Consider the following 144179-nt stretch of genomic DNA (forward strand, 5'->3'; position numbering starts at 1 on the left):
ATGGAGTTTAATATAAACTGATTATTCTCACCTATAATTTTGCACCACTCTATAGCTGATCTCTGTCTATCACCTTACCCATGCTCTCTGTACTGCAACTGTTCTAAACCTAACATCCTTCATAATTAGTGTTGAGCATTCCGATACCGCAAGTATCGGATATCGGCCGATATTTGCGGTATCGGAATTCCGATACCGAGTTCCGATACTTTCGCGATATCGGGAATTGGTATCGGGATCCATATTAATGTGTAAAATAAAGAATAAAAAAAAAAAATGTTGATATACTCACCCCTCCGACGGAGCCTGGACCTTACCGATGTAACCGGCAGCCTCCGTTCCTAAGAATGAGCGCGTGAAAGACCTTCGATGACGTCGCGGCTTGTGATTGGTTGCGTGAGCGGTCACATGAGCGGTCACGCGACCAATCACAAGCCGCGACGTCAGCCGCGACGTCATCAAAGGTCCTAAACTCCTCATTCTTAGGAACGGAGGCTGCCGGTTAACAGCGGTAAGGTCCTGGGGCCGCCGGACGGGTGAGTATATCCATATTTATAATTTTATTTCTTTATTTTTTACATTAATATGGATCCCTGGGCCTGAAGGAGAGTTTCCTCTCCTTCAGACCCTGGGGCCATCCAGGATACCTTCCGATACTTGAGTCCCATTGACTTGTATTGGTATCGGGTATCGGTATCGGCGATATCTGATATTTTTCGGGTATCGGCCGATACTATCCGATACCGATACTTTCAAGTATCGGAAGGTATCGCTCAACACTATTCATAATATGAACCTCCCATATCCATCTCCAAGACTTCTCTCATGCTCCATCAGTTTTGTGAAATGCACTACCCCGGCAATCCTAATAATACCTAGCCCCCACATTTTTAAGTGTGCTTTAAAAACACACCTCTTTACACAGGCCTATCACCTCACTTCAGTAATCTAACTCTCCCATGTTCTCCATAATTATTTTTGCTCAGAATCTGGTTTCTCGTATTCATCTTTCTCCACATCCTCCATGAACCAAGTAGCAGTTGGTAAATATAACTACACAGATACTGGCCAATGGCTGGATCATGCAGATTTGTATTCTAACCCCTATTTATTATAATTAGGGATGAGCGGACCCGAGGAAGTTCAGGTTCTAGTAGCCAAGCCGAACTTCATTACAAAGTTCAGTTTGGGTATGAGAACAGTTCCCGAACTTGAACCAGAACCTCATTGTAAACAATGGTGACCTGAACTTTTGAGCTGAAAAATTCTCTCTCTCTCTCCTCTCAGCCTTCCCACAGAACTCCGAACATTGCAACAGACTTCAGGGAGATGTCTGTGTTTGGCATTTAGCACAGACATTAACTGTCCTGTACGAACTCTGAACTATTAAGTTCGGGTTCACTCCTCTCTAATTATAATGATGGCTGAACCATACATGAAAAGCACTTTTTATCTATTGTCTTCCCTCCTATTTCCTTATAGATTGTAAACTTGTGAGAACGACCCTCACTCCTCCTATAAACTATGTGATACTTTGTAATGTCTTTATTGTCTGTACATGTTCCACTCAACTGTGAAGTGCTGCCGAATATGTTGGCGCTATATGAATAAAATTATATTATTTATTATGATACATTGAGATCTGAATAACTTTGTTATGTTTATAATAAAAAACACACAAATAACTTCACAACAACATTCAAAGATACATGCAAAATAATTTTGTTAATGTTTGTGGCAGGTCGACTCAGCTGCTCCCCAAGTTAGACACAGGAACACTTGGTATTAAAGTCTCTGGGTGGTTTATTTCTTCATAAACCACAAAGCAAAGTAATAACACAAAACAGCCTTTCTGGCACAAATGAAAATAAAAACTCCATACAAAAAGTCCTCCCTAGTATGGCTTCAGCCCTCTGGGACACAACACACTTCAGCTCCCACTGGAGCTTGAGTCTGGAGACTTCATTCCTCCAAACATACAGCAGACAAAAAAACCACAGTAGCTGGACATTTAACTCTGTCAACCACACCCCTGAGGTGGAGATATGGAGAGTAGGCATCCCATCCATCTCTCACCTACTCACCAAAAACCCAGACCCTTGTAATGGCTGGTTAATCCATCAGCACATAGCATGCTGGAGAGAAACTTATGGGTTTCAGATCACGGAAGAAAGCAACCTTTGTGATACATATCACATATAGCGCCAGTGACCCTGTCACGTTATATCAACAAAAAATTTTATGAATAAGGGACAGTAACAACATTTTTTTCAGAATGATTTTACGAACCATACATCTTTTTAGATCTAGAAAAGAAATAGTGATGATAACAATTAAGTCATGGCTAGTATAATTCCCACTGGCCGAGACGTCAATGCCCTTTCGTTGTATCTTGGAAGTTCTCAGACATCTGCCTCTGTAGATGGATTCTCAGCAAGTTCAGAATGTTTTCACAGCAGGAATGAAATTTACTGTGTTTCAGAAAATGTTTGGAGACTCCAATAACATACAGAGAACAAATATACTTTTTATGGTCTGGTGGTTATTAATCTGACTTTTCCCATAGAGAGACAAAACTGATGGAACTTTTGAAAACTTTATGCTATTGGTGTATGATACCAGCATGTGATTGACCGGTGGGTCAGACTGAATTTCAATAAAGTACTTTTTTTTATATTTAATCACAGTATCCTTAAATATAATAGCAGAAAGACTTGAAAACTCCAAAAACGTTCTAAAAGAATTCTATATTTGACATACTTTTGACATATTTTAAAAGTTTTAAAGAGTTTTTTGCATTTTGTAAAAGTGATGGCAGCCTTCTGATCAGTGGGGGTCTGACTTTTATGACTGTAACTGATCTTGAGAAATATTAGGCCACAGTGTGGATTATTTGCTGTATTTTTCTTTTTTTTCTTGTACAACAAAGCCCCCAGGCCAACTGGCTGTGCAGGGAACTGCAGCTGGCCACAATATTTGAATGGAGCCATGTCGTATAGAACATGGGTGGTCTGTTACATCTAAAAATAAAAATAAATTTTTTTTATAGAATACTAAAACAACATTCTGGCTAAATGACAGCTATGACAAGTATTGGTGTGGCTGTGATTGGCCAGAGCACACTGTGCAAAAAAAAAAAGATGTGCTTTCAATTTTTGCTAACCAGTGTAAGTAAAGCTTACAACTACGCGCTGCAGCTCCCAGCTGTCAGCTTTATTTTGGAAGGTTATCAAAAATAGAGGGTTCCCACATGATTTTTAAAAATGATTTAAATAAGTAAATAAAAAAACAGAGTGGGAACCCCCCATTTTTAACAACCAGCCAAGCTAAATCAGACAGTTTGGGGCTGGTATTCTCAAACTCGGAAGGGGCCATGGATATTGGTCCTCCTCAGGCTACAAATAGCACCAGCAGCTGCCACAGAAATGACCCAAAAATGTGGGCAACCCACACCTTTTTTAAAAAATTATTTATTTAAATAATTAAAAAAAACTTCATGGCACCCCTTTGTATTTGTTATCCAGCCAATATTAAGCTTCCACCTGATGAAGACAGTTTAACTGTTGAAACGCGTTGTGGTTCAACACTAAAATCCTTGTTTTGGTCTCATTTCCAGCACTCCTATGACCATTATTATTATTTTCTACTGCATTTTGTATCCTCCTAGAAGGTTAACGGCTGGAGCTGCAGTGGACCTTTTGCCTTCAATTTTAACTGTGACCCTCACAGCGCTCCCTAGTGACCGCTTTCTTTTCCTTTGAATTTCAATATCAAGCTGACAGCTGGGATCAGTGATGGTCAGTACTGTGGCCATCACAGATCAGCGGTTCCCAGTGGAGGACAGTTTGTGCATCATAGTTGTTTTCCTTCTCCTGAGCACTGGGTAAATCTATCCCTCCTGTAGAGCGCAAGCTCTTAGGGTCAGTTGGGTCCTCTCTCTTCTATAGAGTGTAAGCTCTTAAGTTCAGCAGGGTTATCTCTTTATATTTTGTAATTACAAGCTTTTCAGTACTCAGATTTGCATAGAATTATTCACAACAAATCGAATTTTGAGGAAAATTCTGTGAAGGCGCATTTGAATTTAAAAACATCTGTTATTCTTTAATAGATATCCACAATTATTACATGCTAATGCTGACAGACTATCAGAGGTTTCTATGTGTGCTGAGAAGGAGGGAAAATTAAAAAAGCAGAAAACAAGAGATTGACCAAATTGGAGGAGTGCTAGGATGAAGTGAAGGTTCACCATAATGTTTTTTTTGAGTGATGAACCAGTAGAGAGTAAAGTTGTCAGAATTTGAAATATGCCAAAGATGAGAAAACTATGTATTTCGTGAGAGAAAAAGATAGCATTACTATGATTGATTGTGCTGACATGAGGTCCCTAATGCATTAGACCTTAGATCCCAAACCTGTAACTTGGGAGCTACATGTGGCTCGCAGGACCATGATGTTTGACTCCTGGCTGCTGCCAGCTTGGTGTATTAGCATCATCTCTAGAAAACAGCAAGGAGGGGCATTTCTTCAAATGGTGTGTTTTATGAGTAGCATCACACAGAATAGCAGATCTGGCTGTGCATATACTGGCCTTGTGGTTGGAGAGATAAATTTAGCAAGTCTAAACTGGACATAGAATGATACTGCCAGATAGTGGGGGTGCTTGAATGTCTTAATGTGGCTTGAGTGCTTGATGCAAGAACATCGAATGAGAATAAGGTGGGAATCCCTGGATGTAAACATTCTGCCTTGCTGTGATTTCTGTGGGAAGCTTTGGCTGGATAATACCGACCCAGTCAAATTATCCAATTTTACCAATAATTTGGACTATGGGTGTAACTAATGTGGGAAGAAGCAGTTCTCTGGATGTGGCTCTTGACCTTCATTCATAGCTGAATGTAGCTCTTAAGGTAAGGAAGGTTTTGAACATTGCATTAGATGATCGTCAGCAAAACCCACCAATTTGGGCAGGATCGGTAGACCATTTGATATGTTTGAAGCCTTCCAATTCTGCAACAGCAAGTTCATTTGTTTTCTGGGTAGTAAAGCCTCTGCTAATGGAGTTTGGTAGCTGCTTTCTCCTCTATATCCGTTGAAAACAAATAAACTGTCGATCAAAGTACTCAAATGTATGGGAGAATAGAGAAAGTTCTCAATCTACTGACGTAGTTTACTCGTGCATGGGAAGCTTCAGTCAAGATCTCCAAACATTCAAAAATACCTCAGATTAGAAACTGTTCTAGTCTTCAAATATGAGGGACTTTATCTGTGGCAAAGAGTGGGCAGAAGATGTGCTCTAAAACTATAGCATATAAAACCGGGCAAATTAGTTATAGGAAGTGGAGCACATGGTTAGACACAGTTAATACAATTGGGACCCGCCCAGCATGGGAGGTGCTGGGTCATATGAAAAGGGAAGCACTTGCTGGTTACATTAGATTGAGAGATAGATAAAGTTTTGAGCAAGAGTTCATGGCCAGAGTGCTGTAGGGTACCAGTGCGCACTGTTCTGGCAGTATGAGAACATCAGCAACGATCTTCAGAGGACATTCCTGCGATGACTGGGACCTATGGCCGGAACTAGGCACTGGGAAGCATGCATTATTATTTTCGAACAAGTATAAGCCGGACGAGGAAACGAGTGATGGAGACAGGACAGGTCTTGTTAATACTGCAAAGCCAGACAATGTATCCCAGGGACTGAAGATGCTACTAAGCAGAGGGATAGTTCAGGCTGAATTAATGGAGAACATAGAATTGTGCTCTGCTTTGTCATCAACTGAACTGAGTAAAGTTGATCTGGTTGTTAAGAAGCGATTGTCCCTTGATTTATGTGCGGCTGATCCTGGACCAAATGATGTGGTTGCAGCAGAGGCTCTCGGCCTGAAAGTAAGTACACCACACTGCACACAGCATAATATTGATGAACAGGGACACTGTGTTTTTGTGGGGTGCTAAGGTTTTCTAGCTCCTCATCCATTGACTATCGTCTTGCACAATCTACACATCAATAAAAGTGGTTTGTGCAACAAAATGAGTTCTGTAATATGCTCATTGTTCATGTTTTGTTGTGTAGATATGCACAATTTGGCAATATTTCAGAAACAAATAATCATTCCATGGAGAAATGCAGTGCAAATTATGCACATAAGATGTCCTATGCCAAAAACGGTAGAAGGAAACTGCTGGGAGCCATCCAGATTATTAACCCCTTCATGACCGTGGGATTTTCCATTTTTCCATATTCGTTTTTCGCTCCCCTCCTTCCCAGAGCCATAACTTTTTTATTTTTCCGTCAATTTGGCCATGTGAGGGCTTATTTTTTGCGGGACAAGTTGTACTTTTGAACAAAATCATTGGTTTTACCATGTCGTGTACTAGAAAATGGGAAAAAAATTCCAAGTGCGGTGAAATTGCAAAAAAAGTGCACTCCCACACTTGTTTTTTGCTTGGCTTTTTTGCTAGGTTTACTAAATGCTAACACTGACCTGACATTATGATTCTCCAGGTCATTACGAGTTCATAGACACCTAACATGACTAGGTTATTTTTTAACCTAAGTGGTGAAAAAAAATTCCAAACTTTGCTAAAAAAAAAATAAAAAAAAATTGTGCCATTTTCCGATACTCGTAGCGTCTCCATTTTTCATGATCTGGGGTCGGTTGAGGGCTTATTTTTTGCGTGCCGAGCTGGCGTTTTTAATGATACCATTTTGGTGCAGATACGTTATTTTGATCGCCCGTTATTGCATTTTAATGCAATGTCACGGCGACCAAAAAACCGTAATTCTGGCGTTTCGGATTTTTTTCTCATTACGCCGTTTAGCGATCAGGTTAATGCTTTTTTTTATTGATAGATCAGGCGATTCTGAACGCGGCGATACCAAATATGTGTAGGTTTGATTTTTTTTTTTTATTGATTTATTTTGATTGGGGCGAAAGGGGGGTGATTTAAACTTTTATGTTTTTTTATTTTTTTCACATTTTTATTAACTTTTTTTTTACTTTTGCCATGCTTCAATAGCCTCCATGGGAGGCTAGAAGCAGGCACAACTCGATCGCCTCTGCTACATAACAGCGATCATCAGATCGCTGCTATGCAGCAGAAAATCAGGTGTGCTGTGAGCGCCGACCACAGGGTGGCGCTCACAGCTACCGGCGATCAGTAACCATAGAGGTCTCAAGGACCTCTATGGTTACAATACTGAAGCATCGCCGACCCCCGATCATGTGACGGGAGTCGGCGATGATGTCATTTCCGCCCACCCGGCCGGATGCGGTAGTTAAATGCCGCTGTCTGCGTTTGACAGCGGCATTTAACTAGTTAATAGCGGCAGGTGAATCGCGATTTCACCCGCCGCTATTGCGGGCACATGTCAGCTGTTCAAAACAGCTGACATGTCCCGGCTTTGATGCGGGCTCACCGCCGAGCCCTGCATCAAAGCAGTGACGTACAATCCCGTCCGACGTCAGGAAGGGGTTAAACTCTCATTATACAATAAAATATAATAGCTTATCATCAGCTATACTTTCATATATACATGTTTTTGTATAATTTCTTGTGTATGGAAAATACTATAAAATTGAATATTCCCACAAAAAATATTACACAGACAAGTGCTAAAATAAAAATGTGCATGGCAAACAAAACTTCTACAATAATTAACTTCTTATATCTTTGAAAAATTCTTCTAATTCATAATTCTCAAATTATGCAGTGCATAATACATTAAACATTCCAGCATATGTATTTACATAATTGGACTGTTACAAATGAAGACAAATATATTTTATATGGAGAATTAACACATTTGAGAATTTTCAAAGCTTCTGAGTAGGGAGTGTAATAAAATAAAGGTATTGCTCTTACTTTAAGGGAATCTGTCACCTCAATTAGGAGCAGTAAGATATAGAAGCAGAGACCCTGACTGTAGTGATGTGTACTGTTTCAATAAAATTAGTGTATTATGAGCAGGAGATTATCACTACAGGACTAGGAGTCTCGGGCCTCCTAGTCAACTGCATTGTGTAATCTCGCCCCCACCACTGAATGGTGAGTACTGATGCTACATTACTTGAAGAGACAACAGACACCCCTTCCATTATTCATGAAACTGTTGAAGCCGATCTCTGATCACATACTACTCATGACAGCTGAGGACAGTTTTTGGCCACAATAGTCACGTGACTGCTTGACGGGATGTCATGACTATAGAATCGGCAGCCACCACCTGAGTGATAGTACAGGAGCCAGAGGATTTAATAGGTGAGTAATGGCTATTTCTTTATCTTGTAACATTCCCTAGTTTAAGTAAGTTTTAAAAACCCAAGAAAACCTCCTTAAGTGTTTTGCCACTATATTCCACTTTAAACACGTTACTGTTACTCAGCCTGTCCTGCTACTCATGTTGGAGAACCTCTTCAATCCCAAGATGCAATAACTATGCTCTACTCAGGTTTTAGCACACTATCCAGACCTACCGGTGGTTCTCAACCTTCCAAACTTCCAGCTGCAGTGATCTCTCACGTACAGAAGACTCGTGCACTTCTAGTGAAGCCCTATGATGACTCCGTACAAAATAGAAGTAATAAACACAGAAGCACTGCATTCATGACGTCTAAAATTGCACATCTCGTCTACAAAAAAATGAAAAAGTAACATCACTACAGTGTTTTCTAAATGTGAATTTGATAGAATACACAAGAAAGTCAAGTGTCTATTGAATGAACTTCCAACGTCTGAATTAAGGAATGAAATGTTGAACTTTGCACCAAATCAAAACTCTTGCCCCATTAAACTTGGCTCAGATACAGACTAATTACTTGGCGCACATGAAGCGCAGTGTTTTTCTCTTTCATCCAGTAACTTCTTTTGTTTGGCCTTTTGAATGCAGAAACAAACAAGAAAGCACAATTATTTCTACTGTTTTCTGTGATATTCGATGATTAATTTTTTTCCAGTAGAAGGATGTTTAGCCAATGCCTCATCTGCATGTGCATTTTAATGTGCTACTGGTAGGAAATTGTATTCGCGTGTTAATTATTAGATTGTTTAATATTTTCCTAGCATTTTCCAAATCCACAACACTGTTTCATTAGAAACAATAATGAAGTCCCATAGATGTGCCTGAAGTATATTTGTCTCATGAAGATCAACGTTGCATAAAGCAAAGAGTGCCAAACGCAGCCATCTGATGTTGGCTCAACGTGCTAATGTCTGTGATGTCGAAATTGGCACCACTCAGGCTGCTTATTATCATCAATTAATTTGCATGAAAAATACCAGAGTTTCTTCACTGTGATTTACACTGCACAATCGCAGGCTCCATCAATGTCAGCATATATTTTGAATTTCTGAAAATGATCCGCGGCTGGGTCTTCTCTTAGGCGGTAAGGGTGGACATGAAAAAAATGGATTACATATAAACTGCATTTAAATGTTCTTATAAAAAGGTAAAGTAGGAAAACATGTCTCCACCATTACTTGGATATGACCATAAAAAACCAAGGTATATATCCACAATATATCATTTATAGGCTTGGCGAGAAAAGATGGTGCAGATGGTTTGCCACTCTTTTCAAATTCGACACAACATCACCTATCATTTGGACATACTAAGTAGATGAGTATCCGCCTACTGCAACTTTACAAATATTAGATCTGTACATAAAGCATCAAGGGAGTAGATACTGTTCAAGGAGTGAGAGCGGTAGTTGTTGCACCCAATACTTGCGACTGAGAGTGCCCAAAAAGTTTGTGCCACATAAAATACACCAGCCATACAAATGGCAGAGGCTATGGGGACCCTATAAAAGCTTTTGATTTTGGACCCATGAGCTTCAAACTTCTCTATAGGAAACTAGCTATTGAACCCGTTCTACGCCCGGGTGGCGAGCATTTATATTGGTATATGGTCTCCATCCTGGTATGTGCTGCTGCCATCTTGCTCTCCCATCTTGTCATGTGCTGCTCCATCCTGCGCCCCCATCCTGTCATGTGCTGCTCCATCCTGCATCCCCATCCTGTCATGTAATCCCATCCTGCGCCCCCATCCTGTCATGTGCTGCTCCATCCTGCATCCCCATCCTGTCATGTGCTGTTCCATCCTGAGCCCCCATCCTGTCATATGCTGCTCCATCCTGCACCCCCATCCTGTCATGTATGCGCCCCCATTCGGTCATGTGCTGCCCCCATCCTGTGCCCCCATTCTGTCATGTGCTGCTCCATCCTGCGCCCCCATCCTGTCATGTGCTCCCATCCTGCACTCCATCCTGTCATGTGTGCACCCCCATTCTTTCATGGGCTGCTCCCATCGTGCGCAATCATTCTGTCATGTGCTGTTCCCATCCTGCACCCCCATTCTGTAATGTGCTGCTCCCATCCTGTGCCCCCATTCTGTTGTAATGTGCTGCACCCACTCTGCCTGTTCCTGTTTCCATTCTGCCATATGTTGCTCCCATCTTTCTCTCTCCGGCGCAGCTGTGCTGAGTGCGGGTGGCTGTGCTGAGTGCGGCGGCTGTGCTGAGTGCGGGCGGCTGTGCTGAGTGCGGGTGGCTGTGCGTGGCTGTGCTGAGTGCGGGCGGCTGTGCGTGGCTGTGCTAAGTGCGAGCGGCTGTGCGTGGCTGTGCTGAGTGCGGGCGGCTGTGCGTGGCTGTGCTGAGTGCGGCTGTGCGTGGCTGTGCTGAGGGCGGCTGTGCTGAGTGCGGGTGGCTGTGCGTGGCTGTGCTGAGTGCGGGCGGCTGTGCTGAGTGCGGGCGGCTGTGCGTGGCTGTGCTGAGTGCGGGCGGCTGTGCGTGGCTGTGCTGAGTGCGGGCGGCTGTGCGTGGCTGTGCTGAATGCGGGCGGCTGTGCGTGGCTGTGCTGAGTGTGGGCGGCTGTGCATGGCTGTGCTGAGTGCAGGCGGCTGTGCATGGCTGTGCTGAGTGCGGGCAGCTGTGTGTGGCTGTGCTGAGTGCAGGCGGCTGTGCGTGGCTGTGCTGAGTGCGGGCGGCTGTGCGTGGCTGTGCTGAGTGCGGGCGGCTGTGCTGAGTGCGGGCGGCTGTGCGTGGCTGTGCTGAGTGCGGGCGGCTGTGCGTGGCTGTGCTGAGTGCGGGCGGCTGTGCGTGGCTGTGCTGAATGCGGGCGGCTGTGCGTGGCTGTGCTGAGTGTGGGCGGCTGTGCATGGCTGTGCTGAGTGCAGGCGGCTGTGCATGGCTGTGCTGAGTGCGGGCAGCTGTGCGTGGCTGTGCTGAGTGCAGGCGGCTGTGCGTGGCTGTGCTGAGTGCGGGCGGCTGTGCGTGGCTGTGCTGAGTGCGGGCGGCTGTGCTGAGTGCGGGCGGCTGTGCGTGGCTGTGCTGAGTGCAGGCGGCTGTGCGTGGCTGTGCTGAGTGCGGGCGGCTGTGCGTGGCTGTGCTGAGTGCGGGCGGCTGTGCTGAGTGCGGGCGGCTGTGTGTGGCTGTGCTGAGTGCGGGTGGCTGTGGATGGCTGTGCTGAGTGCGGGCGGCTGTGCTGAGTGCGGGCGGCTGTGCGTGGCTGTGCTGAGTGCGGGCGGCTGTGTGTGGCTGTGCTGAGTGGGGGCGGCTGTGCTGAGTGCGGGCAGCTGTGCGTGGCTGTGCTGAGTGCGGTCGGCTGTGCGTGGCTGTGCTGAGTGCGGGCGGCTGTGCTGAGTGCGGCTGTGCCGAGTGTGGGCGGCTGTGCTGAGTGCGGGCGGCTGTGCTGAGTGCATGCGGCTGTGTGTGGCTGTGCTGAGTGCGGGCAGCTGTGCTGAGTGCGGGCGGCTGTGCGTGGCTGTGCTGAGTGCGGGTGGCTGTGTGTGGCTGTGCTGACTGCAGGTGGCTGTGCGTGGCTGTGCTGAGTGCGGGCGGCTGTGGATGGCTGTGCTGAGTGCGGGCAGCTGTGCGTGGCTGTGCTGAGTGCGGGCGGCTGTGGATGGCTGTGCTGAGTGCGGGCGGCTGTGCGTGGCTGTGGTTAGTGCGGGCGGCTGTGCGTGGCTGTGCTGAGTGCGGGCGGCTGTGGATGGCTGTGCTGAGTGCAAGCGGCTGTGCGTGGCTGTGCTGAGTGCGGGTGGCTGTGCGTGGCTGTGCTGAGTGCGGGCGGCTGTGCGTGGCTGTGCTGAGTGCGGGCGGCTGTGGATGGCTGTGCTGAGTGCGAGCGGCTGTGCGTGGCTGTGCTGAGTGCGGGCGGCTGTGGATGGCTGTGCTGAGTGCGGGCGGCTGTGGATGGCTGTGCTGAGTGCGAGCGGCTGTGCGTGGCTGTGCTGAGTGCGGGCGGCTGTGCGTGGCTGTGCTGAGTGCGGGCGGCTGTGCGTGGCTGTGCTGAGTGCGGGTGGCTGTGGATGGCTGTGCTGAGTGCGAGCGGCTGTGCGTGGCTGTGCTGAGTGCGGGTGGCTGTGCGTGGCTGTGCTAAGTGCGGGCGGCTGTGCTGAGTGCAGGCAGCTGTGCGTGGCTGTGCTGAGTGCGGGCGGCTGTGCTGAGTGGGGCTGTGCCGAGTGCGGGTGGCTGTGCTGAGTGCGGGCGGCTGTGCTGAGTGCGGGTGGCTGTGCGTGGCTATGCTGAGTTCGGGCGGCTGTGCTGAGTGCGGGCAGCTGTGCTGAGTGCGGGCGGCTGTGCTGAGTGCGGGCAGCTGTGCTGAGTGCGGGTGGCTGTGCTGAGTGCAGGCGACTGTGCGTGGCTGTGCTGAGTGTGGGTGTCTTTGCTGAGTGTGGGCAGCTGTGCGTGGCTGTGCTGAGTCCGGGCGGCTGTGCGTGGCTGTGCTGAGTGCGGGCGGCTGTGCGTGGCTGTGCTGAGTGCGGGCGGCTGTGCGTGGCTGTGCTGAGTGTGGGCGGCTGTGCTGAGTGCGGGCGGCTGTGCGTGGCTGGGCTGAGTGCGGGCGGCTGTGCGTGGCGGTGCTGAGTGCGGGCGGCTGTGCGTGGCGGTGCTGAGTGCGGGCGGCTGTGTGTGGCTGTGGTGAGTGCGGGCGGCTGTGCATGGTGGTGCTGAGTGCGAGCGGCTGTGCGTGGCTGTGGTGAGTGCGGGCGGCTGTGCGTGGTGGTGCTGAGTGCGGGCGGCTGTGCGTGGCTCTGCTGGGCGCCGAGTGCCGGGGGCCTGAGCAGGCGGGGACACCGGCGCGCTGTGGGGGTCAGGTGCCGGAGTCGCCACTAGCTCAGGCCTCCGGCACTTGCTATATTCACCTGTCCCCCGTTCCACCGATGCGCGCAGCTCCGTCTTCCGGGTCCTCTGGCTGTGACTGTTCAGTCAGAGGGCGGCGCGCATTAAGCGCGTCATCGCGCCCTCTGACCTGAACGTCACAGGCAGAGGATGTGGAGGACGGAGCAGCACGCATCGGTGGAACGGGACAGGTAAATATTGCATACTCACCCTCCTGGCTCGTCCCTGCTTCTCCGTTGGAGATCACGGTGTGCGTTCAGTGCTTACGCATACCGCGATCTCCTGGGAGCGTCACTCTGTGGGGTCCAGACTGCGCCGGCGCTTGCGCAGTCTATAAAGGCTTCGGACAGAGTGACACTCCCAGCGTTATATTATAGATTATCGAAGGAAGGAAACCATAGGGGCTGACTACAATAAGGTCATCGGATATAGGGGAGCCAGTCTTGATTGATCATCACCTTCTAATGGGATGGGACACCTTCAACAGAGGAACTGTTGTAACTTAATGAAGAAGAGTCCATTTTGTTTGACCTGAAGAACGCTGGGTGAAGCTGAAAACATAGTGCTCCATCTGTGGTTTTTTTAAGTTCTGGTGGAACTCCCCATGGAGGAAATTCCCACAGTATACCAGGTTAGTGACACCCACTGGAATTCATTACAGTGCTACTGGAGTTGTGTCCACTACACAACTTTCCAAGTTGAAAATATTTCTACCATTGGTGTTATATCATTTTAATTTACTTAGAAAATGCTCTTCTCTTTTTTGCTCATGGAAACTCCTTATTTGTATATCTTTGGTGTATGCCATTGCATAGAATTCCAAAAATTGTGTTAAATCCATTGCACTATTGTACTTATCTCATGCTACTATCAATATTGAATACAATATTTAAGATTTACTTATGAGTCAGCAGTCTTAAGACATTTAAAAATACAAAAACACTCAAGTTCAATGAGATCGTGCAAGTATGTTATAGTGTTTACAGGGGCACTTGTGCACACATGCCCCCTCAGATGCCCAGTGATCACTGACAGCTGGGTTCTCAGCATAACAATGAGATAAAGACCGCTTCAAATAACTGTTATAACTTATTGCAGGCTGGATTCACAGCCACACAGTTTAGTGCTGCAGTAGAATATCCTTCATGCTACTATGTATAATCTTACTTTTGCTACTTTTAAACATGTGTGACATAGAGAAAGAAGAACAAGAATTCAAGTGTTACTATGTAGTTTGCATGGGAGAATTCATAGCAGCTAGTCAACATACACTAAACCAGAGAGGGCTGAAGATTAGAGATACTGCCTGAAGGGCAGAAAACTGGTGGAAAATGTCAGATATATCTTGATTCACACCACAACAGCTATATGCACAGACTTATGCAGCAGCTTCAAATAACTGTTATATCTCAGGACAGTGCTGGATTCACAGCCACACACCTCAGTGCTGCTATATAATATACTCAATTCTGCTGTGTATAGTATAACTTTTGCTACTTTTGAACACCTGCTACATAGAGAAAGAAGAGCAAAAAATCAACATTTTATATGTACTATGCTTGGAACACATTGTATTAGCTAGTATCTATTCACTGCAACCCTCAGCTGTCAGCTTTATCATGGCTGGTAATCAAGAATAGAGGGGTCCCAAGCCATTTTTTTAATTATGTAAATAAATAATGTAAAAAATGGTGTGGAGTCCCCTCCACTGGAACAAGCGGTAAAACACATTACAGCGTCAATAGTGAAAGGCCATACATGGTGGAGACCGGTCACAAGCGCAAGTGCGCAGCATATGTTGAAAACAAACGACGCGCGTTTCGAAAGTAAAAACTTCCTTCCTCAGGCGACGCCCCCTGAGGAAGAAAGTTTTTACTTCCGAAACGCGCGTCGGGAAGGGAGGGAGCCCACATATATCTTGGTCGCATACCATTTGGTAGGTAATGCTAACATGATGTGATTATGATGATTGTTTTTTCAACATATGCTGCGCACTTGCGCTTGTGACCGGTCTCCACCATGTGTGGCCTTTCACTATTGACGCTGTAATGTGTTTTCCCGCTTGTTCCAGTCCTGCCCGTGTCTTTTCCTTTGTTTACATATTTTAATAGTAAAGGTTGTTTCTAAATTGTTTATTTGTGTGGACATTCTTCCACTATTCTTTCTGTGGTTGTTTGTAGCGATTTTGGTGGGTCCTGATAGTCCTATTACTTGGTTATGTGTTGTGAATTAGACTTTTTGGCTCCCTCTTGTGGTTACTAGTGATATGACTCTGGGATTGTCTTTCCTCAGTTTGGCACCCACCTGGGTCGTTAGTCCAGGGATGTTGCTATATAAACTTCCTGGATCCTTAGTCCAGTGTCTGGCATCGTTGTAATCAGATCCTTTCTGTTTACTCCTGTCTGCTGTTCCTGGTTCGTGCAAAATTAAGCTAAGTCCTGCTTCCTTGTTTTTTGGTTATTTGCTTTGCTCGTATTTTTGTCCAGCTTGTACTAATTGTGATTCCTGACTTTGCTGGAAGCTCTAGGGGGCTGGTATTCTCCCCCCGGGCCGTTAGACGTTTCGGGGGTTCTTGAATATCCAGCGTGGATATTTTGATAGGGTTTTTGCTGACCATATAAGTCATCTTACTATATTCTGCTATTAGCTAGTGGGCCTCTCTTTGCTAAATACCTAGCTCATTCTTACTTTTGTCTTTTCCTCTTACCTCACCGTTATTATTTGTTGGGGGCTTGTATCCAGCTAGGTCCTTTTGGTGGCCTTCCTTGTCACGGGATGTGCGGTCATTTGTGCAGTCCTGTGGGACTTGTGCTCGAGCTAAGCCTTGCTGTTCTCGTGCCAGCGGGTTGCTCTTGCCCTTGCCTGTCCCGAAGAGGCCTTGGACACACATTTCCATGGATTTCATTTCGGATCTCCCGGTGTCTCAGGGCATGTCTGTCATCTGGGTGGTATGTGATCGCTTTTCTAAAATGGTCCATTTGGTGCCTTTGCCTAAGCTGCCTTCCTCTTCCGATCTGGTTCCTGTGTTCTTTCAGAATGTGGTTCGTTTACACGGCATTCCTGAGAATATTGTGTCTGACAGAGGATCCCAGTTTGTTTCCAGGTTCTGGCGATCCTTTTGTGCTAGGATGGGCATTGATTTGTCGTTTTCGTCTGCCTTTCATCCTCAGACTAATGGACAAACGGAGCGAACTAATCAGACTCTGGAGGCTTATTTGAGGTGTTTTGTTTCGGCAGATCAGGATGATTGGGTGACCTTCTTGCCGTTGGCTGAGTTTGCCCTTAATAATCGGGCTAGTTCCGCTACTTTGGTTTCGCCATTTTTCTGCAACTCTGGTTTCCATCCTCGTTTTTCCTCGGGACATGTGGAGCCTTCTGACTGTCCTGGGGTAGATCATGTGGTGGATAGGTTGCAGCAGATCTGGAATCATGTGGTGGACAACTTAAAGTTGTCACAGGAGAAGATCTTGGATTCTTGTCTCTCCAGACGGAGGCTTCAGTATCTGGTCAAGTGGAAGGGCTATGGTCAGGAGGATAATTCCTGGGTGGTTGCTTCTGATGTGCATGCGGCCGATTTGGTTCGTGCCTTTCACGCTGCTCATCCTGATCGCCCTGGTGGTCTTGGTGAGGGTTCGGTGACCCCTCCTTAAGGGGGGGGTACTGTTTTGAATTAGACTTTTTGGCTCCCTCTTGTGGTTACTAGTGATATGACTCTGGGATTGTCTTTCCTCAGTTTGGCACCCACCTGGGTCGTTAGTCCAGGGGTGTTGCTATATAAACTTCCTGGATCCTTAGTCCAGTGCCTGGCATCGTTGTAATCAGATCCTTTCTGTTTACTCCTGTCTGCTGTTCCTGGTTCGTGCAAAATTAAGCTAAGTCCTGCTTCCTTGTTTTTTGGTTATTTGCTTTGCTCGTATTTTTGTCCAGCTTGTACTAATTGTGATTCCTGACTTTGCTGGAAGCTCTAGGGGGTTGGTATTCTCCCCCCGGGCCGTTAGACGGTTCGGGGGTTCTTGAATATCCAGCGTGGATATTTTGATAGGGTTTTTGCTGACCATATAAGTCATCTTACTATATTCTGCTATTAGCTAGTGGGCCTCTCTTTGCTAAATACCTAGCTCATTCTTACGTTTGTCTTTTCCTCTTACCTCACCATTATTATTTGTTGGGGGCTTGTATCCAACTTTTGGGGTCTTTTCTCTGGAGGCAAGAAAGGTCTTTCTTTTCCCTTCTAGGGTTAGTTAGTTCTCCGGCTGGCGCGAGACGTCTAGAACCAACGTAGGCACGTTCCCCGGCTGCTGCTATTTGTGGTGCTAGGATTAGATATATGGTCAGCTCAGTTACCACTGCCCTATGAGCTGGTTTTTTGTGTTTGCAGACTTAGTAATTATTTCTGAGACCCTCTGCCATTGGGGTCATAACAGTTATGGATGCCTCTTATTTATACATATTTAGCTATCCATAATCATTATGAGGCATTCCTCTATGTGACGTTTTCTTGCTTGTTATTGGTAAAGGGCCATGGATATTGCTCCCCAGCCTAAATCACTAGGTGGAAGCCACCTCAGAAAAAACACATCTGATAGATGTGCCAATTCTGGTGCTTTTCCCAGCTTTTCCCACTTGCTCATATTATTGTTAGTTACACACTACACTGATATGGATTATCATCATACATTGTACACAAGGTCACATTTTTAAGTCCATTTGAAGTTTTCCAATGACGATCTGGATGATCCACAGGAGGCATGGAAAAAAGTCATGTGGTCAGATGAGACCAAAATAGAACTTTTGGTATTAACTCCACTCGCCATATTTGGAGGAAGAACAAGACACTGTACAAACCCAAAAACAGTGAAGCAGGGTGGGGGAAACATACTTTGGAGTTGCTTCTGCAAAGTGCACAGGATGACTGCACAGTATTGAAGGAAGGATGGAAGGGGTCATATATCGTGAGATTTTGGCCAACATCCTCATTCCCTCAGTAATAGCATTGAAGATGGTTCATGGCTTTGCAGCATGGCAATGACCTGAAATACACAGCTAGGGTTACCATATTATCTCTATTTGAACTCTTGTATGGCCGCAAACCGTGGGGTCTCCTTGATATCGCAAAGGAAACCTTGGAAGCTTTGGTCATGTCCCATTAGAGCATCATCAAGCATGTCACCCAAATGCAAGAAAGGTTTGCAAAAGTAATGCCCATCATAAAGGAACAGTTCATCCAGGGCCAAGAGGCTCAATCCCGGGTCTACAACTGGTCAGCCAGGGTGAGGCAGTTCAACCCCGGGGACCAAGTCCTCATGTTTATTCCCACAGTAGAGAGTATGTTTTTGACCAATTGGCAAGGCCCCTATGAGGTGGTAGAAAAGCTGGGTGATGTGAACTACAAGGTTTATCGACTGGGAAGACAAAAGCTGCCCCTGGCCTACCACATTAATCTTATCAAGCCATGGCATAACAGGGACCTAGTTGAAACTTCATGTTTGCTGATGAAGACTGAAAGGGAAAGTTGAAAGTGTTACAATAGCAGAGATGCTGTAGAAGGCCCAAAGACGGTAGTGTCGGGAATTGATGCAGCAAAACCGGTACCTATTCTCAAATTTGATGGAATGTACAGATGTCATGGAACACAAACTCCATGTATGGGTAAACTTGAAGCACTACCAATTTTCCAAGGTCTGCCAAGAAATTATCTCCAGGGAAGTAAAGCTTATGCTGTATCTCGAAGTCATTGAGGAATCTAAGAACAGGTGATATAGCCAGATGGTCCTTGTTTCAAACCCAGATGCCTGATGGCGATTCTGTAATAATTATTGGAAGTTGAATGAAGTCTTCACGTTCGACGCATATCAGATGTCGCATGTCAATGAACTGATAGAGAGACTTGAGCCAGCAAAATACTGTACATAACCACCTTGGATCTAACAAAGGGATATTGGAAAATCCCCATGTCACAAGCAGCCAAGGAGAAGATGGCTTTTTCTTTGCCCGATGGATGCTTCCAATATGTCCGGATGCTGTTTGGACTGCAGGGAGCTCAGGCCATCTTCCAGAGAGCCATAGATTGAATCCTTGCACCCCATAAGAACTACACCGCAGCCTATCTAGAAAATATTGCAATCTCCAGCCCAGATTGGGGAAGTGATCTGGAAAAGGTCAAAACAATGTTTGATGCTCTCAGGAATGCAGGGTTTTCTATAAATAATAAAAAAAATGCCATGGAGATAAAGAAGGCCAAATATCTTGGATATGTAGTAGGTAGAGACAAAATAAAATCCCAGATCCATAAAGTGGACACAATCCAGAACTGGCGAAAAAACCCCTCTTAAGAAAAACTAGTCAGGGCCTTTCTGAGAATTGTGGAGTACTACAGGTGGTTCATCCCAAACGTTCCCATGCTGGTCGCACCCCTGACCGACCTCGTTAAGGGGACAAAATCAGTTATAGCCAAATGGACTTTGAAGGTGTAGATGGCCTATCAAGAATGGAAAGTAGCTCTCTGTAAGTAGTTAGTCCTGGCAGCCCCCGACTTTAAGAAGGAATTTGTTCTTAAAAGCCAGATTAGGAGTGGTCCTTTCTCAGGAGATACACAGAGAGGAGAATCGTGTTCTCTGCTTGAGTAGGAAACTGTCGGCATGTGAGAAAAATTATTAAATTGTAGAAAAGTATGCTTGGCCGTAAAGTGGGTGGTGAACAGATTGTGATACTATGTCATAGGGCAAAAATTTAAATTGGTGTCAGACCATGCCCCAATCAGGTGGAGGAGAGAAAAAAAGGAGAAAAATGGCCACTGGTTTTGAGCCCTGCAGGATTTCCACTTCCATGTGGAACATAGAGCCAGGAAGTTACTTGGTAATGCCTGTGTCTAGTGCTGGAAGGTATCAAGCCCACGGCTTTAGGCAGAGGGGGAGATATGTAAGGTGTCTGCCGGACACAAAGTGGAGGGGAGATATGTATCACAGAGGTACATGTCCTCTGTGATATAAACCTGGAGTAATGCTCTAGTACACTTAATACTAAGAGGGGTTAATAGACCATATTAGGGCCAGGTCTTATTGTGAGCAGTTGAAGAGTTAGGGCAGGTTGGCTACTCACCATATCTCCACCCCTGGGTGTGGTTTACATGGTAAAATAGGACCCATTTATCTCAGGCATGGTTTTGTGTATGGAGGTGTGTAGACATCCTGGATTGTGTGGCTTTGCTAAAGAACTAAGAAGCTGGACTCTAAGCCAAGCGGACAAACCCGCACTATTGTATGGACTGTTTACTTTATGTTTCACTTTGTGCCAGGTAAGAGCTGTATTTAAGCTTTCCTGTGATGTGATTTATGAGGAGTAAAATAAACCAGCCGGACTTTTAAATAGAAACAGTTCCTGTGATACCTCATACCTCTCCCAAGTGAATAGCGTTGTTATATATATATAAAATAAAAAAGTTTGAAAAAAACAATAAGAAAGTAAATATGTAATAAGTTACAAAAAATGCAAAAAATGCAAAAAATATATATTATATATGTAATAGTAAAATTAAAAAAATACTGACTATCTGAATTTTTAAATGCAAAACGGAGCATTTTTCTGAAATGAGTGGTCATCAGCTCAACTACTAAAACATGTGGTGTCACTTCTATATAATAATTTTTTTATTGCATCAAATATTTGTATATGGTTTATCCATGCTTTAATTTTAACATTGTTTAATAAAGATGTTTTTAGACCTTTCCAAAAAAATCTTGATTTCTCTTAAGGTACCGTCACACTAAACGATATCGCTAGCGATCCGTGACGTTGCAGCGTCCTGGCTAGCGATATCGTTTAGTTTGACACGCAGCAGCGATCAGGATCCTGCTGTGATGTCGCTGGTCGCTGAATAAAGTTCAGAACTTTATTTGGTCGTCCGATCGCCGTGTATCGTTGTGTTTGACAGCAAAAGCAACGATACCAGCGATATTTTACACTGGTAACCAGGGTAAACATCGGGTTACTAAGCGCAGGGCCGCGCTTAGTAACCCGATGTTTACCCTGGTTACCAGCGTAAAATGTAAAAAAAACAAACAGTACATACTCACATGCGTCCCCCGGCGTCTGCTTCCCACACTGACTGAGCGCCGCAAAGTGAAAGTGAAACCACAGCACAGCGGTGACGTCACCGCTGTGCCCTGCTACTGCCGGCGCTCAGTCATTGCAGGAAGCGGACGCCGGGGGACGCATGTAAGTATGTAGTGTTTGTTTTTTTTACATTTTACTCTGGTAACCAGGGTAAACATCGGGTTACTAAGCGCGGCCCTGCGCTTAGCAACCCGATGTTTACCCTGGGTACCCAGGGACCTCGCCATCGTTGGTCGCTGGAGAGCGGTCTGTGTGACAGCTCTCCAGCGATCAAACAGCGACGCTGCAGCGATCGGCATCGTTGTCGCTATCGCTGCAGCGTCGCTTAGTGTGACGGTACCTTAAGTTTTAGTTTCTACTATATAATAAGAAAAATTTATGTTTAAATGGAGAAAGTCGGCTTAAACAGATGCCAGAGAAATGCAGACATTTTAATCTGTGTAAATATTTTTCATTGCCGAAACGAATGACAGAAAAAATATTGCAAGTCTAATAAACTCTCTGCTATGTCTTAACTCAATAAGCTACACAGTTTATATCACCCGGGAAAATGATTTTGTCTGAAAGTATATTAGCCTTCTGCTGTAAAAAAAAAAAAAGCGTAATATAACAAGGATCTCTTATTATTCAGTCCAGCGCTTGTGAGTTTTACTATAGATTTCGTGCTATTTGTGTTCTAAATTAAGTTAACTCGATACGAGGCGGTGAAAAAAATAAAAAACCTGTCCATGAAGAAAAATACATAAATTGCTTAGTCCGTGTGAAAATGCTATGTAAATAGGATCAAAACTAATAAAAGATTCATCTCAAGGCACCAAATAATATTAACTGAGTATTCTACATTTGGTGAAGAGATTGGTTGATAATGTTTGGGATTTTAATTTAATTTTTTTTTAATTTTATGATCATTTTATACTTGCCATTCTTCAGAAAACACAGACGATTTACACTATGGCCTTTAAAAATGCCCTTCTGCTCGTCTTTGTTTGACATCTGTTGATATTTGTAAGCAATTAACATTTTCCGCTATGCATAATCTGTATTGAGCGGTACTTGAGACTCACACTCTATTAAATCTAGTTATGTTCCATTAATTGAGAAAATCACTTAAAGTAAACCTGGTGTAAAAGCAAATGGATGGAGTGTAATAAGAGAGAACTAAAGATCAAAAGAACATCTGCCAATATGGAAGCAAACCAATGAAAAATGTATGCATGAGAGGGGATGTGCATGAATTCTTCAGATCCATGAAGGTTTGAGAATATTGGCTTTAGTTATTTGAGACCCTTCATATTGAAGTCCTATGGGGAAAGCATATCTCTCCTTTCATAAAACAGTTGCCTGTTTTTTCGCTGAGACAGTGACATCATGTCAACAGGCCAGAAGGCAATCATCAGCTCAGCAGCTCTACCAATGTAGATGACCCAAGTTGCTGAGCTTAGTTATTGACTGCAGTGCTTTTGACATGATAGAGAGAGCGAGGAGGGCGTTGAGAGGGGAGAAAAGAGAGGTGAGAGTAGTGAGAAGGGAGACATGTGAATGGAGAAGAGAGAGGGGTAAGGAAGTGCTCAGAGGGGAGAAGAGAGAGGGGAAAAGGAATAGGAGAGAAGGTGAAGTTAGAAGGGAAAGAAAATGGGAGAGGGGAAAGGAAGAGGTGAAAAGGGAGAGAGAAGATTAGAGATGGGAAATAGAAGAAGGGAGAAGTGAAATGATAGACATGAAAGGAAAACTAAAGAATGGGAGAGGTGAGAAGAAAAGGAAGATGGGAGAGTAGGAATGAAAGAAGGGAGAGGGAAACAAGGAGAATTGATAAATGAAAATGGAGAGAGGGTAAAAGGGAAATTGGGGAAGGGAAAAGATAGATTTGAAAGGAGAAATGTAAGGAAAGGAGACAGGAGAAGTTAGAAAGGAGAAGGGAGTGGAGAGAGCAGAGAACTCAAATGGAAGAGGTGAAAAGGAAGAGGTGAAAAGGGAGAAAGGACTGTGAAGAGAAGAGATGGGAGGAGAGAAACGGGAGAATTGAAAAGATCGATAGATGATAAATTAAAGGAAGGGAGAGATAAGAAAGGAGAAGGGAGAGTAGGGAAGGGAGGTGAGAAACTGGGAGAGGGGAAAAGTGAGAAAGGAGAGGGGAGATTGGAGAAGGGAAATAGCAGAAGGGAAAAGTGAACCGATAGACATGAAAGAAAAAAGTGAAGGAAGGGATGAGAGGTGAGAGATGGAAAGAAGGAGGGGATAGTAGGAAAGGGAGAAGAGAGGGAAATGGGGAAGTGAGAAACAAAAATGGAGAGAGGAGAGGGGAGAAGGGAATTTGGGGAAGGGAAAGAATAGAATAGAAAGGAGAAATGGAAGGAAGGGAGACAGGAGAAGTTAGAAAGGAGAAGGGAGTGGAGAGAGGAAGGAAGGGAAAGGGGAAAAGAAAGTGCGAAGAGAAGAGATGGGAGAAAAGAAATGGGAGAAGTGAAAGGATCGATAGAGGATAAATGGAAGGAAGGGAGAGATAAGAAAGGAGAAGGGAGTGTAGAGAAGGGAGGTGAGAAACTGGAGAGGGTAAAAGTGAGGTGAGAAAGGAAATGGGAGAAAGAAGAGGCTAGATTTCAGAGGGGAAAGGGGAGAGAAAAGAATGCTGCCAACAGACAATTTTGGCAGTAATTATTTTATGTTTTTGTTGGAAAAACATTTCAATAACCATGCTAATATCAAAAGAGTTATAATGAATTGATCATTTTTCATCTATCACATAAATAAACACCATAATGGGGTATCCTCTTGCCTCTATCAGCCGGAGCAGCGAGATATTGCATGACTGTCTGTAATAATTAGTCGAGCAAATCGATTGTTAATAACTTTAATTTATCACAAATTTTACAGAACAATTGGAACTACCAGAATCCCAATTTTATATGATTTGATTAGCATGAATCGAAAAAAAATAGCAGCCAGCAAGTCACCATGTTTCTGGTGATTCTTCTGAAGGCCAGAAAGAGGATAAAAATAATGAAAGATTATTCTCACCTGTACTGCTGCCGCAGCTCCCTGCCTGGTCCTCGGGTCTTCGTCATTTCAGGTCTTTGGATGTCCTGTTACTGATTAGGCCTACGCGATCATGCACATCAATTAATTTGAATTTGGAAATTTTTATGATACAAGTTCTATGATATTAACTTTTTGTTTGCATTGTTCTTGGTCCTATAGTTTATTTATGAATTATTGTGTACGCTAATATATAATCCAGTAAAATTTATTAGCACGCTCAATAGATGAAGAGTGCTCAAAGTCTGGACTATCAGACAGTCAAAAAAAAGTTTTTAAAGTCATAATATGACAGATGACAGATATGATGATTCATTTCTCCTGTGAGGTTTATCAGGCTTTAGTGATGACATTTGCATGATTCAATTCAGTTATAGCCATTAAACCCTTAAAGACCCTGCCATTTTTCATTTTTGTGCTTTTGTTTTTCCCTCCCCATTCATTTTATCATATGATGTATTGTAAAGCAGGGAAATAATTACAAGTGTGGCAAAATAGTAAAAAAAGTGCAATTCCGCAATTGTTTTTTGTTTTCATTTACAGTGTTCATTTTACTGTAAAAATGACCTAGCAATGTGTCTTCCAAGGTCATTATGATTATGCAGTTACCAAACATAATTTTTGTTTTATCTAAGTGGTGAAAAAATATTTTTTATTGTGATGCCACTTTCTGAGATCAGCAATGCTTTCATTTTTCAGGACATTGAGCTGTGTGAGGGATTTTTTTTGTACCCTGATTGACACCATGTTGGGGTAAATGCAATGTTTTGATCACCACTTATTGTATTTTTTTCTGTCGTTGCAGCGTCCAAAAAAACACAATTAAGGTGTTTTTATTTTTTTTTTCTCATTACGCCGTTTACCAATCGGATTATTGTACTTTATATTTTGATAGACTTTTAGGAATGCAGTGATGCCAATTATGTCTATCCTTTAATTTCATTATTTTTAACCCCTTCAAGACACAGCCCTTTTTTGGTTTAGCATTTTCGTTTTTAGCTCCCCTCCTTCCCAGAGCCATAGCCCTTTTATTTTTCCGTCAATATGGCCATGTGAGGGCTTGTTTTTTGTGGGACGAGTTGTACTTTTGAAAGACACCATTGGTTTTACCGTGTCTTGTACTAGAAAATGGGAAAAAAATTCCAAGTGTGGTGAAATTGCAAAAAAAGGGCAATCCCACACTTGTTTTTGTTTGGCTTTTTTCTAGGTTCACTAAATGCTAAAACTGATCGGCCATTATGATTCTCCAGGTCATTTCGAGTTCATAGACACCAAACATGTCTAGGTTCTTTTTTATCTAAGTGGTGAAAAGAAATTGCAAACTTTGCTAAAAAGAAAATAAAAATTGTGCAATTTTCCGATACTCGTACCGTCTCCATTTTTTGGGATCTCGGGTCGGGTGAGGGCTTATTTTTTGCGTGCCGAGCTGACATTTTTAATGATATCACTTTTGTGCAGATAAGTTCTTTTGATCACCCATTATTGCATTTTAATGCAATGTCGCGACGAACAAAAAAACGTAATTCTGGCGTTTTGATTTTTTTCTTGCTACGTCATTTAGCGACCAGGTTAATTCTTTTTTTTATTGATAGATCGGGCGATTCTGAACACGGCGATACCAAATATGTGTATGTTTGATTTTTTTTTATTGTTTTATTTTGAATGGGGCCAAAGGGGGGTGATTTAAACTTTTATATTTTTTTTAATTTTTTTAAAATATTTTGTAAAACTTTTTTTTACTTTTGCCATGTTTCAACAGCCTCCATGGGAGACTAGAAGCTGGTCTAGTACTAGTACGGCGCATGTCGTGAAGGGGTTAATGTGGTAAAAGCAGTGTGATTTCATATAGATAAAAAGTTTTAATTTTAATTTTTTTTTTCACTGTTTTTATTAGTCCCCTTAGGGTACATGAACCTGTGATCATCTGATTGCTTGTGCCATACATAGCAGTGTTACAGCATTGTTGTGTATAGCTAAAGTCATGGTTGTGCCAGCCACAGGCTAGTTTTCATACAAGTACTGTGGTGACAAACACAGGGGCTTTCAACAGTCCCCTGGCTGTCATGGCAATCCATTGGCATCGCGCGATTGGGCCGCGGGCACGCCAATGAGCAGTTAAAACTCTGTGTCCCCCTGTTAAAAGCCACTCTGAGTTGATTAAATCAGCCATTATCTACCGGGAAAAATGCAGGCTCGGCGAGCAAGCCTGCTTCAAAGGCAGGGAGACGTCTTAGAAGGGACACAGTCATTAAGGGGTTAATTTCCATTAGTAAAAATGTAGAAGATTTCCTAAAAAAACCCCAAATAGTTGGATATAAATTCAACATTTTCTGTATCTTTTCAAGCACAATAGTCAAAGAACAAGACATTTTTTGGTCGGAATCGCTGACCTTCAATCGTGACAAAATAAAATTTGACTGCACGAGATGCCTTTATAATTTTGTCTAAGCTGTTGCCCATTTCTATAACTGTAGGCTGTACACAGAGAGCCATCAAAAGGAAATTACAAAGATTTATATATTCATAGCATGATGATTATTGCAATTCTATGGATTCCTGCAGCACAGACCACGGTATCTTACACTGAGATATCAAATAAAAAACTTAGCTCCGGGCACTAACTGTGTTCCGACTATTTCTCAGTTTTGTGCTGTGACTCAAATTTATGGAATGTAACCAAGCTGAGAAAGCTTCTACATAAAAATATTAAAATGAATAAGAGTAATTTTAATTTTTATTATGAATTAACCAATGGAACTCATAAAAATAAGAAATTTTGTGATATATCTTATCAGAGAAATCTGCTATTTTTTCCTCCTGGACAGATCTTTCCTTATCAATTTATCGGTAAAATCTGTGTTCAGTGAAGACAGATTTTCCCATCACTGAGATTGGAGATGACAGATGGTGCTTTTTAAAATTGTACGAAAAGAAAAGGAAGACCTTCTACTGCAAAACACAACAGTTATAGTCCGCCATATAACTTTATGGCCACGAACTGTCATCTCTTATCTCAATAATGGGAAAGGCTGTATTCACTGAAGACAGATTTTACACATAAATTGATACTTTTGAGAATGAATGATCAGTCAAGGAGCAGAAAGAAGTAAATATACTGTATTACAAAGGTGCTTTTTTATGTGCATTAATGAATTATTGGGAAAAATAAAATGAATGTTACTCTTTAACTCCTTCCCGAAATATGGTGTATAGCTACTTCAAATGCTGTCTCCCTGAAGAGCCTGTATCTTTCCCGGCAGATGATGGCTGTGATATTCAGCTATCATCTGCCACAAACAGCTGCATGTGGAGAGAACCTGTTAAATGCTGCTGTCAATCTCTGACTGCTGCATTTACAGCAGGTCGGCAGGAGAAGGCTTGTCATTCTAGGCCAGCCCATAGATGAACCCGTGACTCGATCACGAGGCGCCATTGGGTTGCCATGACACTCGGAGGTCTGCGGAAGATCTGTGTGCCTGTTATGGTGATAAAAGCCAGTCAATTCATAGGAGATCATCACTATACCCATCAATAGTAGTATTATTTAGTATACACAGAAGTATAGTAGTATTAAATTATGACAAAATGAGCGTGTAAAATGTTAAAGGAAATAGACAAGTTGGTGTTGCGACTAAGTGTTAGTTATCTAGTGTTAAGTTTGGCCCTAAATAGTGCCACTCATTCTCATGGTTAGGTATGGACATTGCAGCTCATATTCATTCATTTGATTGAGGCTTGGATGCAAAACCATACAAAGCCTTTAAATAAGGATGATGCCATTCCTGGGGAAAAAAAATAGGCTATGTAAAGTGATTTTCAACACCAGGGCTGCACTGCTTGTCGAATGCTAACAGTGTGTAATATGCAAACTGATAAGATTTATTTTCCATTGCCTGGTTCAAGCCATCGTCACGTGTCGACAAGGTTCTCATCTACTTCTCTCAATAGAAAATAGAAAACTGAGAGGGGCAGATGAGAAGCTAGCTGGCACATGACCGTAATTATCAATTTGCATACTTTCTTTGATGTAATAAACGCTCAAACTGGCTGGCAGAGCTGAATCCTAACAGTGTATATGTTATACACTCACTGCAATATGTGGTTCAGTTCTCCCAAGCACCTTCCTGAGCTGAAAACACCTCATCCCTGGGGAAGTCATGTGTCAGCCCCCCAATCTTCTGATAGGTTATTTGTATGATTTGTCTGTAAAAGGTCTATCAGTCAAAATGGCACAAAAATATTGTTGATGACCCCATATATGGACAAAAAAAGAAGCGCTTTTGTTCTGATGGACTCAAGCCAGTCTTGTATTAAATGCAGGACCAATTATGTAAATGGATACTATACAATACTACTTGTGAACTGCCTAGAACTAGATGGTCTTTGGTTGCCAACAGAAAATTCAGCTGTTTGAGGGGGTTACTACACGCAGATCCCAGGTCAACATTTGATTCGGCAACCTCGTAAGTGGAAAAAGCTGATAACTGGGAAAGTCATGTGATAGCCCCCCAGCTCATCCCCAGGTTATTTATATGATTCACCTAGAAAAAGGCCCATCATACACCTATCAGCCAAAATGGCACACAGATATGATGACCCCATATGGGCAATATAAGAGAACAGCTCTTCCTCTGGTGGACTCATGCCGGTCTTGCAATACATGGAGGACCAATTGCCTGAGTGGCTACCATATATTACTACTAGAAAACTGCTTAAATGGCCTTATGGTTGCCACCAGAAAGCTTAGCTGCATGCCGAGCGGTGCTACGCGCAGGACCCAGGTCAACAACTGATCTGGAAGCCTCTTGAGTGGAAAGCAGCTGATTGCTGGAGAAGTCAGGAGGTGGCCCCACGCCCATCTGATAGATTATTTATATGATTTGCCTGGAAAAAGGGTCATACACCTTTTAGCTAAAATGGCACTGAAATATTGTTGGGCAGTAACGTAGAGAAGCTCTTGTACCAGTGGTCTCAAGCCGGTCTTGTATTACATGGAGGACCAATTATCTGTATAATTACTATACATTACTGCTGGGGAACTACCTAGATGGTCTTTGGTTGCCACCAGAAAAATCAGCTGTTTGCCGGAGGTGCTTTATGCAGGATAACCTTAGCAGCCAATTATTGAAAATGATTCCCTCTGGCAATCGCTATTATGTATGACGATAAGCCAGACTATTTATCTATATATATCAGTATGTCATTAATATTTTTTTTTTGTATCTATTGTATTATGTCTGAATTAATTTACATAATTTCCTATACAGTATAGCAGGTCGAAAAGAAATTGCCTGGAAGCCACTGGACTATCAGCAAGTGAAAATAAATCCAAAGCGAGTGCAATAATTAGTCACATAGGAAGTTGTTTATTTGAGCCGTTAACTATTTTCTATCCTGAAGGGTTATCTCGATTTCTAATTCCCTAAACCAATCTGAATTGAGCCCTAAGTGCACGAGATATAGTTTTCACAAGTTTCATGTTGTTTATGTAATTTCGGAGCTACATAAAGACACATAGCTAGATCGTCAAAATGCCAGCAATCCGTTCCAAAAGGCAGATCTTTTCTTTTAGTCAGCAGGAATCTTTTCGAAATATTATCATCACGTCTCTGCTACTTGCCTGGCAGATAGCATTCATTGTAAATGGGCTCCCAGCAGATAATTTAGTGCCAGCAGTAAAGTAAAAAGAAGAAAAAAAGAAGAATCGTATACAAACATTTTCATTCGACCACGGTGATGTTTGGCCAGTACAGGACTCATGCCTTGGTAATTAAACGTTAACTGTTGGAAAACATGGTTTAATATTGTGGCTTGGTTTTATTATGTCAATTTCTGAAGTTAAATCTCATCAGGGATCTTAAGGACGCCAACCATGAAAGTAGTTTGTGTTAAAGGACTTTTAAAGGAGTCATTAAATCTTAAATTTGACTGGTGAGAATATCTGGATATTTTTTATTCTTGTAGCTTTTGCATTAGTATTAAATCTAATATTGGAGAGAATCTCAAGCCAAGGAGGTAGCCTAGTGTTGTTGGGGATATAGCCCCTTATAAAAAATTGCATCTTACGTGTTCAATTTCTGGAGATTGGAGGCAAAATTAAAAGTTTAAAGGGGTTGTCAACTAATTTGACAACCCAATATTAATCCCTATGTTCCCCCAGTAAAATAATAATACTTATATTCACCTGCGGTTCCAGAGCCATTCCACTTGTGCTCCAGGTGATTGCGTGATGTTGTGTCAAGCTATCCCTGAGATCAATCAGTACTTACTTCACTCTCCTCTCCTATAAATGTAATTGACATCTGGAGGAAGTGAGGTCTTCTTTTACTCTCTCACTTCCTCCAGATGTCTTGATTTGTCCGGAGGAGGTAACTTATTGGCCACAAGGAACAATGTCACGTGAGTCGTAGGAGAGCCAGTGCCAACACAACTGAGATGGAGCCAACACCGGGCTCACTCACACTACCGTATAAATCCGTAGAATGTAAGTCCACAAGGACAGGGTCCTCTCCCCTCTGTACCCGTCTGTCATCACAAATTTGTGTACTGTAAATGATATCTATAACCCTGTATGTAACCCCTTTCTCATGTACAGCACCATGGAATTAATGGTGCTATATAAATAAATAATAATAATAATAGGTGCTATCCAATTTTTTGGGGATAACAATTGGCAGACTGTTATTCAATGGTGCAGTTCAGATAACCAAATTTTTTCACTGACAGAATCTGTTTGTGGAAAAAAAATCGCATGCTGCGATTTCACCCTGATATCCAAGTCTATGGGTATGAGAAAAAAATCGGAGGACACAATATAGCATCTGTTTTTTGCAGATAAATTGCAATTCTGTAACATAGGAAAATGAAAATGGCCCTGTAAATCATTAATTATTGTTAATGTAAAAAATGGATTGTATATGGACAGCACATGGCTGACACATGGATGTCAAGTGAGAAGAAAATCGGCCAACATTTCTGGATGAAAATCCAAATGACTTTTTATATGCTTGTGTGACCCTAGCCTGTATGTTATTATGTTATTGAGGGAATACATAGTGATTTAATCAAAAATTCTTATTAAGGTGCTTGGTGCTCCCTTGGCAAGCACTGCTCCCTCCATTGGTTTTGCATGTGTCCACCGGCTCACTCCAAGTGAGCCAATGCTATCATTCGCCAGTATGAAAGGTGTTGCATGCAAAACCAGTGGGCAGAATGGTGCTCTCAGCTGTTTGGCCATGTCATGGATGCACCATGTAACAATTAAATACACTTTGGACTCTGCAAAATGCAAACAGCAATTAGAATACTAAGACCATGTTCACACATTCAGTATTTGGTCATTATTTTACATCAGTATTTGTAAGCAAAAACTTGGAACATTCAGAAAATAAGGAATATCCCAAAATTTGTTTTGAGCAGATTTGCAAAATTCAGCTGGCAGATGTGATTTGGTCTGAATCAAAATTGTTCTGAATGTGTGCACTGAAGTCTCTCTAGACTAAAAATATTAAATGTGGAGCCAAAGCATAATAAATAGTGTTGATCGAGCACTGAAATGCTCAAATGCACAGTACTCGAATCAAGCATGTCAGAACTTAGACGTGATCGACGCGAGTAGTGAGCATAGTGGAAGTGAAAGGCAAACTCGGAGGATGGTCTCTCCCTCTCACTCTCCCTCTCGTGCGGTGTTTGGCTAAGATAATTCAAATCAACTTCTTACAGGGACCCGAGCACCATGCGATGCTTGGCACTGCTCGATGCTTGATCGTGTATAGAGCAGTGCTGAGCATGCTCGACCATCACTAATAATAGCCATAGGGTAGGGAAGGGGTTGAGAAAAAAAACATTCTGCTCACCTATCCAAGGCCCTCTCCTGACTTCTTACACCTCAGTACCCCACTACTGTATGTGGGTCTTTGGTTCTTCTACCACTTTGTTCTTTTAGTCCTCTTAGGCCTATGGGGGGTTGCACATATAGTTAATCATTAAGTGAATAAATGGGCCTCAGCACCAGAAGAATCGAGGACCCATTAGCAGGAGCAGGCAATTACGGAGGAGTAAAAAGTCAGATGAAGGCCTAAAATAAGTAATTTTGTAACCCCTCTCCACCCTCAAAACAACCCAGCAAAATGGCAGAAGGTTTGCCTTTATTTTGCTGGATTCACACAAAATCAAATATAAAAAAATTCAGATTTGGTAGAATGAATTTGATTAATTACTAGTGTTGAGCATTCCGATACCGCAAGTATCGGGTATCGGCCGATACTTGCGGGTATCGGAATTCCGATACCGAGATCCGATACTTTTGTGGTATCGGGTATCGGTATCGAAACAACATTAATGTAAAAATGTGTAAAAGAGAGAATTAAAATAAAAAATATTGCTATACTCACCTCTCCGACGCAGCCTGCACCTTACCGAGGGAAGCGGCAGCGTTCTTTGTTTAAAATTCGCGCTTTTCTTTCCTTTACGTGAAGTCCCGGCTTGTGATTGGTTGCGTCGCAGTCACATGGGCGACGCAACCAATCACAGCAAGCCGTGACGTAATTTCAGGTCCTTAAGGATTTTAAAATTACGTCCCGGCTTTGTGATTGGTTGCGTCGCAGTCACATGGGCGACGCAACCAATCACAGCAAGCCGTGACGTAATTTCAGGCCCTTAAGGATTTTAAAATTACGTCCCGGCTTTGTGATTGGTTGCGTCGCAGTCACATGGGCGACGCAACCAATCACAAGCCGTGACATCACGGGAGGCTGGACACGCGCGCATTTTAAAATGCGCGCTTGTCCAGCCTCCCGTGACGTCCCGGCTTGTGATTGGTTGCATCGCGGTCAACCAATCACAAGCCGGGAGGCTGGACACGCGCGCATTTTAAAACGCGCGCTTGTCCAGCCTCCCGTGACGTCACGGCTTGTGATTGGTTGCGTCGCCCATGTGACTGCGACGCAACCAATCACAAAGCCGGGATGTAATTTTAAAATCCTTAAGGGCCTGAAATTACGTCACGGCTTGCTGTGATTGGTTGCGTCGCCCATGTGACTGCGACGCAACCAATCACAAAGCCGGGACGTAATTTTAAAATCCTTAAGGACCTGAAATTACGTCACGGCTTGCTGTGATTGGTTGCGTCGCCCATGTGACTGCGACGCAACCAATCACAAAGCCGGGACTTCACGTAAGGAAAGAAAAGCGCGAATTTTAAGCAAACAACGCTGCCTCGGAGAGGTGAGTATAGCAATATTTTTTATTTTAATTCTTTCTTTTACACATTAATATGGTTCCCAGGGCCTGAAGGAGAGTTTCCTCTCCTTCAGACCCTGGGAACCATCAGGAATACCGTCCGATACTTGAGTCCCATTGACTTGTATTGGTATCGGGTATCGGTATCGGATTGGATACTTTGCCGGTATCGGCCGATACTTTCCGATACCGATACTTTCAAGTATCGGACGGTATCGCTCAACACTATTAATTACTAATAAATTTGTTCACTTCTATTTACCTGCTTTCCTCCATTCCTACAGCCTCAGTCATCTGTCTTTTCAGAATACTTTCCACCCTCTCCATAATCTGATCTGCCATATGCAACTTTCTCACCCTTATTGCTTCAATGTCTGAGGCCTCATTCACATGTCAGTTTTTTCATATACAAGAAAAACAGACCACATTTCGCTGTATCATTTTGGTCCAAGTATCATCAGTTTTTCATGTACAATTTGTTATTGTACATCATGTACATGAAAAACTAAGAAACAAAATGTTTCTTCACCTTTTCCTATCTAAGAGTCCATGTACATTGAGCCACAGTCAGATGGCATCTGAATTCTATTCTGTTTCTTCACGGACCCACAGACTTGCATTGCCCATTTTGATCTGACACTCAGATCAAAGTCAGACGTGTCTCCATGATTTTGCACAGCCGACTCAGTCCAAGGAAAAAAATAGGGCATGTGAACAGCTCTATAGACTGCCATAGGTATGAGTGCTATTCGTGAAAAATACGTATAGCACTCGTAGGAAAAAATTGATGCCTGAGTGAGGCCTAACACTGAAAGAAAGTAGGAGAGTAGAGAGAGCCATCAGAGTCAAGACATCATGGATTTGTGTCAGAGTTTGCAAACCAGTTAGCCAGGTAAAGATCTCTACATCAGAAAAAAAGGTAGGACATTTATATGGAGACTCTTAAGACAGGGCAGACATACCATTGGTGCAACCTGTGCACCTGCAAAGGTGTTCAAGAGGTAAGGGAGTCCAGTTGCACCTCCAAAGCAGCAAACACCTTCAGTCATAGTGTTATGCTCCCCAGTCCACTGAACTCTGTTCTGTTTCATGTAGAGCTTTGCAGATGGCCTGGTGGGATCCCATGTGATCATCTGCCTAGCCTATATAAGGTCTTCCAAGACACACACCTGTGTCTTGATATTATCAAATATTTTTCCAAGGCAAAGGAAGTATCATGTGCTGCTGGAGAAATTACAATCCACGATAGGAAATGAAGTGTTGGTTTATTGTCAATGTGTTTCAGAGTCACACCAACTCCTTCTTCAGGATAACCACACATAAGACTTTTATTGATATTAAGACTTTCTAGTTACTCCAGAGTTTTGTCTGCTACCTGTTTCCAGTCATCTGGGTCCTCTGCTACTTACTCTCCTGTGGCTTCCAGGACATCTCCACGTGACATCTGCTGCCTGTTCCCAGTCTTATGCTACATGTCCCCCTGTGGCTTCCAGGATGTCTCCTGTCTGCTCTTGGCTTCTAGACACTCTACTTCCTGTTTGTCAATGATCTCCTGTACCTCTGCTACCTGTTTTCCACATGCTTTATCTGCCTTCTACACAGACACCTGTATGCCCACAACAACCTTGGGCTTTGATGATCCACCTCACCTAGTGAGTCTAACATATAGACATGTTATTGGACTGTAAAGAGCTTATATACTGTTCTTTCACACAGGCCTTCTGTTTGTGCTCCCCCATGTATTTAGAAAGCAGCTTAATTTTTCATTTAGGAAGCACATGAACAAGGAAAATGTCAGTACAATTGTGTCCATGCATAGCCTTTGGGTCTAGGCAGAGCTTTTATTTTTCACCGTATGTAGCCCTAAAACTAGTACATATGAACATACAGTATATTATAAAAATAATAAAAAAGAATACAATTTCTAATAAATATTTTTAACTAGTATCTACAAAACTCAGTACTGTTGACCTAATGTTAATTATTGTACTAAAATATTGTAAAGAACATGTCCTGTTGAGAACTGAACGGTTACGGCAGGTTACCTTCATCTTTCTATATATTGATTGTATTCTTGTACTCTCCTCTGACATTCTACCCACAATTGCCTTCTCCGCGTAATAAAAGCTGTCGGCATTTCTAGCTCCGCTCATATAAAAGAAACAAATATGAATAAATAATGGTGTGAAGAACGCATTGAAACATTGGGATCCACAAGTATATCTGTATTCATAAATCACTCTTTAACACGGCTTTTCTTGATACGAGACATATTAGCTGTATAATAAGTGGGAAATTATTTCTTGTGGACCATTATTTTGCAAAAAAAAAAAGAAATGCTTATTTGATTATTTGGGAGAGAGCAATGTTATGGAGCGTCAACTATTTCACTGTAGCAATGAGAGTGGAAGGGCTATAATTATGAGGAACCCAACAAGTGCTATATCATAGTAACTGCAGTGACATTAGCAATATATGTGACTTTATTGCTGTTATAACCTTTAAATCAAAGTTGAGGATCTCATTTAAATTCAGACTTGCTCACAATATACTGTGGGAATTTCTATAAACCAGTCCACGGTTTATTTTGTCTTGTCATCATTTGTTCTGAAGTATTTTGATTACCGGGGCTGTTATATTTTATAAATGCAGTATATTTGCCAGGGTTTTGTTGCAGCAGCAAAGATGTAGACCTGCCAAGACTGGCGTCCTATTTACTGCACATTATAGGAAAAAGAGAAACTTTTTTAACGGTCTCGTTCCAATGGGATTTCAGGAAAACTTCTTAGTTACTATACTTTTATGTCATGTTATGTATACTAAAGGCCAATACGTCAAGAAGAGTAGTATTTTGTAGACAGCTTTAATGAATGTAGAGACTAGCGTATTGGGGTATTGATTCAAGATACAGATAAAACTAATATACTTTTTTTCAAATATTAAAAAATAGTAGTAAAAATATTAGAAAAAGTGCACGTGCAAAAGACAGACAACAAATATATCACTGCACACCCACTAATCCATATAGGCCAATTATAACGTATCTTTCCTTCATTCTATTGCCTGTATTCATGGCCAGAAAAATATGTTCTGAAAGCAAGTCCTTTAGGGGGAATCTAAATATTCCAATCCAGGTTAGTAGAAACTTGTGTGCAATCAACATAGGCATAAAATCATAAATCTGACCTAACAACGAGACACCAATGAATTCATTCAAATATCATAGATCAGTAGAATTGCAGTTAGTGCCTATAAAACCATTAATATGTCTCAGCAGACCGAGTGGTTCATCTCCCACTCAAGTCAAAATACATATAAAATGCTCTTAAATATCCAGTGGTCCTGCTATAACATTCACCAGAGAATCCCTTCAGGAGTAGTAGCCATTTGACCATCTGGTCATCAGCAGGGCATGTAATTGTACATAACAAAGCAATAAAGGGAGGGTTTTTGGGTATTCAGATACCTTGGCGTGCTCAAAAAATATGTTCGAGTCCCCAAGGTTGCATGCCTCGCGACTGTTAGACAGCCACAACACATGCAGGAATTGACCACCAAAGACTCGAGTAATCTCTGCATGTGTTGCGCCTGTCGAACAACTGCGAGATGCGTAGCAGCGGGGACTTGAACAGATGTTTTGAGCATGCTGAAGACATTCGGTTAGCACCTGAGTATGCTCGCATAATGCCTTATCCCAGCACGTTCCCTTATGAATATCCATCAAGAATTTAGCTTATCTTTTAGCTGCCATGTTCTCCATTCATGGACTGGAGAACATTTTTGTCGTAACGCTTACTTCACTTTTTGTGATATGAGGTTATTGAGTTTGTCAACTGCACTTGACCTTACCCTCTCCTTATTACGCCTTGCTTCTTTTTAAAATAGTTGGAGGAACTGACGTAAATTTTTGCACAACTATGACTTCAGATTTTTAGGGCAAATTAACAAATCTTTCCTATGTACTTGATATTTGGACCTATTCAGTTGAATGTTGTAGGATGCGATACAACTAGATAAGAGTGAATCGAGTCAAAAACAATCAATTTAGCTGCAAATTTCCCACAAATTTGGGATTTTTATTCATGTAAATTGCATAACTCCAGCAAACTGGTGGCCAACTAGCTGCTATTTAGTTGCATTCTGAGAACTAGGAAGGGGTTAAATGAACAATAAACTACAATGCTATTACGCTCTGTTCTTGTCAATAATGTGCGTTGCACTCAAGGTGACCACATAGGATCTAGTCAGTGGCAAAGCCAAAAGATTTGGGATGATGAAAAAGCCAAAGCGGAATGATCTAAGGACTTTGACGGGGAGCAGCAGTGACAGGACCGGTATGGAGCAGGCCAAAGAGAGGTGAGTATAATAGTTTATTGTTTTTAAAAAGTTTTCCTGGCAGGTTTGATTCACATCAAATTAATTTGATGCCAATAGAATCTCCCCACCTGAACCTGTATAAATTACATTTTGGGAAATTTGCTCAACTCTGTACACAATGTATTGGGGCAGATTTGCTTGTAGACCTTGGTGCAAGATGCAACAAAACTTGATGAATTTTGGAGCATAATGGAGCATATGTATGATTGCAGTCTTATTCTAAGAGAGTCCAAGCTTAGGTGAAAAGTTATGAAAGCTTTTTAGGCTATGTTCACATGTCCAGTAATTATTTTTTAGAATGGATCCAGCATCAATCTGTTGACAAAAAATTTTTGCGCACACAACTATTTTTGTCCTGCTAAAAAAATTATTTCAGCTGGATCTGTTTTTTTTAACATGGAAATGGAAAACAGATCAGTTTATTAGCCATCTACTTTTCTTTAATTTGAAAATGATCTGGTTTCTGCTTAATGGATCAGTTTCAAATGGAAGAAAAAGGATGGCTACTTAACTGATCCATTTTCCAGAAACTTCAATATTAAAAAATGGAACCAGCTGAAATCAGCTTTTTTTCTAACCGGACTAAAAAATATGCATATGCACAATTTTTTTATATGGACTGCTGCTGGATCTTTTATAACAGGCGATTATTGGACATGTGAGCACAGCCTAAAAAGTTGGGCCTGCACAACTTTTTTTCCAACAGATTTCTGCAGAATCCATTCTAAGGGATCTTTACATAAGAACATAAACCTAATCTGCATGACAGCACAAGAAACACTGGAGACTCTGATCAGCAGAAAGATTATTGCCGCCAGTCAGAGAGATACAGCTCCCACGGAGCATGCAGCTGTGACCAGCGGTAAAAAGAATTTTTCAAGGTGAACTGCTGTGAACTCACTGAACTCAGTACTGCACCATGAGACTTTTTCTCATTGTGCTATGGATGATCTCACTGAGGTCACCGCAGTTCATTGGCCAGATTGGGAACACAGACTCACTCTCCCATGGTTTTCAGCCTGGACGGTTGCATCATGGCACCATCCAGGTTGAAAATTATTTATCACAAACATGGATTATGGCTTGGGACCGAGCGACAGACTCATGAGGGATATGGTTATTTTTTGTTTGTTATTTTACTGGTGACGATGGCTTCAATGATATGCGTGTTAGGTGCGTATTATTGGTGAGTGTTATTGTTATTATTTTATGCTTTTTACAGGAGAAAATGGCTTCAATGGAATGTGCATTAGGTTAGTATAACTGTGTTTGTTATTTTTAAATAAAAAAGTAAAATTGAGTTTCTTTTATTTCAAATAAAGGACTTTATTCTGTCTGTGTGTTTATTTATAATACACTCGCCGACGGAAGTTATGTCACTCATCCATGTTATGTACTGTAAATAAAAGCTTATAACCTGACGTTAAATTCATTCATTGATTGTATAAATTATTCTTTTGAAAGCTGAAACCCTCCGAAATGTGGTTTAGGTTAAGAAAATAAATTGGCATCAATGCAGAAATAAGGATCAGTTAATGGACACAGAATGGTCAGGTTTTGGCAAGACAAAAGTTTTGTCGCCTGGTCATATAATGCACTCAATCCTAGTTTACATCCTCACCTGTGCTCAGTAAATGATCTGTTAATAAGTGTGTGTATAAAAAGAAACCCAGCACCCCAGATCTTCACTTGAACTGCAACTTGAGCTCTGACAAGATGCCAAAAATCCACCCTGCGACCAAAGCCTGGATTATCAAGAGGCTGAAGACCATATCCACTGCAGAGGTGGCTGTCACCTTTAATGTGTCTCAGCGTCAAGTACAAAGAATTAAAAAAAGATTTGAAGAGACTGGAGATGTGTTTGACAAGCCCAGGTCCAGCAGACCCCAAAAGACAACTGCTCAGGAGGAACATTTGTTGGTTAGAAAATCCAAAGTAAGCCCCTCTTCCACTGCAGCAGAGCTCCAACAGGCCTGGTCACCTCAAGTCCCTATGTCAACTAGAACAGTTTGTAGGATTCTGTCTCGAAATGGCTTCCATGGTCGAATCAGTGCCCAAAAGCCTGCACTAAACAAAAGGCAAATAAAAAACTGTGTGGCATTTGCAAAGTCCCACAGCCTGCTAAACAGATGGATGCTGGAAAAGTGGCAGAAGGTGGATTTCTCTGATGAATCTTCAGTAGAATTACACCACAGCCACCGCAAATACTGCAGGAGACCTACTGGAGCCCGTATGGATCCAAAACACACCCAGAAAACAGTTACATTTGGTGGTGGAAAGATCATGGTCTGGGGTTACATTCAGTATGGGGGTGTGCGAAACATTTGCAAGGTGGAAGGCAATATCAATAGCCTAAAATATCAAGAAGTATTAGCTACCTCTTATATTCCAAATCATAGAAGGGGTCAAATTCTGCAGCAGGATGGTGCTCCATCTCATACATCCATCTCTACATCAAAGTTCCTCCAGGCAAAAAAGATCAAGGTGCTCAATGACTGGTCAGCCCAGTCACCAGAAATGAACATCATTGAGCATGTTTGGCTTAGGATGAAAGAGGAAGCTTGGAAGACAAAACCAAAGAATCTGGATGAACTCTGGGAGGCATGTAAGACTGAAATTCTTTGCTATTCCTGATGACTTCATTAATAAATTGTATGAATCATTGTTGAACCGCATGAATGCAGTCCTTCAAGCTCATGGAAGTCACACAAAATATTAAATATGACTTTAATAGCACCACAACTTAATTCACCAATATTATGCAACATATATTTGCATTTTAAGTTCATTATTTGTTTGAAACTCACATTACTTTCTGTGGGCGAAAAACTTTTGTCTTGCCAAAATCTGACCATTCTGTGTCCATTAACTGATCAATATTTCTGCATTGATGCCAATTTATTTTCTTAACCTAAACCACATTTCGGAGGGTTTCAGCTTTCAAAAGAATAATTTATACAACCAATGGATGAATTTAACGTCAGGTTATAAGCTTTTATTTACATAACATGGATAAGTGACTTAACTTCGGTCAGGGAGTGTATATCTATAGGATTACAAACGGATAGGCATTTTATAGACGCCTCACCATTGCTAACCTAGACAATACAAAGGTGACATCAATCCCACAAATAATAACCCAACTTGCCACCGTCACAGGACAAGTAGAAAGAGCCTGTGAATACCAGCCCCCAACTGTCTGCTTTAGCTTGGCTCATAGTCGAAATGGGGGTCCCAAGCCATTTTGTTAAATTATTTATTTTAATAATTTTAAAAAAATGGCATGGGGACCCCTCTATTCTTGATAACCAGCCATGATAAAGTTGACAGATGAGGTTTGCAGCCCGTAGTTGTCAGTTTTACCATGCTGGATAACAAAAATACAAGGAAACTCACATTTTTTTTAAATATTATTTATTTATTTATAGCACAGATTCTGGCTGCTGAATATTCCCAACAGCAGGTGCCTGCTTTCACTGATATTAGCAGCAGAAGACTAATGGGAGTAGTAGTCCAATCAGCCAATGCCTGTGACTGGAGGAAAACTTCTTATCTCTGGTCACAGCTGCGGGCTCACGCTGTCATCTGACAGCACAGGAGCCACAGCTCTCTGACCAGCAGTAATGATCTTACCGCCGATCAGAGCTAGTGTCATACAGATAATAGTGTGGGAAACAATGGGTGTTTAGGTCCCCATTTACCTGAATAGGGCATGGGCTCAGGTTCGAGTACTGTTCTGGTATCCGAACCAAATTTTTTTTAACTGTTCAGCTGAACCTGTGAGACCCGAACATCCATGGGTTCGCCCATCACTAGTTACAAGTGCTGATTATTTACTTCCATGACAAGAGCGAGATTTAAAAAATGCGGGACTACAAGCACACGCTTGTAGACATACTATTGATGGCGTTTTCACATGACAGCAGGGGCTCAGTGGAAGCAAATGGCAGTTGAGGATGAAGTTGCCAGAGCAGCTGGGGCACTGGCACCACCTTGGAAGGGATGGTTAGCATGGCAGAAATGTGGAAAACTTTACTCAAGCGTGTTGCAAAATCCAGCTCGACCATCTGATACATTTCTTATTTTGGTACACTATAAACAGAGACTTTTTGGCACAATACAATATAGAGAGTTCGAATTCCCTAAAGAAATCGGCAAGTCAACCTCTATCCTGAGCATAACTTATTTTAGGAAGAATAACCCTTTCAACACCCTAGAATACAGTTCTTCATATTTATTCTTACGTAACTGGCACCATTAGCTGATGATAGTTCTTTGTAACTGAGAGCTTTTATGTTTAGAAAGGTGATCCAGTAGAACTGAGATACGTGGGATATGCCCAGAAAAAACTTTGTTGAGCAAAATATGTATTCTTACATTTAAGATTATTCATGAGAGTGATCTGAATAATTTCCCTTGTAGCATCTCAGGAGACAAAATTGGAACATAGTCAATATTTACATGCCTGAAGACTATTATTTTTGCCCTATTATATAATACCATGGAGCATGTAATAACGTATTACAACAGTGTTACTAGTTTACAGTCTTTTGGAACCAGCAATATTTACCAAGCGCTTTCTCAGTTACTGGAAGCTCAAACTCTTATTAAAAAAAAATCACACTTTTCATTGCCAATGCAGTCTTTTATCACAGATTCTTCTAAGATAAGTGCTAAAAAGAAGCTGTAGGTGCTCCTAATCCTCATTTACGTAAACAACAGCTGAAAATATATATCTATATGAATTTTAGCATTACATCTCCAGGTGGAAGGTTTGCCAAATGTAATATCAGCCATTCTCATTATTTAATCAAATATGCGCAAAACTCTGCCAACATCATCGGAAAATCAAATTATACCAAAAGAGCAAGTTTTTTTTTTCTTTTTTTGCATATCAATTTTATTTTCTTAAAAACTGCTAGGCACAAGTCACAAATGAGTAGGACTTAATTGAAAAATAAATTAGCAATCAGAGTTCATTATCTACCCCATCTCGCAGCCGAAAACACTTCAACAATTCGAATGTGCGTTTTAATGTTTAACTCCTATTGCAGACATTGCTCCGTGAGTCATAGCTGAAGCCATTGGCAAAAAAAACCATCTACAAGCATTTCAATGCGATTGGCCAAACAGCCAATAGAAAGCCAATTAGGCTTGGAAAATTGAAAAACTTATTAAATGATTATGGAGGAGGAGAAGACTTCGATTAAACCCGGATCAACTGTCTAGGGGTATATTGGAAATCCAGACAGCATTGTTGGTTACCACATAAGAGAAATACAGACTCGAAGCTAAGGAAACCCAAATTGATTAGATATTATGGACTTTTTAATATTGAAGACTCACCTTTCATGTAATGAAGCCCAAGTTTGGTGTAAGAGCTCATGTATGTGGTCATGTTATGGCTAAAATCCCCAAAGCATTAGAGCGCATCCAGACGAACATGTCGTGTCCATACTCACAATGGATTACATACAGAAAGCACATGGATCAATGCAAGTCAATGTGCATTTTTACGACTGATGGGTGACTTGTCAGAAAAGTCACAGGCTATACTACTTTGATCTGTTTTGTTGATAAGACTTGCCCATTAAAAAAGGAAGGGTGCCGAAAAAAAGGATCACAAATGAGTTACCATCAGTATGTCAAAGGGTAACGTTTCTCCTTCTGGAGAGTGACATACCAGCTCTGGCTTGTCAAGGTAAGGATGCTTATACGCCGTGCAATGCTCCTCTGGGAAATATAATATGCAAGTTGCCTCTTCAGAGAAAAAGAGGACTTAAACTCTATAGCGCCACCTGTTGGAAGTAGCGATCCTACAAGTCACAATCAACCCTTTAACGAGTCGTACAATATGACTTGGGATAAAAGCCAAATCAGTATCTCAATTCGCAGACACGGTGTTTCGGGCTGTTGGCCCTCGTCAGTGCAAAGTATGAGACCTGATTTGGCTAGGTGAGAGGCTCTGGACTGGGGTCTAAGGAGTAACGTTTCTCTTTATGGAGAGTGACAAACCAGAAGAGGCAATTTGCATATTATATTTCCCAGAGGAGCATTGCATGGTGAATAAGCCTCCTTACCTTGACAAGCCAGAGCTGGTATGTCACTCTCCATAAGGAGAAACGTTACCCCTTAGACCCCAGTCCAGAGCCTCTCACCTAGCCAAATCAGTTCTCATGCTTCGCACTGACGAGGGCCAACAGCCTGAAACACCATGTCTGCGAATTGAGATATTGTTTTGGCTTTTATCCTAAGTCATATTGCACGACTCGTTAAAGGGTTGATTGTGACTTGTAGGATTGCTACTTCCAACAGGTGGCGCTATAGAGTTTAAGTCCTTTTTTTCTCTGAAGAGGCAATTTGCACATTAGTATGCCATGCGTTTTTCATGGATCTGTTGTAATTATTAAAATGGGAAATTATATTTCTTTCTTTTATTACTTATTCAATTGCATAGGTAAAAAACAGATGTCAACAGATGGCAAAACGGACAAAAATATGATGTTTTTTCTGGATGAAAAAATAGCCAATTTTGCATACTCTCGTCTAAGGATTTTGCATCCGTTTGCAATCCAAACGTTCCTTTTGTACATCCATACAGCATTCAGTTTTGACATGAACCATTTGGTAAATAATATTTATTTACAGGTGGATTTGTGAAAAACTCATGATATAACTCATATGTGATCCGTTATTTGCGTATGCATTGACTTATAATGGGCGAGTCTGATCAGATTTATAGATCAAAGCAGCGCATGCTGTGATTTTTTACATGCAGGCTGGTGAAAACATTGACTAGCTCATTGACTTGCATTGATCAGTGTGCTATCCGTATGCTACTTGCTTTGCATATGGACATCACACGGACGTTTGACATGCTTATCTGAACGAGCCCTATGTCTAGATTTACACCTGTTCATTTTACTTTGATGAAAAATGTAATGATTTCCATTAGTTTTTTGGCTCAGATTTTCATTAGTGTTTGGTCAATGTGTCAGTTTTGGTATTAGAGTTTTATCCCTTTTTCTATTTTGCAAAAAAAAAAAAACAGATGGAGTTTTCTTGAGCTTTTCCCTAGCAAAGTGAAAAACAGACACAACTAGGATACAAGTAGAATGCCATCATTGCACGGTTCAAGATTCTCACTGACCTATAAACTAGCGCAAATTAGTTTGATCCATGACTTAGATAAAAAATTGACTTTTTTATTTTGTTTTTTGCCTTCTGTGTCTTGTAAATGACCTCTATATATGACCTCTATATGTCTTAAATGTTTTATAGAACTATACAAATCTGACATTATTTTAGTATAGGTAGTCAATGCCTCTTTATAAACTTCATATACAAAGTCTAAATAGGATCATTTTAAGGAAGGCTTAAAGGGAATTTGAAATATGATTATGCCAGAACCACTGGCAAAGCAAATCAGAGTCCAGCTTCATCATTTCAGCCAAGTAAGTTTTACTCTGAAGTGCTGCAAAATTTCAAAGAAAACTTATACTTAAAAACTTTTCCTTGTCCCGCCGCTCCATTAAGTGACAGGTCTCTTCCTATCCAAACACTTAGACTAGGGTCACATGACCATATTTTCTCTCTTCTGAGAAAATCGGTCCAATTATTTTGTCAGTTTGATCAGAGTCTGATCCGATTTTCCCAGATGTGGAGAAGATAGAAAAAAAACCAATTCTCCATTCTGTTGGTGCATGAAAATCGGACTGCACTCAACCCAGTCCAAATTTTTTTGACAGACTCATTGACTTGCATGGCCAAGTGACATCCGATAATCAGATTCAAATCGTACATACTGAAGATTTTTTACTCCAAGGAAAAAATCAGACATTTGCACAGCCCCTTAGCATAACATTGGTCGGAGTGCGATCCAACCTAACTCACGTTATTTGCCAACTTTGCAAAAAATGACTGAGTAGAGACAAAAATTACAAAATTTGACTACTACATGCATGAAACAACACATGTGTGATTAACATGCCTTAGTCTGGGAATAACACCGAGTTAAAATGCGGACTAGTGGCCCTCGCCAACCACTGGCCATCCCATGAACCGCATCTGATGCTTCTTCCTCCTCTGTTCTCACATAGGTCTCCAGCCGCAGAACCTTGCCCCTACAGTCAGAGTGAGTGAGAACCCGTCAGCTGTTAGGAAGAGGAGATGTCTGCTGTTATTGTTTCACCAAGCACACCACATCTTTCTCAATCCACCATAATATCTCTTTATGCACTTCACTCACAGTCCAGCAGTTTGTCCTGTTCACCCTACTCCACCCTCCTAAAGCAAAGCAGACAGCCCTCAGCCATGCAGTTGTGGTCACGCAAAAGAATGTTTCCTCCTACACATGCCAAAGCTAAGAGCTTGAACTCCACCATCTCTAATCTGTTGGCCACAGAAATGCTGCTTTTCCACCTGGTGGATACAGATGGTTTTTGAAAGTTGTTGGAAGTCACAGTCCCCCAGCATCAGTTGCCCAGTCGCCATTACTTCTCTAAGATAGCTGTGCTTGCGCTACACTCGCATATCACTGAAAACATTACCCGTTCCCTCGAAAAATCTATGTCTGCCAGGGTGCATTTAACAACTGACATCTGAACAAGCAAACATGGGCAGGAGTATTACATCTCATTGAATGGGCACTGGATGACTCTGATAGCTGTGGGGGCAGGCAGTCAAGGTGCGGCTCCACAAGTCTTGGAATCTTCAATGCTTGCAAAACAAACATCTATATCTAACACTTCCTGCACTGCTTCTGGCTCCACCTCCTCTGGGGCCTCCACCTGTGCCCTCAACCTCTCCCTTAATGAGACACATGTTTAAGAAGTTCAGAGAGAATCCTCCCCATCTCCGTATTGTACAGCCAGGGCTCACCGCAATTAGGCAGTGTTTATATTAGTATGCCTTGGAGATCGCAGTCACACAACTCAAGAGTCGTGGACAGCTATCCAGGCCGAGTTTGATAAATAGCTGTCTCCACTGAACCTTGAGCCAGGGAGGGCTGTGTGCGATAATGGTGCAAACCTGGTGGCGGCCCTATGCCGGAGCAACCTCACACATGTGCCTTGCATGGCTCATGTCCTCAACCTGGTGGTACAGCATTTACTCCGCCACTATCCCAGCCTGTATGCACTGCTGCAGAAAGCACGGTTGCCGTGTACTCACTTCCAAGGATCGCACCTCGCAGGTCATCGACTTGAATCACTACAGATGTCTTTAGCTATTTGATTTGCGATGTACAGACTTGGTGGAATTCCACTCTGCACATGTTGCTGCGACTGTGTCAGCAGCGAAAAGCCTTGTTGCAGTATGTCCTTTAGCATAGCTTGGAACAATGCAGTACAGACATGGTGCAAATCACGCTTGCGGAGTAGGCACAGATGAAGGACCTCTGCACCTTTCTGCACAGTTTTGAAATGGCTACTAATATGGCTAGCACTGGCGATGCTGTCATCAGCATCACTATTCTGGTCATCTACATGCTGGAGTACACTTTGAATAGTCTGCAGGAGGTAGTGGTGGTCTTAGGAAGAGGTGGAAGCAAAGAAGCATGTGGAAGGGGTATCAATATCTCTAAGTTCTGCCTGTTGTTGCACAGGCGGGTACCAGAGGAGGGTGGATTACAGCGATCGAGAGAGGCTTATGGTACCAGACAAACTGCTAGTGAAGGTGCAGGAGGCGATGAACAAATAGAGGAGGAAGAGTTGATGTGCACACAACAGTCAGGAGTGTTTTCTATGATTGGCGGGAGGGGACGGAGGAAGCAGGTTTGAATGTTACCCCACCACCAACACACCATGGACTTGAACCTCATGGAAGCGCCCAACCCATGAGTGCCTTCTTGCTGCGCAATCTGCAACATGATGCCTGTATTGTTAGGATTAGATATAGTGCTGGCTTGTGAGTTGCCACTCTGGTAGATCCACGGTACAAGAGTAAATCTTGCCAGAAGCTTTTCCCCCTGGAAAGGAATGCATGCATGCTGGAGTATTGAAACACGCTTGCAGACAATCTTAAGAGTGGTGTTCCCCAAGACAGCACATAGTGTGCATCGAAGTTATAGACTTGAAACCCCAGGAACATCAAAGCATTAATGCAAAAGCATTAGCCGCAGCAGTCTAAGGGGCATAAGCAATTTCTGTGAGTCATTTCACACTTTTTTTTAGATCAGCCCGTGCACCAGCAGAACAGAGTACAAATCTGACACGTTGTGAGTGACTGACGAGGATAGTGCAGGGGTATCTCAAGCACAATATCAGGGGGAATTTGGATTCTTTTGCATTTTGGTCTCCAAAAATGGAAGAGTGGCCTGAGCTCGCCTGTCACACCTTGGAGATTTTGCCATGCCCGACAGCAAGCGTTCTCTCAGAATGTGTCTTCAGCGCTGCTGGTTGTGTCCTGGCGAATAAGCACACCCAGATGTCCTCTGCAAGACATCCTAACTTAAGTCAAAATGAACAAGTCATGGATGTCCAATGACTTTTGCACTGAAGTAGCAGACTGGGCAGACTGGGTTATGGTGTTGTTTTTAGTGCCATGCATTAATCTTGCGTTATTGCAGTCTAAGACACCTTTGTCGTGGCTTCTGTGCCTGCTGTTTCTACTGCTGCTGATGTTACAAACAATTTTTTGAAATGTGGAGACTCCAAGATGGATCACCATTTGGCAAGTTGACTGTTGTGGAATGTGCGTCAGAGGCCCATTATACTGTTTCTACTCTGGGGAAATTGATGCCACTTTAGTAGCGTGTGGCAATAATTTTTGGAAACATTTGCAATCCAAGTTGGGTGTCCTTCATGTGTGTTGCCTGTAGCAGTAGTGCCTTCAGACTGGCAGGCCTGCACTTAAAGGGAACCTGTCACCCCGTTTTTTCCGTATGAGATAAAAATACAGTTAAATACGGCCTGAGCTGTGCATTACAATAGTGTATTTTGTGGACCCTGATTCCCCACCTATGCTGCCAAAATACGTTACCAAAGTAGCCGTTTTGGGCTGTCACTCACGCTGGTCTGGTCGGATGGGCATGGTGACATCGCTGTTTCTTCCCCCAGATCTTGCTTATTTTTCCGTTGGTGGCGTAGTGGTTTGCGCATGCCCAAGTGCCGAATCCACTGCATAGGTGAGGAAAAAGAGCGTGATCTGCGCTATTTCCCTGGTGATCGGTGGGGCCGGCCATCTTCCTGTGGCTGCGCGTGCGCAGATGGAGCGCTCTGCTGCCCGGGGCTTCAGGAAAATGGCCGCGGGATGCCGCGCGTGCGCAGATGGAGATCGCGGCGGCCATTTTCCTGAAGCCAAGATGCGAACTCTGCTTCAGGAAAATGGCCACCGCGATCTCCATCTGCGCACGCGGCCATTTTCCTGAAGCCCCGGGCAGCAGAGCGCTCCATCTGCGCACGCGCGGCCACAGGAAGATGGCCGCCCCCACCGATCACCAGGGGAATAGCGCAGATCGCGCTCTTTTTCCTCACCTGTGCAGTGAATTCGGCAGTTGGGCATGCGCAAACCACTACGCCACCAACGGAAAAATAAGCAAGATCTGGGGGAAGAAACAGCGATGTCACCACGCCCATCTGACCAGACCAGCCTGATTGACAGGTGAAAACGGCTACTTTGGTAACGTATTTCGGCAGCATAGGTGGGGAATCAGGGTCCACAAAATACACTATTGTAACGCACAGCTCAGGCACTATTTAACTGTATTTTTATCTCATACGGAAAAAACGGGGTGACAGGTTCCCTTTAATTTCACTCAACTACCTGTGTTACTATCCTTACATTTTTCTACTAATAGTAGTCTACGAAGCTGATGTTTGTGCCACCCGAGTGTGGCTGAACAAAAAAACAGTTTGAGCTCTTCCATGAGGTATCAGGGCTACCAGCAAAGAAGGCTTACACTGCTATCTCACCCACCTCATGTTAATTGAAACTTTAATACAAAGCTCTAAATGCTGGCCCACACCCTGATACCTCATGCATGGCCATGAAAGACTGCTTCTGTGCCATTATAAAATGTTCTACTGTGGGTCAATTAATGCCATTTTCTTGGTGTCTTCCTCTAATTTTTGTAAATGTTTGGACTCCAAGTTGGATCTTCTTCAAGTGTGTTGTTTGAATTTGGCAGACCCCTTAAGAGCAGCAGGCCTACACCTGTCACTCATCCACCTGTTACTGATCAATGTTTCAGCTAAAAATGCTCGTCCAAACCCTGTTTTATGTATCCATGCTGCACAATTATACTATTTGTACTCTGGGTCAATTTATGCCACTTTTCCTGGTGTCTGACCCTAGTTTGAGCTGTTTGGGAAGCTTTTTGTCCCCCTTTAAAGTTTTGCCTGTGCATTTGGTTTTGCCTCCCATTGAATTCAATGGGATTTGGGTATGTTCGACAAACTGTTCAGCGAACATCGGGACGTTTGCCGAACCGAACCTTCAAAGGTTCACTCATATTTAATCATTAAGCTGGAGTAAGATATGTGCTATAGCGATGGTGAGCGAATTTGATGAGCAGGGCTCGACACGCCCCATTACAGCCCCATCTTGCCCCAGCTTGTTGGAGCTGGGGCAAGAATGCCAGAAGTTGAAGCTGAATGTTTTTTGTGCAAATCCCCGCATGTTTTTTGGCTGCCATGGGGACTGGAACATATCACTCGAGCATACGCGATACTCTGTGCATACCCATGCATCCTAGGCAAACTAGAGTAATGAGCTCTTGCGCTCATCACTAGTGACAACCCCTTGTGCAAAATATCAAACTAATATAATTTTGCTACATCATTTCAATTTTACCAATGGACAACAATTCAACTTCAAACTCCCACTACAGATATTTCTCAATCATTCACTGACCCCCAAAATATTAGGATATGGAAATCAGTAATATAAAATTTATCTCTGATTATTTTTGATCATATGTAAACAAAAAATACAATTTGCCTATTTTCCTATCTAGATTTCTAACCAAATAAGAAAAATAAAAAACAAGATCAAAGTCTTCAGTAAAGTAGCGAAAATGAGGGAACAAATCCAATTAGCTTTAAAATATATTATTTTCCATGAAGATAACAACGGCTTATCTAAATAATAGATTTGAACACAATGAAAGGCAAGGTTAATAAAGCTAAGAAGATAAAAGATAATTAGAAAGCGTCTGGTGACATGGAACAGGAGCCGCGTGCGAAGTGTTTCTAACTCCTAGCTATCAATCATCCATCAATATCACAACTACAATGGCTTCTTGGTTGAGGCAAGAGCTCACTGTAAAGAAGGAAATTTAATCTGCAATATAGATTCAGTACATGTAGGCTTTCATCAAGGAATCATATTACTGTATTTAGGGAATGTATCATTTTCCTAATTTATTAATAATTACAAATATATACTTACAGGGGTTGGCCACTACTAGGATAAGCCCTTCTTACAGAAGCACTCCCATTGGTCTTTTTATTTGTTGAACCTGTGTACATCCACTAACATTTCTGGATTGTGAGTCATGGGGCAATAGAATTGTCAACGGATCTACTGGAAAAGATAGTTGAACTGTATAAAACAGGAAAGGGATACAAAAAGATATCCTAGGAATTTATAATGCCAGTCAGCAACTGTATCTATACCATGGACAGTAAGAGCATTCAAATACCGACTATCCGCCTTCACAAGTTTCCAGCACAGCTCCATTCTTCATCTCACTCATATGACTAGAATTACGACCAGCGACATCATAAAGCAGTTTATGTTTGAGCTGGAAGCTGCTCACACATAGATAGAGGCTTACATTGTATGGGCTTGTGCATATGACCGATTTTGTCCTCCTACTTATGCTACTCTTTGGAGCCGTGGACACGTCCGATTTCTTCCATGGGCCGAGTGCCTTGTGAAAAAAAAAGACATTTCTAATTTTGATCCAATTGTAGGATCAAAATTGACATTGAAATTCTATGGGTCCGGGAAAAATCGGACTACACTCGGATGATATTGGACTGACAGAATGGAGAAGTTGAAGAATTTTTTTTTGATCCACGTCCGAGAAAAACGTGATAACACTCTGTTCAAACGCTAAACAAAATTTGATCAGAATGATCAGAACGTTTTTCTTAGATGTGGAGAAAGTCGTATGACCGTACCTGAAAAGCAATTTCCTTCTCAGACCTAAAAACCAGTGTGATCAGGCGAGTCGCAATTGCAGTCACGTGAGTGAGGAGTGGAATGGAGCAGAGCTGGAAACTGGAGAAGATGGCAATTGGTAAATATTTGATTGCACTTACAATACACCCACACATATTTACACAACTTTAGCGAATCAAAAAGTAACCGGGGCACTTCTTGAAATGTCTGTCCTAGTAAAATAAGAGCTTATACTCACCTCCTGCACTGTTCCAGTGATGGAAGTGTTGAGTTTCTTGACTTTTGCATGACATTAATATATTGAGTGAGTGCTGCAGCCAATCAGCGGCTACTGACTAGCTGCAGCTTTTACTATTTTGCCAGAGTGGACTTCCGCTGTGAAAAAATGTTGATGAGCTGCAGGCAATCAGAAACCATTTGAGGTGAGGTAAGTATATATTGTTTTTATTTTCTATAGTTGGATTAAGCAGAAGTTGTCAGGTAGTGAATAGGGATGGACGGACCCATGGAAGTTCGGGTTCTGGAATCCGACCTGAACTTTGGTAGAAAGCTTGGTTCGGGACCCAGAACTTGAATCGGAACCTGAACCCTATTAAAAACAATGGAGACCTGAACTTTGGGTCTGGGTAAGAAAAAATTATATCTCTCTCTTAATTTAAACATTAGTTGGGAATGACTGGTCATCTTAATGGGTGCCGGCTGACTTCTCCCTGCTCTGCTTGGCTTGTCGCCTAGACGTAAAGAAAATAAATCTGAAAATGGTGGTTTATGTGTAAGAGTTTTGAAAACTCTATGACATGTACAGAGTTTATTGTTCAGGGAGGGAGGAGTAGAAGTCATCATTATCTTTTAAAAAAGGGTTTGTTGATTACTTTTTCCAGTTATAAAAAAAATGCTTAGCAGCGTCTTAGAATGATTAATACTAACGTGCTCACCTATCAATTTCTTGATGCTCCTCTCGTATGGCTGCCCCAATCCCCTCTTTGTCTCGTTACTTCCTTTTCCATCAGGCATGGCATGTGACCACTACTACAATGGTTATTGTTATGCATTTCTTATATGGCGCCATTAATTCCACATCACTTTACTAGCGTTATTATTACTGTCCCCATTGGGGCTCGCAATCTATATTCAATATCAGTATGTGTTTGAAGTGCGCGAGGAAATGTAGAACTTGGGAGGAAACCCACACAAACAAGGGGAGAACATATAAACTTCTTGCAGATGGTGTTCTTGGTAGTCTTTGAACCCAGGATCCCACCACTGCAAAGCTACAGTCCTAACTACTGAGCCACCATGCTGCCCATGCTTGACTGTAGTGTCTCCATATCTTTATGACCAAAAAAGTGTTAGACTGTATTCTAATTGTACCGACATATAAATAAGCAGCCAATCACTGATCTCAGTGTTCACATACTGTTATTCACTGGAAGAGGAAACAAAAGGAGCTGCAGAAATGTTATCTATTATTGTGGTCGTGCTCGTCGACTAAGATGAAATATAAATCCAATCCCTAGTAAACAGAGCACAAGCCAAAGCACGAACACTGCAAAACAAAAAAATGTTTTTATCTCTTCTAAGATCACAGTGCCCAGGATCACGACAAATGTCTCCGTCAGTCTTCAATCCACAAACCATTTTCCCTTGTACAGTGTTTTTTTTAATTGGAGGAAGCTGATGAACTGGTTGGGTATCCTTATTCTCCATCAGCTGCTACATTGAGAGCAGAAAGAAGAAAGATAGCAGGGTCACCAACCATCCAGAAATTCCAAGACAGTCTGACAGCCGCGATACATGCATGGATTGCCTATTTGTTAGGAAATCCTTTGCCTGTGTGCGACATCGGAGACTCTAACATATTTTTCGAGCAAGCTGAAGACACTCAGTTACCACAAGAGCATACTCTTTGTGAATGTTTTTCCCAGCAATATGCGCTCCTGAAGGATGATGATGGAACTCGATATTCTGATTCAAAGATGATTTTTATTTCAAACTAATTTTATTGTAGTATTTTAGTTTGAAATAAAAATCATCTTTGAATCAGAATATCGAGTTCCTTCACAAAGAGTTATCGCCTATGAAAGCACTGTTCAGTGCGCTCATCAGTTCCCAGATCTTTGCAGCAAACTGAGTGGAAAGAGGAATGGAGTGATCCATGAATTGGATCTATACACAGTATATCAAGACACTAAAAAGGTGAGTGGATTCACACTGAGTACACCCCTTTGGAAACTAACTACTACACTCAGAAGTCTGCGCTTCCCATTTTTCTCCCTATAATCCCCTCTTGTTTTACACAAGAGCATACTCGGATGACATCTTATCTGAGCATGTTCACTCATCACAACTTATAATTAGTGATGGGTGAAACCCCTGGATGTTCTGGTCCCACGGGCTCGAGTAACAGAACATTACCCAAACCCGAAGCCCATTCACTTGAGTTGGGAGCCCGAGGGTTTCAGCCCCAGCTGTGAGATTTGCCTGGCTAGTTATCAAAAATACTGGGGAACCCATGCCGTTTTTTTAAAAATAAATATTTATATTTATTTAGCGCACAGGTGCCGGCCGATGAATACTCCCATTAACTGCTTCCTGCTCTCGCTGTTATTAGTGTCGGCAGGTGTAGGCTGATGGGAGTAGTAGTCCCGTTAGCCAACGCTGGTGACCAGATGTAAACTTTTTACCTCTTGTCACAGCTGTGGGTTCACGCTGTCATCTGACAGCTTGGGAACCGCATCACTCTGACTGGTGGTATTAATCTTACCGTCAATCAGAGCCACTGGTGTTTCTCATTCTGTCATGTAGATGACAACGCAAGAAACACCCAGTGTTCGGGGTGCTGAGCCTGAACAGTAGGTGTTCGGTACGGACCCCAACTTTACTGTTCGTCTTTGCCGATCTCTTCTTAAAATCATAATGATTTATTTATGGATTTCCAATGTGTTCACAAAAACTATTGTCTGTCTGGGATATTTTGGCAAGCTGTCCAGAAAAAAATAAAAAGGAAACATCGCTTAACAAAAAAGGTGAACCTGTAATGCTTAAATATTAGTAAGTGCCAAAAAATAATGTCCACAATACCTTCTGGTCTGATAAATCTTGATTTTCTAGATTTTTTATTTTTAAAAGTTTCCATTGTTTTTTTCACAATTTAATTAATTATGGTTTTTTTTTTCTTTTGTATATTGTACCTATATTGCAGGTCAGACTTTACCCAGAGCTTCTGGCTCTTTTCTAATAGGCTTTCATAGCAGAAATATTTATCATGGCATAATGAGACGTTTTAATCTATTATATAATTGTCTAAGGGTACTTCCGTCTGTCCTTCTGTCTGTAACGGTTATTCGTTCGCTGATTGGTCTCGGCAGCTGCCTGTCATGGCTGCCTCGACCAATCAGCGACGCGCACAGTCCGGAAGAAAATGGCCGCTCCTTACTCCCCGCACTCACTGCCCGGCGCCCGCATACACCCCTCCGGTCGGCGCTCAGACAGGGTTAATGCTGGCGGTAACGGACCGCGTTATGCCGCGGGTAACGCACTCCGTTACCGCCACTATTAACCCTGTGTGTCCCCAACTTTGTACTATTGACGCTGCCTATGCGGCATCAGTAGTACAAAATGTAATGTTAAAATTAATTAAAAAAAAAAAAACTGCCATACTCACCCTCTGTAGTCCGCTGAGCCGCTCACGCGGCCCGCCAGAGTGACAGCAGACTTGAACCATAACATCGGACAACCCCTTTATGGGTATGTGCACATACTATGGTTTAGATACCGGCATAATGTTTTCAAGGTGTTTTTTCTTAAGTCTTTTTGGATGTCTTTCATGGTGGCTTTGCTGCTGGTGTCTCTTTTTTTACATTCTACATATAAGACTGCAGCAACTTCCAACCTGAAGCCACCTGAAGAATGGACCGGTCATTACTTTTAGCTGATTTGCTGCTTTTCATTTCTAAAGTAGTTGAAAGTAATGACAAAATACGAAATGTGTCTAACAAGTTGTTTTGACATTACTTTGCATATGCTCATTCTGATGTTTTCTTAGCTTTTTTCACGTGGATTCCAGACGGAGTCCCCCTGAAAAGATGTCATGTGCAAAAGCCTCACAGGAGTTGTCCACTGCTAGGACAACCACTTCTCATTCTCCACGCTTGGCGCCAATAAAATAAAAAAGCCTATACTCACCTTCCATGCCGACGCCATTCCTGCAGTGTCGGCACTCGTGGTCCCAGGGCTCTCATACGGTTGCATGACAAATGATGCTTGGCACCCAATCAGCGCTGGCGTCACTGTCCCCACTTTCGGACAAATTGAACATGAAGAGGAAGTCAGGACTGCAGCTGATCTCTTACTTCCTCTTCATGTGCAATTCAACAGAAGGAAGAGACAGTGACGCCAGCGCTGACTGGACGCTGGGCTCACGTGTCATCACAACCACACAAAATCCCAGAGACCGCGAGCACCAACACCGCAGGAATGGCACTGGCACGGGAGGTGAGTATAGGCTTTTTTATTTTATTGGGGCCAAGCGTGGGGAATGAGGAGTTGTTCTAGTAATGGACAACCCCTTTAATAATTACCCAAGTGGACGAAATCCACCTCTAGGAGGCTATCTTGTAAGTCAATCAAACAAGTCTTGAAACAACTTATCAGTAGAGCAAATATACTCGTTACTCGAGATTTCTCGAGCATGCTCCGGGGTCCGGATTTACATCTGTCAGCCAGCATAACTACATGTGGGGGTTGCCTGGTTGCTAGGGAATCCCCACATTTACTTATGCTGGCTAACAGATGTAAATCATTCAGCTGTGGCAAGAAAAACTAAATCTCTGAGCACTAAAAAATGCTTGGAGGACCCCCGAGCGTGCTCGAGAAATCTCGAGTAATGAGTATATTCGCTCATCAGTGTCATCACTACTTATCAGTTCTAGCAACCAATCTCATATCTATATAACAATGATTAATAATAATAGTACTAAACGGAGCTTAATTTAAGTTCGCTAAGTTTACAACTAAATCAAAAACTTTATTAAATACTTTCAGAAACAAATGCCTGAGCAGACAAAACAATGACAAACTTCAATACATTTATGCAGACAAAGGTCTTTGTTACTGCAGAAAGCATTAACCCCACGCGGTTTAACAATTAGAAAGTTCATTAAATGTGAAATACATAACGTTTTGAAGAAGTAAAGTAAGGCTTTGCTTTTTTTACAAAATGCAATCATTACAAATAAAAGAAAACCATTAGGCTTTAATATGTTTATGTCTTGTAGCACATAGAAATAAAACATTTTTAAGGCTTGTCCATTCAAACTTTGACCATTTCATTGCCAATATTTATATAGGACAGACATATTTCACATAATTGTACATTCTATCCTTGCTTACACTTCCAATCTTGGTTTTCTATTTCAGACACATATTACATATACGAATCAATAGTTGCTCCCAGCAGAAGAAGCCCAAAAAGTCCTTATCAACTAAAACAAATTAAGATTTAGAGTGGGTTGTCCCTACTAGGACAACCCTTCTTGATTAAAATGGGTGGCCCCCATAAAATAATAAAGCTTATGCTTACCTCCCATGCCAGCACTGTTCCCATGGTGTCAACACTCGCTCTCCTGGGGCTTCCATGCTGTTCTTGTGACACGTGGTGACGGCGGCCAATTAGAGCTGGTGTCACTGTCTCTGCCTTCAGACAAATCGAACATGAAGAGAAAGTTTGGGCTGCAGCTGATCTTGGACTTTCTCTTCATGCTCAATTCGACAGGAGTATGGGACAGTGACACCGACGCTGATTGGGACAACTTCTTTAGCAGTTCCAATGACATTGGCCTTACACTCACCTCCTGTGCCAGTTCCGTTCGCGGTGTCGGCACTCACTTTTCTGGGGTTCCCATGCTGTTGTTGTGACACGTTGCACCGGGGGCCAATCATCATTGGCGTCACTGTCTCCACCTTCAGATATGTTCAACATGAAGAAGTTCTGGGCTGCAGCTGACCTTGGATTTCCTCTTCATGCTCAATCCAACAGGAAGTGGGGACAGTGATGCCGGCACTGATTGGGACAACTTATTTAACAGTTCCAATGACAATGGTCTAAAAGCACAAGGTCTTGAATTTTTTTTACTAGCATTTTGATTAGGATTGATGCATGCTATTCTGATATAGATTGTTGAAAAAAGACAGATTTGTAATTGTGCTTAAGGAATATGTCACTTTAAATTATATGGACCATATGAAAAAAAATCAGTTGTATCCACATATGTGGAATGAATAAAGTGCAATGATGTGCTGACCAGGCGATATTTGAAGTCGCCCAGGATTATGAAGGCACTGAAGAATCTCCAGGTAAGGAGTACCTAGCAGTGTCTGGAGATGACTTGCATTGAATAAATCCTTCATCCAAGGTAAGTTCAGGGAAACCCTGGATAAGAAAAGTTGGACTGGACTGTGACTGCGATAGTAGTGCCCTGACTGGTAGCGCTTCCTAAGACACCAAATAAAAGACTGACGCCCAGGCGCTTGCTAAAAAGATCAAAAAAGACAATCCTATGCACTTCAGAGTAAATGTCTTTGTTCCTCAGGAATGCTTTTTTGCTCAGAAATGTAAGTGCTAGTGCATACTTTCATGTCTTATTGTCACTCAGCTGTAACACTATATATAAAATACAGGTTAAGGAAAGTCTATCGCCAGTTTTTTTCAAGGCAATCTGAGAGCAGCATGATGACACTGCAGAAACCCATATTCCAGTAATGTGTCACTTGCTGGTCTGCCTGGTGCAGTTTTGATCAAATATGGCATACTTTAAGTGGCTAATGTGCCTCTCTTTTTCGATGCAGTCTATGGATAAGTTGAATAGTTGAAATTAACTTTTAAAAGAGCATGAACTGGGCATTAACGCAGCACTGCAGCATGGTGTTTGTGAGTGATGGTAGCATAATAAGTCAGTGAAATATATTGCAAACATTTATGGCTTTGCAAATCCTAGCGGTTAATTAACGTATATACTCGAGTGTAAGCCGACTTGAGTATAAGCCGAGGCACCTAATTTTGCCATGGAAAACTGGGTAAGTTTATTGACTCGAGTATAAGCTGGGTGTGCCTTGTCCCCTCATCCCTGTCCTGCTAGCGTGGCTTCCCCCATCGCTGTCCTGCTATGCATGGCTCCCCTGTCCTGTCATGGTATGCGTGGCTCACCCCCGTTCTGTCCTGGTATGTGTGGCGCCACCCCATCCTGTCCTGATATGCGTGGCTCCCCCCGTCCTGTCCTATCCTGGTATGTGTGGCTCACCCCCCATCCTGTCCTGGTATTCGTGTCTTCAACCTGCCCTGTCCTGGTATGCATGGCTCACCTCCCATCCTGTCCTGGTATGCGTGCCTCCCCCCATCCTGTCCTTGTATGCATGGCTCCCCTGGTCCCGTCGTATGCATGGCTCCCTCGGTCCCATCGTTGTATGCATGGCTGCCCCAGTCCTGTTGTTGTATGCATGGCTCCCCCGGTCTCATCATTGTATGCATGGCTCCTCTGGTCCCGTCGTTGTATGCATGGCTCCTACCGTCCTGTTGTTGTATGCATAGCTCCCCCCGTCCTGGTATGTATGCTTCCTATTACAAAAATTAAAAAAAAAATCCTACTCACCCTCATCCTCCACGCCATTGCAGCATCTCATTCCAGCTTCCAGCAGCTCTTCCTGTGCTGAGCGATCATGTGGCACTGCTCATTAAGGTAATGAATATGCGCTCCATGCCTATGAGTGGAGATGTGTGCATATTCATTACGTTAATGAGCAGTGCCATGTTATTGCTCAGCATAGGAAGAGCTGCCGGCACTGGAACCAATGAGATGCTGCAACGGCACAGAGGAGGGTGAGTATGATGTCTTCTGGAAGCCGGTAGCTGCAGCTGCAGCTGTCACTGTGCGTTATGCGTGGCTCCCCGTCCTGTCCTGGTATGCATGGCTCACCCCCGTCCTGTCCTGGTATGTGTGGCTCCCCCCATGTCCTGTCCTGGTATGTATGGCTCACCCCCCGTCCTGTCCTGGTATGCCTGGCTCACCCCCCCGTCCTGTCCTGGTATGTGTGACTCCCCCCATGTCCTGTCCTGTATGTATGGCTCACCCCTCATCCTGTCCTGGTATGCATGGCTCCACCTCGTCCTGTCCTGGTATGCGTGGCTCCCCCCCAGCTGCACAGTTACAGCCACAGCCACCGACTCCTGCCGCTGCTCTGACGCTCCCCCATTGGCTTTCTGGACAATGACTTGTGTATAAGCCAAGGGGGGCATTTTCAGCATTAAAAATGTGCTGACAAACTTGGCTTATACACGAGTATATACGGTAAATTTAAAAAAATTGCTACATTTCAAAGATGAAAAATATACAATATAGATGCCAATGAAATTTGAGATTAATGTTATGTTTTGCAAATTGATTCAGAAAATAAAGTATTTCTTCGGGAAATTGTTGCAATTACATATATTTTTCTATGCACATGTTTACTTCATTTGTGTGTATTGGAAGAACGCAAGCAAAAAAACAGAGAAAAAAATGAAAATTGGACATAGTTTGGTAGGTCTCGAGTTTCCACCGCTGCACAGGGAGAATGTCGAACCACCTCCGCTGTGGTCTCCCGTTCTCCTCCAGCCGCAGTGGAGCCTGCTCAGCAGAGACGTCGGTCCCAGTGTCTGGCTCAGGCAGATACTGTGCGCTTGGTTACAGCTGCCCTTCCAGGCTCAGCCATTGTAGCCAGTACTGGTCCTCAGCGAGCAGACGCTTCTGGGACTAAGTCCTGCTTTTCTCCTTCTGAGCATGCCCTAGGGAAGACCTCTCATTGGAGGTCGGGGGTCACATGCTCAGGTCCTGTAGCAGATCCTATTGGTCCATTAGGAAAGTCCTGAAGAAGCTGCAACTATAAAAGGTTTGCATGGCCGCACGGCCATGCGCTAGTATCCATTGTGTCTGTCTGTTGCCAGTGGATACTCTACCACTCAGTATATATGTGGAGAGTCTGTTTAGCTCTGGGGCTGTACAATCAGGCAGGCAGCTAGCATCAGTGGGGGCAATTAGCCTTTGCTTAGCATCTGGTTCCTTCATGTGTGCAGTTAGCAAAGAAGAGTTCCAGAGCAAGCACAACCCTAGTTAGGGTAATAGTTTTCTGTGTACAGCGCGACTCTGTGAAGCAACAGAGGTCGCTTACATTTCACACAGGGTGAGGTTAACCCACGTGTGAGCTCAGTGTCCATCCGCCATTACTTAGCAGCAGGTATCTCTGCATGGTGGACCCCGGACTGCGAATGCACCTAGTATCTATCTCTCATTACTCGGTGTGTTCCGCTAGCCCTAACATAGTTTCACAGAAAAACCCAAAAATGGGCTGGACAAAAATGTTGGCACCTTTCCAAAACTGTGGGTAAAAATATTGCATGTTGGTGTACTCAGGAGTAGTGTTGAGCGATACTTTCCGATATCGGAAAGTATCGGTATTGGAAAGTATCGGCCGATACCGTCAAAATATCGGATCTAATCCGATACCGATACCCGATCCCAATGCAAGTCAATGGGACGAAAATATCGGAATTAAAATAAACCCTTTATAAACTTGTAGGTTCATTCTACATGAAGGAAAACAACTAAGAATAATGTAGGATGTATTGGGGGACGTGGCGGAGACATTAAAGGCACAGAGGTTTAGCCCAATGTAATAGAATAGCAGGTTTGTTTTTTTTTTATGACGTTCGGCGGTAGAAAGATTTTGACTATGTTATTTTTTTTTTTTTTTGTCAGATATTGATGTTTCACTACTTCCACGCCCTTCACCTTCTTTTTTACTTCTCCCACACTTTCTTCTTCATTATCCTCATCATCAGCTTCTTTGACATCAACTTCTTCACCTTATTCATCTTCTTCTTCATCTTCTACCTATTATTTTTTTGGTTACATTGTTCATATTCTTTTTATTTTACTATTATCTTCATCATATTCTACTTCTTCATCATATTCTTATTTGTGACAGGCATTCCCGTAGTTGTTATCTATAAAAGTTTGAAGATTACACCTTCCGTTCTGCCTGTCACAAAAGAGTTACATTTGTCCGCGTTCAGTTTGGCCTGCAGCATCAGGCTTTATCCAGGGGCACCACAAGGAGGAACGGACTCACCCCCATACACTGCTTAGTCTTCTTCTGCTTATAATTTAGATAATATTTTTTGCTCTGATATTTAGTGTTATGCTTAATGTTCTTCTGCTCTTTGTTCTGCAGCCTCTTGTTCTTCTGCTTCTCGGTCTTCCAGGTCGTCGTTGTCTCCAGGGTCGTCGTCTCCGGGGTCGTCGTCATCGGGGTGGTCTTCAGGGTCGTCGTCTCCGGGGTCGTCGTCATCGGGGTGGTCTTCGGGGTCATCGTCTCCAGGGTCGTCGTCATCACGGTGGTTGTCGTCTCTGGTGTCGTCGTCATCTTAGGGGTGGTCTTCCGGGTCATCGTGTTTAGTCTCTTGAACTTGGAAATGTAGCAGAAGGTACAAGAAGGCTGAGAAAATGCCGAGAACCAGCTGATGGAACTGGAACTCGGATGGCTACCCGAAGGTCCAAGAGCCAATGGAACTACCGAGGACCAGCTGACGTTACTGGAACCCGGTTACTAAGCAGGAGGTACCCGTGCCTGAAAGCACTACCAAGGACCACCTGACATTGGTGGAACTCGGATACCCAGAGGGAGGCACCTAAGCCAAAGGCTCTGCCCGGAACCAGCTGACGGTACTGGAACCAGGATGGGGAGCAGAAGGTACAAGAGCAAAAGACACTGCCGAGAACCAGCTGACGGTGCTGGAACCCGGATGGGTAGCCGAAGGTCCAAGAGCCAATGGAACTACCGAAGACCAGCTGACGTTACTGGAACCCGGTTACTAAGCAGGAGGTACCCGTGCCTGAAAGCACTACCAAGGACCACCTGACGTTGGTGGAACTCGGATACCCAGAGGGGCACCTAAGCCAAAGGCTCTGCCCGGAACCAGCTGACGGTACTGGAACCAGGATGGGGAGCAGAAGGTACAAGAGCAAGTGTCTGCGTGGCTTTTGCAGGACACGATGCCGGCTGCACAGCAGGGGAACAGCTGGCGGTGCTGAACCCCACTGACACATTGGCTGGTGTTTTTCTCTGTGCAGCTAGCAGTACCGGGCCCCAACTGGCGGTGTTAGAGCCCGGGGTCAGCAGAAGGAGGAGATGGAGCAGAGTGTAGGCCGAAGCCTACACTGGCGGCAGCTTTGGGTCTGTTGTGCCTGCGTGGCTGTTGCAGGACACGTTGCCGGCTGCACAGCAGGGGAACAGCTGGCGGTGCTGAACCCCACTGACACATTGGCTGGTGTTTGGCTCTGTGCAGCTAGCAGTACCGGGCCCCAACTGGCGGTGTTGGAGCCCGGGCTCTGCAGGGGGAGCAGAGTGTAGGCCGAAGCCTACTTGAACCAATTTCAAAGGTAACCTTTAACCCCCCCTCAGGGGTTACAAAGTAGAAGAGCCACAGCATATGCAGCAGTAGTGCTACACAAGTCAAAGGTTGCTCTTTTAATTTTGCTCCTTGCACACGCTGAATGAAACACGTATAACATTTAGCCCTTTATACAGTCAAACTGTGTTGGAGGAGCGAGTTCCCTTTGTAATGAGACGCAGCACAGATGTCAAGAATCCCACCTTGGTGCTGGGTGCAGCCTCCTGAGCGTTGTTATTTGCTGTACAGGAGTCTGCGCTGTCGTGTTATCCCCTGGCCTAGCGCTGTTAGCGCTGCCCATCTTCTGACCTCATTTAATGTCGGCCGCTGCGGTTCGCGATGACCATGAATCCCAGCCCCGCGGTGTCTTAACATTGTTAAAACACTGCGGGGCTGTGATTCATGGCCTGGCGCAGCACATATGTTCGCCTCTCGCACTCGGGTCCTTACACCCGCTGCAGACTGTGCGGCGTCAGCTGATCCCTTATCGCATGCCACGGCCATGAAGCCGCACAGTCTGAAGAAGGCGGAAGGAGATGAGGGATAGGCGAACTGATGCACTGCTCATGCCCATCAATCACACCCTCGCAGTCCCAAGAAATAAGACACCGAGGGGCGTTGTGTGGGTCAGGGCGGCCGCAGAGGCGCAGGCAGCCAAACAATGATGCCAGAAGACGGGCAGCGCTACCAAGGGGGTTGCAGCGTGTCATTACAAAGGAAAGTCACACCCCCGGGACGGTTAAATGGTCACACAGATTACACATTTCAGACGTGTTTTCAGTTCCACATGTGCGAGGAGAATACGTTTATGAGCCACCTTGCACACATGCAGCATTACCGCTGTACAAGGTGGCCTTAAAAACGTACAAACGCCTGGGGGAGGGGGGACAGGTTCCCTTCAATTTCAGTTCTTGTGTCTGCATGGCTTTTGCAGGACACGATGCCGGCTGCACAGCAGGGGAACAGCTGGCGGTGCTGAACCCCACTGACACATTGGCTGGTGTTTTTCTCTGTGCAGCTAGCAGTACCGGGCCCCAACTGGCAGTGTTAGAGCCCGGGGTCAGCAGGAGGAGGAGATGGAGCAGAGTGTAGGCCGAAGCCTGCACTGGCGGCAGCTTTGGGTCTGTTGTGCCTGCGTGGCTGTTGCAGGACACGTTGCCGGCTGCACAGCAGGGGAACAGCTGGCGGTGCTGAACCCCACTGACACATTGGCTGGTGTTTGGCTCTGTGCAGCTAGCAGTACCGGGCCCCAACTGGCGGTGTTGGAGCCCGGGCTCTGCAGGGGGAGCAGAGTGTAGGCCGAAGCCTACTTGAACCAATTTCAAAGGTAACCTTTAACCCCCCCTCAGGGGTTACAAAGTAGAAGAGCCACAGCTTATGCAGCAGTAGTGCTGCACAAGTCAAAGGTTGCTCTTTTAATTTTGCTCCTTGCACACGCTGAAAGGAACACGTATAACATTTAGGCCCTTACACAGTCAAACTGATTTTGAGGCGTGAGTTCCCTTCATAAAGAGACGCAGTACAGCTGGCAAAAATGCCACCTTGGTGCTTTGCGCGGCCTCCTGAGCATCGTTATTTGTTGCACAGGAGTCTGCGCTTTTGTGTTATCCCTTGGCCTTGGGCTGTTAGCGCTGACCATCCTCTGACATCATGTTATGTCGGCTGTTGCGGTTTGCGATGACCATGCATCCCAGCCCCCCAGTGTGTTAACATTGTTAAACACTGCGGGGCTGGGATTCATGGCCTGGCGCAGTACATATGTTCGCCTCTCACACTCGGGTCCTTACACCCGCTTCAGACTGTGCGGCGTCAGCTGATCCCTTATCGCATGCCGCGGCCATGAAGCCGCACAGTCTGAGGAAGGCGGAAGGAGATGAGGGACAGGCGAAGAAATGCACCGTTCATGCCCATCAATCACACCCTCGCAGTCCAAATAAATAAGACACCGAGGGGCGTTGTGTGGGGCAAGGCGGCCGCAGAGGCGCACCCAGCCAAACAATGATGCCAGAAGACGGGCAGCGCTACCAAGGAGCTTGTTGCGTGTCAATACAAAGGAAAATCACACCTGAGGGACGTTTTAATGGTCGCAGAGGACTCATTTTTAGACGTGTTCACTTCAACATGGGCAAGGAGATTAAGTTTCTGAGCCACCTTGCACACATGCAGCATTACTGTCATACAAGGTGGCTGTAAAACGTAAAAACGCCTGGGGGAGGGGGGACAGGTTTCCTTCAATTTCAGTTCTTGTGTCTGCGTGGCTGTTGCAGGACACGTTGCCGGCTACACAGCAGGGGAACAGCTGGCGGTGCTGAACCCCACTGACACATTGGCTGGTGTTTGGCTCTGTGCAGCTAGCACATCTGGGCCCCAACTGGCGGTGTTAGAGCCCAGGGTCAGCAGGACGAGGAGAGGGAGCAGAGTCTAGGCCGAAGCCTGCACTGGAGCAAGTTGAAAGGGAAACTTTAACCCCCCCCCCAGGCATTTGTAGCTGAAAGAGCCATCGTGTACAGCACTAATGCTGGAAAAGGTAAACTTAGCTCTTTTAATTATGGTCCTTGCACATGCTGAACCTAACACTTATAAAAAGTGTCCCCTCCTATCGTGATACTGTCCGGTAGGTGGAACTTTCCTTTGTGATGTGACGCAGCACAGCCGTCATTCTTACCCCCTTGGCGCCGTGCGCCGCCTCCTCAGCGTTGTTTGAATCAGTCCCGGAGCCTGCGCTGTTAGGTTAGCCCTTGGCCATGCACACATTTTGCGCTGCCCGTCTTCTGACATCATTTGGTGTCAGGCTGGCTGCGCCTGTGCGGCCGCGCTGGCCGAGAGCCCGCCTCGTACTGTCTTCTGATTTAATCCCACTGGGGGCCAGAGATCCATGGACATGCGCAGTGCATAATTGAACCTCCACCTCTCACTCATCTCCCTACGGCTTCTTCTGACTGTGCGGTGTCACGGCCGTGGCATGCTATTAGGGACCAGCTGACACCGCACAGTTTGAATAAGCCGTAGGGAGATGAGTGAGAGGTGGAGGTTCAGATATGCACTGCGCATGTCCATGGATCTCTGGCCCCCAGTGGGATTAAATCAGAAGACAGTACGAGGCGGGCTCTCGGCCAGCGCGGCCGCACAGGCGCAGCCAGCCTGACACCAAATGATGTCAGAAGACGGGCAGCGCAAAATGTGTGCATGGCCAAGGGCTAACCTAACAGCGCAGGCTCCGGGACTGATTCAAACAACGCTGAGGAGGCGGCGCACGGTGCCAAGGGGGTAAGAATGACGGCTGTGCTGCGTCACATCACAAAGGAAAGTTCCACCAACCGGACGGTATCACGGTAGGAGGGGACACTTTTCATAAGTGTTAGGATCAGCATGTGCAAGGAGCACCACGAAAAGAGGCACTTTTTCCCTTTGCATCATTACTGCTGCACAAGGTGGCTCCTTCAGTAGCAAACGCCTGGGGGGGGGGACAGGTTCCCTTAAATTTAACTTGTGACTGCGTGGCGGTCGCAGTACACGTTGCCGGCTGCACAGCAGGGGAACAGCTGGCGGTGCTGAACCCCACTAACACATTGGCGAGGTGTTTTGCTCTGTGCGTACAGCACTTCTGGACGGCAACTAGCGTTGTTGGAGCCCAGGGACAGGTGGAGGAGGAGGAGGTGGAGGAGGTAGGAGGGATTGCCACACACACAGCAGGGGAACAGCTGACGTTACTGAACCCCAATAACAGAGGAGGGACTGTTGACTGTGCGTACAGCACTTCTGGACGGCAACTGGCGGTGTTGGAGCCCAGGGACAGGTGGAGGAGGAGGAGGTAGGAGGAGGTAGGAGGGATTGCCACACACACAGCAGGGGAACAGCTGACGTTACTGAACCCCAATAACAGAGGAGGGACTGTTGACTGTGCGTACAGCACTTCTGGACGGCAACTGGCGGTGTTGGAGCCCAGGGACAGGTGGAGGAGGAGGAGGTAGGAGGAGGTAGGAGGGATTGCCACACACACAGCAGGGGAACAGCTGACGTTACTGAACCCCAATAACAGAGGAGGGACTGTTGACTGTGCGGACAGCACTTCTGGACGGCAACTGGCGGTGTTGGAGCCCAGGGACAGGAGGGGGAGGTGGAGGAGGTAGGAGGGATTGCCACACACACAGCTGGGGAACAGCTGACGTTACTGAACCCCAATAACAGAGGAGCGACTGTTGGGACTGTGCGGACAGCACTTCTGGACGGCAACTGGCGGTGTTGGAGCCCAGGGACAGGTGGAAAAGCAGAGGAACACAATGTAGGCCGAAGCCTGAGAAAGTCGAAAGGGAACCTTTAACCCCCCCCCAAGGCGTTTGTAGCTGAAAGAGCCAGCTTGTGCAGCACAAAAGATGCAAAAGGAAAAGGTGGCTCTTTTCATCACGCTCCTTGCAAACACAGAACTAAACACTTATAAAATGTGTCCCCTGAAACCGTGAAACCGTCCCGGAGGTGGGACTTTCCTTCGTAATATGACGCAGCACAGCCGTCATTCCTACCCCCCCGGCGCTGCGCCCCGGCTCCTCAGCGTTGTTTGATTCCGTCCCGGAGCCTGCGCTGTTAAGTTATCCCTTGGCCAGGCACACTTAGTGCTGCCCATCTTCTGACATCATTTGGTGTCAGGCTGGCTGCGCCTGTGCGGCCGCGCTGGACGAGAGCCCGCCTCGCAGTGTCTTCTGATTTTATCCCACTGGGGGCCTGGGATCCATGGCCATGCGCAGTGCATATCCTCGCCTCTCACTCCCCTCCCTACGGCTTCTTAAGACTGTGCGGTGTCACGACCGTGGCATGCTATTAGGGACCAGCTGACACCGAACAGTCTGAAGAAGCCATAGGGAGATGAGTGAGAGGTGGAGGTTCAGATATGCAATGCGCATGTCCATGGATCCCAGGCCCCCAGTGGGATTAAATCAGAAAACACTGCGAGGCGGGCTCTGGGCCAGCGCGGCCGCACAGGCGCAGCCATCCTGACACCAAATGATGCCAGAAGACGGGCAGCGCTAAGTGTGCCTGGCCACGGGATAACATAACAGCGCAGGCTCCGGGACGGAATCAAACAACGCTGAGGAGCCGGGGCGCAGCGCCGGGGGGGTAGGAATGACGGCTGTGCTGCGTCATATTACGAAGGAAAGTCCCACCTCCGGGACGGTTTTACGGTATCAGTGGACACATTTTATAAGTGTTAAGTTCTGCGTGTGCAAGGAGCTAAACCAAAATAGCTACCTTTTCCTTGTGCAGCATTACTGCTGCACAAGGTGGCTCTTTCAGTTACAAACGCCTTGGGGGGGGGGGACAGATTCCCTTACATTTCAGTTGTTGTGTCAGCGTGGCGGTCGCATGACACATTGCCGGCTACACAGCTGGGGATCAGCTGACGTTACTGAAACCCAATAACACTGGGTCGTATGTTTTGACTGTGCAGACGGCACTTCTGAGCCTCAACTGGCGGTGTTGGAGCCCAGGAATTTAAGTTCAGGTGGTAGAAAGATGAACACAACAGGAGACCTGGATAACGTATACAGTGACCTAATTATTTAATCAGGAGGAGGAGTGGCAAATTCCTGCGAGATCCAGGCCTTGTTCATTTTCAGGAAAGTAAGCCGGTCAACGTTATCGGAGGATAGTCGCATGCGACGGTCAGTTAGTACACCACCTGCAGCACTAAAGACACGTTCCGATAATACACTGGCCGCAGGGCAAGACAGCACCTCCAATGCATACTGGCTTAGCTCTGGCCATGTATCCAGCTTTGAGACCCAAAACTTGAAAGGGGAAGAGCCGTCTGGGAGTACAGCAAGAGGGCAAGACATGTAGTCTGTCACCATCTGACGGAACCGTTGCCTCCTGCTGACTGGAGCCGTCTGTGATGGTGTAGACTTTTGTGGGGGGCACAGAAAACTGTGCCACAGTTGGGCCATACTGGTCTTGCCTTGGGCAGAGGCACTGCTTCTGCTCCCTCTTTGTGCAGAGCCTCCACCACTGCCTGGACGCACTGAGCTGCTTTGGAATGCACTAGCAGCACTTCTCTCAGTTGGAATGGAGAAGATGATGGAATTCACCAGTGTGTCTTGGTACTCCCGCATTTTTCGCTCCCGGTTCAACGGTGTGATGAGGCTTTCTACGTTGTCCCGGTAGCGAGGATCGAGGAGGGTGAACACCCAATAATCAGACATGTTGAGAATGTGGGCGATGCGGCGGTCGTTTCTCAGGCACTGCAGCATGTAATCCACCATGTGCTGCAGACTGCCAACTGCCCAAGAAACGCTGTCCCCTGCTGGAGGCGTGGTCTCTGCCCGCTCGTCATCACCCCACCCTCGCTGTACACACTGAGTACTGGACAATTCGGTAACTCCCTCCTCTGGACGGATGTCTTCCTCCTCCATTGACTCCTCCTCATCCTCCTCACAAACTGTCCCCTGCCTACGCGTTTGTGAGGAACCACGTGGCGCTGACTGTCCAGAAGATGATGGAAATGGTGAATCCTCATCCTCCACCTCTTCCACAACATCATCCCTTAGCGCTTGCAGTGATTTTTCAAGCAGGCAGATAAGGGGGACAGTCATGCTGACTAGTGCATCATCTGCACTCGCCATCCGCGTGGAATAATCAAAGGGACGCAAAACCTGGCAGACGTCATTCATAGTGGCCCACTCTGTGGTTGTGAAGTCTGTACGGCGCTGACTGCGACTTCTTTGCGCCTGAAGCAGCTGGTACTCCATTACAGCTTGCTGCTGCTCACACAACCGCTCCAACATATGTAACGTGGAATTCCACCTGGTAGGTAGGTCACATATGATGCGATGTTTCGGCAGGCGGTGTCGGCGCTGCAGAGCCGCAATGCGTGCTTTTGCCGTGCTGGAACGCCGCAAGTGAGCACACTCTAGGCGGACCTTGTGCAGCAGTGCATCAAGATCCGGATAGTCCCTCAAAAAGCTCTGCACGACCAAATTGAGCACATGTGCCAGACATGGGATGTGAGTGAGGTTGCCGAGGCCCAGAGCTGCCACCAGATTTCGGCCATTATCACACACTACCATGCCTGGCTGGAGATTCGCTGGCACAAACCACACATCGCTCTCCTGCTTGATGGCATTCCAGAGCTTCTGCGCTGTGTGGCTACGATTCCCCAAAAAAATTAATTTCAAGACGGCCTGTTGACGTTTGGCCACGGCTGTGCTCATGTCGGTCGTAACAGGTACACGTTCATCATGGGTCCATGTGGAGGTGGACTGTGACGGCTCCTGCAGCGATGATTCTGAGGAACTGGTGTAAGAGGAGGAGTCAATGCGTACAGAATGGATTCCTGCAATCCTTGGAGTGGGCAGGACACGTCCTGCGCCACTCGCACGGTCTGTACCCGGCTCAACGACATTAACCCAATGGGCAGTGAGGGAAAGGTATCGCCCCTGTCCATGTTGACTGGTCCACGCATCGGTGGTGAGGTGGACCTTGCTACTGACGGCGTTCAGTAGCGCGTGTTTTATGTGTCCCTCCACATGCTTGTGCAGGGCAGGGACGGCTTGCCTGCTGAAGTAAAAGTGGCTGGGCACATTGTACTGTGGGACTGCCAATGACATCAAGTCACGGAAGCTGTCAGTCTCCACCAGCCTGAATGACAGCATTTCCAGTGAAAGAAGTTTGGCAATGCCTGCAGTCAAAGCCTGTGCTCGTGGGTGGTTTGACGAGAAAGGCCGCCTTTTCTCCCATGCCTGTACTACCGATGGCTGTAGACTGGGCTGGGAGTGTGTGGATGACTGGGAAAGTGGTGCTGCGGGTTGAATTACAGCGGGTCTCTGGACAACAGGGCCAGAGGTTCTTCCACGGCGATCCTGGGAGGAAGCCGAACCAGCTGCGTGTGAGCTAGAGGAAGAGGCAACACGAGCTGAAGAGGTGGTAGCTGCCACTGTTGGTTGGCCTAGCTCTTCAGTGTGTTTATCTAACTCCGCCGGGTGCCTGTTGCGCACGTTTCCACATGTTGGAGGTCTTGAGGTTGCTGACATTTCGACCTCTTTTGACTTTTTGATGACACACCTTGCATCTGACATAGCAAATGTCATCTGCAACTGTGTCAAAAAAGGACCAGGCACTGCAAGTCTTGGGAGCGCCCTTTTTGGCTTTTGGAAGAGACGTGCTCCTAACGGGTGCCAAAGCGGAGGCTGCAGGATCCGCAGTCTTCCCCCTCCCTCTCCCTCTTTGGGCCATACGGGGAATCTCTTCCTCAGAGCTGCTCCCACCACCTTCCTGTCCCTCACGCCAAGATGGGTCAAGGACCTCATCATCTACACTACCCTCTGCCCCCAACTGCTCCTCCTGGGTAGTCTCAGCAGCAGTGCACGCACCAGTAAGTGGCACCTGAGTGTCATCATCAGCTGATGCGGCCTGCGATGTGGTGGCCGGAGCCACTGGCCCACCCGCCTCTTCAGAGGAAGAGAGAAAAAGCTGTTGGGCATCACTGCACCCTGCCTCTTCTTCCATTTCTCCAATGCTGCTTGGCTGGCCCCCTGTTTCCAAGCCAAGAGATTCAGAGAACAGAAGTAGAGACGGCTCCTGTCCTGGGCTCTCTGTCTGCCTGGGCAATTTGGCAGGTGGTGAAGAGACAGATGGCTGCTCTCCAGTGCTCTGTGTCTGAGAGGATGTGGCACTAATTGAAGTTGATGCATTAGCTGCCATCCATCTGACAACGGCTTCAATTTGTTCTTCACGCAGCAGCGGTGTACGGCGCTCTGACACAAAGCTGCGCATGAACGACTGTTGCCTGGTGAATGTGGGTGCTGATGAGTCACCGGTGCCCGCAGCAGGCACAGAATCCCCACGTCCCCTCCCTGCTCCGCGCCCACGCCCACGCCCACGTGCCTTACTCACTGCCTTCTTCATCTTGGTTGACTGATAAAGATAAGCAGAAAAGTACTAACGGCTTTGTGTGCTTATTCCTGAGCAACTCCTCCTAACAGGTATAAGAAACACTAATTTTCTAAAGTGTGGACTAGACTTTAATATGAGCTAATGTGGCCTACACAAATGTAAAGTGGTGTAACTGGTGTGTTTGGTGAACTTTATTATTTATTTATTTTGGGGGGGCTGAACTGACAACGGATAGAGCTGCAGTCACACGGAGACCGTGCAGACAGACGTAAACGGCGCAGCAAGGACCCAAAAACCCTCCTCTACTTTATCCTATGTAGTGTTTTTCCACAAGTTAGCTGGAGACGGGTGGAAAGACACTAATTGGAATTTTTTGAAAAAATGTGCAGCAGCCTGCACTACTTAAAACAAAATGAAAATTGATTTGGCGGTATGACGCAGTGAACAACCCTGAGCTGGAGACAACCAGGCTACGGCTGCTCACAGACTACAGGGCGAGCTGCAGTCACACGGAGACCGTGCAGACAGCCGTAAACGGCGCTGCAAGGCCCAAAAACCCTCCTCTACGTTATCCTATGTAGTGTTTTTCCACAAATTAGCTAAAGACGGGTGGAAAGACACTAATAGGAATTTTTTGAAAAAATGTGCAGCAGCCTGCACTACTTAAAACAAAATGAAAATTGATTTGGCGGTATGACGCAGTGAACAACCCTGAGCTGGAGACAACCAGGCTACGGCTGCTCACAGACTACAGGGCGAGCTGCAGTCACACGGAGACCGTGCAGACAGCCGTAAACGGCGCTGCAAGGCCCAAAAACCCTCCTCTACGTTATCCTATGTAGTGTTTTTCCACAAATTAGCTGGAGACGGGTGGAAAGACACTAATAGGATTTTTTTGAATAAATTAGCAGCAGACTACACTACTTGAAAAAAAAAAAAAAAAGAACAGTATGAGGCAATGAACCACCCTCCCTGAACTGAATACAACCAGCTATGGATGGCCTATGTGGCTGCACTCAGACTAGAGAGTGGGCTGCACTCACACACACACACACACAGACCTTGCAGATCGCTGTGAAAACAGCGCTACAAGGCAAAAGAAAGGTGAATAATAGGTGAACACAGCGGTTGCTAAATTAGCCTTTGGAAAGCACAAAGAAGCAAATCGCTATCTCTAAACTGTCCCTCAGTCAGCAAACAGCGTCCTGTCACTAACTGAATTCACAGCAGAGTGATCGCAAAATGGCGCCAGCGACTTTTAAACTGCATCATGACATCATTTCAGCAGCCAATCACAGCCTTGCCAGTAGTTTCATGCCCTCCATGCTAAACAGGATGTGCCCACACTTGGAATCATTCTCATTGGCTGAATTTCTGCATTTTGAATCTTGGAACTTCCGATTCCGGTATCCGATACGCGGCAAGTATCGGAATCCCGGTATCGGAATTCCGATACCGCAAGTATCGGCCGATACCCGATACTTGCGGTATCGGAATGCTCAACACTACTCAGGAGAAATTGCACAACAAATTATATGGTACATTTTTCCTGTTGCTCTTATAAAAATTAAGATTTTGGGGAAAATTTAAAATGTTTATTTTCTATGTTCATATTTCTTTAATTGCTGTGAAGCACCTGATCTGAAGGGTTAATAAACTTATTGAATGAAGTTTTGAGTACCTTGAGGGGTACAGCTTTTAATATGGTGTCATATTTGGGTATTTTCTGTCATATAGGCTCCTCAAAGTCGCTTCAAACTGGATGTGGTTCCTAAAAAAATTTGGGCTTGTACATTTTGTCAGAAAAATGAAAAATTGCTGTTAAACTTTTAACCCTTCTAACTTCCTAACAAAACAAAAATATGTTTCAAATTTGATGCTGATGTAAAGTAGACATGTGGGAAATGCTATTTATAAATTATTTTATACAGCATAACTAACTGGCTTAAGGATACAAAAACTGAAAGTTTAAAAATGGAGAAATTTTCTAAATTTTTGCCAAAATTTTCACAAAATAAACAGAACAAAAAAATTTCGACCTAACATAAAGTACAATGTGTCACAAAAAAATAGTCACAGAACCATTGGGATATATTGAAAAATTGCAGAGTTATTACTGCGTAAAGTGACAATGGTCAGTATTGTAAAATCTGTCCTGGCCTGAAAGGTTAAAACAGGGTTGGGGGCAAAGGGGATAAAGCTGAGAGTCTGCACTTTAGCCCATATTAATTATATTAAAAAGATAAATAAATCAATAAATATATACATATTTTTTAATGATAAATTGACTTGAAATTAACTATTTATTTATTTTTCTTCATTAGCTAGTGCCCTACACATTCACAGGAGTTGGACTATGAGAAAGCTCTTCGCTAACATATTTCATCAATGCACATGATCCCTGCTATTGAATTTGCATCATCGATGCTTAGAAAGCCATTTTATTTGCACATTTTCTCCTTAGGTGATTATTGACCACACTTGGTCAAAAGAGTAATTGCTAGGATTGGGTCAATAAACATTGAAGGATTCTTCAATAAACCTAATGTCTGCATAGTAAATGCTCCCTGAGTCTGACGCATTGTCCAATCTCCCCACTAGACTTGCTAATATCAAAGACTAACAAAGGTACTGGAGAGTCATTACGGAAGAATTATACCTATTAGGACTGTATATACATAGGCTTTTTCTATACTTCTTTTATTGTGCCAATGAAATGTATATAATTACACTTTCCTCATAAATACCGTTACTAGACTACCTATTTTATTCCATTTTAAGGCTAGTTTCACATTTGCGTTTAAATCCGCAGCGTTTAAAATGCATCCGCAAGTGGTGGAAAAAACGCATGTAAACGCGTACAAACACGGTGTTTTTTTGACGCATGCGTTGACACATGCGGTTAAAAAAACGCCACGTTTGTACGCGTTTACATGCGTTTTTTCCTGCGTTTGCGTTTTTGGTGCGCATGATGAGAAATTTCACAAGAGAAAAATCTAGATAACCAGACAACGCCAATGGGACTACAGAGGGCGTGTATTATGGAATCTCTATATATAGACCCTAGGGCTACTGAAATTTTAACAGTTTTCTACTGTATCCTGTGTCATGATGGATCCTAGCATGGATAGCTTTTATTTCAACCTGGATTTCAGCTTCAAACTGTTTCTTGCCTGTGCTTTTGCTTGGGAGCAAGACAGAAATCGCCAAAGATGGAGAAGGAGACAACGTAGGCGTTTTTGGAGGCACCCCATTATCGAACTACGTGAGAGCCGTGGAGCCTACCACACGCTCTATGCCGAGCTTAATGCCAACCCGGAGAAATTCCAGAAATACACCAGGATGTCGCAAGACTCGTTCCGGGATTTGCTTTCTCGTGTCCAAGGAGCCATATGGCGACAGGACACCCAGCTCCGTAGAGCGATTCCACCCGAGGAACGTCTGCTGGTTACATTAAGGTACGTTCAAAATCTACACCAATGACAGTCCAAATTTAGTGTTTTCTGACATGTATTTTTTGGGTATTTTCCTTTCTTTCTTTAGCGTAACCACACCATAAAAAGAATAGATTGTAATGTTTTTTGTGTTTGTTTTTCTTCCAGATTTCTGGCCACCGGAGAGAGTTTATCATCCCTCCACTTCCAATACCGGCTTGGAAAATCCACCCTGTCCGGAATAGTTGTGGACACCTGCCGGGCTTTGTGGAATGTACTCCGGGATGAGTTTATACCCCTACCCACCGTCGACATGTGGCTAGAAATTGCGGAGAAATTCTGGAGTGTGTGTGATTTCCCCAACTGTTTAGGAGCGGTGGATGGAAAGCACATTCGCATTATCAAAACAGCCAGAACAGGATTGGAGTACTTCAATTACAAAAAATATTTTTCTGTTGTGCTCATGGCAATAGCTGATGTGAACTGTCGCTTCATCGCCGTGGACATTGGAGCTTTTGGACGTGGCAACGATTCCCAGACTTTCAAGAACTCGGATATGGGCTGCCGTGTGTATGGCAACAATTTCAATTTCCCCCCACCACAACCTCTCCCCAACACTCAAGGACCACCAATGCCATTTGTTATGGTTGGGGATGAGGCCTTTCAGACGTGTGAAAACTAGTGTTGAGCATTCCGATAGCGCAAGTATCGGGTATCGGCCGATATTTGCTGTATCGGAATTCCGATACCGAGTTCCGATATTTTTTGTGATATCGAAAATCGGAATCGGAAGTTCCCAGTGTATCGTTCCCAGGGTCTGGAGGAGAGGAGACTCTCCTTCAGGCCCTGGGATCCATATTCATGTAAAAAATAAAGAATTAAAATTAAAAATATGGATATACTCACCCCTCCGATGGCCCCTGGACCTTAGCGATGTAACCGGCAGCCTCCGTTCCTAAGAATGCAGTGAGTTTAGGACCTGCGATGATGTCGCGGCTTGTGATTGGTCACGTGAGCGGTCACACGACCAATCACAAGCCGCAAGCCGCGACGTCATCGAAGGTCCTTCACTCCTCATTCTTAGGAACGGAGGCTGCCGGTTACATCGCTAAGGTCCAGGGGCCGCCAGAGGGGTGAGTATATGCATATTTTTTATTTTAATTCTTTATTTTTTACATGAATATGGATCCCAGGGCCTGAAGGAGAGTTTCCTCTCCTTCAGACCCTGGGAACCATCCAGGATAGCTTCCGATACTTGTGTCCCATTGACTTGCATTGGTATCGGGTATCGGTATCGGCGATATCCGATATTTTTTGGATATCGGCCGATCCCATCTGATACCGATACCTTTGAGTATAGGAAGGTATCGCTCAACACTAGTGAAAACCTACTGAAGCCCTATTCCAGTCTGGACTTGAACCACACTAGAAGGATCTTTAACTACAGACTGACCAGGGCCCGAAGAACTGTAGAGTGTACCTTTGGCATTCTGGTCGCTAAATGGCGCATTCTTGCATCAGCCATAAATCTAAAAGTGGAAACAGTAGACGAGGTGGTCAAAGCCTGTGTGGTTCTGCACAATTATATAATGGTTAAGGAGCAACCCAACATTGAACTGGATGAACCAGTGGGTTGCACACCCACTGCCCGATTTCCAGCATCACCCGCTGCGGTCAACTGCAGCCGTTGGTCACATGCAGGACCAATTTGCTGCCATTTTTGATTCAGATATTGGACGTGTGTCATGGCAGGACAATGTTGTGTAAATGTCCTGTTGTAATTACATCTGTACCAGTAATTTTCTACAATGATAATAATATTTCTCATTAATAAACTTTACTTTTGGTTGCGTTGACCATGTCTCCTATCTTTTTCCTCTCCAAACCAAGACTGTCCTAAAACTGGCAGTATTTGATCTGTATTTAATATCAGGTTTTGTAATCCAAAACCAGGAGTGGGTGATCAAAGCATAGGTGCTAGTTATTATGTTAATATAATTTACCTCTAATTGTTCCACTCCTTGTTTTGGCTTACAAGTACTGATATAAAACACTGGCCACATACTGCTAGTAATGGCAGCCATGTTGCTTTATTGGTAAGCTTGTTGACGTCATTGCGTCATGATTCTCTTCTCCTGTTTCCATTGGACACAAACTGAAGAGACAATTACTGTCACACTATCTATACTCATCAAGTCAGGTGTCAGAAATAATGAATTCATGATAAACATATACTGTATATAGGCTCATTAATTCACTATTTCTGACACCTGTGCAGGTGAGCATAGATATGTAGTGTGTGACCACCATTGTCCCCTCAATTTGTGTGTAATAGATTATGTATAAAGAAGAGAAAATGGTGGTTATACAAGGCAGTTCTCTACTCAACAGGTCAGGTGTCATAACTAGTGTTGAGCATTCCGATACCGCAAGTATCCGGTATCGGCCGATATTTGCTGTATCGGAATTCCGGTACCGAGATCCGATACTTTTGTGGTATCGGGTATCGGTATCGAAACAACATTAATGTGTAAAAGAAAGAATTAAAATACAAAATATTGCTATACTCACCTCTCCGACGCAGCCTGGACCTCACTGAGGGAACCGGCAGCGTTCTTTGCTTAAAATGCGCGCTTTTCCTTCCTTCCATGACGTCACGGCTTCTGATTGGTCGCGTGCCGCCCATGTGGCCGCGACGCGACCAATCACAGCAAGCCGTGACGTAATTTTCAGGTCCTTCTAGGCATTCAGTATTTTAAAATTACGTTCCGGCTTTGTGATTGGTCGCGTCGCGGTCACATGGGCGACGCGACCAATCACAAGCCGTGACGTCACGGGAGGCAGGAGACGCGCGCATTTTAAAATGCGCGCGTGTCCAGCCTCCTGTGACGTCACGGCTTGTGATTGGTCGCGTCGCCCATGTGACCGCGACGCGACCAATCACAAGCCAGAACGTAATTTTAAAATCCTGAAGGACCTGAAATTACGTCACGGCTTGCTGTGATTGGTTGCGTCGCGGCCACATGGGCGACGCGACCAATCACAAGCCGTGACGTCACGGGAGGCTGGACTCGCGCGCATTTTAAAATGCTCGCGTCTCCTGCCTCCCGTGACGTCACGGCTTGTGATTGGTCGCGTCGCCCATGTGACCGCGACGCGACCAATCACAAAGCCGGAACGTAATTTTAAAATACTGAATGCCTAGAAGGACCTGAAAATTACGTCACGGCTTGCTGTGATTGGTCGCGTCGCGGCCACATGGGCGGCACGCGACCAATCACAAGCCGTGACGTCACGGAAGGAAGAAAAAGCGCGCATTTTAAGCAAAGAATGCTGCCGGTTCCCTCGGTAAGGTCCAGGCTGCGTCGGAGAGGTGAGTATAGCAATATTTTTTATTTTAATTCTTTATTTTACACATTAATATGGTTCCCAGGGCCTGAAGGAGAGTTTCCTCTCCTTCAGACCCTGGGAACCATCAGGAATACCGTCCGATACATGAGTCCCATTGACTTGTATTGGTATCGGGTATCGGTATCGGATTAGATCCGATACTTTGCCGGTATCGGCCTATACTTTCCGATACCGATACTTTCAAGTATCGGACGGTATCGCTCAACACTAGTCATAACTAATGAGTTTTTTGACACCTGACCTGTTCAGTAGAGGTCTGCACTGTATTGCCACCATTTTCTCTTCAGACTGCCACACTAGGCACAGACAAAAAGAGATTATGGAGATACATGTAATATTTTTTGGGCCACCTCATATCTGTATACTAAAGACACACAAAGCTGCAGTCTTTTTATTTTTAACTAGTGGAGATATGATGTGGCCCAAAAAGTAAGTGTGTGGCGAAGTTTCTTGGCGCACGGTGTGTGTTGCCAGTGGCGGAAGACACAATAAACCAAACATAATTGTGGCAAATCAAACTTTTTTTATTTTGTTAACAACTCAAAAAATTATTTTTTACTGCGCCGGCTTGGGGTAGAGTGATGTAAACGGGAGGTGTGAAGAACTGAGGCCTGGCTAACCGTGGACGACGCAGAGGTGGCAGGAGAAGGGGCAATGAAACTAGAAGGGTCTGGAAGTTCGGGGATGGGGCTTGACACATGAGATGCTTGAGACGCACTGGAAGGGTGAGACAAACCTGACATTACAGACACATTGGGAGGTGAAGGGGGAGGAATGCTAAGAGTCCTTTTTTTTTTCTGTTGTTTTTTTTTTGTTTGCCTGGTTGGGGGAGGTCTTGGTGAGCTCAAATGGCGTGTCGTGGTGGTGGATGACCTGTCAGGGTCCGGCTGCACTGTGTCAGAGTCCATAGTGCTCGTAGATCGTGCAGCCATGCCAGAGTCCACAGTGCTCATAGATCGTACAGCCATGCCAGAGTCCATAGCGCTCGTGGAGCGTGCAGCCATGCCAGAGTCCATAGCGCTTGTAGAGCGGAAGGCCATGCCAGGGTCCTGCTGCATCGTGGAGGTGGCAGTACGGAAGGCTATGCCAGGGTCCTGCTGCATCGTGGAGGTGGCGGTATGGAAGGCCATGCCAGGGTCCTGCTGCATCGTGGAGGTGGCGGTACAGAAGGCCATGCCAGAGTCATGCTGCATCATGGAGGTGGCGGTACGGAAGGCTATGCCAGGGTCCTGCTGCATCGTGGAGGTGGCGGTAAGGAAGGCCATGCCATGGTCCTGCTGCATCGTGGTGTTAGTAGAGGAGGTCCAAGCAGGAGCAGCGGATGTCATGGTGGTGGCGGTGGGATGTCCAACTGCACTCGGCATGGTGGTGGTGCTGTAGTGGTGTCCGGCTGTGGAAGGAATTGAGGTGGCCGTGCAGTGGGATGCAGCAGAGGTCGGCATTGAGGACAATCATGACAGTGAAGGCACAGGTGGATATGCCCCCACTGTCTGCTGGAAATACTGACTCTGCTGCATAGCCTGCACGTAAGCAGAATTGCAGGCCTGCATGACACTTAGCTGGAGATCAGGAGTAAGGTGTTCCGACATGCCCTGCTCAATTTGATTAAAAAAATGATGTGCTGGCCTCTGTAGGTCGGCTTTCACTTGATCAAGGCTTTTGCTAACCTCCTGGATACGTGCATTCAAGAGGTTATGTGAAACATCCATTCGGTCACCCAAAGCCTTGATTGCTTCGTGTAAAACTGAGCTCAAGTGCAAAAACTCGGGCATGAGTGACCTGTCCGAAGCCCTCTGCCGCTGCCGGGAGGAGCCCAAAAAAAGGGGGCAGAGGAAGAGGACTGCGAAAGGGGAAGTCCTGATGGACCAGCTCCCTGGTCTCCAGTTAGTGTGGAAGGCCCACTTGCTGCTGCGCTGCTTGATGGCTGGGACGGGTCCGTGGCTGTCGGATGAAGGACCACTCCAGAACCTGGGCCAACAGTAGTGCTGTATGTGCTGTGAAAAAAGGAAAAATAAAATTAGTATCAAAAATTTAACAAACGCAAAATCCTGTGGAATGTAAAAATACAGATTATGGCAATACAATACAACCTAATGCACGTGATAAATACTTACGTTCTGTGGGCAAGGACCGGTCTTAAAAATGACAGAACGCGATGGTATTTGTAGCGTCTGATCCTTGCTCCTGAACCACTGGGAACACGGCTCTCTTGATGCAGGTCCTTGTTGAAGCGGTCCTTCATCGAACGCCAACGTGTTTTGACTTTGGATATTGTAAAAAAAAAATGTTGGTCAGAAAAAGTACTTTTGGCCGTGCTCACACAACTGTGTGTGATGAGAGAAACTCCAGAAAGTTTCTTTCATAACACACAGTCGAGTGAGCACGGCCAAGGTCTCTGCTGCTTCACACTGCAGTGCAATACTTACCAAATGCAGCTCGGACCCGTGTCGGGGCGTTGTTCCAGCCATCCCACATCGCTTGGGTCACCTCATTCCATAACCGCCGGATCGTCACGTTGTTTGAGGGCAGTGGATCCCGGGTGTCCCACAACGGGACTCTCTCCTGGACCAGGGGGATGAGGAGGTCATTCTCGATAAGATCATCCTCCTGTTGTGAAACCTAAAAATTAAAGAAAGTCATTACAGTTTGCTCAATTAACAGAAGGAAAAGAAAGAAAAAAGATGCTGAGAAATGGCATGAATAGTAAAGTCAACATACAAAAGGATTCCACAAGAAAAAAGTAAAGAAATAAGAATGGAAAGAAAGGAAGATTCAAGAATATTACACTGAGGACAGTCAGCCTTGTATACGTACCCGCTGCCGTCTTGCCACCGGACCTTGACTCCGCTGCTCCTGCCCTGTCTCTGCCGCAGTAGAAGAGCTCTAAAAAAAGAAAAACTTTAATTGTCACATGTGTCGATGTGACAGTGAATACTTACCAATCTGACGAGGCAAGTATTCACCTCACTGACATGCTCCACTTCCGACTGTCCTGGCCGAAACTGCTCACCAGATGAAGAATCCGAAGACATTCTGATACATGTAGAAATAAAGAAATTGCAGAAATTAGGACATGTAGAGACAGAAAATAGAAAATAAAGGCATTGGCTAGGATATACTCACATTGTTCAGAGGCTTGTTTGCTCCAAGGTGCTGTGGTCCATCTGCTCTGCTTGGCTGTCCGCTGTGGGCCATCTGCTCTGCTTGGCTGTCCACTGTGGTTCGTCTGCTCTGCTTGGCTGTCTGCTGAGAAGTGACCTGCAACTGTCCACACCCTCCCTTTTATCACCTTGATGGTGGGGGGTGGCTTATCAGTGTCTAGACATGTTTTTCTCAATTGAAACGCATGCGTTCAAAAACGCAACCAAACGCATGTACTAAAAAACGCATGCGTTTACATAGACAGCAATGCGTTTTTTGGTCGCAATCCTTGCGCAATCGACCACATGTGTTTCCTGGCGGCAAATAGATGCCTCAAGAAATTACTACATGTTGCATTTCCGCGCCAAGCCGCAAACGACGAGACGACGCATGCGTCGTCAAACGCGGCAAAACGCGAACCAAATAAAACGCATGCGTTTTTAATGTTAAATATAGGAAAACACGACACATGCGTTTATATGCCTAGTTTTGTTTTTTAGGTAAAATTATGAGTAGGGTTGAGTGAATTTGTTCGGAATTGGTTGGCAAATTTGAATTTGCCGTATTCGTGCCATATCGGTTCCCTATTCATGCCGAATGTATGTTTGATGATCAGTTCCAAACATATTCGGTAATTTCTACTCCCATTGACTCTATTTATGTTCTTCTTTGTTCAATGAATATTGTAAAAACAATATTTGCTGCCGATCTTATTCGGAACCGAATCCAAACAAATTTGTTCAACTCTATTTATGAGCCATATTTGGGTCTGGGGCAAGGGTCATTGATTGACATTATCAGCTGTTGTTGCATTTTTAAGCACAAGGTGAAAAAAATATTGAAGAATGGCCCTCTTGTTTTTCAACGGAAGGCAAACGTCCTGTATTTTTTTCCTAAGACAATAAAGTTTTTTTTGTTGCACAAATCATCCATCATTAAAATTATTAATAAAAAACTCCTGCTCTCAATTATCGTCATGATCATCATTATTGGGCATTCTGATTTTTAGTCTTCGAATCCCTAAGTTTTCAAAATAGAGAGATACAAAATTTTCATGGCCACTTTTCCATCCCTATCGGAATTCATGAGAAAGGAAAGACAGCAAATCTCTTAAAGGGAATCTATCACAAAGATTTTGCTACCCCATGTGATAGTTGCATGACATAGGGGCAAAGACATTGATTCCAACGATGTACCACATACTGGGCTGCTTGCTTTAGTTTCCATGAAATCACCTTTTTATCTGCTGTAGATCTGCCAGTTCTATGAATGCTAAGCTCTGTATATCCGCCCACACCACTGATTGGCAGGCTTGTGAGTATACTGTAAATAGGTAGAAAACTCTCAATCAGTTTTGGGGGCGGGATATACAGAGGTCATGAATATTGAGAACTACCTCGCAGCAGGTTTATTAGTCCTCTAGTGATAAGCTTCAATGACATAACAGCTTTATTTTTTTACTACCTCCTTTTCAATAACGCTTCATTTGAGCATATTATTTCGTGCTGCGATACTTAAAGCGTCATCAGGGGCAGTGACGGTGGTTACCGTCACTGCGTACGGTCCTTCCCTAAAACAAGCATCATCAGTAACCTCTGTTTCGAGGGCTGTGGTAATTCCTGCTCTACTGAACATGTGACGGTAGTCAACTTCAATGGATGCAATATGCACAGTGACAGTGTGCTCTCTCACCGGCTTTAATTAGAAGTAATGAACCGACAAGCTAAGAAGTGTACCCGGCAAACAGAGACCAGTGTTACCCCGCAAGTGACTTCACTGGTCTCTGCATGCCAGGTATTGTTACAATGTGCACTGACAGTGCTCTCCCTTGCTGGTTTGTTACCTTTGATCATAGCAAGTAAGAGAGCGCACTGTCACTATGCATATTGCACAGTGACAAGAATCTACTGAATATTCATCGGAATTGACTTCAAAATTTGGTAGAGTGGTCTATGACTGGAGTAAAGATACAAAATGTCACAAATTTTTTACATAACTTCAAAACTTCAAGTTAAGCAAAAATTTCTAGCTGTTTTTACACGAGAAAATCTGCATAAATTGCTTCATGAATCCGCCCCAGAGTTCTATGAAATATTACTCTCAAATTAATATTTGACAAAACAGACATAAAATGAGGTCATATAACTGTCAGTTGACACACCTATTAATATATTATAGCGACATAAATATAATGTAATATATAATGACATACTCTATATGGTATTTTGACAGTGAAATTGTCTTTTTTAATATCACCTTAAATATCTTACTACAGTTTCCACTAAAAGCATCTTATGAACTTTAAAGGTATAATTGAAATTTATTTTAATCCAAATGTCTAAATGTATCCAGCAGCTACAATATAATACCTACATTCTCGAAATCAAAACAGCAAAACTAATTTGCAGCATAGATTTTGTGTTATTAATGTGGAGGCTTTATACACTGCATCTATTTTGCCTGAAGGCCATTCAAGTTTAGAAGTCTCTGCTGCCAGATAAATACTGATTCTCTGGCTCTGTTGAGAGGTTTAGTCTTCTGCTCAGAGAAACATAAAAAATACTTAAATTTAAGGATTAATTGCTTTTTGCCATCTGACTTGAAAAGGAAGAATCTTTTTGATCACTTTTTAAACCTGACACAAATACAACGTCTCTGGCTTTAGAACACGTTCGTATCTAGCAGGGGAATCAAGAGCAAACTCTATGCATATAAAAGTAGTAAGGGCACAAATAACAGCACGATTCTACTATTTTTATTGAAATGCAAGTTCTTCTCTGGAATAAAAGGGCTTTTATAAAAAATATAGCTACCTAATGAGGTCAGACACCAATGTTGGAGGAGATCCAGGCTCGCAATCTCCTTTAAAGTTCATCCCAGAAGGGGTTGGATGGGGCTGAGGTCTGGGCTTTTTGTGTCCGGTCATGATTTTCAACACCAAACTCCTCCAACCATAACTTTATGGACTTTATGCAATGGGGCATTTTCATTCTGGAACAGAAAAATGTCTTCTCCAACACATCTGGAACTAATTGTCCAAAATGTTTTAGTATGGATATTTTCACTGGAAAAGAGATCTGAGAAACAAACCCATATTATAATTCCTCCTTTAGCAAACTTCACAATGGACACAATGGAGACATGCAGGTAATGTTCTGATGGATTCAATAAACTCAAACTTGTCCAACAGATGCCAGTTAGAGAAGTATGATTCATTACTCACCAGAACACTAATCCACTGGCAATGTGCTTTACACTACTTCTTCTGACACTTGGTACTGTGATTGGTGATGTAAGGCTGGGGCACAGTGTTTGTGCTTATGTTAATAACAGAGTATGTCTAGACTCTGCAAATATGGAGTCAGCAGAGTGTTGGTGACTTTTCTGCCCTCTGCTCCTCAGCAGTCGGTGACCCCTGCTCTGAGAGAGGACCGTGCTGACCATAAGACCTTAATCTCTACAGGAGAGTGAGGACCCTGCTGATAATAAAAGCTTACACTCTACAGAAGATAGAGAAGACCCTGCTGACCATAAGAGCTTACACTCTACAAGAGAGAGAGTACCCCACTGACCATAAGAGCTTACACTCTACTGGAGAGAGAGGACCCCACTGACAATAAGAGCTTACACTCTACAGGAGAGAGAGAGGACCCCGCTGACCATAAGAGCTTACACTTTACAGAAGAGAGAGGACCCTGCTGACCATAAGAACTTACACTCTACAGGAGAGAGAGGACTCTGCTGACCATAAGAGCTTACACTCTACAGGAGAGAGGATCACACTGGCCATAAGAGCTTACACTCTACAGGAGAGAGAGGACCCCACTGACAATAAGAGCTTACACTCTACAGGAGAGAGAGGACCCCACTGACCATAAGAGCTTACACTCTACAGGAGAGAGAGGACCCCACTGACCATAAGAGCTTACACTCTACAGGAGAGAGAGAGGACCCTGCTGACCATAAGAGCTTACACTTTACAGAAGAGAGAGGACCCTGCTGACCATAAGAACTTACACTCTACAGGAGAGAGAGGACTCCGCTGACCATAAGAGCTTACACTCTACAGGAGAGAGGATCACACTGGCCATAAGAGCTTACACTCTACAGGAGAGAGAGAGGACCCCACTGACCATAAGAGCTTATACTCTACAGGGGAGAGAGGACCCCACTGACCGTAAGAGCTAACACTCTACAGGAGAGAGAGGACCCTACTGACCATAAGAGCTTACACTCTACAGGAGAGAGAGAGGATCCCACTGACCATAAGAGCTCACACTATACAGGAGAGAGTGGACCCTGATGACCATAAGAGCTTACACTCTACAGGAGAATGAGAGGACTGTGTTGTCCATAAGAGCTTACACTCTATAGAAGAGAGAGACTTACCTAATGACTCTGGAGATGGAAAACATTTCTGCCATATAAAGTGTGCTCTGCTCTGAACCACTGATCTGGGATATCCCAGGTACTGACCACCACTGTGCAAGTTATGCAATCCATGAGATGTCATAGCTACAGAGCATTGTGGGGTGGCTGCATGGCAATGCAAAATGGCGTTAGCCCACTCTCTGAGATTTCAGCAGTTTGAGAAATGTTGGCAGACAAGTTTTAGTTTTTTTGCAAACTACAAGTCAAATCTCAAAATGTTGGTGTGAAACCGTGAATTTCAGTAATTTCGACTCTAAGGTTGTTGGCATTAGATGGAACAATGGCTTTCATGAACATTTGTATAAAAGGTTGAATGGTAAGTTAAATGTTAATATTTGCAGGGTGTGTAGAAGGATTATACCAAACGAGCAGTAACAGCCATTTAGGGGTCACATAGTTCATATGTTTCGCTGAACTTTTTACAACTATTTGAATATTATCACCAAGAGAATTCTACAATCTACATTCAGTTGTTCAGGACAGTTGCAGAAATTTTTACAACAACTCTACTACTTTTGAACTCAACCTAATTAGTAGATACAAAATTCATGAAAAATGCACATATGAACCATCTATCGTTTCATACAGAGTTTCACTTTTGTTAAGTTTCATCGTTAATTAAGTGATTAGATTTCGATATAGATGTGCAAAATAGCAAAACCAGAAAAGAATTCCTATATTTCCTACGCTGACCTTGAACGCTTTTATATTTTCTTACTATTAATACATTTCTCATATAGCAAACATATTCATACTGAAAGATGAATATAAATAAGGATAATTTACTTCATTCTCTCGAGCTTAATTCAGCTGATTATTGCAGTGTTTGCCATCATCAGGTATTTTCTAGGTCATGCAGCACATCTGAGTATTATAGAAATAAAATCCATCTCCTCTTATATATTGCGTCGATATAAAGGTAACATCGAATGAGATCATCTACAGCATAACAAGGCAATGAAAACTGCAAAGCTGTTTCCTTAAAATATTGCAGGTCACCAGATGGTGATGCATTAAGAAAGCGTCGTCATCTGGAGGCTTCGGATGGGATTGGCTTTGATTCAACAACAATATATTTTTACCTCTTTATTGATTATTATTATTACATTTACTCACAAATTAAATAAATAGCATTTATATTAATATGTTTTATATTTTTTAAGGTTTGTTCCCCTTTGTGGAGATAATAAGATGTTGAGATTTGAACAATATTGAGAAACTTGAATGGGTATTATACTTTTAACAAAAAAAGCTTATGTATAGTATAAAGAAAAATTATATAATTTTTACAGATTTTCTGCATTTTTTTGTATATATTTATTTACTTTCAGTCAGTAGGAAACGTTACACCTACTTATGCCCTAAAAGTAAATTTCATATCATAGACCCCCATACTGTATATATTTGATAGCTGTCAGCTGTACATTTGTCTGACAGCTACCTCTCCCGACTCCTCCATGCTCAGGGACACTCTGCATGGCTGAGGGTTCCCATGTTCTCTATGAGATAATGGCTGTCAGACTGTTCTGGTGGCATATTGTCTCGGGAGGTTCAAAAGGATTGGTACCACGGCACAGCTGTCAGATGACCTGGGACCAGGGGCTCCTTCCCTATCCCTAACACTAGAGGGTGCCCTGGCTTGCCCTGCTCCCCAGGATACTTCAGATGATGACGATACTGGGGCATCCACCCTTGCCTTATCTCCTGAGTTAGCCCTCCATCTGTTCTCTTCCCCCACCTAGGGAAGAGGGGGAGCTACTGTGCACCGTAGTACACCAACCCAACAAACAAGCCAACACAAACAAGGGTTAACAGAAATCTCCAGGCATACAAAATATTCACTCACATATAACATAGGAATGCATCGGAGCATGGAGGTAGGGGAGTAAACCAAAACAGGGAAGGATAAAGAATTACCAAACATACAAACCAAGCAACAGTCACAGATAACTCCTCCAGCTATCCTCATATGCACTCCTCTCCCACCATTAGCCATGCAGCAAATGCTAGCTCTGAGGAGGATTTGTAACAGAGCCCAGATTATAAAGGGGAAGGGAGTGGCTGACCGAGCACAGCTGTGAACACAGAGTCTCCAATATGGCCGATTATCCCCTGTTCTGCCAGAAGAAATAAACACATTTAAAATGAAGGAGAAGTGCTTCTTCTCAGCACCGGAGTAGGAGCAATCAGATGCTGCAGTCTTCTGGCTCCACACTGTCGTGGTAACCCCGTGACAATTGACTTCTGAAATTTGTTTGGACCAGATCTTTCATTCCCCATCATTGGTCAGGGGTAAGTTGGAAAGCCACCATACACAATAGACTGCCAGATTTATTGGTAGCTGTCTGAATTCCTTCTAAAGTGTATGGGATCCATTAACATATGGTTCTAATTCTATCCATTCATTCGCGTCTGGCCCTTGGATACTCTTTAGTCCATGCTTCTCTGTATTCCATGGCTTCTTTCAATTGCTTTATGTTCATTTCCATGTCATCCCTGATGGTGTCTTTGGACACATTTCCTTTTATCACTGACAATTCGGAATAAGGTCCCTTTTCTAATAAATTTTCCCTCATCACATGTCCAAAATAGGTCAATTTCTTTCTAGTGATCTCGCCTTCCAAGAATATAAAGGAGGTTTATATTATCTTTATCTTTATAACATCTTTGTTAGTGATCTTAACTGTCCATGGAATATGAAGAAGTCTTCTCCAGCATTACATTTCAAGGGCATCTATTTTTTCTGTCTTCTTGTGTGAGCGACCACCTTTGACAGTCATGTCATAGTTGGGAACACAATTGCAGTGATCACTTTTTGCTTGACGGTGAAGGAGATGTCCTAGCACTTCCATACATCACCTCTTTCCTTTTCATACTTGCCTTGTAATGCTTCACTGCTTATTTAGATTGTTTCCTGTGTATACAGACATCTCTGAAGATATTTTCCGCTAAATACATTTAGTACTTGTCTACAGGTGATGAAAGTATGATCTCTGATTGATGGGGATCCCACCAATCACAAAAATGGGAGTTGCAAGGTCTCCTGTGTATATTGACTGTTGGTTCACATGCGTAACTATAATTCCATTGACTTCTTTGCAATATTTGCAGGTGACCGAATAAATGAATGCAGTGGTGGTCTTACATGTGCATTACCCTATGCTAAATATGTCTGTTACCTATCTACAAGATTGGTATTGATGATGTGATTATTAAGGGTTTGACAGAAGAGATTTCCACAGATTTGCACAAGAGACCTAGGGATACTATTCTTGTGATCTAAGACGGTCTATGCTTTCAAACCCTTAAAAATCACATCATCAATACCACCCTTGCAGTTAGGTAATGGACATATTTAGTGGGAAAACTCTTTAATTCATGACTTGTGATACATTCTAAAACTGTGGCCTTCAACTGGTCATTTTCTAAATGTTAAAACTGTGAAACCGTTATTCCCAGCATATATTACTTGTAAAAGGTATGATAAAAGTTGTGGTTTTGAAAAACTTGGGATGCCATTGGTTCACCAGTAGAAACTTGATTGGGATGCTAAAAGTAAAATGTAGTACTTTTACCACCTCAATTCTCCATGTCTATTTTTTTCAATGATTAAGGAATGGTTGAGATGAATGGATTTAGCGACATTCGAATTCAGTTAAATCAGGCAGATTTTACCAGGAAATTAAATTAGCAAAATTACCCTCTGCAAATTTAATGTCTCTTATTGTTCTGTAAGGTCTGGAGAAACCCAAGAACATAATGAAAGTATTACGTCGAAAAAAAGCAACTAGTGCTCACCTCACCACTCACCTCTGCTGCACACTATCCTCTGTTCGGTTCTCATGTCACGCTGTGACCGTAGAATTGCCAGAGAATATGGACCCCTCACTGTCCCTAATCTAGGAAATCCCTAGTCTATCCCTATCTCCGGGGTTACTCATAAAGGTGGAAATGCCCGATTCTCTTACCTTTCTGTGCTGCTATGATTTTCTATGCAGCTTCCACCAGGTAGGTCCCAGCACTATGTGGCACATTCATTACACCTCAACACCACTTTTTACCGCTGCCATGTGTTGAAACCCCAAGGACTTCTGGCTATGACTAGGCCCCGTAAATCTTTGTGCACATGTAAAAATGTCCAAGCCCAAGTCGCAGCCAGTAGTCTCCGCCTAGTGTGAAGATGCCCAAAGTTTGAATGCATGGCTTGGAAATAAGAGGCGCTGAGGAACATACAGGGGAGAGTGAACAGCTGAGGTGTCCGGAAAGCTGAGCAGTGAAGTTAGTATTATTATTTATTTTTTTACTTTTGCTGGCCAGTTGACTATCATTTAGCTGAATTTTCAGGGAGCAAAGTACACAAAAAAATACATTCTGGAGAATATAGAGGTTTGCAAAATTGGATTAGCACTCAATTCTTCTCGAAAAAATGTGACCACCTCTAAAGAGTAGCATCATCTCATGTGGGTTCTATTGGCTCATAGCTTGGCTTTCCTTCACCAGACCAAGTCAAAGATTCAGCTTGTATCTCAAGGCTTGTATCTAAATAGCCGGACTAAGGCAGAGTTTTTCTTCTGCCCCCTGCATGTAGTGTGCATCACTTGCCTAACCCTAGCTATTACCTTGCTTCAATATGGAACAAATATATAATTCATTTGTATAGAATGTAGAAGTTATCCTCTATCCCCAGGAAAAGGAATAACTTTCTGATGCTGTGGTCAGACTAAAAGGACTTTCACTGATCCCAAGAACAGGGCTTTGCAGAAAAAAGCTGAGTTTAGGCATGTGATGCTTAACTCCATCAGTTCTTTATAGAACAACAGGAATTAGACAAGTACAATGAGAGTCTTGCCCTCAAGAAGGATGTGGAGCCCAGTGGTTGGGTTCGAGTCATTCGGGCTCCGGGTGATCAGGAAGTTATTTTCTATACTAATGGGTAAGAAATAACTTGGTATAAACCATTTAAAGAGTTTGTACAGGACTTTAACATTGATGACCTATCCTTAAAATAGGTCATCAATGCCTGCTCGTGGAGGTGAGACACCCGGCAACCTGGCCAATCAGCTCTTCCTGGAGTTGGCGGAATCTGGAATTGCTCAGTTACAGAGCTACACAACACATCTCCATCGACAGATAGTGGCTGCTGCTGGGTCCTGCACATCCATCCCTATTGATTTGAATAGGGGGTGGACGTACAATACCTGTCCATGGTCACTATACAGTCAACAGAGATGTGCAACTCCATAACTGATCAGTTCCGGGAACAGCTATAAGTTGCGGGTTCAAAGTATCGCTCCTCTACCGATCAGACATTGATAACCTATCCTAAGGATAGCCCATCAATGTTAAAGTCCCAGGCATCCCCTTTAAAATCAAAGGAAGATACAAGTATACAAAATGTAATATGATCATGTAGAAATGGATCGTCTTACTATAACTATGATTCTACATTTTCTATTATGATGAAGACCACGTTAAAAAAAACTATTTTACACATTTTCTGAAATTTATGATATTAGAAATGTTATTGTGGGTGAGATATCAAGCAAATCAACGTATCCCATTAGTCTGTATTTGTAAGTGTTTGATATGATGGCGCAAGATGGTAAATTACATAAAATGAAACAAAGTGAGAAGGAAAGAAGTAGATTCAGTGTCTGCCATCATCTCTATATATCAGTGTTAGACATTCAGTCCGTAGCTACATGTCCTATGTTTCTGATCTATAGTTATCTGCATTAATAGACAGGAATCCTCACATGTCAACTCACCAGTGCGCACCACTCAATAAATATTATGTGCAATCCTCTAGGGCTCAACTTTACCGGGAGACCCCAGAGCCATCGTCTGCAGTGCAGTGTAAAAATGACAAGGATCTTAATGCCAGATTTCCCAATATTAACTTCTAAAGCTGCACGGGGACATCTCGGAGAATCCATTTCATTCCCTTTTGTCCATTCTAAATGCAAATCCAAATCTTGTTGGCACTTCGTTAACATATTAATGGATATGCTATTTCATTCCCGAGATTGCTTTGGAAGTCAAAAATGAAATACGATGTGGAGTAAAGGGTTGCTCACACCAATGAATCAGACTCAAAGCTGTCCTATAACTTTGAAGAATTTTAGAATATCTCCAGTAAATTGCGGAGTAATAGAATTTATCAATAACTCCATATTATATACATGTGTGCAGTATGTGTCCGTATCCCACTGCGAAACTACTTTTTAATTCTAATTTTGTTTCAATTTAATCTTTATACTTAAAGAATAGTGCAAAATGATAAAACATTATTAAAGATGTGCATATGCCAAGTTTAAGTGTTATGTCATTTATGGAGACATTTTTCTTGATTTTTTATAGGAGTTGCCTATGGCTGCAGCAACCGCTACAAAGAGTAAGTGGTATTGCATGCACAATTGTTAATGTCTCCCCTTTAAGGCTTCTTAAAAAGAGGTCCTGAGTATGTATCCCTCTATATGATATCCATATGATTTAATAAGACAGAAAATCCCTTTAAAGTATATCTGTTATTTCACACAAAGCCTGTAGCATTCCTCAACCCCTCTACAAGATAAATCGGCCTTTGGAGTAAATACTACTCTAATATATAAAAGATATGTCCCAATTATTATGAACTCGTTTTCAGTGTGATGCTCCTCATCACCAGCATTCTGTCTGCACTATAGGTGTGAGGACTTCCTTTCATCTAATTCCCAGCCTGCACTGCTCCTGTCATTTACTATTGGCTTAGCTGCCCTGAGAGACTTTGTATCATTATACAATCCCTTCAGCAACTGTACCGACTAAAATGCAGACAATATCTTCTGTTGTAACATCCAAATTCAGGTAGTGAAATTGAAATTAAAAGAGCCTATAACAATATGTAGTAGGTGTAATAATAATAATATTCACAAATACCTCCAATTAGGAAAGTAGTGTAGTTCTTCCGATTAGCTATATCACTTTCCACATGTGCAGGCGTTGCAGGACCTTAGATATCCATGGTCACAGCAGCTAACTAACTAATTGTCACTATATCACTGGTCGTAACCATAGAAACATACCTAAGACCCTGCAATGCCTGCACATGAGGAAAGAGACATAGCTAATCAGAAAAACTATACAACATTTCTAATTGGAGGTATTTGGTGATATTATTATTATTGCACCTACTACATTTTGGGATATGATCTTGGAAATGGAAATACCTTTTTAAGTTTAAATTATACTAGCTCAGCCAAAGAAAAGCCTATGTACAGAGGGTCAAATACCCACATGACATCATGTATTAAAGTTAACCTCAACCGCAAGATCATCAACAGTTCTGTAACATATTAGAATTTCCATGTTCAATATTTTTTTTTTACAGACTCATCTCAGTGATTTCTAAAATAGTACGTGCACCCTTTATTTAAGCCACCGTTCAATATTCTATGCAGATAAATATAGCTGTTCTGTAATGAGAAACTATTAGATTATGGAACTTAGACATTTATGTAACACTAGATTGTGGCCTGATTCTAACGCATCGGGTATTCTAGAATATGTATGTAGTTTATTTATGAAGTTTTCAGAATAATGCAATTTATAGAAAGGATTTGGCTGGCCAGGCGCGACCAATTAGCGAAGCGTGGTTCAAATTCTCGCCAATTCGCGGCCGGACTGCGCCTCTCACTGATTAGTCACGCTTGCCGCAAACAATCAGTGAAGCCAGGGCCTGCTCCAGGTTTTTGAGGGCCCTGGGCGAAAGAGTCTCAGTTGACCCCCCTCTTTAACACATACCACGATTCATGATGCACAGATACAGCAGAGAAATACAGCACAGCCAAGTAGCATACAGCCCACGTAGTATATAAAACAGCCCACGTAGTATATAACACAGCCCACGTAGTATATAACACAGCCCACGTAGTATATAACACAGCCCATGTAGTATATTGCCCAGCCACGTAGTATATAGCACAGCCCCATAGTATATTGCCCAGCCACATAATATATTGCACAGCCACGTAATATATTGCAACCACGTAATATATTGCACAGCCACGTAGTATATAGCACAGCCACTTAGTATATAGCACAGAGACATAGTATATAACACAGCCCATGCAGTATATAACACAGGCCACGTAGTATAGAGCACAGTAATGTAGTATATTGCCCAGCCACGTAATATATACCACAACCACATAGTATATAGCACAGAGACGTAGTATATAACACAGCCCACGCAGTATAGAACACAGCCCATGCAGTATATAACAGCCCACGTAGTATATTGCCCAGCCATGTAATATATTGGACAGCCACGTAATATATTGCACAGCCACGTAGTATATAGCACAGCCCATGCAGTATATAACAGGCCACGTAGTATAGATCACAGTAATGTAGTATATTGCACAGCCATGTAGTATATAGCACAGAGACGTAGCATATAACAGAGCCCATGCAGTATATAACAATGCCCATGTAGTATATAGCAATGTGGGCACCATATCCCTGTTAAAAAAGATAATTAAAATAAAAAATAGTTATATACTCACCTTCCGTCGGCCCCCGGATCCAAGTGAGTTGTTTACTGATGCTCCTCATGACGCTCCAGTCCCAAGAATGCATTGCAGTCTCGCGAGATGATGACGTAGCGGTCTCGCGAGACCACTATGTCATTATCTCGCTAGACCGCAATGCATGGACTGGAGAGTCGCGAGGAGCGGGAAAGGCGACGGAAGGTGAGAATGTAATGATTTTTTTATCTTGTTTATTATTTTCAACATTAGATTTTTTTACTATTGATGCTGCATAGGCAGCATCAATAGTAAAAAGTTGGTCACACAGGGTTAATAGCAGCGTTAACGGACTGCGTTACACCGCGGCATAATGCGGTGTAATGCAGCCATTAACCCTGTGTGAACACTGACTTGAGGGAGCACTGACATTGGCAGCCGCGACCAATTAGCAACGCGGGATTTTCGTGACAGACAGACAAACAGACGGAAGTGCCCCTTAGGCTTCTTTCACACCTCCGTCAGCACGTGGCCGTCGCTAAGCGTCGGCGCGACGTACCGATGGACGTTGGCGATTTTTTGCACAACGTGGGCAGTGTTTCAAGGTGTCCGCTGCCCATAGTGAACTCCCGGGGAGGAGGGGATGCGCAGTTTAAAATGCAGGACACAACGAAAGAAAAAACGTTCCCTTGAGCGATTTTTTGCTACGACAGTCCACCAAATACCGACGCATCCAGTGCACGACGTATGGAACGTGTGTCCATACGTCGCGATGCGTCGATAATACAAGTCTATGTGAAAAAAACGCATCCTGCGGGCAACTTTACAGGATGCGTTTTTTCCACAAAAAGACGCATTGTGACGGTTGGGAAAAGACAAAGGTGTGAAAGTAGCCTTAGACGATTATACAGTTAAGTCCATATATATTTGGACAGAGACAACACACCTCAAATCAACTCCAGGCATTGTATCTGCTTAATTGAGAATGACATAACGAAGGGATTGCCCACACCTGTCCATGAAATAGTCTTGGAGGCAATTGTCCAATTACTTTTGGTCCCTTTAAAAACAGGGTGGCACATGTTAAGGAGCTGAAACTCCTAAACCCTTCATCCATTTTAATGTGGATACTGTCATGATCTCTGCAGGCAGAGATCATAGCAAGCCTATAGAGGGACAAGCTCTCGGAAGATGGAACTATACTGACCATGAACTAAGCCTGCCGCGCAACTAGAAATAGCCAGGTAGCATTTCCTATTTATCGCTAGATGCCCAGCTCTGGCCTAAGACCTAAATAGCTAGCAGAGGGAAATATAAGACCTGGCTCACCTCTAGAGAAATATTCCAAAGAAGACAGTAGCCCCCCACATATAATGACGGTGAGTTCAGATGAAACAACAAACGCAGCAGGAAAATAGTCTTAGCAAATTTGAGGTCCGCTTACTAGATAGCAGAAGACAGATAGTATACTTTCATGGTCAGCAGAAAAACACTAACAAAACACCATCCAGAGATTACCTTAAACTCTGGCATTAACTCATAACGCCAGAGTAGCAATCCCTGATCAACGAGAGCTTTCCAGACACAGTAACAAAACTTCAGCTGTGAACTGGAACAAATAGGCAAAACAAAACATGGACAAAAGTCCAACTTATCTAGTAGTTGTCTAGAAGCAGGAACAAGCACTGAGAGGCATCAGATAACATTGTTGACCGGCAAGAAACCACCAGAGAAATGAGCTTAAATAGCGACACCCACTACTGATGGAACCAGGTGAAACAGGAAAGAGGATGACAAGTCCAATTCCACAAGCGGCCACCGGGGGAGCCCAGAATCCAAATTCACAACAGTACCCCCCCCTCAAGGAGGGGGCACCGAACCCTCACCAGATCCACCAGGGCGACCAGGATGAGCCCTATGGAAGGCACGAACAAGATCAGAAGCATGAACATCAGATGCATTGACCCAAGAATTATCCTCCTGGCCGTAACCCTTCCAGTTGACCAGATACTGGAGTTTCCGTCTGGAAACACGAGAGTCCAAAATTTTCTCCACAACGTACTCCAACTCACCCTCAACCAACACCGGAGCAGGAGGCTCAACTGGCTCAACTGAAGGTACAACAGGTACCTCATACCTGCGCAATAACGACCGATGAAAAACGTTATGAATGGAAAAGGACGCAGGGAGGTCCAAACGGAAAGAAACAGGATTAAGAATCTCCAATATTCTATAAGGGCCGATGAACCGAGGTTTAAACTTAGGAGAAGAGACCCTCATAGGGACAAAACGAGAAGACAACCACACTAAATCTCCAACACAAAGCCGAGAACCAACACGACGATGACGGTTGGCAAAACGCTGAGTCTTCTCCTGGGACAACTTCAAATTGTCCATAACCTGCCCCCAGATGTGATGCAATCTCTCCACCACCGCATCCACTCCAGGACAATCCGAGGATTCCACCTGACCGGAAGAAAATCGAGGGTGAAACCCCGAATTACAGAAAAACGGGGACACCAAGGTGGAAGAACTGGCCCGATTATTGAGGGCGAACTCTGCCAATGGCAAAAAAGCAACCCAATCATCCTGGTCAGCAGAGACAAAACACCTCAGATATGTCTCAAGGGTCTGATTAGTCCGCTCGGTCTGGCCATTAGTCTGAGGGTGAAAAGCAGATGAAAAAGACAAATCTATGCCCATCCTAGCACAGAATGCCCGCCAAAATCTAGACACAAATTGGGTACCTCTGTCAGAAACAATATTCTCAGGAATACCGTGCAATCGGACAACATTCTGAAAAAACAGAGGAACCAACTCAGAAGAAGAAGGCAACTTGGGCAGAGGAACCAAATGGACCATTTTAGAGAAACGGTCACAGACCACCCAGATGACAGACATCTTCTGGGAAACAGGCAGATCTGAAATAAAATCCATCGAGATGTGTGTCCAAGGCCTCTTAGGAATAGGCAAGGGCAACAGCAGTCCGCTAGCCCGAGAACTACAAGACTTGGCCCGAGCACAAACGTCACATGACTGCACAAAGACTCGCACATCTCGTGACAGGGAAGGCCACCAGAAGGATCTTGCCACCAAATCCCTGGTACCAAAAATTCCGGGATGACCTGCCAATGCAGAAGAATGTACCTCAGAGATGACTCTGCTGGTCCAATCATCCGGAACAAACAGTCTATCAGGCGGACAACGATCCGGTCTATCCGCCTGAAACTCTTGCAAGGACCGCCGCAGATCAGGAGAAACGGCCGACAAAATTACTCCCTCCCTAAGGATACCTGTGGGTTCAGAATTACCAGGAGAGTCCGGGTCAAAACTCCTAGAAAGGGCATCTGCCTTAACATTCTTAGAACCCGGTAGGTATGACACCACAAAATTAAAGCGAGAAAAAAATAAAGACCAGCGCGCCTGTCTAGGATTCAGGCGTCTGGCAGTCTCAAGATAAATCAAATTTTTGTGGTCAGTCAATACCACCACCTGATGCCTAGCCCCCTCGAGCCAATGGCGCCACTCCTCAAACGCCCACTTCATGGCCAAAAGCTCCCGATTCCCAACATCATAATTCCGCTCTGCGGGCGAAAATTTGCGAGAAAAGAAGGCACAAGGCCTAATGACGGAGCAGTCGGAACCTTTCTGCGACAACACTGCCCCAGCTCCGATCTCCGAAGCGTCAACCTCAACCTGAAAAGGCAGATTCACATCAGGCTGACACAACACAGGGGCAGAGGCAAAACGGCGCTTAAGCTCCTGAAAGGCCTCTACAGCATGAGGGGACCAATTAGCAACATCAGCGCCTTGTCTGGTCAAATCAGTCAGTGGTTTAACGACATCCGAAAAACCAGCAATAAATCGGCGGTAAAAGTTGGCAAAGCCCAAAAATCTCTGAAGACCCTTAAGAGAGGAGGGCTGAGTCCAGTCACAAATAGCTTGCACCTTGACGGGATCCATCTCAATGGAAGAGGGAGAAAAAATATACCCCAAAAAGGAAATTTTCTGGACCCCAAAAACGCACTTAGACCCCTTCACACATAAAGAATTAGACCGCAGAACCTGAAAAACTCTCCTGACCTGCTGGACATGAGAGTCCCAGTCATCAGAAAAAATCAGAATATCATCCAGATATATTATCATAAATTTATCCAGAAAATCGCGGAAAATATCATGCATAAAAGACTGGAAAACTGAAGGGGCATTAGAAAGACCAAAAGGCATGACCAAATACTCAAAGTGGCCCTCGGGCGTATTAAATGCGGTCTTCCACTCATCCCCCTGCCTGATCCGCACCAAATTATACGCCCCACGAAGATCAATTTTAGAGAACCACTTAGCACCCTCTATACGAGCAAACAAATCAGTAAGCAATGGCAATGGGTATTGATACTTAACAGTGATCTTATTCAGAAGCCGATAATCAATACATGGTCTCAAAGAGCCGTCTTTTTTTGAGACAAAGAAAAACCCAGCTCCCAAGGGAGAAGAAGATGGACGAATATGTCCCTTTTCCAAAGACTCCTTTATATATTCCCGCATAGCAGCATGTTCCGGCACAGACAAATTAAACAAACGACCCTTTGGATATTTACAACCCGGTATCAAATCTATGGCACAATCGCACTCACGGTGCGGAGGTAACGACCCAAGCTTGGGTTCGTCAAAGACGTCTTGATAATCAGAGAGGAACTCAGGGACTTCAGAGGGAATGGACGACGAAATAGAAACCAAAGGTACGTCCCCATGAATACCCTTACATCCCCAGCTCAACACAGACATTGCTCTCCAGTCCAAGACTGGGTTGTGAGACTGCAACCATGGCAATCCCAGTACCAAATCGTCATGTAAATTATACAGCACCAGGAAACGAATAATCTCCTGGTGATCCGGATTGATACGCATGGTTACTTGTGTCCAGTATTGTGGTTTATTATTAGCCAATGGGGTGGAGTCAATCCCCTTCAGAGGAATAAGAGTCTCCAAAGGCTCTAAATCAAAACCACAACGATTGGCAAAGGACCAATCCATAAGACTCAGAGCGGCGCCAGAGTCAACATAGGCGTCCGTGGCAATGGATGACAAAGAGCAAATCAGGGTTACAGACAAAATAAACTTAGACTGAATGGTGCCAATGGAAACAGACTTATCAAGCTTCTTTGTACGCCTAGAGCATGCTGATATAACATGAGTAGAATCCCCACAATAGAAACACAATCCATTCTTCCGTCTAAAATTCTGTCGCTCGCTCCTGGACAGAATTCTATCACACTGCATACTTTCTGGCGTCTTTTCCATAGACACCGCCAGATGGTGCACCGGTTTGCGCTCCCGCAGACGCCTATCAATCTGAATAGCCATTGTCATGGACTCATTCAGACCTGCAGGCAAAGGGAACCCCACCATAACATCCTTAACGGCATCAGAGAGACCTTCTCTGAAAGTTGCCGCCAAGGCGCACTCATTCCACTGAGTAAGCACAGACCATTTACGGAATTTTTGGCAGAAAACTTCAGCTTCGTCTTGCCCCTGAGATAGTGCCATCAAAGTTTTTTCTGCCTGAAGTTCCAAATGAGGTTCCTCATAAAGCAAGCCCAAGGCCAGAAAAAACGCATCCACATCGCGTAACGCAGGATCCCCTGCTGGCAATGAGAAGGCCCAATCTTGAGGGTCACCCCTGAGCAAGGAAATCACAATCCTAACCTGCTGAGCAGGGTCTCCAGCTGAACGAGACTTCAGGGACAAATAAAGCTTACAATTATTTCGGAAATTCTGGAAGCTAGCTCTATTCCCTGTGAAGAACTCCGGCAAAGGAATTCTCAGCTCAGATACCGGAGCATGTACCACAAAATCTTGTAAATTTTGTACTTTCGTGATGAGATTATTCAAACCCGCAGTTACACTCTGGAGATCCATTATTGTCAGGTGCACACAGAGCATACAGAGATTAGGAGGAGAGAGAGAAAAAAGGACTGCAGCAAGGCAGACTGGAGGAAAAAAAAAAAAAAAAAAAATTCCAGCAGACTTCTTATAACTCTCCTTTCTCAACCTGGGTCTTTAACACTTTATTGGCCGGTCAAACTGTCATGATCTCTGCAGGCAGAGATCATAGCAAGCCTATAGAGGGACAAGCTCTCGGAAGATGGAACTATACTGACCATGAACTAAGCCTGCCGCGCAACTAGAAATAGCCAGGTAGCATTTCCTATTTATCGCTAGATGCCCAGCTCTGGCCTAAGACCTAAATAGCTAGCAGAGGGAAATATAAGACCTGGCTCACCTCTAGAGAAATATTCCAAAGAAGACAGTAGCCCCCCACATATAATGACGGTGAGTTCAGATGAAACAACAAACGCAGCAGGAAAATAGTCTTAGCAAATTTGAGGTCCGCTTACTAGATAGCAGAAGACAGATAGTATACTTTCATGGTCAGCAGAAAAACACTAACAAAACACCATCCAGAGATTACCTTAAACTCTGGCATTAACTCATAACGCCAGAGTAGCAATCCCTGATCAACGAGAGCTTTCCAGACACAGTAACAAAACTTCAGCTGTGAACTGGAACAAATAGGCAAAACAAAACATGGACAAAAGTCCAACTTATCTAGTAGTTGTCTAGAAGCAGGAACAAGCACTGAGAGGCATCAGATAACATTGTTGACCGGCAAGAAACCACCAGAGAAATGAGCTTAAATAGCGACACCCACTACTGATGGAACCAGGTGAAACAGGAAAGAGGATGACAAGTCCAATTCCACAAGCGGCCACCGGGGGAGCCCAGAATCCAAATTCACAACAGGATACCCTCAAATAAAAGCTGAAAGTCTGAACTTCAACTGCATCTGAATTGTTTTGTTTAAAATTCATTGTGGTAATGTCTATACCAAAATAAGAAAAATGTTGTCTCTGTCCAAATATATATGGACTTAACTGTATATATAGATAAGTTGACAACTATTTCACTCAATGATAAACATTGATTTCAAGGAACAAACATTTTTGACAACAGGATAATGTTAGATACAATCATAAGGAAAGTAACTTCCAAGCAAAATTGATTTTTGTTATATAGTTATATACAGTAGCGCTAATCAGCACAAGAGTCTTAGCAGCTGAATAAAGGCAATAGCCACCCACTTGTCATTAACCCCTTAACCAAATTAAGGAGTAATACAGTAGTACACCGATGTCAGTATACCCTGCTTTGATGTGGGATCCGGCAGTGAACCCACATCTTTTCCGGGACATGTCAGCTGTTTTGAACAGCTGACGTGCTCTCAATAGCTGCGGGTGGAATCATTTTTCCGTCAATATGGCCATGTGAGGGCTTGATTTTTGCAGGACGAGTTGTACTTTTGAATGACACCATTGGTTTTACCATGCGTGTATTAAAAAATGGGAAAAAAACTTCCAAGTGCGGTGAAATTGCAAAAAAGTGCAATCCCACACTTGTTTTTTTGTTTGGCTTTTTTGCTAGGTTCACCAAATGCTAAAACTGACCTGCCATTATGATTCTCCAGGTCATTACAAGTTCATAGACAACAAACATGTCTAGGTTCTTATTTATCTAAGTGGTGAAAAACAATTCTAAACTTTGGTAAAAAAAATTGCGCAATTTTCCAATACCAGTAGCGTCTCCATTATTCGTGATCTCGGGTCAGGTGAAAGCTTACTTTTTGCATGCCAAGCGAACGATTTTAATGATGCCATTTTGGTGCAGATACATTCTGTAGATCGCCCATTATTGCATTTTAATGCAATGTCGTGGCTACCAAAACAACGTAATTTTGCCGTTTTGACTTTTTTTATCACTACGCCATTTAGTGATCAGGTTAATCCTTTTTTTTCTTGATAGATTGGGCGATTCTGAACGTGGTGATACCAAATATGTGTATATTTGATTTTTTTATTGTTTTATTTTGAATAGGGCAAAAGGGGGGCGATTTGAACTTTTATTTTTTTTTCGTTTTTTTATATTTTTAAAAGCATTTTTCTTTAACTTTTGGCATGCTTCAATAGTCTCCATAGGAGTCTAGAAGCTGCCATAGCCTTAGCTACATTGAGGCAATGATCAGTTTGCCTCTATGTAGCTAAATTGCTGACTTGATATGTGCTGATCAATGGGTGGTGCTCATAACAATCTGGCACTGACAACCATAGAGGTCTCAAGGACACCTCTGGTTGTCATGTTGATGAACCGATGACCTCCTATCACGTCACAGGGATCACCGGCCCAATGGCCTGAAGCTGCAATTTAAATGCCGCTTTCAGAGTTTAACTAGTTAGCTAGTTTAACTAGTTAACAGCCATGTGTGGATTGCGGTTCCACTTGCAGCTATTGCAGGCACATGTCAGCTGTTCAAAACAGCTGACATGTTCTGGGAAAGATGTGGGCTCACCGCTGGAGCCCACTTCAAAGCGGGGGATACCGTCATTGGCGTACTTTTATGCCCAATGTCGGTAAGGGGTTAAAGAATAATTGCTAGGCTTACAGTGTCCATTGTTCTTTAGAGCAAATTTGAACCAACCAGCTAACTAGTGTGCTTACAGATCTCCCAACTCTTCCTCAACAGATTGTGTTAAATTTCAACATCCTTTGTTCTATATCAAAGTAAGTGACACTAAAGGGAACTGTAAGTTGCAAATTTCCCTTTTCCTATTACAAAAATACATATTTAGCTAAGAAAAGTATGTATGGAAGTTGGTGTTAGGCCTCAGGATTCTTCCCCTGCACGGGATAGATCCCAGGCCTCATCTGTCCCTGCGGTTTCCCATTCAGGTTTGGCTGCTGCAGCTGCTGCCGAGCATAGGCTTCAGTCCCAGCATCTTGCTCAGGTTCGTGCGGTTCCTTTTGTTTGGTCTGGCTCTCCAGCCAAGCCCTTAGTAATCAGAAGTAGTCAAGTGAAGTCAAGCACTCTGGAGTCTAAGTCCTAAGATCACCGTTCTGAGCATGTCTGTGAGGTGGCATCTTCTCATTGGTGGTTGGACGTCAGCTGCTCCAGCGATGTGGCAGTACCGGATTGGTCCAACTGGACATGAGCCTGGTGTATAAAACGTTCTCAGAGGCGCACGCTGGTGCGCTAGTATCACTTATGTATGGCTATGTGAGCGGAGTCTCTACCACTCTGTCTGCAAGTGTCTGTGTGGCTTGAGACTATACACATAGGCAGACAGCTAGTGTCAGTGGGGGCAATTAGCCTTTGGCTTAGCATCTGGTTCCTACATGTGTCCGGTTAGCACAGCAGAGTTTCAGAGCAAGTACAAACCTTGTCAGGGTATTAAGCTCAGAGCATCTGTTTTGTTTCTGTGTGCAAGTGACACAGCTCAGGTGCAGAGCATCTCTTTTGTTTCTGTGTGCGAGGAACACAGCTCAGTTGCAGAGCAGCTCTTTCATTTCTGTGTGCGAGTGACACAGCTCAGTTGCTGAGCAGCTCTTTAGTTTCTGTGTGCCAGTGACACATCTCAGTTGCAGAGCATCTGTTTAATTTCTTTGTGCAAGTTCAGTTCATGTGCTTGTCCTGTGCCATCTAACTGGACAAATCACTTAGTAATCCATCATTATTCACTAGCTGCAGTTTTCCATCTCTGTACAGTGGACCCGGGTTCCGATTGCGCTTTATCATCTATTTTATTTAGTGCAATCCACCAACCCTAACAGTTGATTTGCACCAGGCTTGGACCAGCCCCCTGGAGAACAGGAGAATCCTCCGGTGGGCCCACTCTTATATGAGCAGTACTTGTCATAATATACTTGAATCACTATGTACAGACACAGGCAGCATCTTATTCATTTAACAATCTACCCATATAATTGTTATATAAATTTGCGATTGAGGATAATGTCACATTTGCATCTAGTTGAAAAGTGGGGTCCTAGAGTTGGTTACTTGTGGGCCCTTGGCACACTAGTCCAACACTGGTTTGCATCCTCAGCACTCAGGGGCTTAATGAAAGAAAAAGCAACCACAATTGCAACGTGCAGAAGGGGTTCCGCTGATGGCAGCACCAATTTCACCTAGTGGTGTGTCCTCAGATGCACATTCAGTTGTAATTTATTGTGACACAGAGACCCTCCAGCTCCCTGCATGCTGCTGGTCAATCAGAGCCCAACAGCAGATCTTGAGTTGCCCGGGACTGGTGGCCAATGGCCATGACGTTAGTCAGCTGCTGGCTTTGGAGCCAGTTATAGAGGAGAATGCTGCACATGGTAGAAGCTGGGGAAGCTAAGAGTAATCATTTGTTTCTTTTATAAATGTTCTGAAGAAGAATGAAAGGGGAACAGGATGGGGCCATTATACCAGGAAGGGGCCCAGGATGGGGTACATTATTACTTGAGGTGGTCAGGATTTGGCACATTATTACATGATAGGGAACATTATATCAGGAAGAGGAAGGTGCCCAGCATTGGAGTAATTATAACAAAATGGGGCCAAGGACTGGGTATATTGTCATAGCATTGGACCTATGATGGGGAGCAATATTATTGGAAGAGGCCAGGATGGAGACATTATTATTGGAAGGGGTCCTGGATGGGGACATTATTCTTGGAAAGGGTCCAGGATGGGGGGAATTATTATTGTTAGAGATCAGGATGGGGACATTATTACTGTGAGGTGTCCAGGATGGAGGACATAATTCCTGGAAGGGACCCAGGTTAAGTGACATCATTACAGGAAGGAGCCAGAATGTTGGACATTATTACATGGGGGATAAACATGCATGTCTTTATAAGATTTAGAATGCTACAAGGGTCCATAGATCTGACCAACAAGTGGTGGGGCCAAGGCCCAAACTTTGCACCGAGGCCCATTGGACTCTTGTTACGTGATTAACAAAGAGTTATGGACTTTGGTGCAAGAAGATACCCTGTTAAAAGAATAGTCAGGCTTTGGAGTGGTGAGTGTCTCCAACATAATATTCAGGAAATAATAGACCATGGGACAATACTCAAGCAACCTGAAATACCCCGGACCAAAAGTTGAACTCCAGGTACCAGGCGTAATATCCAAGGGTAAAGGCAGGAGCACAGTCAGGAACAGCCATGATCCAGCACCAGGATTACCAGAAGTAGTATTCAAATTTTGTGGATGTGAATATCGATAAAGTGGAAATCCAAATGCACAAGGAACAAAGTGTAAAGATATTTACACATCAGGAAGCCAAAAGGAGGGCAGTTAACTTCTAAAAAAAGTCACCAGACCTGATGTCATCCTACATTAGCAGTTGTAAGCTGGGGTCATTGCATAAACAGAGGAAGTCAAGTGATGTGGATCAAGTCCAGTGAAGTCAGTGGCTTCTCGGGACACTTCAAGTTAGTGAAGTAGCAAGTTAAAAAACCATTTACAAACAACTTTTGGTAACCTAATGTGCGCCTAATACTTTGGTTTCATGTCTCAAGTATGTGCTGAAAAAACTTTGTTACTAAAAATACAACCCTAATATTAACACTCCGGCCTTTATTTACTAAGCAAGAAATTGAAAGATGCAAACAGCAATTACGTTGCCAGGTTTTCCTTCCCAACACAGACCACCCAATGACTCAATTGCTATGAATTGCAGCCCTGGACTATTTTAAGACATGTACCTGTGTGATAATAAAGTAGATAGCTGGGCTCTTATAACTACATGCCATGATAACACACCTACTGTGTTAGAATTGCTTCAAGTTGCATCAGGTATAATACACACATCAATGTATCTATTTGTACGTAAGTTATAATAATTACACATGTACTTTATGTTAGCGTTAGCGTTATGTTATCGTATTAAAGTAAGTATTCAGGTTCAGTTTGGTGGAAAAAAGACATATCAGAACCTTTGAGCATTTGGAAATCTATCTATCTATCATCTATATATTTATCTACTGTATATTTTCCTAGTAAATGTCCAAATATAAAATTTAGGGCGGGTGTACATTATATGGGCAACCCCTTCTCAACTACAATACTCCCCATTGGAAAATTATAACAGCCTGTAATCACCTCTGGCTTAAGGTTTCCATTTCAGCTATAACAATTTGCTCAGTTTCTTCTCCAATTGCACTTTATTTTCAACATGATATGTTCCCTAAAACAAAAGCTTTTAAAAAAAATATTAAAAATGATCTAAAAATGATGCATTCCATACAATTTGAATAGAAAAGTAGGCACATGTTCAACCACCACTTCCTTCAGCCTCTTCTTCATTGGGGTCGTGCACTCTTCGTCTATGAAGTTTGCCTATTTTATACATTGGAAGTTCTTTCTGACATATATTGCTATTGTCATGGGGTTTCCACAACTGAGAGGAGCCAGAAGACTGTGGCGTCTGATTGATCCTACACCTGTGCTGAGAAGAAGCAATTCTCCTTCATTTTAATTATGTGTATTCCTTTTGGAAGAACATGGGTTAATCAGATATGTTAGAAAACTCTGAGCTCTCAAATAGGCCCCCTCCTTTCCCTTTAGAATCTGGCTCCTTCTTCAAATCCATGTCAGAGCTAGCATTTGCTGCATGGCTTAGGAGGAGAGGAAGTTCATATGAGAAGGAGTTCTGAAGGAGTTATCTGTGACTGTTGCATGGTTTGTAAGTGTGGTAATTTCCTTCCCTCCTACACTTTGGTTTATTCTCCTTCCTCCACTTTCTGGTGCATTCCTCTGTTATATGTGAGGGAATATTTTGTATGCCTGGTGTTTTCAGTTAATGTCGTTTGTGTAGCCTTGTTTGTTGGGTTGGTGTACTGCGGTACATTGTAGCTCCCCTCTTCCCTGGCTTGGGGAAGAGAACAGATGGAGGGCTAACTTAGGAGATAAGGCAACAGTGGTGGCGCCTGCATCTTCACCTTCAGAAGTATCCCTGCGAATACGGTGAGCTAGGGCGCCCCCTAGTGTCTGGGACTTGAAAGGAACCCAACAGCTGTGTCATGACAGCTATGTTCCCATAGCCACTATTCACCAGATGGACGCCAGAAGTGTGTACTTTTAAACCAATATTTGGCCATTATTTGGCCAGCCTGCGTCTGCATAAAGTTAAAGTTATTCTATTGGATAGCATAGTGGACTGCTCTTTTCAATATAGAGGGATAGTGTAAAAAAATGTATATCATGTGGTATGAGTTTGTTTTTTTACTTAAGCATTTTTCCAGAACACCATAGCAAGATGCCTATGGGGCAGGAAAATTACTGAAATGGATGAAAACAGTGCTTAAGAGGCATGAGAACAGCATGGGGAAGATGCCTGGACTCATCTCTAACTCCCAGGTCACTGCAGGGAACAATGTAGTTAGCGTATTGCTCCAATTTTATGGACTGGCAATAAAACATACCAAAGCGAAAATAAAATAGATTTTACAGGAAAAATTTTTAGGAACCACTCTTTCCTGTATAACACCTCCTTTGCCCCTTAATAGCCGTATTTGTCCGTCACCTATGAGTACAGAAGATGACATAGTAGTGGGAAAAATAAAAGTACACACCGGTAGTCACCAGTTAATGTAATTTTAACTATTTACTAACTTATCTGGGCATGTGGTGTCAAAAACCCAGACACCTAATTACGGATAACCAGAGAGCACCAGAACAAGGGACTATGTTTAAAAATAATGTTTTATTCAATATATTCTGACAATAACAGATTAAAATACTTAAAATCAATATTTCAATACAGGACAAAAGATGATAGCATATATTATGCCGGCCAATTAAACTGATACTCCCTAATTCTCACTGCTTGTATATAGGAATAAACTAAAGTGCAAAAATGTGCTAAAATTCATATATAAAAACCCCAAAGGAATACCCTATAATAAGTTGGAGTTGCAAATAGCAAAAAGGTGTAACAGTGTAACAGTACTCACAATTCTGTGCTAAAAAGTGGCATACAAAAAGTGCAAAAGTGTTATGGCCAAAAATCAGCCAATATAAAGTAGCCAAATGTGCAAAGTAAGCAAAAAACGCTATCGCATAATGTGCAAAGCGAGCCAATATAGAACAGCCAAATGTGCAAAATAAGCAAAGAACGCTATCGCATAATGTGCAAAGCGAGCCTGGGAGGACTATCAAATTTATAGGTTAATACCTGGTAAATGGCCGTGTCCTGAATCCACGCACCCCAACGCGCGTTTCGGATTCCTTCCTTCGTCAGGGGGTCAGGGGGTGTGTGTAACATGGTCAGACACATTCTGTTTAATTTATGAAGGAGAGATTCTGAAACTCACAAAGCCTATGCGGACAATACAAGATCTGCCAAAAATTTGAAGGAAGGGGGACTCCGATGAACCCTGTATTAGACCTAAAGGAGGGCCTCATACACATTCTGTTAAAATTATTAGATACTGTGACTCATAGACTCATAAAGCCTATGTAATAAATGCAAGAGTAGCCAAAAATTAGAGGGAAGGACTGCAATACACCCTGGAAGACATGTAGAGAAAGGCATCAGAATTTTTTTTCCCCATTTTTAAGGAGTGGGACTCCTAGAGTGGTAAAGCCTATGCACTAAGTGCAAAGGCTGAAAAACATTTACCCCTGGGAGGGTATACATATTTAAATGTAAGATAAATGTAGAGGTAGGCCTCATGCATATCCTAATTTTGAAGGAAGGCATTATGCAAATCCTGTAAAAATTAAGTGAGGGTCACATGATCACCCTCAAGAAATTTTGAGTGAGGGCCACCTGATGACCCTCTAAAGATTTTGAGTGATGGCTGCCTGATGACCATAAAAAATATATTGAGTGAAGCTACCTGATGACCCTGTAAAACATCTTGAGTGAAGGCCACTTGATGACCATATAAAGATTTTGTATGAGGTCCGCCTAACCACCCAATAATGATTTTGAGTGAGGGCCACCTTATGATCCTGTCGATTTGGTGGAAATAGACAAAAAAAAGAAGCCATGATCTGTATACAATTTTTTGGGATGTGGGATGGTTATGCTGATAATGTATCAATCCCGCCCATCATCTTAGTTGATTCCTAAAAGTTTTGTATAACTTCACACATTTCAGACATTCATGCCCATTTGACCATTGTTATGTGCATTGGCTGACCTGATCCTGCTTCACCAAGGCAGTGCTGCAGTGATTCCAGCTCGTGACTAATCGGGATAATGTACTCCAAGATAACAATTTGGAGATGAAGCATGAGGAGGAGGAGGGGGTGTAGAAACTGGTGTAGGAGGTGGAGCTAGCCTCGATGAAACCAAGGCCCATAAGGGTAAGTAGTCTGGAAATGTGACCCTTTAGTGTTTCAATATGTGGGTGAGTGGTTATGTATTTTTGCTTGTGTTCTAAGGCCTGTGGTAGGTACAGCTGAATGCTGTGCTGGGAAAAGGAATTGGGTGTGGTTGCTTATGGTGCTTGCGAATGTGTAATGACAGGTACATGGCAGCAGGCATTCATTCCTGTGTCATGGACATGGGGATTGGAAAGCATGTAGCACAGAGGAAGAGGCAGTGGTATCATTTGCAAACACTGATTGTGAACCTAGTCATTCGGACCATTTAGTCAGGTGTTCCTTCTGATTGTGGCTGCTCAAATATTTTGACATCACTACACATGATCTCCTCATGTCCCTCTTGAAACATGCAGGAAGAGAGGCCAGAATCAATAAACAAAAATGTAAAATGCTCTTCGGAGTGTCAGATTGTCAAATCACTTGTCTCTTGAGACTCGTCATGATGGGAGGAACGGAGTAAGGAGGACTAGGGTGAAGATCATTTGGGCAAGACTCTTGGCTAGTGAGACTGTACTATGTGGAAGACAGGGTGGTGCAGGGAAAGATACTGAAAGCATTATCTGCCTTGCAACCGACCACTACTTTTTGCACCGTTTTGGCTTCTAGAGTGGTGTCTTGCGACCCTCTGTAAATTGAGACAGGATTCTAGGTCTCGTGGGTGAGCATGTTTGTTGTGCTCCCGCAGCAGGCAGAGTTTCATCTGGCCCATGGCCTCAGCCTCTGCATGCACCATTAGCAGCATGTCCATATATTTATATGCCTACAAACTTTTCAGTATTAAAGGTGAAAAGAAAATATGTAGCCCTAAAAAGGACGTTTGTTTTTCGGTTGCAGCAGAAGTATACCTATAGAAGGACTGCAGTAGCAATGTTAATCCAAAACTATCCCTTCACTAAATACAGGTAGCAGTGGTTTTACCAGATAAAGGACAGTATGCAGCCCTGAAAATGACTTTTCTTGTAATGGTGCAGCAGTATGCAAGTACTGCAATACCAATATTAAACACAGCCTATACTGTTTCCTTCTCCTGGGTCCATTGCCCCCTGTTGTGCTCCATGTCGGGTTTTGCAAGTTGCCTTGAGTGGATCAGTGACATCATCTCCCTAGACCTTTTAAGGTCCATGACTCACCCCTGAGTCTTGAGATTGAGACTCTATTCCTATTTAGATGGGCTCCATCATCTGTTTGTGCTTGTATTCATCCCTGCTGGGTTCTCCTTCATTCGTTCTGCTGCCCTTGAGATTACTGTGTTGCCATATCCTCACTGCCTTCCTGCATCAATGTTCAGGATCCATGTGCCTAACTGGATCTACCTTACCTGGTGAGCCTTACAGAAAGTTTGAAATAAAAAAATAAATTTCTCCCACATTTTTCTATTTCGCACAATCATTAAGTCACCAACTGCATAAAGGAATTTTCATATACATCCTACCTAAGAAAGTAAGAGAGAAAAAAATATTTAAAAGGATGTCTTCTCCAAATCTAGTAAGTGGAAAAAAAAATTACACTATTATGCCTTATTATTCGAATGTGCTTTCAAAATGTTCACATGCAAGGTTAGGTAAACCATTTGAGCACTGAACGCAGGTCTCTGAACACGCATCCTGCTGCTGAGCAAGAAAAAGAGACCTCTAAACATCAGACATACTCAAAGGAACAATTTATTTTAACACTCTGTGTTTTTCTCTTCACAGCATGCATCTTTCCAATAATTGATACCGAACTAGCAGAAACAACCGTGACAGAGACCTCACCTACACCGACTGTATTTCAAAGAGTGCAAACGAATTTAAGCTCCCTCAACAGTTAATTAGGATTAAAGGTAATTGGCTTTTGCAGAATCTAAAAGAGCCACCTAAAAAAGCAGGAATCTACAGCACGACCTTGAGAAACTGAAAAGTTTATTTTTGTCAAAGAACATCAGCAAGCAACGACCGATGACTGCCCGGCAAAGTAGCGTAATACATATCAAACAGAGACTTGCTGTCTATCTGGTCTAATAAAAAGGTATGTCAATACCCAAAGTCCCCAATGCAACAGTTAATTATAAAACCATCTATAGTAGGCAAGTTATTGGCCCAAAAAACATAATAAAAATATATTTTAATTGACAGGCGACATTGATAAGAAGAAACCATAGCTGTATTAAACAATCAAAGGGAGTTTACTTTTAATTTACTTTTTAATCATTTTCTTTTTAATCAGATAATTGTTTTTCGCAAAACTCATTAAGTTACATCTGGGTGGAATATAATAAACCTGTTAACATGACATTTATTGTTTTATTGGATATTGAAAAAAATGAGAAGAGTCGGTTTACTGTGCCGGATGGCAATAGACATCTTGTTCGAAGCAGAAAATCTTTTGTAATTTTGGGATTGAAAACAATTATGAATCAGAGGATGAGGGTTTTAAATAATACCAATAGTGCTGAATGTAATTATGTAGGAAATAAAAGCAGAGAGATAACATCTGAAAACTCAAATTGTTCTCCAGGATAAGACAATGAACATTGTTCTGTTTTATTACAAGTCCATAGGACGGAGAGCACCGTATTAACATGACATGCTAATGTTTTTATATAACAGTTAAAAAAAAGATCAAATTCGTTGAAGTTTTGAGATACAAGACTACTCGTAACTTCTTTCCTACAATAAAAGTTTTTGTAATCCAAAAAATGTCATGCTACTGTCACTCTATGTAGGTCAAGAAGGTCTAACCTTAAAGTGACACTCAAGGCAAATTCTTATTTTCAGATAAAAAGAACTGCTTGGATCGTTTACCATGCCAATAAATTATTTCACTCTGGTCCCTCAAATACAGGTTTCCAAGGTGTTTGATATGTTAAAGGATCTTAACATAAGGGCAAATTTCAAAAAAACTACTACAATGTGCAAAAGTAGTTGCCAAATGTCATCTCGTTTTCTTACATCACTTTCTGCTCTTCAACTCCTGGCTGAAAATGCTCCTATCCTGCTTGTTTCTCCTTCCTGATCATCACAGTGTTACCAGTACTATATTTACAGTGCATACAGGGCAAGCTGAGAAGGAAATCTGTAGGTGGAGCTTTACTCAATGTCAAATACATTCATACAATTTGTTTATCCCTTCCTTAGGCACAAAAATGCAATTATAAATAATTATTTCCTTCATTGTGACTCTAGAAGGTATAACCTAAAAGTGACACTCCAGGCAAACTTTTATATTTAGAAAAATACTAGGATCATTTACTATGCTGGCAAATTCTTTCTCTCTGGTTCCTCAAACACAATTTTCCAAGGTGTTCGGTATGCTGGATGACCTTAACTTATAGGCAAATATCAAAAATTGGGCTGTGCAAGAGTAGTTGTCAAATGTTATTTTCTTTCATTCTGCTCTTTAGCAGAACTCCTCATAGTGCTACTAGTACTATACGTAGAGTGCATACTTAGAACGAGCAGAGAAGGAAATCTGTAGGTAGAGCTTCAATCAATATGAAATATAACCATACCGTATATTTACTCCTTCCTTAACCACAAAAATAAATGAAATCTTGAATAATTATTTCCTTCATCATTATGACTAGTCTTTTATTGCCTGTTAAAGGAAATCTGTCACCTCATTTTTTGCATATAAGCTGCTGCCACCGCCATTAGGGGCTTATCTACAGTATTCTGTAATGCTGTAGATAAGCCCTCGATGTAACCTGAAAGATAGGAAAACAAGTTAGAATATGCTCACCCTGGGGCGGTCCGGTGTGGTCTGAGTCCAATGAGCACCTCAGGTCCGGGTCTAGCGCCTCCCTTGTTCATGCAATGACATCCTCTTCCTTGCTTCTGTTGCGGCTCCTGCGCAGGCGTAATTCTCTGCCCTGTTGAGGGCAGAGCAACAGTACTTTGCACTGCCCTTAACAGGGCAAATCAGTAGGTCTGCGCAGGAGCCACAACAGAAGCAAGGAAGAGGACGTCACCACATGAAGATGCGAGGCGCGGGCCCGGAACCCGCGACACCCATCAGACCGGACCACCCCCCGGGTGAGTATAATCTAACTAGTTTTTCTTATCTTTCAGGTTACATCGGGGGCTTATCTACAGCATTATAGAATGCTGTAGATAAGCCCCTAATGGTGGTGGACACAGCTTATATGTGAAAAATTAGGTGACAGATTCCCTTTAAGCTGGTCTAACAAGCAAGATATCAAATGGCCAAAAACTTCACTGAGCCTACCCATTTCAGTGTTTTTAAATATCATGTTTGGTGGTGTCTCCTATCTTTCCAATTGGCAGATATAGGAAGAACATAAGACTGGGAATGTTTACTTTCAAAATGGCCAATTATATGTTGCCCTATCAACAACTGTCGAATGTTTGTGGGTGCCATAATATTTATTCATCATAGAATCATAGGATGTTAGAGTTGGAAGGGACCTCCAGTATCATCATGTCCAACCCTCTGCTCAATGCAGGATTCACTAAACCATCTCAGACAGATGTCTGTCCAGCCTCTGTTTGAAGACTTCCATTGAAGGAGAACTCACCACCTCTCGTGGCAACCTTGTTCCATTCATTGATCACCTTCACTGTCAAAAAGTATTTTCTAATATCTAAAATATTAGAGACACAGGCTCATTAAGCCACTGAGACACAAGCCCTGATGATCGGATAGCTATCTCCTCTGACTTACACAAAAATGACATTTAATTGACTATGTGTATTTGCTTTAATGGGGAGAAGAACAAAATCTAGCAGCTGAAGATGAGCAAATAAATCCGCAATACCCCGATCAAGAGGCCAGGTCTCTATTCTGTTGCTCTTCTTTTGAATAACCAATTTGGCACATTGTAGTTGCTTTGTACAACAGAGGAGTGACCCCTTTCTTGAGCTAGGCATTTCTTTTATGTAGCTTTCCATGGGTAGGTGTCTAAACAGAGGTCATCTGACATAAGGTGAGGTTTTAATATTAGAGTATTACAGTATAGGACTGTCCCGACTGGGTTGCACCTTGTCGTCGGATGACTGTCTCACTTCTTTGATCAAAAACAGTGTTTACTAAGTACCCTATATTATTTATATGCACTTTTACTTTAAGTATAGCACGGTATATGCTAACTTTGCTTCTATCTTTGTTTTTTTCATGTCATGTGTGCATTATGCCATGACAATGGTGCACCACCAGGCTAATGAAAAGAGGACTTAAGGATGATAGTAGGATGGAGGCGGTTCACGGAGCCCTCCTTCAGGCATCATGGCTCATCTCTACAAACACCTTCTTTGTGAACAAAGAGTAGTGTATGTATAAATCAGCCATATCTGTTCTTTTTTTCTTTCCATGTTTGCCATTAGGAACAGCCAAGAGTTCCTGAAATGCATTACATACCAACTGATTTTGCGTGTCTAGCTTTCTTGTTATCTATTGCTTTCAGTCCATTTTTTGTCTTCATGTCATTTATTTTTCAGTTTTACATCCTTATGGTTTCCTTCTCCTTTAATATTTAAAAAAAATTGAAAAGAAAATAGGAAAACACAAGAATGGCCTGAACCAAACCACATTAAAGAGACAATTTTCAATTAATTCCAAACTTAAGAGATGTTGGTTTCCTCTTGAATAAATCTGAGTTGCTTTGCAGTAAGAAGCTGTGCACGCTTCAGTGGCACGTCACATCATTAATAGGTTTATTCAAAACTATAATTAGTTTATTGGATGCATCATTCCACAGTAGTGATTTGTAAGGATGCTTATTTATTGTACAAGAGTAATATCTATTATGCTGATTAACAATTCTCAAAGCCCCTTTAATGCTATTCATAAGCCTTCATTACCACTCCTATCATGCACTGTAAATCTTACACAACACACGGAACAAATGAGGAGTGCATTGCCACTGATATAAAGCCAAATCACTTTGCATGATTTATTTTTTTTTTGGAAAAGGGAAGAATTCATTTTTCTTTAACCCCCAAACTCACTGAATAATTTCAAAGCTGAGATTCATAAGGTCCTGTTTTGATGAACGGCAATTAATAAGCATTTGATAGGTTTATTGTTGTCGAGCCTTCAACCAATAATTGCATTCATATTCTTTAATTTATGATGCTGTTTACATCTGGAAGACGTTAGCATCTATCAAGGATTATAGATTTTGGTAATAAAGTTGATCAATAAACTATAAAGAGCCATACTTTTTGCACAAGTAAATTTTGAAGTATAATTTACTGTACACAAAGTTTTAGAAAATTAAGTTTGGGTCTCCTAAAGTCAAAGTCTGTAGATTTTTTAAGTATGGTAATAAATCCTTGATTTTAAATAGGGGATCCACATTCTTTATCTTAAAATTTAAAATTTAGATTGTGGATTCATTTATATGTTAATTCACATATTGAAAAGTTAACATCTACCAATTGTACATGATAATTAATTTCTGGGGTCTTATCGTTTCAGAGAATGGACCTCTGAAATTCCCGGCTAGGATGAAGTTGTGGTCATTTATACCCACCAGCATTTCGTTCATTCTCTTTGGCACTGCCGGAAAAATCTGGGTGTCAGGACTCTGAACATTTTTTACCTTTTGTGCATTACTGCCCTTTTCTAAGATGGCATCTTTGGTCTCATGTGCACTGTGTCTTCCTGCTATAAAACTCCACCCCAGCCTTCAGTCTGTGCTAGAGTATTCTGCCTTGCATCCAGCTCCTGACCTCTGATTACTCCCTGGCTATACACCTGCTCCTGTGAACCTGTGTGGTGATCCTGCTACTCTGCTCTGAGTTCCTGCTGCATACACCAGTTCCAGTAATCCTCCTTCAACTGCTGCTCGTGTTTACTTCCATCTGCATTTGCTGGACATGTAAGCTGTTTCTGCTCTGCAAAAACTTGAGACTATTAACCAGGCCTCCCTGGTTGAGCTAAGATATGATTTGAACTGCCTTAAAAGCTTATCTATCTGTGTTTGGACTAAGACAGGGATTTATTTGTGTCAAGTATCCTCAAGAATAACTGTGCTTCATAGACTTTCTGCTTGATTGCATTTTCCTCTGAAATTTCCTATAGACTGCTAAGCTGCGTTTAATATTTACACCAAGTGTTGTGGACTTGAGTTTCTCTCTGCACCTGTTTGAATCACCGGGTGATAATATAGACTTTACCACTTATAAAACTGTGTCCTGTAGTTGTCTTATTCCACGCAAAGAGTCTCCTGAGTTATTCCCTATAATTATTACAGGATACTCTAGCCTAAAAAAAAAGAAGACTGCTGGAACAATGACTGCAGAAAGCAGATTAGAGCAGGTGTTTTCCATAATTAGATCACTGCAGAAAGATGTGGAAGGTCTGCAAAAGAAGTTTGGAAGCTTTGAACACAATCAACAAGTGTTTGGACAAACTTTGCAGGACTTAAGCAACCGCATGGCAGCCCAGGAAAACAAACTTGCTGGCATAGAGTCCCAGTATGGACGGGCTTTTCAGGACATACGGTAAGCACGCAAATAGCTGCACAAGTGAATTTACCCTCTGAGAAACCGCCACCAGCTAGCCCACCTAAGTTGCCCCCATTCAGATTTAATGGTGATCGCGACAAATTTTGTGGCTTTGTGAATCAATGTATGCTATATTTTGATGTGCACGCTGACCGTTTTCCTACTGATAGATCCAAAGTATTGTGTGTAATAATGCTACTGACCTCAAGAGCACTCGCCTGGGCGAATCCGATGATTGAGTCTCGTGACCCACGGTTAAATAACTTGGATGATTTCTTGGCCGCTATGGCATTAATGTTTGATGACCCTAATCGCCGTGCAACTGCTGAATCTGCTTTGTTGTCTTTACGCCAGGCTAACGTTCTGTTATTTAGTATGCCACTGAATTCAGGAGATTAGAGGTAGATACTAATTGGGATAGTTATGCACAATTGCCTATTTTTAAAAGGGGTCTGACGAGTATTATAAAAGATGAACTAGCCCACTCTGAGTCACCACAAGAGCTAGAGACATTTATACAGCATTGTGTGCGCATAGACATTCGCCTTACTGACCGTAGGCAGGAGAAATTTGCTGCATATAACTGTATTTCTAGCTTTTCTCTTCCTTCCAAAGAGCCTGCGGGTAAAACCTCTTGGGAGGTGGAGGAGGTGCCCATGCAAATTGATTCCGTTCAGAGGCGCGAGATCAATGAGTGCTGGGAGCATCACCTTTGTGAAAGTCTATGTTTCTACTGCGGCCAGTCTGACCACTTCTTGATCAATTGTCCTAAGTGTCCTAGACGGCCTAACAAGGTGCTAGCAGCAGTAGGGGAGTATGACAACTGTGATGATGAATCTGACATCTCTGAATGTAGCCTGCCTTTAAACGCTGTATTCCATTCACTTTCTATGACTTCACCCCCCAAGGAGCTGCAGGAGAAGAACTCTCACTGTTCTCTCCCTATTAAGATCCTGTGTTCAGGACAGTGGATTTCCAGTGCAGCTATGATTGACTCAGGTGCAGGTGGCAATTTCATGGATATCGCATTTGCCAAGGAACATGGTATTGAAATTCAGCAAAGAGCCTCTCCAATTACCATAAAAACAGTGGATGGGTCACCTTTAATCTCTGGGCCTGTGGATCAGGAGACCGTACCCCTTGAAATTTTGTTGGAGCCTAATCATCAGGAGCAACTTTCTTTCTTGCTAATTTCTTCTAATTTTTCTGTGATTTTAGGCATTCCTTGGTTGCGTTCTCAGAACCCAATTATCAACTGGGAGACCAAGGAGATTATCTTTCCAACAAGGAGCAACGCAGCGTTAACAGAAGCTGTCCCTGAGACCACGGCTACGGAACCACATGTACAGGTATTTTCTTTACCTCCAGCATATAAAGAGTTCTCTGACATCTGTGACAAGAAAAATGCAGATCAGCTTCCTCCACACATGCATTATGACTGTCCCATTGAACTGCTTCCTGGGGCAGCTATTCCTTTTGGTAATGTATACCCTTTGGCGGCACCTGAGCTTCAAGCCTTAAAGGAGTATATTGATGAGAATCTGGCCAAAGGCTTCATACGTCCTTCTTCCTCACCAGCAGGGGCACCTACATTTTTTGTAAAAAAGAAGGATGGGACCCTGAGACCCTGTGTTGACTATCAGGAACTCAGTAAGGTAACCGTACGAAACCGTTACCCTTTGCCTCTGATTCCCGAATTACTGGAAAGAGTCCGCCATGCTAAGGTGTTCTCTAAACTGGATCTTCGTGGGGCTTATAATTTGGTGCGTATTCGTCCAGGGGATGAGTGAAAGACAGCATTCCGATGCCGGTATGGACACTTTGAATATCTCGTGATGCCCTTCGGGCTTTGTAATGCCCCTGCAACGTTGCAACACCTTCCTAATGACATTTTCAGAGATTTGTTGGACCAGTTTGTGGTGATCTATTTGGACGATATTCTAATCTTTTCTGACTCTCTACAGGAACATGAAGAACATGTCAAAGCTGTTTTAAGACGTCTGAAAGAGAACCATCTGTATACCAAGCCGGAGAAATGCGAGTTCCATCCTTCTGAGATACAGTTCTTAGGTTATATCATCTCTCCCCAGGGGCTGAACATGTAATCTGGTAAGATTCAGGCTATCCTTGACTGGCCGGTACCCAAGAACGTTAAGGCGGTCCAACGTTTTATTGATTTTGAAAATTTCTACAGACGCTTCATTCGAAATTTTTCTGATATTGTCCGTCCCATTACTTCCTTGACAAAGAAGGAAAAGCCCTTTAAGTGGTCATCACAGGCTCAAGAAGCTTTTGATCGGCTTAAGATCTGTTTCACATCAGCACCGCTGTTGATACACCCAGATCCAACACTTTCATTCATTGTGGAGATGGACGCTTCTGATAATGCTTTGGGGGCTATTCTCTCCCAAAGAACTGGAGAGAAGGGTCTGCTACATCCTTGTGCTTTCTTTTCCCATAGACTAAACTCAGCAGAGAAGAATTACGACGTGGGAGACAAGGAATTGCTGGCTATTATTGCGGCTTTTAAAGAATGGAGGCATCATCTGCAAGGAGCTGCACAACAGATCATAGTGCTAACTGACCATCGCAATTTAGAGTTCCTTAGATCCGCTAGATGTATTTCTCCTCGTCAGGCTCGTTGGAACTTATTTTTAAATCAATTTAACTTTGTTATCTCGGACCGTCCAGGTTCTCGTAATGGGAAGGCTGATGCTTTATCCCGAATCCATGCTGCGGATTCCGTACCTGGAGCCCCGTCCAAGACCATTCTATCTGATGCCAATTTCATCGGAGTTATCCACGATCAGGACTTGTGGAAGGAGTGCAGGGAGGCCTATGACGGTGATGTATTTCTGGCCAACCCACCGGTGGATATTAATCTTATCTTTAAGGGTGGCATGTGGTTCAGAGATTGACGTATCTACGTCCCTGAGGTTGTCATTCTGCAGATCCTCAAGTTGGTACATGACTCCAAGTTGGCTGGTCACAGGGTGGTACAGAAGACACAAGAGTTCCTGAGCCGATTCTTCTGGTGGCCAACTTGCCTGAAGGATACCAAGGACTATGTTCTCTCTTGCGAGGTATGTGCCCATTACAAGACTCCTCATGTGGCACCTACGGGTCTTCTACAACCATTACCTGTTCTGTCCCGCCCTTGGGGGTCTATATCAATGGACTTTATTGTGGAGCTGCCTACATCGGGGAGCATGAATACAATCATGGTGGTAGTTGATCGCCTGACTAAAGCTGCTCATTTTGTTCCATGCACCGGCCTCCCCTCAGCTAAAGATACAGTGAACTTGGTTATACAGAATGTCTTTCGGTTGCATGGGGTTCCGGATGAGATCATCTCTGACCGTGGAGTGCAGTTCACTTCAAGATTCTGGAAGGGGTTTTGCTCTGCACTCAATATTAAGGTCTGTCTCTCTTCCGCTTACCATCCCCAGACAAATGGTCAGACTGAGCGTACCAACCAGATGCTGGAACAATATCTAAGATGCTATGTCAGCCATCTCCAGGATGATTGGTTGGAGTTGCTGCCGTTAGCCGAATTTTCATATAATAATTCTCAGAGCGCCTCCACTAAATTTACACCTTTCTTTGCCAATCTGGGTTATCATCCGTGTATTTTACCTAGGTCTCCAATTAATTCTCCGGTTCCGGCAGTGGAGGAAAGGCTGACTGCGATGAGACAAAATCTGGAGGTTCTGAAGGAATCCCTGACCACAGCTCAAAAACGTTATAAGAGATCGGCTGATAGATTCCGTAAACCTGCACCCATGTTCAAGGTAGGAGATTCCGTGTGGTTAGCAATTAAGAATCTGAAGTTAAACGTTCTTTCACAAAAACTTGGACTTTCATTGGCCCTTTCAAGATCAACGGTATTGTGAGCTCTGTGGCCTGCCGGCTGAAGCTGCCTAGGACTATGAAGGTACACCCAGTTTTTCATGTATCTTTACTAAAGCCTGTATCTCCTAATACCTTCCAGGGACGTATTGTGCCACCTCCGCAGCCTGTGATGATTGATGGGCAAGAACAATTTGTGGTGGAGGAAATTATTGATTCCAGGATTCGCGGGAATCAGCTCCAATATCTGATAAGATGGCAGGGATATCCCCCTGAGGAAGACTCTTGGGAACCTGTGGAAAACATCAATGCCCAACAGAAGATTTCTCGTTTTCATCAGAGATTCCCTGAGAAACCAAGTCCAGGATCGTCCTGAGGCCGCTTCTAAGGAGGGAGTAATGTCAGGACTCTGAACATTTTTACCTTTTGTGCATTACTGCCCTTTTCCAAGATGGTGTCTTTGGTCTCATGTGCACTGTGTCTTCCTGCTATAAAACTCCACCCCAGCCTTCAGTCTGTGCTAGAGTATTCTGCCTTGCATCCAGCTCCTGACCTCTGATTACTCCCTGGTTATATACCTGCTCCTGTGAACCTGTGTGGTGATCCTGCTACTCTGCTCTGTGTTCCTGCTGCATACACCAGTTCCAGTAATCCTCCTTCTTCTGCTGCTCGTGTTTACTTCCATCTGCATTTGCTGGACATGTAAGCTGTTTCTGCTCTGCAAAAACCTGAGACTATTAACCAGGCCTCCCTTTTTGAGCTAGATATGATTTGAACTGCCTTATAAGCTTATCTATCTGTGTTTGGACTAAGACAAGGATTTATTCATGTCAAGTATCCTCAAGAATAACTGCTTCATAGACTTTCTGCTTGATTGCATTTTCCTCTGAAGTTTCCTATAAACTGCTAAGCTGAGTTTAATATTTACACCAAGTGTTGTGGACTTGAGTTTCTCTCTGCTCCTGTTTGAATCACCGTGTGATAATATAGACTTTACCACTTATAAAACTGTGTCCTGTAGTTGTTTTGTTCATTGCAAAGAGTCTCCTGAGTTATCCCCTATAATTATTACACTGGGTTTCATATCCAGCTATTGTACGCTGTCCCATATACAGTAAAATAAGTTGTGATTCGCCAGCATGGTCACTGCACCATTCCAATGGGAAGACCAGTGACAAACAGTAAGTTAACACCATTCCTAGTTGGGAATAACCTTTCATTTTTGGTGAAAATCTTGGGAAAAATCTTACAATTTACGCGCCTAACATATAGTAACATAGTTAGTAAGGTTGAAGGAAGACTTTAAGTCAATCTAGTTCAACCCCTAGCCTAACCTAACATGCCCTAACGTGTTGATCCAGAGGAAGGCAAAAAAAAACCCATGTGGCAAAGAGTAAGCTCCACATTGGGGAAAAAAATTTCTTCCCGACTCCACATACGGCAATCAGACTAGTTCCCTGCATCAACGCCCTATCAAGGAATCTAATATATATAACATGTAACATTATGCTTTTCAAGAAAGGCATCAAGTCCCCTCTTAAATTTAAGTAATGAATCACTCATTACAACATCATATGGCAGAGAGTTCCATAGTCTCACTGCTCTTACAGTAAAGAACCCGTGTCTATTATGCTTAAACCTTTTTTCCTCTAGACGTAGAGGATGCCCCCTTGTCCCTCTCTCATGTAATACAAAATTAAATGTATTATTCTGTTATATTTTTTGGCGTTACGAACAGGGCTGTATAGATAAAGTAATATATAATGATAAGCCATCATCCAATCAATTTAATGCCAATCAAATTTAAGTCAAATTTTTAACATTTGTTGCTCCAACTGTGTCTGAACAATGCGAGACTCGATTTGCACAAATTGTAAAAATCAATACATGCGCCAGCATTTTACATTTCGGACAAAATTGCATCAGTCACAAAAAGGACGGCATAAACTCAGGTGCCACCATACAAACCTCCACCATAATGACTTACAGCTATAACATCATAAGAGATAGAGCAGCCAATAAAGATTAACTATCATAGCCTGTATAAAAGCCTACACAGTGAATGGAAGAAATGTGGTTTAAGAAACCATAGCGAGCTCACCGACCAAAATCGCAGGTGCAAGGAACTTTGTTTTTATGAGACGAGGTGAATGCAATGAAGGAAAAAGTGAACGTTCCGGCACCTTAAAAATCTTCAAACTTTATAGATCCATGATAGGAAAATTTAAGCGATAAAACTCTATGCCAGTGTGAAATGGGGGGTACAAGCTACGCGTTTCGATCTGACACCAGATCTTTTTCACAGCATTGAAAAAGATCTGGTGTCAGATCGAAACGCATTGCTTGTACTCCCCATTTCACACTGGCATGGAGATTTATCGCTTACATTTTCCTATCATGGATCAATAAAGTTTGAAGATTTTTAAGGAGCTGGAATGTTCACTTTTTCCTTCATTACACAGTGAATGCACCATCCATTTTAGTTTTATTTTAGGATCGTGAAAGTTCACCAGAGCTCACAGCTCAGCAATAGATACAGGAAGACAAAGCCCTAAGATAATAGATTCTTCAGACAATAATATGTTAAATCATTGTAGCACTGACAAAGATGAGAAAAGTAGTCTGTGAATAAAAGAGATTTAATTGATAGAGGGAAAGAGAGAGCAGTGCCAAACTCAATGTGATTGATCAGTGATATAGCATAGCTGGCATCTGTCCTGCTGCATTTGAATTGAAATTATTATTTTTTTTCATTCTTAGTGCACCAGAAAACAGAAACAAGACAGCACAATAGTTTGTACAGAAAGAACAAAATCCAATATCAATGTCAGAAAATATGCTTGTTTGTCACGTGAAAGTATATTGAGTTTTGCAATGACCCTAGCGCACGTGTATAGAACCCTCAGAAGTCCCAACACAGTGCAGGAGACACAAAGATTTCATTCAGAGCAGTGGAAGTCTGAATATTCAGTGAAGATGAGATGGTTGGCAGTGAATTTACGAGAGGCAAAAGAGGTTAGTGAAAAGGTGCGTATAACAATTTATTTTAATTTTTTTAACACTTTGCTTCATGGTTCAGAAAACTTGCTGCCTGAAGCTGCCATTTTGCTGAATTTGCATGAAAAACACTGACAAAAAAATCTGTATTTTGGAGAATGTGGATTTTTTAAAAAATTTGGGTAGAATTCAATTCCACTCTAATTTATTTGGTTATCTATAGTCATAATGCTTTTGGTCAAGTACATAGAGTACTGGAAAGTAGAGTGCATCGGGTATTCTAGAATATGCATGTCCCCGTAGTATATGGACAATGATGATTCCAGAATTCACGGCAGACTGTGCCCGTCGCTGATTGGTCAAGGCAACCTTTATGACATCATCGTCGCCATGGCAACCATTATGACATCTACGTCGATACTGTGCCCGTCGCTGATTGGTCGAGGCAACCTTTATGACATCATCATCGCCATAGCAACCATTATGACATCTACGTCGATACTGTGCCCGTCGCTGATTAGTCGAGGCAACCTTTATGACATCATCGTCGCCATGGCAACCATTATGACATCTACGTCTATACTGTGCCCGTCGCTGATTGGTCGAGGCCTGGCGGCCTCGACCAATCAGAGACGCAGGATTTCCATTATGACATCTACGTTGATACTGTGCCTGTCGCTGATTGGTCGAGGCCTGGCGGCCTCAACCACTCAGAGACGCAGGATTTCCATTATGACATCTACGTTGATACTGTGCCCGTCGCTGATTGGTCAAGGCCTGGCGGCCTCGACCAATCAGAGACGCGGGATTTCTACGTCGATACTGTGCCCGTCGCTGATTGGTCGAGGCCTAGCAGCCTCGACCAATCAGAGACGCGGGATTTCCAGGACAGACAGACAGACAGACAGAAAAACCCTTAGACAATTATATATATAGATATTGGTGGAAATGGTTTTGGTTTGATTGGCTATTGGACCACATCTGTACCTAAAAAGGTACCTTCAAGCCGATTTCACTTTTAAGTATGGCCACAATACAGTCAATTGATCATACTGTATGTTCAATAGTTGGTATGAATGCCACACACTTCAAAAATAAGGTAGAAACAAGGCAAGGCTTTGTTGTCAAACTACCACAACCCCTTTGTATACCAGGCCAATGCCCTAACCCCATAACTTCCTTCTCCAAAATCACTAAAAGAGAGCTTGCTCATCTTCTCTCTAATCACACCTCACCACTTGTGCGCTTGACCCCATCCCATCTCCTCCCCAACCTCACTACCACATTAATCCCATCCCTAACCCATCTTTTCAACCTATCACTAACTTCTGGTACCTTCCCCTCTGCTTTCAAACATGCCACAATCACACCTATCCTCAAAAACCATCCCTTGACCCGAGCTCTATGCCCAGCTATCGCCCCATATCTTTGCTCCCATTTTCTTCCAAACTCCTTGGGCAGCACGTCCATAATGAACTTTCCTCTCACTTTGCATCTAACTCTCTCTGTTCGACAACCTACAATCTGGCTTCCGTCCCCACTATTCCACTGAGTCTGCCCTGACCAAAATTACTAACTACTTACTTACAGCCAAAGCTAACAGACAATTCTCTATACTCCTCCATCTAGACTTGTCCTCTTTGACACAGTTGACCACTGCCTCCTACTACAGATCCTCTCTTCTTTTGGTGTCAAAAACCTTGCCCTATCTTTGAGCGCCTTATACCTTACCAACCACACATTTAGCATTTCCTACTCCTATACTACCTCTTCATCTCGCCCCCTCTCTTTTGGTGTCCCTCAAGGCTCTGTCCTAGGACCTGTTCTCTTCACTTCTTAATCTATACCCTTGACCTGGGACAACTCATAATGTCCTATGGCTTCCAGTACAATCTATATGCTGATTACACTCAGATCTACCTCTCTGGCCCAGATGTCACCTCTCTGCTCTCCAGAATCCCAGAGTGTCTATCAGCTATATCCTCCTTCTTCTCCTCTCGCTTCAAGCTCAATGTGGACAAATCTGAAATAATTATCTTTCCTCCATCTCGCATATCTTCCCTACCTGATCTATCTATCAAAATAAATGAAATCACACTTTCCCCTGTCCCGGAAATCTGCTGCCTTGGAGTAACCCTGGACTCTGCCCTATCCTTCAAACTGCACATCCAAGCTCTCGTCACCTCCTGTCGCCTCCAGCTCAAAAATATTTCCAAAATCCGTTCTTTCCTCAACCCTCACTCTACCAAAATGCTTGTGCATGTCCTAATCATCTTCCGCCTCGACTACTGCAGCATCCTCCTCTGTGGCCTACCTTCTAACACTCTCGCACCCCTCCTAACTCTGCTGTCCGACTAATTAGTCTCTCTCCTCGCTACACTCCTGCTTCCCCTCTTTGCAAATCCCTTCACTGACTCTCAATTTCCCAGCATATCCAGTTTAAACTACTAACACTGACCTACAAAGCCATCCATAACTTTTCTCCTCCATATATTTCCTAACTAATCTCTCAATATCTTCCCTCATGTAATCTCCGGTCCTCCCAAGACCTCCTTCTCTCCTCCACACTTATTCGCTCCTCACCCAATCGCCTCCAAGATTTCTCTTGCATATCCCCCATCCTCAGGAATTCTGCACCTCAATACGTCCGGTTATCCACCACATTTGGATCCTTCAAACGGAACCTAAAAACCCATCTCTTCAAAGAAGCTTACAACTTGTAATGACCACACGACCACCTCAACACCATCAGAGCTACTGCAACCCCTGACCTACTGTCTCCTCCCCCATAATCCTGTACAATGTAAGTCCGCAAGGGCAGGGTCCTCTTCCCTCTGTACCAGTCTGTCATTGTTAGTTTGTTTACTGTAAGTGATATTTGCATTTTGATGTAACCCCGTGTCATGTACAGCACCATGGATTTAATGATGCTAGGTAAATAAATAATAATAATTATAATAATACGAATAAATGTAAGGGTAGACTTGTGGCTCACTGGTTAGCACTGTACGCTTACAACGCTGGTGTCTTGGGTTCAAATCCCACCGATGACAACATCTACAAGGATTTTGTATATTCTCCCTATTTTTGTGTTGAGTTCTCTGGTTTCCTCCCATACGCCAAAGATTTACTGATAGGAGCATTAGATTGTGTTCCCAAATGGGGATAGTGACAGCAATGTATACACATTTACTGTATAGTGCTATAAACGATAGTAAAATAAATTAAGTATTTAGATGAATCTATTTGTCTTTCGATATTGATCTCCTAGTGATTGCATTTATCAATTAAAATCTAGTAAACACCTCCTAAATATTGTACCTTTAAGATTAGACTCAACACAAAAGACTTTAGTGCTTGAATAATGTTACCTGTTCCATAGGGGTACAGGCGTGGAACTAGTGCTAATAGACAAAAAGTGCAATTTACCCATGATTGGTTCATTAGAGTTTGAACAATTTGTGATGGTGATTTACACAGAACCAATAACTTTCCCCAAAAATTCTAATTATACAAAATGTGTAAGATGCATTTTAACAGACATTTTATTGAGAACCTGTTCGCTTTAATTTTCCCTGTATATACAAGTCTAAACTGCGCCAGCTGGGAAAGCATTATAGTTCAGCCATAAAGCTTTATGCCAGCTTTTTATTTAGTTGTACATTTTAGATCTTTATCTCCGTCTCAGGCATTTGTCTTATTTTATGTTTATCATATTGATTTTGCATGGCTCAGTGTGGATAGCATTGCTATGTAAATTCTTAGTGACTTAATGCTAAGCTGTGTGCAAAGGAAATAAAAGGCTATAACTTGGCTAAATGTAATATGGCTGGAAAAGGAAAGTGTTGCTTATCCAAATATATTTTCAATGATATCACCAGAAGGTATTTGTTAGGGATAGTTGGGAGGAATAACTTTCTGATGGATACTCAACAGTTATCTAAGGTCAGTGGGAACCTTTCCTGGAACTTTGGATGTAAGGGAGGGAAAGCACAACTTTTCAACAAGCATCCCTGACCAGCACTATTTGCTACATGTGCACTAATCAGGTAATGAACCAATCCCTGATAATAAGATATATGCGATGGGGGCGGCTAATATCGGGTTTACAGACAATACATTCCTAGGATAGAACCTGCACTATTTTGGGGACGATTTTGTCTTAATAAAAGCTACATATGGATATATGGTGGTTATCATGCTGACTGGATGGTTGTTTTTCATTTGCTTTAAAATCGCAGAAAGGACAGGCCGGAGCGAGCCGCCCCCTCCCCCCACGGCTAAGCGAAGGCCAGCATGACAATGGGTTGGAGAGGAGGGGGTGGGGCTGAAAGGGTTACCAGTATTAGGGGGGCCGGGGGTGGGGCTAGTGGATGAGAGGGTTAGGGAAGTGTCAGGGGGCGGGGGCCGGTTAGTTCCCGCTCACCAGCACTGGAAGCAAAAGCATCATGTCCGGTGTGGATGCGGTTTTGCAGAGCCTGAGGGCGGCTGCAGCCTCCAGGCCCCCTGGATGGCTAGAAGCACAGGTTGCCCACCTGCTGGATGGCGGCGCCGGCGGCAGTGGATCCCCGCCGGCTGTCCCCCACCTCGATCGGCGGGCTCGGCGGACACGGCCCCCCGAGCGCCTATCGCCGGATCCTGGGCCTAGCGCCCCCCGCAGGCGTAGGAGCCCCTCACGGGACCCTCCAGGCCGGGCGCCGGTAAGAGCAGCAGTGAGCAGGCCCCGGCCTGGGAGGAATCCGACTGCCAGGCGGGGCGCAGCGGCGGTTGCAAGGCCCTCACCTCGTGGTGCGGTGGGGGCGGAGCCAAGACGCGCCGGGCAGCGCTTGGGGCCTAGAGCAGCGGGAGGCCGCGGCGGTGTCGGTCCCGCCGCGCGGCCTGCCTCGGCGGTGCAAGCGGGGTCCAGAGGAGCGGTGGATGGAAGCGGGGCGGGCGGCCCGAGGCAGGACGGCGCTGGGTCGGCCCTTTCACCAGCGGCGGGGGGTCCCCCTGCTCCAGGGCTTTGGAGCGGACAGTCTCCTGCGGCGGCCTGGAGTGTGGCTGGCGCCGGTCAGCAGGATGTGCCCTCGCCGGTCCAGGCGGCATCTCCCCCCATCGCGTGGAGTCCGAATCTGGGGTCCCACGGGCCAGCGGCGTCCCGGAGCAGCGGGTCTGACGGACACCTCCAAGGCACATCGTTTGACGGGCCGGTGGCGGATTGGTCCGTCCGTGGACGTCCGGATACCAGCACTCCGGCTGGAGGGACCACAGATCCCTCGCAGCCCGGTGAGTATGTGTCTGTGTCTCGTGTGTGTTCTTCCGATGCTAGTGCGCCTGCGCTTAGTGGGGGTCAGGGTGCGCTTAGCGGCGTTCCTGCGGCAGGGGTAGCAGGCGGCGGCGAAGCAGCAGGGGTACGGGAGCTTTTGGTTAATGTGCAGAACCTGCTAAATAGATTGGATCGTGATGTGGCTCCGCAGGGTTTTCTGGGTGCTTGGTCTGGTGTGTCACGGTGTCCGGTTAGTGCTGCAGCAGTGCAGGCTGAGGTTGCGGAGCCAGTTTCGGTTTCTGTGCAGACCGAGAAGGAGAAGGAGTGTAGGGTCCATTTAGATGATAGGGCGCACGGCGAAGTATACGTGTGTTTTGAGGGCCCGCTGGGGGCGCATCTTCAGAAAGAGGTCAGGGAGAAGATTAGCAAGGACGAATACGTTGAAATTTTTTCACTGCTCCCCCTAGAGAAATTTAACATTGACAAGGGGAAGAAGGAGGATTTAAAGAAGGAGGAGGAAGAAAAACGGCGTTGGCGTTTGATTCCCCAGACTTTTGCAAATTGGCTTCAGTGTTATTGGCGAGAAGGCTCCAGAGAATTGCTCGGGGCTATTTTGCTACATGGACTCCATCAGTGAGGCTCATAGGGTGTATGGCGGTCAGGCGTGGCTGAGGTACGATGAGCAGTTTAGGCAGAGAAAAGCTGTGCGGCCGGCCATTAGGTGGGATCAGAAAGATATTGGTCTTTGGTTGCGCGTGATGGCGCAGTACAAGTTCGGCCATCCCTTTCAAGGGGGGTCCGGCGGGTCCAGCCATGGATCTCAGTTTGGTGCGGGGGGCTCCTCAGGCAACGCCGGTCAGGCAGGCGGACAGAAGTTGGGCGTCTGCTGGCAATTTAATGAGGGACAGTGTAAATTTGGAAGCAATTGTAGATTTAAACATTTGTGCTCACACTGCAGTGGTTCCTCCCACGGAGCTTCGAAATGCTTCAAGAAGGGCAAGGCAAAATCAGGTTCAGGTAATTCCCATGGGGGAGACTCCGGTGATGGTGGAAAGGATGGTCCCTTATCTAAGTAGGTACCCGGATAAGGAAAAGGCGGCACTGTTATTGTCCGGTTTTACGGAAGGTTTTGTGATTCCGGCACCTCCTTTTGTGGTTCCCGATGTTAGAAAAAATTTGCATTCAGCATTGGTACACTCTGAGGTGGTTTCAGAGAAGTTGCGTAAGGAGGTGGCTCTAGGCCGCATGGCTGGCCCTTTTGACCACGCTCCGTTTGAGGATTTAGTTGTTTCCCCCCTGGGGGTGGTCCCTAAGAAGGAAGCGGGTAAATTTTGCCTTATTCAGCACCTGTCGTATCCTAAGGGTAGGTCGGTGAACGATGGCATCGATCCTGAGTTGTGCTCGGTGGTTTACGCATCGTTTGATGAAGCGGTAGGTTGGGTGCAGAGATGCGGGAGAGGCGCCTTGCTTGCAAAGACGGACATAGAATCCGCTTTTCGATTGTTGACGGTTCACCCGTCTAGCGTTAGACTTCTTGGATGTTTTTGGGAGGATAAGTTTTTTGTTGACAGATGTTTGCCCATGGGTTGTTCGCTGTCTTGTGCTCTGTTCGAGGCGTTTAGTTCTTTTTTGGAATGGGTGGTACGGGACGTGTCTGGTTATGACGCGGTTCTACACTACCTAGATGATTTTTTGTGCATCGGCCCGGCGGGGTCCGATTGCTGTGCAAGGATTTTGAGTGCGATTGAATGGGTGGCTTGGCGGTTCGGGGTCCCGCTGGCCCCTGGTAAGACGGAAGGCCCGAGTACGTGCTTGTGTTTCTTAGGCATAGTCATTGATACCGTGCGGTGGGAGTTTCGTTTGCCTGAGGACAAATTGTCGGGCCTGCGGGAAGATGTTGTGCGGACTGGTCGCCTGCGTAAGTTGCCGTTGAGGGACATGCAATCGCTGCTCGGTAAACTTAATTTCGCTTGTCGTGTCATGCCAATGGGGCGAATTTTTTCTAGGAGGATGGCTAGCGCTACGGCGGGAGTTAAGTCTCCTCACCATTTTGTGCGATTATTAGCTGAGCACAAGGAGGATTTGGCAGTGTGGAGTGAGTTCCTGAAGTCATATAACGGTAGGTCGTTGTTTATGGCGGATGTGATTGACAACGAGTCGTTGGAATTATTCACTGACGCAGCCGGAGGTTCCGGTTTTGGAGCATATTTTCAAGGGCAATGGTGTGCGGCGAAGTGGCCTGCGAGTTGGATTTCTACCGGTTTAGTTCGTAACATTGCTCTCCTGGAGATTTTCCCCATCTTGGTATCTGTGCATTTGTGGCAAGATAATTTTCGGAACAGGCGCGTTCGTTTTCGCTGCGATAACATGGGGGTGGTGTGCGCGATTAATAGTTTGTCGGCATCATCGCCTCCGGTGGTTTGCGTGTTACGGCGTTTGGTGCTGTTGGGTTTGACTTTGAACGCGCATGTTACAGCGTCGCATGTGCCTGGAGTTCATAACTCTATCGCTGACTCTCTTTCTCGTTTACAGTTCGATCGCTTTCGGTCATTGGCCCCGGAGGCGGAGAAGGTCGGTTTGGAGTGCCCTCCAGAACTTTGGCTAGCGGTGTCCGGGACGCTCAGGCATTGATTAAGTCGTCATTGGCTCCCAGAACCTGGGAGGCCTATCAGGCAATTTGGCGGGAGTGGGAGGTTTTGCTAGCGGTGGCTTCTGGTGGTTGGAGCCACCAGGATCAGATCGGGATCCTATTGTCATGGTTGAGCCGGGGGGCATCAGCGGGTTGGTCTACTGCAAAAGTGTCAAGAGTCATGGCGGCTTTGGCCTTTGGTTGCAAATTACGGTGTCTGGACGATATCACCAAGTCCTTTTTGGTGCAGAGGGCTGTGAAAGGTTTTAGGCGGCGGCCCAGAGGAACAGATTCAAGGCGGCCTGTGTCTTTTATCATTTTGGAAGAATTGGGCGAAGCATTGTGTTCACTGTGTTCCTCGTTTTTTGAGCTTTGTTTATTTTGGCTGGCGTTTTCATTGGCCTTTTTTGGGGCCTTTAGAGTTGGAGAGTTGGTGGCACCAAACAAAAAAGGGCCGGGGGGTTTATTGGCCAGGGACGTATTGTTAGCTGACGGCCAGGTGGAGTTATGGTTGCGACGGTCAAAGTCGGATCAGGAGGGGCGAGGCAGCAGAATTGTGGTGGGCTCAGTTGCGGGGTCCGTCATGTGTCCAGTCTCTTGCCTTAGCATCTTTTGGGGCCTGCGGCCTAGGCGGGATGGGGCTTTGTTATGTCACCAGGATGGTTCCTGCTTGTCTCGATACCAGTTTACGGCGGTCTTCAAAAAGGTGATTTCCTCGGTGGGTTTGGATGGGGCTTGCTTCGCCCCTCACTCGTTCCGGATAGGAGCCGCAACTGAAGCAGCAATCGGGGGATTCCGCCATTCGTAGGATCGGTAGGTGGCGCTCCAACCGCTTTAGGAGTTATGTGCGGCCACAAGGGGTGGTCGATGGGGTCTTATAGGCTTGATGGAGCGTTTTGCTGCAGTTGAGTACAGTTGTTAAGTTTGTATTTTGTTTTCCAGGTCACCGAAGTTTATTGGTGTGGATTCTTGGTCACTCGTACGTGCATTGGGGAGCTCTGCGAGCCGACGTTCGGATGGAGGGCAGGCAACTGGGCTTTGATCGAAGCGTTGCAGTTCTCCGGTGGCTCGGTTTTCGGGGTATGGCCTGGAATCGCGTGTTGCAGGAGATCCAGAGCAGCGTGAGACTGGACAGAGCCCCCGACATTTTGGTGTTACACGTGGGGGGTAACGATCTCGGGGTCCGACCGTTTCGGGAGTTAGTTAGAGACATAAAACAGGACTGTTTGCGTTTGTGGGTTTTGTACCCGGGATTGATTATAGTCTGGTCGGAAATTGTGCCGCGGAAACGGTGGAAGCACATGCGGTCTTTGCAAAAAATTGATAAGGCCCGCATAAAGGTGAACAGGGCGGTGTCTGCCTTTGTGGTTAGGAATGGGGGCGCGGCGGTCAGACATTTTGAATTGGAATCAGGACAGGGGGAGTATTGGTTGGCGGACGGCGTTCATTTGAATGCTGTCGGAATGGATTTTTGGGCTCTCGGGTTACAGGAGGGCATTGAGAAGGCCATAGCTTTTCGGTCTGGTGGGGTCTCGGGCCTTTAAGGTGTTCAAAGGCCTCTCGTTGTGGCTGTTGGGGGGAGTCCTTGGAGTTGGTGGAAATTGGTTTGGGGGGTCCATAGGTATATGGCTCCTCTGTTTTGAAGTTTATTATGTTTCGGATCTGGTGATTGGCTTACAACGGCTGGGAGTAAAATATGGTTTGAGTTATGTTCGCGGTATGGTTAAAATCACCTGATTCTTTTGGGCTCCAAGGACTTCCCCTAATTTTTGAAATGTATGCTTTTACACTAATTGTTAACTGTTGTTTTGTTTAATAAACAGGCTGCTGTGGCCTACATAATTCCAAAGAAACTTTTGTCTCTGTCTTAATTGGGAGAATGGGTTTGGGGGGAGGTATCTCCCTCTTTCCCAAGAGGCTTCGACAATACCAGGGTCAAGGACAGGCCGGAGCGAGCCGCCCCCTCCCCCCACGGCTAAGCGAAGGCCAGCATGACAATGGGTTGGAGAGGAGGGGGTGGGGCTGAAAGGATTACCAGTATTAGGGGGGGCGGGGGTGGGGCTAGTGGATGAGAGGGTTAGGGAAGTGTTAGGGGGCGGGGGCCGGTTAGTTCCCACTCACCAGCACTGGAAGCATCCCTCCCTCCCGCCCCTTTTTTGGTTTGTGTTTCTGTGGGGTTACATTACTCGCGGTGAGCGGGTAGTTATAGTATTCATATGGTTCTTTTCGGGTCATTGCGGCCGGGGCTGTTGGGGGGAGTCCTTGGAGTTGGTGGAAATTGGTTTGGGGGGTCCATAGGTATATGGCTCCTCTGTTTTGAAGTTTATTATGTTTCGGATCTGGTGATTGGTGGTGGGGAGTTCCGGCTGGGGTGGTCGGATCTCACGTTTTTACCGCGAACAGTGAACCCTCTTGTGGGGTTTTTGGTGCTCCCGAGCCAGGCTTACAACGGCTGGGAGTAAAATATGGTTTGAGTTATGTTCGCGGTATGGTTAAAATCACCTGATTCTTTTGGGCTCCAAGGACTTCCCCTAATTTTTGAAATGTATGCTTTTACACTAATTGTTAACTGTTGTTTTGTTTAATAAACAGGCTGCTGTGGCCTACATAATTCCAAAGAAACTTTTGTCTCTGTCTTAATTGGGAGAATGGGTTTGGGGGGAGGTATCTCCCTCTTTCCCAAGAGGCTTCGACAATACCAGGGTCATGTATTATTTAGCACTTTTGCATTTGATTGTACTATAATAGATAGATAAACGGTATATTCTGTGTATATATACTATATAATCTCCAGATCAATTGATAATATACTGCATAACATTTGGACCAGGGGTTTATTGATATATAATAGTACTTTTTATAGTTTTTTGAACTTCTTGATATGATTATCTACCCCACTTGCTGGTTTACATATATATATGTCTGATTATTGTTCCACATATCCGCTATTGTTGCATTAATAATATCGAACTGTGGCTTTCCCTCCGCTTGGAGGTTTTTTCAGCCCTGTCTATTTTTAATTAAAGCTTTTAATTAATTATAAATAAAAATTTGATTTTTTATATTAATTTATTAATTTGTGTTGGAATCACTTTGGGTCTGGTGGCAATGGTACCACAGCAGACATTGTTGTTGACATTTAATTGAAGTGTCTAGCGATCAATTACTCTTTATTGATGTATAGAATTACAGGATCTGTATTATGATGGGACGTTGATCCAGGGGACTAGTCTGATTTTCACATTTTGAATTGCTAATATATGCAATTAGCATCTTATTATTTGTATTATTCATTTATATAGCACCATTGATTCCATGGTGCTGTACATGAGAAGGGGTTACATACAAATTACAGATATCACTTACAGTAAGCAAACTAACAATTAATGAAACAGAGCGGTGACGACCCTGCCCTTGCGGGCTTACATTCTGCAGGATAGTGGGGATAGAGACAATAGGTTGAGGGTTGCAGGAGCATCGGTGTTGGTGAGGCGGTAGCTTCGGTAGTGGTGAGGAGGCAGCAGGGTCAGTGCAGGCTGTAGGCTTTCCTGAAGATGTGGGTTTTCAGGTTCCGTCTGAAGGATCCGAATGTGGTTGATAGTCGGATGTGTTGGGGAAAAAAATTCCAGAGGATGGGGGATATTCTGGAGAAGTCTTGGAGGCAGTTGGGTGAGGAGCAGATAAGTGTGGAGGAGAGAAGGAGGTCTTGGGAGGACCCTTGGGAGGACCGGAGATTACGTGAGGGAAGATATCGGGAGATTAGTTCAGAGATATATGGAGGGCACAGGTTATGGATGGCTTTGTAGGTCAGTATTAGTCATTTGAACTGGATACGCTGAGGGAATGGGAGCCAGTGAAGAGATTTGCAGAGGAGGAAGCAGAGGAGTAGCGAGGAGAGAGATGAATTAGTCAAGGAGCAGAGTTAAGAATGGACTGGAGAGGTGCAAGGGTTTTAGCACAGAGGCCACAGAAAAGGATGTTGCAGTAGTCAAGGCAGAAGATGATGAGGGCATGCACAAGCATTTTAGTAGATTGACAGTTGAGGAAAGGATGGATTCTGAAGATATTTTTGAGCCGGAGGTGACAGGAGGTGGAAAGAGCTTGGATGTGTGGTTTGAAGGACAGGGCAGAGTCAAGGGTTTCTCCGAGGCAGCGGACTTCCGCTAAGGGGGAAACATGATGTTGTTAAATGCGATAGATAGGTCAGGTATGGAAGATCTATGAGATGGAGGAAAGATGATGAGTTCAGATTTGTCCACATTGAGTTTGAGGAAGCGAGAGGAGAAGAAGGAGGATATGGCTGATAGACACTCCGGGATTCTGGACAGCAGAGAGGTGACGTCTGGGCCAGAAAGGTAGATCTGAGTGTCATCAGCATAAAGGTGGTACTGGAATCCATGGGACTTTATGAGTTGTCCCAGGCCAAGTGTACAGATTGAGAAAAGTAGGAGTCCTAGAACAGAGCCTTGGGGGACTCCAACAGAGAGAGGGTGGGATGAAGAGGTAGTGTGGGAGTGGGAGATGCTGAATGTGTGGTTGGAAAGGTATGAGGAGATCCAGGATAGGGCAAGGTCTTTGATGCCAAAGGAGGACAGGATTTGTAGTAGGAGGCAATGATCAACTGTGTCAAAAGCAGAGGACAGGTCTAGAAGGAGGAGTGCAGAATATTGTCCGTTAGCTTTGGCTGTAAGTAGGTCATTAGTGATTTTGGTTAGGGCTGTCTCAGTTGAGTGATGGAGGCGGAAACCAGATTGTAGATTGTCAAATAGCAAGTTAGATGAGAGGTGGGAGGAGAGTTCAGCATGGACGTGCTGCTCCAGGATTTTGGAAATGAATGGAAGCAACGATATTGGACGATAGCTGGACATAGCTGTTGGGTCGAGGGTTGGCTTTTAAAGGATAGGCGTGATTGTGGCATGTTTGAAAGCAGAAGGGAAGGTGCCAGAAGTTAGTGATAGGTTGAAGAGGAGGTGGGTTAGGGATGGGATAAGTGTGGTGGTGAGGTTGGGGAGGAGGTGGGATGGGGTCACGTGCACAGGTGGTGAGGTGCAATTTGGAGAGGAGACAATTAAGCCCCCCTACATTGATCTTGGAGAGGAAGGTTATGGCATTTGGGCATTGGTCTTGTATACAAAGGGGTTGTGGTGTTTGAACAATGAAGACTTGCCTGGGTTGGTCGATCTTATTTTTAAAGTGTGTGGCAAAGTCCTCAGCAGAGATGAGGGAGGTTGCAGGGGGCAGTGGGGGGCAGAGGAGGGAGTTAAAGGTTTTGAATAACTGTTTGGGGTTGTAGAATAGGGAACACACGAGGGTTGTGAAGTAGGCCTGTTTAGAAGAGGTGAGAGCAGATTTAAAAGCGAGTGTTGCCTGTTTGAATGCAGTGAAGTCGTCTTGCGAATGTGTATTTTTCCAATGCCGCTCTGCAACCCTGGACAGTTGCCGGAGATTTTTAGTGGTGTTATTGTGCCAGGGTTGCACTCTGCCATGAACGAGAGGGGCGACTGTGTCAATAGCTGATGCGAGAGTGGCATTGTAGAAAGCAGTGGCACTGTCTGTGTCGTGGAGTGAGGATATGGATGCCAGTGGTAGGATAGAGTCAGAGAGCGTGTGCGAGTCTAGGTGTGCAAGGTTTCTGTGGGGGTGAGCATGTTGCTGGACATGGGTGACCGGTGAGGACAGGGATGAGAAAGTGAGCAGATGGTGGTCGGATAGAGGGAGAAGGGAGGTGGTTAAGTTAGAGAGAGAGCAGAGACAGGTGAAGACCAGGTCTAGTGTATGTCCATCTGTGTGGGTGGCTGCGGATGACCACTGAGTAAGTCCAAAAGATGAAGTAAGGGACAGAAGTTTGGAGGCTGTTTTGGTTTTGACTGAGGGGTATCAGTGGGGATGTTGAAGTCACCCATGATGACAGTGGGAATGTCAACAGAAAGAAAGTGAAGAAGTCAGGTGGAGAATTGGTCAATAAAGGCAGTGCCCGGGTCCGGAGGTCGGTATATGTATCACGGGAAGCCTAGGTGAGCAAGAGCTAATAACCCGGGCCCCTGCAATTTCTCTAAGACTAGGGAAATCCTGACTGACCCTCAACCTAGAATTTACACTAATGGTGTGCATGTCTAGGCCTCCACCCTCACCCTATCTCCTGTTTCAACCCTAGGCTGAAACCAACCACCCACTACCCAGTGAAGAGATAATTCACCAATACCCACAGTTAGCACAGACAAGGATAACAGAAAATATGAACCAAGCCGCAGTCACTCAGGAATACACAATAAGTGCACAGGGCAAAACAAATACAAATATAGGAAGGAGTAAATAAGACAAAGGGAAATACACCACCAGATCCGATACTCCAACTCCTAGCTCACCACTCCAGACCGAGATAACCAAGCGCTAGACAGAAGCTATAATCGGCGACGCTCAATGTTCAGAAGAACTATTTAAAGGCAGTGGGCTTGGCCCAGCTTCCAATCCGAGCACCAGCTAAATTAACTCCGGACCAGCTAGAGAAAGTCTAGCCGACGCCACTGAGCGCATAGTGGACAAAAGCGGAATTACCGCTGTCTGTCGAGTGCCCTAGAATGAACAGCGTCCGACATGACAATATGACTGCCACTTGGAGGTTGGAGGGAGAGTAGGTGCGGACGGAGTGGACTTCAAAAGAGGGGAGGATAAGGGAGGGTAGAGGTGGGATTGGGTTAAACATAGACTAAGTGTGAACAGGTGCTGAACCTAGAGTCACCAACTCTTATACAGTCAAGTAAATTTTGGATGTGACGGTCAGTTTTTTTAAATGTATTCTTTAGCCTTCTGACCGAGCACTCCTCCTCCTAGCCACAGGTGTTTTAATCGCAACAGGTCCATTACCCCTCCACAGAGAGAGAGAATGTTAGTCTAAGAAGAGGTTTCACAAGTTTCAGCGAGGAAAGGAAAGCGTAGGACCTGGTGTACGAGAGATGCCCTAAAGTTGCTACCAGGTACACATAAAATTGGCCATTTTTATGCGCTAAACGCTCTCATTTTTCATATTTCTAGTGCAGTAATGCAGTTCAGTTTTCATGTTTCATGTTTGCATGTTTCAGCGCTGCAGTGTGCTGCCTTATTTACTTGACTGTATAAGAGTTGGTGACTCTAGGTTCAGCACCTGTTCACCCTTAGTCTATGTTTGGATGTGACGGTCAGTTTTTTGAAATGGGTTAAAGGTACAGTTAGAAGAAAGGAGAAGACCCACTCCTCCACCATGTCTGTTGCCGGGACAAAGAGTGTGGGTGAAGTGGAGACTGCCGTAACACAGCGCAGCAGGGGAGGCGATGTCAGAGGGTGTTAGCCATGTTTCTGTGAGGCCAAGGAAGGCAAGATTGTGAGAGAGAAAAAGGTCATGAATCACATGAAGCTTATTTCACTGTGATAGAAATATATATATCATGTAGATCTCACTTGCATGTATACTCCTCTATAATCAAATATATACTTATATGCTCACATCTAATATATGCATTATAATAAATGGTTTAAAATGGCTGACAAACTGATATAACCCAGACAGATTATATGGGGTTTTCCACCCCTAAAAGCAGAACAGAGTCAGATGTTTGGTAACTGCTGATCAAGTGTCTCATATTTGTCCTACATACAGAGGTACATTTTAGTTCCTTAATCTGCAGTCATATGAGCATTAATCACAATATTCCATATATGTTTAGATAACCAATGACAGAGGAGCTAGACAATATGATAATTAACTAACCACCCCTGACAACCCCTAACCACTCCTTTCTATGTGAAAATATAAAACTATGTATGTACAATAAAGTGTCGGTATTGATGGAATGTTGTTCTGTCACAGTTGTGTACAGTCCATTCTTGATGAGCGCTCAAAATACTCAGTCTAATTGGGAGCGGCCGCAGCACACACAGGGATATATTTATCCAACCCTAATATTTCCATAACATCACATTGAGCGGGCATTCCAGAGCGCTCCAGAGAGAGGGAGCAGGGGGGTGGGCATCAGGGGCACGGCATTTATGTTGGAAAGATTGCGGTAGTTCGTATTAGATAGGGAGTAGTGTTGAGCATTCCGATGCTGCAAGTATCGGGTATCGGCCGATACTTGCTGTATCGGAATTCCGATACCGGGATTCCGATACTCTTGTGGTATCGGGTATCGGGTATCGGAACAACATTTTATTTTAATTCTCTCTTTTACACATTTTAACATTGTTAAAATGTGTAAAAGAGAGAATTAAAATAAAAAATATCGCTATACTCACCTGTCCGACGCAGCCGGGACCTCAGCGCAGGAACCGGCAGCGTTGTTTGTTTAAAATTCCCGCTTTTACATGGTTACGCGAACTCCCGGCTTGTGATTGGTCAGGGCGCCCATGTTGCCGGGCCGCGGACCAATCACAGCAAGCCGTGACGAAAATACGTCACGGCTTGCTGTGATTGGTCCGCGTCCCGGCAACATGGCCGCCATTAACCAATCACAAGCCGTGACGTCACGGGAGGCTGGACTTGCGCGCTTTTGAAAAAGCGCGCGTGTCCAGCCTCCAGTGACGTCCCGGCTTATGATTGGTTGCGCCGCGATCAACCAATCACAAGCCGGGAGGCTGGACACGCGCGCAATTTTAAAATGCGCGCTTGTCCTGCCTCCCGTGACGTCACGGCTTGTGATTGGTTAATGGCGGCCATGTTGCCGGGCCGCGGACCAATCACAGCAAGCCGTGACGTATTTTCGTCACGGCTTGCTGTGATTGGTCCGCGTCCCGGCAACATGGCGCCGTGACCAATCATAAGCCGGGACGTCACTGGAGGCTGGACACGCGCGCTTTTTCAAAAGCGCGCAAGTCCAGCCTCCCGTGACGTCACGGCTTGTGATTGGTTAATGGCGGCCATGTTGCCGGGCCGCGGACCAATCACAGCAAGCCGTGACGTATTTTCGTCACGGCTTGCTGTGATTGGTCCGCGGCCCGGCAACATGGGCGCCCTGACCAATCACAAGCCGGGAGTTCGCGTAACCATGTAAAAGCGGGAATTTTAAACAAACAACGCTGCCGGTTCCTGCGCTGAGGTCCCGGCTGCGTCGGAGAGGTAAAGTATAGCGATATTTTTTATTTTAATTCTTTCTTTTACACATTTATATGGTTCCCAGGGCCTGAAGGAGAGTTTCCTCTCCTTCAGACCCTGGGAACCATCAGGAATACCGTCCGATACTTGAGTCCCATTGACTTGTATTGGTATCGGGTATCGGTATCGGATTGGATCCGATACTTTGCCGGTATCGGCCGATACTTTCCGATACCGATACTTTCAAGTATCGGACGGTATCGCTCAACACTAATAGGGAGCGATAGGAGGGGGTAGTCATGGGAGGCTGTGGGGGTCCAGGGTTGGGAGATATGTCGCCAGCATTGAGGAGAAGCAGAGAAAGGGAGAGCAGGTGGGAGGAGAGTGGGCGACTTGTTATATGTTTTATTAGGACAGATTTGAGGTTGAGGAGCAGGTCAGCAGAGGAGGATAGGTTGGTAGGAGGGGAGATGGTTATTTGGTTAGAGGGTGCTGGGGTTTGTTGAAAGCGAAGGAGAGGATTAGTGGAGCAAACACTGTAAGGGCATATGTAAACATGATTAAGGAGTAAGATGGGTTAATATAAAAGCTAGATTCAAGTAATAAGAAGTGCTTATTCAGGAGACATACCCAAAAGAGACAGATCCATAGAGTGGGGTCCTGACTCCTGCCGTGATGCTGCAGGGATGAGTGTGCCTTACTCCACACGCGTGCACCCCTTAAGATGCTACTAAATTTATAGGACTGAGTAAAGGATCAGGTGAGAAGGATTGTGGGACCTGATTGGGGTTAAATTAGCAATTGGCCAACACCCCAGGGGGGAGGTTACATGATCAAAGGCACTGAGCCTGGCTACAACCATATGCTCTAGCACCTTTTTGCACAAGAAAATATCTCCTGTGACCCTAGCATGGATGTACAGCAGTAAGTAATACAATACAACAAATGAATTTAGCAAACATTCAGCAGGCACATTAACCCCTTAGTGACAGAGCCAATTTGGTACTTAATGACCGAGCCAATTTTTACAATTCTGACCAGTGTCACTTTAAGAGGTTATAACTCTGGAACGCTTTATCGGATCCCGCTGATTCTGAGATTGTTTTTTCGAGACATGTTGTACTTCAAGATAGTGGTAACATTTCTTCGATATTTCTTGCAATTATTTATGAAAAAAATGGAAATATAGCGAAAATTTTTAAAATTTTGCAATTTTCAAAATTTGTATTTTTATGCCCTTAAATCAGAGAGATATGTCCCAAAAAATAGTTAATAAATAACATTTCTCACATGTCTACTTTACATCAGCACAATTTTGGAAACAATTTTTTTTTTTGTTAGGGAGTTATAAGGGTTAAAAGTTGACCAGCAATTTCTCATTTTTACAACACCATGTTTTTTTTAGGGACCACATCACCTTTGAAGTGATTTTGAGGGGTCTATATGATAGAAAATAACCAAGTGTGACACCATTCTAAAAACTGCACCTCTCAAGCTGCTCAAAACCACATTCAAGAAGTTTATTAACCCTTTACGTACTTCACAGGAACTAAAACAATGTGGAAGAAAAAAATGAACATTTAACTTTTTTTTGCAAACATTTTACTTCAGAACCATTTTTTTAATTTTCACAAGTGTAAAAACAGAAATTTAACCACAAATTTTGTTGTGCAATTTTTCTTGAGTACGCCGATACCCCATATGTGGAGGTAAACCACTGTTTGGGCGCACCGCAGAGCTTGGAAGTGAAGGAGCACCGTTTGACTGTTTCAATGCAGAATTGGCTGGAATTGAGATCGGACGCCTTGTCGCGTTTGGAGAGCCCCTAATGTGCCTAAACAGTGGAAACCCCCCACAAGTGACACCATTTTGGAAACTAGACCCCCCAAGGAACTTAACTAGATGTGTGGTGAGCACTTTGAACCCCCAAGTGCTTCACAGAAGTTTATAACGTAGAGCCGTGAAAATAAAAAATCGCATTTGTTTTCACAAAAATGATTTTTCGCCCACAAATTCTTATTTTCACAAGGGTAACAGGAGAAATTAGACCACAAAAGTTGTTGTGCAATTTCTCCTGAGTACGTCGATACCCTATATGTGGAGGTAAACCACTGTTTGGGCGCACCGCAGAGCTTGGAAGTGAAGGAGCACCGTTTGACTTTTTCAATGCAGAATTGGCTGGAATTGAGATCGGATGCCATGTCGCGTTTGGAGAGTCCCTGATGTGCCTAAACAGTGGAAACCCCCCACAAGTGATACCATTTTGGAAACTAGACCCCTTAAGGAACTTATCTAGATGTGTGGTGAGCACTTTGAACCCCCAAGTGCTTCACAGAAGTTTATAACGTAGAGCCGTGAAAATAAAAAAATCTCATTTTTTCTACAAAAATGATATTTTTGCCCCCAAATTTTTATTTTCACAAGGGTA

This window comes from Ranitomeya variabilis, chromosome 2 (genome assembly GCF_051348905.1).
Source record: "Ranitomeya variabilis isolate aRanVar5 chromosome 2, aRanVar5.hap1, whole genome shotgun sequence".
Classification (NCBI taxonomy): Eukaryota; Metazoa; Chordata; class Amphibia; order Anura; family Dendrobatidae; genus Ranitomeya; species Ranitomeya variabilis.